Source organism: Magnolia sinica, chromosome 17 (genome assembly GCF_029962835.1).
Source record: "Magnolia sinica isolate HGM2019 chromosome 17, MsV1, whole genome shotgun sequence".
NCBI classification, from domain to species: Eukaryota; Viridiplantae; Streptophyta; class Magnoliopsida; order Magnoliales; family Magnoliaceae; genus Magnolia; species Magnolia sinica.
In genome coordinates, this window is record NC_080589.1 from 65,025,706 (window position 1) to 65,128,085 (window position 102,380).

Consider the following 102,380-nt stretch of genomic DNA (forward strand, 5'->3'; position numbering starts at 1 on the left):
CCACTGTCCATCCGAGGGCCCATCTTGCTGCCCATTTTTGGGTGGGCCTGATCATGATGTATTTGTTTCATCCACACCGTCTAGATTGTGTTGGACGGTGCTGGACCATTTGCACGGTGATGTGGGGCCCTGAGGTATGTATTCTAACCACATCGTCCATCCATTATTGGATGGTGGGACCCAGCTCTATGTGTAGAGTCTCCACCGTCCAGACGTAGTGTGTAAGGCCCGTATCCTAGCCCGTACCATTTCGTAGGTTTTCGCAGTCATCTTGGTCGAATTTCGGTGACCCGCGACCTATAATCAGCATTTACGCGCAACCCTGAGTCGTATTCCGTATTCCAGAGTCAGCTCAACCCGAGACTTATATCCTAATGACCGCATCATCGCCGCGGTTCTGATGTCGCGTCTCGGGCGTCGAGGCGAAACCCAAGCCAGGAGATGTGGGCCCGCGTTCAGTTCAAGGAAAACGCCGTGCATTTACAATTTTGAGAGAATCTCTACCCAATGTCACAACAATCAATCAATCAATCCCATCAAGGGTCAAGTACATGTCAAGTACACATCACCTTTCACTTCATCCCCAAGCAACCCCAGAGTCAAAGCAACCCATCCCTCACATGTCAAAGTATACATCACCCATCACTCCATCACCCATCCCTCTTACTCCTTACAACCTCTCTCTCTTTCATTTCTCTCTCATTTTTCCTCCCAAGCACCAAACGTCCATGGCTTTCAAGAGTAGAAGCTAGTGTGGCCCACCTTCCTATCATCCAATCCCACCCCCCAAAGACCATCTCAACCATTGAAATTGTTCCTTTGGAGCTCTAGTATGCATTGGCGGAAGAAGGAAGAAGAGATCTAAGGTGGGTGTTTCTATAGGCCTAGATTTCTTATTTTGATGATAGGCTAAGTGAGGCCTACCGATTGATGGTATGGATCTCACTTGGGACCCTAGATGTGCCGATGACCCACCTTAATTCCCATGATCATCCCATGATGGGGCCATTCTCCATGGACCCCATCGTGAAGTTTATTTTTCTTGCATATATATGGTTATCTAGACCTTGCATTTCGGTGGGGAAAGGATCTCCACCGTTGATTTTGATCGATGGGCCCACATGAAATGGGACTCACTTGATGTATGTTGTAAAATCATGGAATAGGCCTTTTGTGGGCCCCCATTTTATTTCCCTTTTATCCACGCCATTGTCCATCTAGGGGCCTACTTGTTGCCCAGTTTTGGGTGGGCTTGATCATGATGTATTTGTTTCATCCACACCATCCGATTGTTGGATGGACGCCAACTGATCAATTGGGGGCCTTGAGGTATGTATTTTATCCACACCGTCCAACATTCTTGGACAATGGGACCCACCCCATGTGTAGGGTCTCCACCGTCCGCACGTGGATGGTGGGACCCACACAATGTATTTATTCTATATCCTCGCTGTCGTCTGGACGGTGGGTACCCACCATGATGTGTGCGTGAATCACATTGTCCATTTGTTGGTGGACTCCCACCATGATGCTCATGTTATATCCATGCTGTCCGTACATCGGACCCACCATGATTTTTATGTGAGATCCAACCGTCCATCTACAGCTGCAGTTGTATTAATATCAGCATGTGGGTCGATCATGAGGTATGTGTTATCTTCACACCGTCCATCCATGCATGTGTGGGGCCCACCCCACACGTCTGCACAAGTGGGATGGGACCCACCTGTGATGTGTGTCTACTATCCACACCGTCCGTTTCGGACGATGTAGAGAAGAACTGCATGATTTATGAGTTTTATCCACACAGCCCGTTGTCTATGATGGTGGGACCCACCCTGCACGTTTTGCACGTGTGGGGTGTGGGGCCTACCATGATGGATGTGTTATATCCTCACCATCCAGGATTGGACGGTGGGAAGTAGATTGGCTGGAGTACCTCACACCAGCTATATAGTTGCTGTATGACGTCAATAAGTTCTATGGGTCACCATGCCGTACACGTTTCTCCAAGCCGTCCATATGTTTGGATGTGGGGCCCATCCCACACGTGTGACATGTGTCGGAAGGTGGGACCCACCTTGATGTATATGTTCTATATCCACACCGTCCATCTGGATGGGTGGTGTGGGACACACTAGGATGTATGTGTTTCTCCAGCTGTCCATCTGTTTTGAGGTGTGGGCCCACCCCACACGTGTGACACGTGTGGGCAAGTGGGACCCACATTAATGTATATGTTCTTTATCCACGCCGTCTATCTGGACGTGTGGCGTGAGGCTGCACCCTATGTATGTGTTTTCAGCCATGCCATCCACCCTGTATGCTAGACGAGTGTGGCCCACCATGATGTATGCTTTGTATTCTCACCGTCCTAATGGTGGGAACCGCCTTAATGTACTTTGCAGCCACGCCATCCACCTATTTTGGCTGCTAACGTGAGGCCCACCTTAAGTATGTATTGTATATATATGCCGTTCACTTGTGTAGCCCACCGCGATGTATGATGTATCCACGCTGCCTGTCCGTTTGGGCAGGCCTAGATGAAGGAAAAATGCAATTATCAGTTTAATTCAAACTATGGTGGGCCACTCACGTGGACCCACCTACCATTTATGCGCAGGACCCATTTTAATGAATGTGTTTTAACCATACTGTTCATCTTTTTTTATTAAACTATGGGCTGCCCCATTAGACCCACATTGATGTATATGAGGCCCACCTATTGCATGTTTATGGCCCATTGTGATATGTATTAGTGATGAGACGGGGCATTGCGATGTATAAGGCCCATGTGATATGGCCCGTTGTGATGTTTTTATAGTCCATTTAGTGAGGCCCATTATGATATGCATTAGGCCCATGGGTTGTGGCCTATTGTGATGTATTGAGGCCTATGGGACGTCGCCCATTGTGATATATTTCCGACCCATATGATGAGGCTGACTTGATGTATATTAGGCCGTGTGAGCGCCCATTACGATGTATATTAAGCCCGTAAGATGCGACCCACTTGATGTATATGTGGCCCTTGTGATGTGGCCCCTTGTGATGTGTATTTGGCCCATGTGATGAGACCCAATGTGATGTATACGTAGCCCATGAGTGAGACCCATGGTGATGTATATTAGGCCCTTGTGTGAGGCCATGGGCCCACTATACGTTTTAGCTCTATGTGGGTCACTCTTTGGGAGCAATGTTGGTTAAATGTCAACATTGATGGGCAATGATGGTTAAATATGCACATTGTGACATTCCTTTAGGCCCTTTGTTAAGTCAATTGTCGAGGTGATTCGATTGTAGGTCCGATTCGATTGTCGGGATTCACCAATTGTCGAGGTCAATTCCGATTGTCGAGGCCATTCCGATTGTCAATGCCGATTCCGATTGTCGAGCCGATTATTGAGGCCAATTTCGATTGTCGAGCCGATTTCGAGCCGATTGTTGAGGCCGATTCTATTGTTGGGCCGATTATCGAGGCCAATTTGGATTGTTTATCGAGACCGATTATCGATGTCGATTATGGGCGTTGGTTGTCGATACTTATTATGGCATAGCATCATGATCATGCCCATACGCATATCTGCATGTTTATTATGAGATGTGGTTAACCATTACATATGACATTGGGTAGGTTGTTATAAGACTCCCTAATAGGCGGAGATTGTCTCACATGAGTGCATGGTATGCGCGGGATTGATGCATGATTGGATTTTATGACTCATGTATCTTACAATGTGTGTTGTGATTCTGAGACTCTAGCGACATCAGGGCGAGCCTCCACAGGCAGTGATCGTGCAATGGCCGGATGGGACACCAAAAATCTATTGATTAGCATCGGGGCGCCATAGATGTCCCTGGATGAAAATTTCTAAACCTCTGTGGCCGGGAGACGCCCCAACGTTAGACCGAGTGGATACATGAGAGCCCAAGTGCCGAATACCGGTAGGATCGCGTCTCTCATTGTGTCGGTCGGTTGGGAGGGTGATGGCCTTACCCTGAGGGTAGTGGGCATGATAGGAGTTTGACCACCTCTAATGGGTCCGCTATCGACATGCCAGGTAGATATTAGCCAAAAATTGGGGGGTCGAGCAAGGCTCAACTCCCGAGTTCCAACGCATCACTTATGCAACATAAATGATGATTAAATGTTGTCCATATTAGTACATTAAACATGAGTGGGATTACACCAAATCAGCATATCATACTCCAGAGTTACTTAAATTGAGCAAGCGGAAGACTGAGATGAACATATAAAATATGTAAGGGTTTATCAATCCTCAGAGTATGAGTATATTACTAGGCTAAATAAATACATATATGGTTCCAAAATTTACAAAATATCAAATGTAAAGGTTCAACTAATCCATAGTCCCAAAATTTCGACGACGCAACTCTAGGTTTACATAAACCTGCCTGAGAGTTGCACGTAGGAGAACTCCTCCTCCTCGTCGAAGAAGTCTGGCTCCGTCGCATAAGCCTCGCCATAATCTGCATCTAAAATAGAGTCTGGTTGGTGTTTTAAAACACTGTCCCAGAGTGGGAGTGAGTGATCAACTCAGTGGTACTATAAGGCAAATATTAACATGTTATCAATTAGTCAAGTAGTAATGATAAAGTAGTACAACAATCATATCCTAAGTATTCTTGTTAATGCAGAAATGATATGCTGTAATGATGCATGCCCTCACCTACACTCCCTCAGTGACATCATCTCACGATCGCGCATGACAAACTCCCTAAACGTGCGCTACCTCGCTAAATCACATGCAATGCGGTGCATGGTCGTATAAGCCAAGTAATTTATTAGGCTCATTCATATAGCAGATTCGATAAGCTAAGGTACCTCCCTTTATATCACTTACCCAAATAATGATCCATCTGAGGTCGTCAATCCTAGTTAATTACATACGATAGGCAAGTTGTAGGGCATCACCCCTGATGAAAAGTAGTAGATAGGTAAGTTCACGAGTTCACACTCGAGGTCACTACGGAGAGGCTCGTCACCTCAGCGTAGGCCTAGTTTATACTAAGGAGTTCACCTCAGCGTAGGTCGACAGCTCAAATACAGTGTCCCATACCACTGTATTCGGCTCACGAGTTTGGGTTGCTTACAGGTCACTATGGGGAGGCTAGTCACCCTAGCGTAGGCCAACATCTCGACCACTATGTCCCATACACCACCATGTCTGGCTCATGAGTCTTAGTAGATCTTGGTACTATAGTTGAAACGAGCTTTACATTAGTAAGTGGTACCTTAGATTCAAGCAATAGTATCCATACACAGTAAACACATAAGAGGCTAATCGGGTTATTTGACAAGTGTGATTGGTATGAGCACACATTGAATTGATCGACATAGAGTGCATAAGTACTCCGCGTGGCCTAACCACTGTCGATAATCACCGTACGGCTCGAATTCATTGAACGTGTTTAATATGGCAAAACTAGTTCGACCACTCAGTCAGGAACTATTACTAATTTCCTGGACTACGCAGTAGTCCCAATCATACTCAAATGCAATAGGTAGTTACATATGTTAATCATAACAGCATTTAACAAACAATTTAAACATAATTCTCATTTGAGCATTTTATCAAACACATTGAACATGTTGTTATACATATGTGTTTTATCCATAAATCACATAGCAAAAAGTTACATTATATGAAGGAAACTACAAATATGGATAAGGTAGTTGAGACTCTCATCTCAACACCCTTGTTGGAAGTGATTTATCAAACAATTTCTCATTCAGACATTTTATCAAACACTTAGACTACATAATACTATATACACAAACTAAATTAGTTATAGCATATATTATAGCAAATCCTTTCATAAAGGAGTTGTCATACACACAACAAACATGTATTATAGATTAATAGTCATGGCCAGCATAAATCATAATTTCACTTTCATTCAAACATTTCAACAAACACATAGAATGCATTTTATATTCACATAGTGCACACACATGTATAGTTTATCAAATACATCGTAACTAAGATCATATGGCAGCAATCAAGTCAGACATAAATCATTGCTGACATTGAAAGCCTTGAAAACCATAACCTAAACATTTATAGTCCGCACCTTTTGTCGGTTTGGTCGTTATGAACTCGGTTTGTACGCTACGTTCCCGTCTACAGCATAACGGTTACTTAAATCACGGAATAAGTTAGCTATTTCATCGATTCCTCTATTCGAATTCTTAAAATGAAATTAGGGTTATGATTTCTTACCCAAATTGAAGTTGGAATAGCTCGTGTAGCTAGATGTATAGACTATCTAGTGTGTGTAGTCGTAAGAGAGAAATATCGCCTCGATCTCCCAAACTCTCTCTCTTCTCCTCACTCTTTTGTCTTCTTTTCTCTCTTAGCTCTCCTAGGGTTTAAGCAAATTCGTATGAGAGAGGGGTGAGGTGGTTTAAGGGCCTTATATAGGCTCAGAAGTGATGTCAATGGCCCCAGGGCCATGGTATACTTAGGTTACAGCCAAAGGGTGTCTGTTTCGGGCAAACGGGACTCATCTGGAGGCCCATTACTCACCTATGTCATGTAGTAAGTTCCCTGACCATGGATCTAAGCTATATTATGATCTCGGTCCAATTGAATTTGTGGATCGACCGTGGAGGATCCGTATCAGTTCAACAGTCATCGTCACTCGATCAGGGCCACAAGTATACTGACATGTGCAGGAAAATTTCCCTGATCCACATGTAAAGTTTGGTTAGAAACTGACGGTCTAAATTCTTCAATTTTCCCATAAGGAAATGGTCCAATTCACTTAAGTTCTGGTTCATTTTCTAAAGATATTCGCGTTTCTCACACACTTTACTCAAGGCTCAAGTTGTGCGTTTCTGAATACTATTTGGGCTCAATTCCCATGATGGTTGTCAAGCCCAGTAAGGCGGTCATAACCCTATAGTTTCGCGGTCATCAGACTTTCGACGCGCGGTCCAGGTCTGATACGGAGTTTCAATGTACTCCCAGGAGCAACTGGGCTTTGGGATTTCTTCGAGGGTTTTAGGTAATATTGAGTTAGAGATTCTAATGGTTTTGGGTCTTGCAGTTCATATAAATAGTGGTTCAAGATAATTCATTGATTAATTTAGTTTAGTACTTGATTAATTTTCGTCTAATTTCTACAGAATTCGGTCCTTAGTGATTTCTGCTTGAGGTGGTACTCAGGTCCACTATCGACGTGTCGGGTAGATATTGGCTGACTACTAATCAAACGGATAGTGAGGTCTCTTCCACTTGCATGGTTGCGTGTCCAGTGGGCGGCGATTACATGTGGAGTGTACTAGACCCCGATGATGATCCCAAAGATGTAAGGTGTTGATATGTGGACTTATTGAGCGGGAGTTGTATACTCAGCATCTTACTCATTCATTCATTTCATTCACTGTCCACTCGGGCTGGTGGTGCTCAACTAATTTGATATGTGTACCTTCACAATGGCCAGGATTTCTGTTAGGCGCGTGACTAACCTGAGGTCAGGAGTTTACCATATTGAGTCTATCTATCCAAATTTAGGTATGAGACTGGTTTGGATAGAAGTCCCTTGTGATGGACCTTATAGCCTGCGATACTACGTACTATCATCCTGACTTCACACTCCAGCTTGGTCATTTTATTCGTACCGCATATTGCATTACATCCGCAGCATATGATATTCTGGGTTGCTACGTTTCTGCATTTATATGGCCTAAATGAGGTTGACGGCATTCATGGACTTGTTAGGATTTGCATATTACATTGTATCCTTGATATATGATATTGGCTTATTATGTTTTTGCATCACATAGCCTGGATAAGGCTGATGGTATTTATGGACTTACCAGTATGTTTCCGCATTACTCTAGTATTGTACAATTTATGGATTGACAGTATTTCCACTTTGATATCTATATGCTTGGCACGTGCATCACACACACTTACACCACCCTCTAAGCTTTCTACAAGCTTATGCACGATAGATGTATAGGTGATGTTAGGTCGCAGCAGCGTTGAGCTTGGAGCATGCCGCGGTCTTCTGGAGCTTTGATTTTCAATATATGTATTTTCCTTTCAGTATTGTATTCAACTGTTTATATTAGTGAATATGTGACGATGATGTTGCTTTTGTGATTTGGGTAAACTTGTGGTTATGCTTCTTACAAGATAAATGTATGTTGAAAAATCGTCCTTGTAGGATCCTAGGATCGGAATCTAGCGTATGCGCACTGGGAGCTGAGAATGGGGTACTACAGAGGCCGTTGGCACCGGATTTGGCAATCGAAAATTTTTTGAAGCTGGTTTACGAGTTTAGGGCGTGACAACGTGTGGCCCCAAATTTTAATTGATTGATTTTTTATTTTTTCACATCCACTGTCTAACCATTGAGATTTCCCCATCTAAAGAGGGCCCCACCATTTAGACTGGTGGATTAAACTACTTAAATACCATGTGTACAGATATGCATGCATATTTTTAAATTCACCCTTCCCAATGAAAAAACATGCCCAAACTCCCATCAAATTCAATTCCTATCATTCACTGCCATGGTGGATAATATTGTAACTTTTATTCTCTTTTCAATAAAAAAAAATGTATTACTTATAGAAAAGTCCAACTTGAAACACGTGAATTTGCTATTAATGATTTAGTCACAATTTTGAATTAAAATGGAACCACGCCATTTAAAATAGTTTCCAAATCACACCATCTCTCTCTCTCTCTCTCTCTCTCTCTCTCTCTCTCTCTCTCTAGTTAATTTTTGGTTATTTTCCTTGCCACAGATCGGATCGATTTCCTCTTTCTAGCACTAATTCAAACTTTTGACTGGTGTATTCAAAGCAATCCAAAAACCTGAAGATAAGATCTAAACCATGAGGTAGGTTATTCTATTCTTCAATCTATAGAAAGTTAATACATATTTCAAATTTTAATTAATATTGTTAATATATATTTCAAATTTTAATTAATATTGAAGTTTCATATGATATTTTCTTCTTTTTTTTGTTAATAATTTTTAGGCACATTTTATGTTTTCGTATTTCTATATTTGTGCTTTAAATCATTATCTCAATCATTTTCTTATATATTTCGATATTTGTTCTTTAAATGTTTATGCTTGTGATTCTTTGTTAATTGATGCTGTTAATTAGTATTTAGGCTATCTAGTGGTTTAACAATATATCCCTCCATTTAGGAATTTATATTAAACAAGTACAGTCATTCGACTGAAAATACTTGTTCTTTATGGATTCTTAAATTATCCCATTTTGAACAGTTCGGTACCATACCATGTACTTAGGTTGTCCTCATTTTCAGTTTATATGTAGTTGGAATTTCAGTGGCGTCTCCCTATATTTTCTTAAGATATGTGGTTTTTTACTAATTGCTTTCCTCTATCCATGTGTAATGGATTATATGTGGCAGCTAATTAGTATTGAATTTTACATATATTTGGAGAATATGGAGAGATGCTTCCGAAATTTGGGCTCATATGTAAACTGTATGGGAAAGTACATGGTATGTTACCGAATGAGATAGAGACAATTAGCACCTCTAGATAGAGACAAGTAGGAATAGATGAGATATTTAGAGACAGTTAGTAAATGAAATTTGAAATAATTAGAGACTATATAGTTATGTATATGTTTGTACCCCGGTAGATTTATTTATTAGGGGATTATTTGAGACACTTGTGTCTTATAGTTTATAGAAGGACCCCGATATTGTTTGTACTATATATTTATACACATACGTAAATGTGATTGATTGATTACTTCAACCTTAAAAGCTCTGATCTTACTTTACCCTTGTTATCTTTTGATTTATAGATGGCTAGTGTGGAAAATCCAAGTACCCCCAGTGTCAGTGCGTCAATCACATCCCCTCCTATCGTGGAGGGAGACATATTGCAAAACAGAGTTGAAACGACTTCAAGTTTAGTGAAAGGAAAAAAAAGGATCAGTAATATAAGAATTTTTTGATGAGATCACGCTACCAGATGGTTCGGCAAAAGTTAGATGCAAGTATTGTAAAACTCTTTACGACAAGCATTCTGGTTCTTCTACAACTCATTATCAAAGATATCTTGATAAATGTGTGAAGAGACCAAGAGCGTTGGCAAGTGGAGTCCAACAACTGCTTTCATTTACCACTTCTGAAAATGACGACTCTCAAGCTACATTCTCCACTTATAAGTATGATCTAGAAAAGCTGAAAGAATGGTTTGCAAGATTGGTGATAGTTAACAAGAAACCATTTAGTATGGTAAAGAGCAAAGTTTTTATAGGATATTACAAATTCCTTAATCCCATTTGTGAGAAGGCATCTCGTCGTACTGTGAAAAGAGAGTGAATGAAGATGTATGCAATTGAGAAAGCAAACTTGAAAGTTCTTCTAACATCCGTATCAAGAATAAGTTTGACTTCAGATATGTGGACGACATCGAATCAAAGAAAGAGATATATGTTATTAACCATACACTTCGTTGATGCAGATTGGAAACGATAAAAGAAGATTATAAACTTTCGCTACGTTCCTCCTCTTCATACTGATGTGGTAATGTTCGACTGTATTTATAATTGTCTTGTTGAGTGGGGCATCGAAAAAAAATTTTCTTCAATAACTTTAGATAATGTCTCTTCCAACGACACTTTGATTTCTTTTTTACGTAGTCAATTCAAGGCAGCCGAAAATTTATTCTTTGATGGTAAAATATTCCAAGTCAGATGTTGTGCTCACATATTGAACTTAATTGTGTATAAGAGAGTCACCTTCAAGATTGAGTACGTTGAATAATATAATCCAATGTTTGGATTTGAAATCTAAAAAACAATTGAAGTTGGATGTTTGCATGCGCTATAATTCAACTTATGAGATGTTAGATACAACCTTAGAATTTAAAGTTACATTTCTTGAACTTGCAGTACGCGATAAAATGTATACATACATACCTAGTGATAAAAACTGGACGAAAGCTGAGCATGTTCATCAGTTTCTCAAAGTTTTTTATGACTGCACGAAGATTTTTTCAGGGAATAAGTATTCTACGACAAATCAGTTTCTTCCAGAAATTATTTTCATTATAAACGCTATAAAAAAGTATGTCAATGAGGGTCTAGGTTTTTTTACAAATGATGGCTTTGGGAATGCAAATGAAATTCGATAAGTATTGGGCTGATTGTCATTTGTTAATGGCCATTGCAATTGTTATGGATCCACGGTACAAGATAGCAATGATTAAGTATGTTTTCAGATCACTTTATTCCAGTTCTGAAAGAGTTTCATTGGAGACCGCCATTATTCATGCGGCAGTTAAAGAGCTGTTCACTTCATATGTTGGTGCTTTGGCTGCAACATCGAGTCCAATAGTTACTCAATCTATGGGGTCAGGTAGTACTTCTACTGAAGAAAAGAGACTTTATGACTTTATCTCTTTTTTAGACAAAGAAGAAATGGATACACATAAAACTAAATCAGAAGTAGAGAAGTATCTAAAGGAGCTGGTCATAAGGTTACAAGAAGATGATTTTGATCTTTTGCAGTGGTGGAAGTTGAGAGCTCGTGAATACCCTATACTTTCGGTAATGGCACGAGACATATTATCAATTCCAATTTCAATTATGGCATCAGAATAAACTTTTAGCACGAGAAGTAGGGTTGTTAGCAATATCAAAGCTCACTCGCCTCGAAAACAATTGAAGCATTGATATGTATGCAAGATTGGTTGCATCCAGCTTGGGGTGGTAATAGTTTCGATGTTGAAGAGTATGAGGATGAGAATGGAAGTGAAGACGAGGTCCAGAATGCATCTAAAACTACTTGAAGGAATGTAGGCTTTTAAATTTTTATTTAAGCTTTTATATTTTGTGATGTGTTTTCGCCTTTTAGATTTGATGTCAAGGACCAACATGTGGTATTTAAAGGTATATATAAGACTTTTTTTGTCTTAATAATTTGGCATGTGAGACATTTTAGACTTAATATTGTTGACTTTTAATTTGTATTTTTTAGTAAAAGAATATAATAAATTGACGTGGGAACAGGCTCGACTCGACTCGAGGTAAGCTTGACTTAACTTGATCCACCAGCTCGACTCGAAAGTTTTGCAAACAAGCTAAGCTCCAATGCTGAGCTCAAGAATGAGCTCGAGCTCGAGTAGAGCACGTACAAGTCAAGCCGAGCTTGACCCACGTCGACTCGACTCGGCTCGGCTTGATGTCCAGCCCTAATTTTAGGTTGCCTTTTATTGACCCCTAAGGGTCCAGATAATGATCGTGGGTCACGAGCTGCCCTTATAAAATAGTTACGCCATTTTATCTTTAAATGAACTGCCATTTGTTTTATTCGAGAAATCTATTGTAGTCCACATGTTTGATAAAATGCCTGATGATTTTCATTCTGATTCTTACTGTTGACTGCATATTTGTTGAAATGTCTAAGTAAAGTCATGACAACAAATACTACTCATGTGTTAATTTTGATGATTCCATAAATGTGCAAATCCATTAATGTTCATGTGTTCGATGAAATGCTTGTGTGGACCTGACAATAGTATTATGCTAAATTTACGTGACGGTTACCAAGTCACGGAGACATATGATTTCTTCTCTTCTCGGGAACATCGACTAATTGCTTGAATTAAGGAGCGGCTCGATCCAAGCAGGCCGCATTCACCTTGTCCGACCGACCTGGGTTGAACTTGGAAGACTGACAGTAGCCAGACTACATGAGACCTTTGTACCAATGTCGGTTGAGCTGAAGTGCCCCAGGTCAATCGAACTAGCTTGAAAATTGACGAATTGCTTGGAATCCTTAGATCGAAATAACCTTGAAAAGAACCTAGAGCACCCACGTTACTACTGAAATGAGTCTACTTTGAATTGCAACCAGAGAAGAATCCGCAAGACTTATGAGCCGGGTATGGTGGTATAGGATACCGTGTCCGAGCTGTCAGCCTACGCTGGGGCGACGAGCCTTCCCATAGTGACTATTGAACAATCAAGGAAACTGTGAATAAGATATTCCAAATCACAACAATATCGCGACCGTTTCACGTTTATGTATGAGTGACGACTCTTACGTAAATCAAGAACGCCCTCCACTCGTCAATGGGCCGCCTAACCCTGTGCGTCCGGACTGTGTCATTCGAGTCCATAATGATCGGTCGGGCCTGTTGGTCAGGCCAGTGTTAGCCTCTCATCGATTAGGGAACTGTCGCACGGGTCATGAACCCGATGTCGGATTTCGAGACGCAGGTAAGAGGTGTTTTCTACTACTCCGAGCTCACAAACCAGTTGAGACCAATATAAGATGAGGGTACTTTAGTTTCTCCCAAACCACGGGGTGAAAAAAATAAATTAAACGCTTAACTAACGATTTAAATTCATTGTATTGCACTAGTTAAGAGTATACTCATGTTATGACTTCATATTCCGTGGTTGATAAGAACTATTATAAAATGTTGCTTTCCCTGAATATCCTTACCTGTACCAATTGGATTAATAATATGCGTAACTCATTGTTAATAGTACCATTGAGTTGATCACCCACTCTCACTTTGGGACAGTGTTTTAAAACACCAACCAGACAATCTTATAGATGAAGGTACGATTGAGGCAGACGCACTCAAAGATGCATATATAGACCAGGAGGCAAAATTCTCCTTCATCCAGCTTTCAGACGGGCCGACTTAGACGGCATATCACTTGATTTTGGCATCTATGTTTGGACCTGGATGCCCCATTCTTTTGGACATATTTTTTAAGAGCTTTAAATGTATATTGGGCCTGGTTGTAGGCCCATATCCCGACTCGATGTATAAGACATCTTTAGTCTACTCTCTTTTCCCTTAACTATGATCATTTTGTAACTCCTTTCTCACTTAATGTGTAATCACTTAGATGTTTGATCATTTTATGACAAGTACTTGAATGAACCTCCTACCCAAAGGGGCGAGATTAATGTCTGGAATCTCGAGAGCCGAGTACTACACAACTCTTGAAATTTCAGGATGGTACAGATATAAACACGAATTCTCCTAGGCTTCTATTACTTGAAAAACCCCATCATAATGCCCAAGAACAATTTGTCCTTTTATAAAAAAATTCGAGCTTTAACGGTAAAAAAAAAAAAGGTAGAAAACGGGCCGCCCGATGCACCGAACATTCCAGACAAATATAATGTTTTCTTGTTGGACATGTGAAACCATTTCGATGTCATCGAAGGTGTCCTTGATGCCATCGAGAAAGTCAGAAAAAATTCAATTTCTTGCTAGATAAATATAACGTTTTCTTGTTGGACATACTTGAACCATTTCTGATGTCATCGAAGGTGTCCTTGATGTACCTCGATGCTTTTGAGAAAATCAGAACAATTGTCAATATATTTCTGGATAGTTTTGACTCTTAATCAATGTCATTGGGCAGTCATTCGATGCCATCTCGATGCCATCGAACATCAATTAAAAACTTTTGTTTGTGGGATATCTTTTACACAATAGCTTCACACTTCTTCTAGCCTTATTTATAATGTTTCTCTTGATCTCTAAGATTAAAAGATGATCAATTATGTATTCCTATTATGTCAAAATCATCTAGAGGTATATGAGTTGTTTTGGGTCAACGGTTAGCGTCACCAAGGCACATGTTTTACATATTCTTTATTCAATGATGTCATGTCTCCGGTCTTCACTTTCCAAAGGCTCAACCGGTTACTTGATACAACGACTCATGTAATTGACAAACCAGGTGCAAAAATCAATGTACTAAAAATATTATTTGTTGTGAATGAGTATAGATGTCCTGAAAAAGCACAGGAACATCTCTTCGTTAAAAAAAATAATAATAAAATTTCATGACCTTTCAATTACTATAAATGATGGATACCATATATATATATATATATATATATATATATATATATATATATATATATATATATATATATATATATATATATATATATATATATATATTGCATTCATTTGAACCTCCATCCTTCGTTTGTCACTCTGCATTTCCTGATATGAAAATTGATCCACAAAATTGTTGGACCTCTTGTTCTCCTTTTATAAAATCCTACAACCGTCCATTCTAAAGACAAACTTCCATCACGTCCGTCTAAAATATGTGTAGAATCATTCTTTCGTTGATCTAAATTCCATCCATCAGAAGGACCGCACAAACATAAGAGTTAGGAGCAGCGTGCATCCTCCTAATGGGACACATTCTCACGTGTAAACTCAAAACAAGACAACAGCCGATTGCCGTTTTCAACGTTGAAAGGCATCAAACATTCAACAATACACGCTGACACAATTTTCATCTTCTTCGAATTGCGCAAGAATGGCTGACATGCTTTAAGAAGAACCACCGTCCACCAATCTGGACAGTCCAAACCAGGATACTTAGCCATCATCACATCAATCCAGACTGTCTAGAAAGGTCAGCCCTAGACCTACTTTCCAACGTGTGATCTAATCAATCAAATTCATCCACGGCAAACCAAACCACCTAAAATTTTGATCTTGAATCATCCATGTTGGACCGCCTATCCAGAAATCTAAACCGTCCATCATATGAATCAACTGATTGTGCATCTAACATACGGTAACCTTGCACGTGTCCAGAGATGCATCAGCGAAGACTCCTTACAAAAAAGATTCTCGGATGGGGCACCTACTTCGCACCTGTGTAGCACACGTGTGAGAGGTTAAGTTGGCAGGGAATTTTCTATTTGAGGGGGTTCGTGTGTGCAACAATGTAGCATGGGCCGCAGTGGGGATGTCAAGTAATTCATTCCTGTTTGCTTGATATGTCCGTTTTAAGGTTCCGACGGTCTTGATGACTTCTGCCTCTGATCGGGCCTTCTCTAATCCATCTTGGACATGGAAGTGTCCGTGAGCCGTTCTACATTAGGATGCTAGGTGGGGCCCACCATGAATTAACTAACCAAGCTAACAGCATAAAGAATATCAAACTGAGTGATAGACTAGTAGATGAGTTTTCCAATCAATCGCAAATAAAAGCCAGATTCTATAAAAAGAACTACATTCCATTGAAAATAACCAGTAATTCATCTCAATAAGTGTGTCCATTTGGTGGGATCATTTTAGAGCATAATCCAAAAATGAGGCAGATTTTTTATTAGCAAACCAATTGTGTATGTGTTATATCTACACCATTCATCCAATTGTGTCAAATCATTTTAGAGCATAATCCAAAAATGAGAAAGTTAAAGCTCAAGTAGACCATACGGTAGGAAACAGTAGAAATCTCAAACCTTCCTAGAGCTGACCACGATGTTTATATTCCATCCATCCTGTTTAAAAGCTCACACCTCATTGGAATGAAACCAAAACACAAATATCAACTTCATCTAGATTTATTTGGCCCATAAGAAGTTTTTAATGGTTAGCGTTCAACTACACTATTTTTTGTGGTGTGGTTGGCTTGAGCTTTGGGACTGCCTAAATTTTGGACTGATGCCTTAAAAAGATCTCATAGAATGGATGGACAAGGTGGATGTAACACATACATCATCATGGGGCCCACAAAATTTGGTGTCAGTCATGGCTGCATCTGGTCTTTAATTACCTTTTTTTAAGTAAAAAAGTAAAACAGCCCCCTAGGATATCTACACCTTGTATGCGTGTAGATATAACACATGCAGCACCAGATCTTTTTACTTTTTTTTTTTTTTTTAAGTAAAGAAAAAATCAAAACTTCTCCAAAAAAGAAAATAAAACAGGGAAATTAGATTAAAGGCTACGAATACCCTCAACTACATTGGCTATAAATAACTTTACGGGCTTGGAAGCCTGTGAGGCTGTAGAAAACCCTCCGTGTGATTTTAGTAATATGGCCTGCTAATATTGTCTTCAGAAGAATGGACGGTTCAGATGAATTATTAAACTATCCTACTTTACCAATGCAACTAAGCTGTAAGACAAAAATGAGTCTTGTAATCCGTTTCCCCACGAGGAAGGGAGTGGATTAGTGAGACCCCGGACACACCGAAGATGGTGCGGCCCTTGCAGTGGGGCCCACCACGACGTATGTTATTTGTATCCACTCTGTTCATCCGTTTTTACATATCATTTTCAGGCATTATCCAAAAATGAAGGATATCCAATTATTAGGTGTACCACACCATATAGGAAACAGTGGTGATTGACAATTATTGGGCCACACGAGTTTTGGATAAAGATTATATTTGGTTTTTACTCTTCATCCAGGCTTGATTGACCTTATCAACAGATTGGATGGCAAAGAAACACTACGGAAACATTAATGTGCTCCCTAATATGTTTTTAAGTTAGGGCTTTTTCTATTTTGTGGGCCATAAAAGTTTTGGATCGAGCTGATATTTGTTTTTTCTTTTCATCCAGCTCCTTTTGACCTTATCAACAGGTTGGATGGTCAACAAACAATACGATGGACCCTAGGAAATTTTTAATGGTGGGCATTTAACAACCATTGTTTCCTATAGTGTGGTCCACCTGAAATTTCTGTCTTCTTGATTTGGGAAGAACATATTACAATAATCTGCCAAACAGATGGACGGTGTGGATTTACAATTCATACAATGGTGAGTGGGCCCTACGGTCAGGGTCTCACCCACATGGGAGCTTCCGGTCGCAGCCAAACCACGCTCCTCTTTTGTGCGGAGGTTGCGGTGAGGATTCCATACCGTTTTTACGGTTCATGTTAGAACACGTGCCCAAAAATGAGATGGATTCAAATATCAAGTGGGTTACACGACAGGAAAATGCATACCATTAAAATATTCACGAGCTGACATTTATGTTTGTGTGCCATTTTAAGGTTCGATGGTTTTGATGACTTTTGCTTTTGATTGGGCCCTTCTCTAATCCATCTTGGACATGAAAGTGTCCATTACCCCCTCTAGGATGCTAGGTGGGGCCCACCATGAATTAACTAACCAAGCTAACAGCATAAAGAATATCAAACTGAGTGATAGACTAGTAGATGAGTTTTCCAATCAATCGCAAATAAAAGCCAGATTCTATAAAAAGAACTACATTCCATTGAAAATAACCAGTAATTCATCTCAATAAGTGTGTCTGCACGACGGGATCCTAACATCACCATAGTTTTTAAAAGATCAAGGACATACTTTAATAAGTAGAAATTAAGATAAGCTATTTATGCCTCAAATAGCTCATCTTGATTTCTACTTATTAAAGTAATTAAATAACTTTAAATAAAAAAATTATTTATAATTGATTATAAACTAAACTTATTTCAAATAAGCTACTTATCTACTATTGTAAGTAGAAAAAATAACTTATTTGGTGGTATCCAAATAGGCCCTAAACACTGAATTACCATGTTCTTAAAACAATTATATTCATGAAAATCATGGAAATAAATTAGGGCCATTAATGGGGTTGGCCTGGGGTTAGCTAGGGCCCTGATTTTGAACTCTTCAATAGAGACTATTCAAAAGTTTGATTTTGCCTTGCCTGGGCCCAGCCCATTGACAACCCTAAAAAGAAATTGTACTTCACACATGAATGATAAGGAGAACACCAACCTACCCTTTTCTTTCCAAACAGGGGATTTCCCCGCTTGTCCCTGTTTGGCATGTAATTTACAAATGGCATTTTGTCTGGTCCTTGATATGATGTACCAATCTTAGATGAAACATGACCGCTAAATCTCTTCATTTTGTCTGGACCTTGACAAATGAACCCACATTCCATATTCAATGTATAAAAGATTAAAAGATTTGGTGGTCGTGATTTTCCACATTGGGAGATTTTTTGGGCAAGCTTCATCACATCTGCAGATTAGTACTTAACAGGGAGTATGATGTTCGGCTTCTAATAATCATGGATTTACAAATTCCCCTATAGACCCAAAAAATGGGAAAGTGGATTCCCTAGAGACCAAAACCTATGGGCCCACCGTGGTGTATGCGTTTCATCCACGCTGTTCATCCACTTTGTCAACTCATTTTAAGGCATGAGAGAAAAATACGAAGCAGATTCAAAACTTAAGGGGTCATTTGGCACCATGGATTTGGGGAGATTTGAGGGGCTTTTAAATCCCCTGGTTGTTTGGTAGCATAAAGTATTGGGTTTTTCAAATCCGAGGCAAGAGCTTTGATTATACCTAAAATTATTTCAATAGTTGTATGTGTAGCATATGTGTCACCATACTATTATTCTATTGGGCACATGGCCTACTAATGATATCCAAAAGTAATTAGATTATCGATGACATCACCATCAATTACTTTAATATGATGATCAACACCATCCAAACATTGTCCATGTAAATCAATGGTTGAGATCATTGATTAGTCACTTAGATATGATCTTGTGCTTGTGGCCCATCTGAGACTTGGAATTTCATCATTTTCGGGCAAAGCATATATTTTAGCAAACTTATTACAACCATTGTGTCGAACACTACATATGTCAAATATTAGAGCCATTAAAGTTGAGTTAGTAATTAAATTCAAACTATACCATGCATAGCTACTTTTGGATTAAAGTTGATTCCCAAATTAGGGTGTCAAACACAGCAGGAGGATTTCAAATCCAGGGTGTTTCAAATCCAGGGGTTTGAATCTTCCAAATCCCCAAACAGGTCGTAAGTGTACCACTATGTTGAAAGCAATGGGAATTGAACACCTACCATTAAAAAATTCTACAGAACAAGATGATATTTGATGTTTTCCCTTCATTTAGGTCCATTGGACCTTAATAACAATTTTGATGACAAATAAAAATCATGGGTGGCGCCAAGTAAGGTTTTCATGGTTGGTGTCATTATCCCCATTATTTCCCTTGGTGTGGTCAACCTATGATTTGGATTTATTTTGTTCTTATGCTCATGCCCTAAAATGAGGTAGGAAAACAAATAGACGACATAGATAAAACACACATGTCAAAGAGGGCTCCATGAAGTTTGATCATAAGGGACATGTCTGATGGTACGGAGTTCCTATGTTGGAAAGCTAGGTGGGGCTAACCGTGATGTTTGTGAGAAATCTATTATGTCCATCTGCTTTATGAGCTCATTTGACATGGTGAGAAATGATCCGGATTGAAGACTCAATTGGGCCACATGAGAAGAAAAAGTGGAGATTTGTATTGGGCTAAGTTTTTTGTGTCTTCAATTCATCCCAATGAGAGTGACCTCATAAATAGTTTGGATGGTAGATAAACATCGAGGTGGACCTCAAGAACAATAGGCATTTCTTTTCGTAGTTTTCCCTCTTGCGTGGGCCACTTGACCCTTGGATCTGGCTCACAAAATTTTCGATGTTGGGCGTTCAATCCCATTATTTGGTGTAGTAGGGTCCACACGAGTTTTGGATATGCTTATCTATGGTCTTTCAAAACAAATGGTGAGAGTGGATTTGTAACAGGGATAAACGTGACGAGGTTGATTACTGTGTTCCTCAAGATAACTACTCCCAATCTATTAAGCTTTTCTGAACACCTCATGGAAACTTCCTGAATAGACGAGAAAAAAAGCAAGAAAAATAAAAATAAATTCTAAAATATTGATTGATGGCCTCATGTGTCCTGTTACACTATTAATAAAGAAAAAAATAAATCAAAATTCGTAATTACCAAAAATAATAAAATTCTAAATATAATAAAAATTCTAATTATAATAAATTCTTTTAAAGCCTAATTTTTAAAAATAAAAATTCAAAATAATTTTTGCTAAAAGAATCCTATCATAATTACAGATTATTTCTAAAATGGAAGAAAATTTAAAACTCTAAAAAAAATTTTTTTAAAAAAAATTGAAATTACTAAAAATATTAATTTTTCTAAATATTCATTTTTGAACACGTTTTCTGATGAAACGGACAATAGCAAACCATTATGTGAGTTGGATCACCTCGGATATCCTTCTTCAGTAAAGATTGGTAGTGATCAAAAGTTACGATCAATTTATGATCTACCTTCTGGCCCAACCATGGTAAGAGTGTGGGGTTCCTGTCCTTGCCCTTGTGGTAGGCTCCGAGGTGCTTCATCCCGAGGTCTTGGGTTTGAAACCTATAGTTGGTGAAATCCCACTATGGCGTGTGTGGGTGTGTGGCGGGTAAGTGTGTTAAAATAATAATAATAATAATAATAATAATAATAATGATGATGATGATGATGATGATGATGATGTAAGGAGTCTATTTGTGACACGTTCTAGCTCAATTTACGCATCTCTTTAGGTCCCGCATAGAATGTTAAGATCGGTGTACAGGCAATCCGCTCAATCCCTACAAAATCTATTCTGTTGATCTGTTTTTCAAGACCACAATAGGGCAGGAGCCAAAGTCAGACAGATCCAAAACTCATGTGGGCCATACCACACGTAACAGTTGGATTTAATGTCAGTGGTGACAGACGTTTTGCATCAGCATTATATTTTTCCTTGCAGTTTATCTGAGTGGTAATAACCCTTTGAACGGTTTGGATGGCATATAAACATCTTATCAGCTCTAGGAATGGTTCAACGGTGGAAATTTCCCTTCCAATTGTTTGTTTGGTGTGGCCCACCTGAGTTTTGCATCTGCCTGATTTTGTATTCCCCACCTATTAGGTCTTTCAAAACACATGAACGGAGTGGATTCATCATGGACATCTCTGTGGACCCCACGCAGGCACAGGTATATCTCTATGCGCCCAGGGCCACAGGCAATCCACTCCCGGATTTCACATGGGCTTTAAAAAACTGTACAACACCAACCACATGATACCATACATTTGCTCGTAGACTCTGTTGACGGTGGATCTGTTTCCTGCCATCCATCTTCACATCTATTGGACGGCTGCGATCATATGATTAGATTATAATTTTGCCCTAGGGCCAATCAGTGTGACCGGGACTCACACGTGTGAAATGTTCACGTTTACGTCCCACGTCAATCCAACGCTGCAAGAATACAGCGTCACGGAAGTGAACGCGGATTAGATTATGATAGGTTGAGTAAATACAGCGTCACGGAAGTGAACGCGGATTAGATTACGATAGGTTGAGTAGCCAGACTCGCTACCGAAGCGACGTCACTAAGTTATGTGGGCCCACCATAATGTATGTGTTTTATCTATACTGTTCATCCATTTGGAGAGATCTTTTTAAGACATGAGACAGAATGAGACAGATCCAAATATAGAGTGGACCCCACCACAGAAAACAGTGGGGAGATGAACGTCCACCATTGAAACCTTCCTAAGGTACACTATTATATTTATCTGAGTTCCAACAGGCTAAGACAGACATGAACGAAGGAAAAAATTAAGTTTCAGCCTCATCTTAAACTATCGTGGCCCTTAGAAAACTTTAATGGTGGGCGTCCCTCTCCCCACTGTTTTCTATGGTGGGTCCACTCCAGATTTGAATCTAACTCATTCTTTATCTAGTGCTTTAAAATGATCTTTCAAAATGAATGGATGGTGCAGATACAACGTATACATCATGGTGGGTCTCACAGAACTCAGCGACGCCACTTTAAAAGCGAGTCTGGCTACTCAGCCTGTCAGTATCTAATCCGCGTCTCACGGAAGCAGCATTGCAGCATCATGGGTTGACCGATGTCGCCGAGGGAGATTTACAGGACACGCTTGCCGAGGCTTTGTAAATTACACGCTCTTTTAAGTTTTGACAAGTGGGCCCCATAATTCATTCATCCAAGCCATTCAACCGATGAATCCCATCGTGGATGGACGATTTCCCAAAAAATATTTCGAATTAGAAGATTATATCCACCAACATATAGACTTGTTTTAACTTGAATGTGAACCGTTGTTCAATTTTCCTTCTTAATCTTAGGAAAAAAGTCGAAAAAATAAAATATATTGCTAAATTATTTGGTACTTTTCTGCACATGATGGACCTAGATAGATCAACGGTCTGGATTACGATAAAATGGGCCCAGTTGTTGGAACTGACGAAAAGTGTCGGGCAACCTTCCAGCAAGTGGCAAGAAAACGTCTAAAGCGCACACAATTTGTGAATTTACCAAAACGCCCCAAAAGTTTCTTTTAATCTATGTATATAAGGTGATAGGTTGGCGCATGAATAAATCAGTCTCTGGAGAGCGTACATGCCATCCTGAAGGATCAATCGGGTCCACTCATCTACTGGGCCCCAGAATTTATATGTTACATGTAAAATATCAATCCTATTAGAATAACCCATATAGTGATTTTATTAGATTAATCTCACTCAATACTTACATATTGATATGAATGACTGTGATCGGATAGATTGTATTGTCTAGAATACGTTATTTTTTCAAAATAACCAATCCATGCAAGGGCCCACTAAATGGATGGATCGGATTGATAAGTTACTCTTCTACACGTGCTACGTAGAGATTGTTTTTGGCCTTTGGGTTACTACGGCTCTACGGTAACGTTTTTGTCTGTGTCATTGTACGATGTGGAAAGGATGGAAAGGATGGAAAGGATGACTGATGAGCCCGTTCCTGTGAGCGTGTCCATGACGGGATCTTCTGATGAATGGGCGACATGCCATACACGTGTGGCACAAAACGGTCAAGAACAGAAAAAGAGCCCTCAACAAAGACAGGCACTCGGCAAGCGGTACCAAAAAAAAATTAAAGCGACTTGTGCCACTCGTGCCAACACGCACGCATGTGCGAGTTCTGGTCCAACAGATGGGGCCATTATGCCGGCCAAAGGATCTGGTCGATCCATTAATAGGATGAGCAACACGTGTATGATGAGATGGATGGCCAAAAAATGATTCACGGGATCCGTGTGCTCTCATCGGATGAGCGGCCAGAAATGGACAGGACCTATAGCTAGTAACGTACGACCATGATGTATGGCATTCATCCACATTGTCCATCCGCTGTCATTTCAGGATACAAGACCAAAAATAGGCAGATCCAAAGATCAAAAATTTTCAACGGTAAGTGTTTAATCCTCTTTGTGTGGTCCGCTTGACTCTTAGATCTCCATCATTTTTGGGCTTATGGTCTAAAATGACATAGAAAAATGAATCAACGATGTAGATAAACTCCGTACATGACGGTGGCCCTCAAAGACCCTATCCGTTCCTAGGCAGAGACAAGCCAGGTAGTACCCTATCCGCGTCCCTCGGCCGCAAGTGGTCGAAGGTACGTGGAGCCCAAAAAGATGACCGTGACAAATCCACTCCGTCCATCGGTTTCTAAAGCTCTCGATAGGTCAGGAAATGAAACATTAGAAAGATCAAAAACTTAGGTAGGCCACGCGACAGGAAACAGTGAAAACACAAATGTCTGCCGTTGAAACCTCTCTGGAGAGGACCATGATGCTTATATGGAATCCAAACCGTTCATAAGGTTATTAACACAGGGATAAACTGTTATAGAACATATCATCCTGATATAAAACTTCTGTAGCCCCCACAAAATTTCCAAATATAGGAATTCAATCCCCGCTGATTCCTGTCGTGTGGCGCACCTGAGTCTTGGATCTTCCATATTTTTTTAATCCTATCCTAACGTGAACTTAAGAAACTGATTCACGGAGTGGATTTCTCACAGGCATCTCCGTGGGCCCCATATAGCTTTCAACCACAGGAACTTCTCCATGTCGGCGCAGGCCAAAAATCTACATACGTGCCGGCGTTGAGGCGTTGTGTCGTCCGCTAAAAATCTACATAGACCAGCGCGTAAATGAACTCCAGTGATTTCCGCCTTAATCAGGGGTATTTTCGTAAATATGGTCCAAAATGGCAAACATGCCCTTCTACCGGTCACTATAAATAAAATAACCAATAGATTTATTTAATACGCTGGCAGATCACGAACAATCACACCCATGCACATCATTCGCTTACAGTTTGAACGATCCAAACCGTCTAAACCGAAGTTACTACCATAGACGGATCACAACCGTAAATACGTTCATTTCGATCATTCAAAAACGTTCATTAACCAACGATCCGACAGCCGTAACTACTTTCCTGAGAATTTTCCCGGGAGAGGATTAGCTGTTACTTACTCTAAACGTGTGGGGCCCACATTGGTGTATTTTTTGTATATCCACGCGGTCCATATTTTTTACCATCTCATTTTAGTAAGTGATACCAAAACTTAAGGATATCAAAATATCAGTTGGACCACACCAATAGAAATAGTTCTGGATGACCATTAAAAGCTTTTTGTGGGCCAAAAAGTTTTGGATCAAGCTGATCTTTGTATTTTTCCCTTCATCCATGTCTTTATGACATTATCAACAGGTTGGATGGAAAATAAACATAAATTAAACCCTACGATGGGCCCTTTGGAATTTTTATGGTGAGTAATCAATTACCAATTTTTCCTGTGGTGTGGTCCACCTGGGATTTGAATCCTCTTAATTTCTGGGAATCCGTCCTAAAATGGGCTATCGAAACAGATGGAAGGCGTGGATATACAATACATAATCAATGTGGGCCCCACGGTACACAGTAAAACCTAATCCGCTCCCATTTTTCACGTTACAGAAATGGGGTGGAACATGGCCCGTGTACAATTTCCTTATGCGTGACTATGGATATCCATACACAGCAAAGTACCGAGCGTTTTCAGTGCAGAAAGTCGATTTTCTCGTGCAAACCAGTCTTGAACATTACACCCCTGAGAAAAAACAATCTCATACAAAATCACACATTTTTATCGAACGAATCAGACCGAAATGATTTAAAAAATCCGTCCCTTCTCTCTCTCTCTCTCCTCTCTCTCAGATTCCTCCATCTCCTTTGATTCCGACGAGATGAGAATCATCTCGTGCAATCCCTTCCTGGTTGCTGTTCACCTCTCTCTCCTCACGTGCCTCCCACGTGCTCTCGCAGACCCTCCTCCGTACACCTCTCTCCTCGTCTCCAGCTTCAGCTACCCCGAGTCCAAGCTCAAGCCCTTCGAGTGGCGTTACATCAGAGGTGCGCACGTTTTACTCCTACGCACCCCCTGTGTACTTTAACCTCAGTCGGCAGGTTCGCGGGATTCGCCCGGGGTCCTGCGCGTCAGCTGATGAATGCTTTTGCTGGGGCGCTACAGGCGGGTCCTGTGGTTTGGTGATCCCAACCGTTGATCTGATGGACCTCACTGTTTTAATATTGGGTCTTTTTTTAACTTTTTTAAATTTCTCCCCTGAACTTAGTTCGGATGTTCTGCCCGTATATTATTCGGCCGACGGTTGAAAGGATGGGATTGATAGATTTGACAATTCTTCAGGGCGTCGCCCGTTTGTGGTGGGGTCCACCTGATCAACGGTTCGGATTAACGATCCATGGTGTCATATGCAAACTTCGAGGTTGGCCGCCAGGCAATTACTCTGTTGGATTCTTGGCTGTTTTCATGTCTCTGCGCATGGATTTTTGGGTGTTCGGAAATCGACCCGTTTGAATTTTTGCCGAATTTGTATTTTGTGAGGACTTGTTTGAAATTATTATTTGGTCCACCTGATCAACGGTTCGGATTAGCGATCCGTGGTCCCATATGCAGACTGCAAGGTTGGCCACAGGTCGGCAATTACTCTGTTGGACTCTTGGCTGTTTTCATGTTTCTCTGCCCATGGATTTTTTTGGGTGTTTTGAAAGCGACCCGTTGGAATTTTTGCTGAATTTGTATTTTGTGAGGATTTGTTTGAAATGATTATTGATTCGGACAGTGTGAAGCGAGTTGCAGATTCGGTGTTTTCTGTCTAAAATTAGTTGTTTTAGGCTGGAAGATATTTTTGTTTTTATGGGATGTGATTTTTATGTTTCATTCTCATAATGGAAGATCTTATTGTGTTTTATGCAAATTGCAAGGTTGGCTGTGGGCGAGGCTGAGGCCCTGCAATTACTCTATTGGACTCATGGCTGTTTTCATGTGTCTTTGCCCATGGATTTTTGGGTGTTTGGCAATCAAACCGTTTGAATTTTGCGTGAAGTTGTTTGAAATGATTATTGATTTGGATGCTGAAGTGAGTTGCAGATTCGGTGTTTTCTATCTAAAATTACATTTTTAAAGATGAAAGATATTTTTTGTTTTATGGGATGTGATTTTTGTGTTTTAATTCTCACAATGTTTCTTTCATTCACTGGGGATCATGATCCAGTGCTACTTCTCTGCATCTTATTCCCATGAGAATTCCTTTGTGGGACACAGGTGGGCCACTGGATGGGGGTATTCCTCAGTGCATTGCAGATTGTCATATGATCATCCAATTTGGATGATCAAAACCATCCAATTAAAGGCCTGTCTAATGGAAGGTAAGACCATTTTGCATGCCTTAACGGGGGAATTTGACTATCCGATCATGGTGATTTCGGGGGCCATGAGTAAGCCAAAGTGGATTGCACCCATCCAATGGTCGTTAGTAATCATAGGTGGGCCACACAGGAATAAGGTATGAAGGATTCGTACAGGATGATTACACCATGTGTGCATGCAGTAACATGCATGCATGAATTTATTATCTATATTGTTGTTGAGGTTGGAAGATGATAATTTTATAATGTAATTTGGCATTCGTTGTTGAAGTTTGAAATCTTATTAATAAAGTAACTCGGGAGATATTTTTTAAATAATCTCTCTCTCTCTCTCTCTCTCTCTCTGAAGTTGGAAGGCACTTGTATACGAGTTAATTACAAAGTTCTCTAACACTTGACGGATGTGTAGATCTGAACCGTTCATCTGATGGGCCCTACTTTGGATGGTTTGCAAAGTAGAAATTACACAGGTTGCATGATCTTAGCCACCCTGATTGGATTAATGATCCATGGTAGCATATGCAAACTTCGAGGTTGGCCGCCAGGCAATTACTCTGTTGGACTCTTGGCTGTTTTCATGTCTCTGCCCATGGATTTTTGGGTGTTCGGAAATCGACCCGTTTGAATTTTTGCTGAATTTGTATTTTGTGAAGACTTGTTTGAAATTATTATCGGGCCCACTTAATCATCGGTTCGGATTAGTGATTCGTTGTCCCATATGCAGACTACAAGGTTGGCCACAGGTCGGCAATTACTCTGTTGGACTCTTGGCTGTTTTCATGTGTCTTTGCCCATGGATTTTCGGGTGTTTGGAAATCGACCTGTTTGAATTTTTGCTGAATTTGTATTTTGTGAGGATTTGTTTGAAATGATTATCGATTCGGACGGTGTGAAGCAACTTGCAGATTCGGTGTTTTCTGTCTAAAATTAGTTGTTTTAAGCTGGAAGATATTTTTGTTTTTATGGGATGTGATTTTTGTGTTTTATTCTCATAATGGAAGATGTTTTTGTGTTTTATGCAAATTGCAAGGTTGGCTGTGGGCGAGGCTGAGGCCCTGCAATTACTCTGTTCGACTCATGGCTGTTTTCACGTGTCTTTGCCCATGGATTTTTGGGTGCTTGGAAATCGACCCGTTTGAATTTTTGTTGAATTTGAACTTTGCTAGAACTTGTTTGAAATGATTATCGATTTGGACAGTGAAGTGAGTTGCAGATTCGGTGTTTTCTGTCTAAAATTACTTGTTTTAAGATGAAAGATATTTTTGTTTTATGGGATGTGATTTTTGTGTTTTAATTTTCACAATGTTTCATTCATTCATGGGGGCTCATGATCCAGTGCAACTTCTCTGCATCTTATTCCCATTAGAATTCCTTTGTGGGACACAGGTGGGCCACTGGATGGGGGTATTCCTCGGTGTATTTCAGATTGTCATATGATCACCCAATTTGGATGATCAAAACCATCCAATTAAGGGCCTGTCAAATGGAAATGAGAAATTTAATGGGAGGCATTTGGATAGGAAGGCTTGGAACAGGCGGCCGGGTGCGGGGAAGATAGGAGTAGATCTTCTCTTTCTGAAGTTGCTTTCGTTTGCGGCTTGCGAACTGCTTTAAGGTGGCTCGAATGGGGAGCATGCATGAACTAACCAAACTCACAGCATGGGACAAATTTGGACGAGTAATCTTCAAATATATCAATCTCCCAATCAAGTGTTGGTACATGAAAGGATCATTAACAAGTTCCCCATCATCTGCCCTAAACTTCTTATTGGCTTCTGATAGAGAATCAATAGGTTTGACACTAAGATTGCCAATTGAAGTCAACAAAGCAAGGGCATATTTACATTGAGATAGAATTATGCCCTTTTTGGAATGAGAGACTTCAATTCTAAGGAAGTATTTTAGTTGTCCCAAATCTTTGATATCAAACACTATACTTAGATTAATTTCATCTCATAATGCCATTAGCATTATCACCCGTAATAAGAATATCATCTACATAGACACTTACAATAAAGTCCCCTTCACATGCCTCTTAAAAAACACAAAATGAATATACAAATCAAAGGTCCTACTAAACTTATCAAACCATGCTCGAGGAGCCTGCTTTAAACTATATATCATTTTCTTCAGATGACATACCTTCTTCTCCTCAGCCTTTCAAGTAAATCTAAGAGGAGGAAGCATATAAATCTCCTCAGTTAAGTTACCTTTCAAAAGGTATTTTTAACATCTAATTAATGAAGGGGCCAATGCAGATTAATAGTAAGAGAAATAATCACTCGAACAAAGTTCATCTTAGCAATGGAGCAAATGTCTCAAAATAATCCTTACCAAAAGTAAGTGTGAAGCCTTTGGCTATAGGGTAGACTTTATGTTAAGCTATACTTCCATCAGCATTGTACTTGAGTGCATACACCTAGCGGCAACCCACAGGATTCTTTCCGATTGGTAACTCAGCCATCTGCCATGTATGATGCTTTTCAAAACCTGCAATCCCCTCGTCATATCTTATAGCCATAGAGGAGAAATGAGAGTCTCCTAGAGATTTTTAGGAATGGTGGAGGAAGAGCACGCAAGAGTAGAAACAAAGGATCTGTGCTGAGGAGATAAAGTATGATAAGAAACAAAGCGTTGAATGGGATGAGAGGTGCATTGTTTTTTTTTTTTTTGCTTTCTAACATCAACATGCAAGTCTAAGGAATGGTCGTCTAAATGTGGGTCAATATAAATAGGCAAACTAGTGGGAACACTATCGGTACCTGTAGCTAAAGGAGCATGCTTCGTGGTGTCCTGAGAAAGAATATGATTGCGATCATTCCTTCATTTATATGCCTTCAAGTTAGACTTGATGGAATCCGTAGTATCCTTATCTCTAGCATTATCGGGTTTGTAAGGAACAAACACTATTTTATCAGACTCATGGACATGGACAGGAAGAACCATAGAATGATCCTCTCCCTTTCCATAAAAAAATACGGAGCACTTTTATCAAATTTAACATCCATAGAAATATAACTCTTTTTACTAATTAGATCAAAACATTTATACCCCTTTTGTGAAGACAAATATCCTAAGAAAATGCATTTAAGAGTTCAATTTGACACTTTATTTCTAAGCATATCAATATCATAGACATAACATACACACCCAAATACCCATGATGGAATTTCAAGGATCAAATAGATGGCCGAAAAATATTGGACATGTGACTCTCTAGCAAGAACCTTAGTAGGAAGACGATTAATCAGATAACAGGCTGTGAGAACAACCTCTAATTAAAAAAGATTTAGGAACAAATATACCAACGAGGAGAGCACGAGTAACTTTTAAAAATGTATATTTTTCCTTTAAGCAGTTTCATTCTGTTGTGGGGTATACACACGCATGATATGAGAATTAATACTATACTCTTGAAGATAAGATAATATAGTATGAGAAAGACACTCTTTTGTATTATCCGTATGAAGAGTTCCAATATTCATATTAAATTGATTTTCGACCGAACTATGAAACACTTCGAAAATAGAGCTAACCTCATTTCTAATTTTCATCAAATAAATTCACATTATACGAGATGTATCATCAATAAACGAGACAAAGTATTTAACCCCATTAAAAATAATCGGAATTGGCCATATATTTGAATGAATCAAAGAAAAAAAATAAATACTATTAGACCGTTTCTTCATAGGAGGTTAAACAAACTTATGGTGTTTGGCTAAGACATAAGCCCCACATTTAAGTTTTTGGCATCATTAGACTCAATGAACACAGGTAATGAAGACTGTAATATGACTAGGCCTGAGGGATGACCAAACCTACAATGCTAGATGTAAAGGTCTTCCTTCTTGACACTAGGACACTCACTAATATGACTTGAAGTATTTAAACAGAAAACATACAAACCATCATTCTCATGTACACCACCACGCAGCTTATTCGTCTTCAAATCTTGGAAAACACAATGATAAGGATAACAAGTCATGCTACAATTTAGGTCGTTTATAACCTTACTGATACCAAATTAGACACAATATTAGGAACTAATAAGATAGATGAAAAGGAGAGAGATAGAGTAACAAATACAATACCCTTACTCTCAATAGCTGTTAGTACCATCTACACGACCTAAATTTGGATTAGGAGTAAATGAAGAAAAATAATCAGATGTACTTGTCATAGGATTGGTTGCCTCAAATCAATAATTCAAGGACTAGACATAGAAGTAGTATGAAAGGTAGTGGATGTGTCACCTGTTTTCGCCAATGAAGTGGATGAGGAGGCTTTATTCTGAGTGGCATCCCTTAACAAAGTATCATATTCGGATTTTGAGAGATGAACCACATCATTAACTAATGGAACCACATGTGAAGTTGTGTAAGGTATTGTCTCCCCAATAGTAATCTAAGAGTCCCTACCATCCGAGGCAATAGAATTGGCTGCTCTATCTTGAGGACGACCATGAAGAACTTAGCAATGGTCAACATTGCGTCCATGTTTGCTATAATGAGTACACAATCGATCCATGTCATGACCACGACGAGGACAATGTCCACGACCTCTGCCACCATCACGACTACATCTCCCTGTACCATGCCCAAGTCCATCACCAGTATGATCAAAATTTTTGAATCCTGTCACTAAGGCAGATTTTTCAACCATAGGTGAACCCATTGCTGTCTGACGCTTTTCATCACGTAATAGCCAACCATGCATACTATTAAGTGATGGTAAAGAAGGTGATCCAAGAATTTGGGCACAAACTGGTTCAAAGTTAGCATTAAGACTTGCTAATAACTCAAAGATCAGTTTCTTTTCAATGTTTTTTATACGCCTCCGCATTCGGAGAACACACAAACTAAAGATCATCGAGAAAAGCATAAATCTTGCCACAGACCACACGTCTTGGCATGATAATCAGCACAGATCCCACCCCCTATTCTAGGTGACTACTCTTCTAATAGATATTATAAATTCGAGCCCTATTGTTCTGATTAGTATACAATTCATTGGCCTACAGCCAAATCTCTCTTGCAGTAGATAGCCAAAAAAGACCTTCGCTAGCTTTTGGTTCCATAGAGTTTAAGAGTCAGGGCATAACCAACAAATTATTTGATTTCCATTCAACATATGAGGGATTGGTGGTAGAGGGTGGTTCTTTTATATTGCCATCTATATATACCTCCAATAAAAATCTCAACTGCTTTAGACCTCTAAAGGTAATTACTTGACTTCATTTTATGTGTTGTAATCTACAGGTCAGAGTTTGCAGAATGAACAACTAACATTCCATTTTGAAATTGATGGGGTCTACAGTCTCAGATGTGGATGATAAAGTTATATAGAATCTTAAACAACCAATGTCAAAACAATGCTATCAACGACAATTGCAAGGAGATCGAACGATTGCAATAAGAAAGTTCAACGAATGTCCAAATCTGATCACACACGGATAAGCCTGTACACGAGTCGAGCTAGCTCGAAAAGCTCGCTCGACTCGGCTCGAATAAGCTCAGATTGACTCGGCTTGAAAGGCCAACTCGGTGTGAGTCAAGCTTTTTTTCTAAAGCTCGAGTTGAGTTCGAGCCGAGTTCGACCATGGTGCATTTCAACTCGACTCGACTCGACTCGAAGCTCGAGCTCGACTTATATATATATATATATATATATATATATATATATATATATATATATATAATATTTAACTTTTTTTTAAAAAAAGTTAAAAGTAAAAAACGTAAAAAAAACCCTACCCGACCCATTCTATCTCTCCCTTTCTTTCTTTCCCTTACTCTTACCCTACCCAGTAGCTAGCACGCTGCAGACCGCACGGCCGCACCCAGCAGCCCACCGGTCATTGTCTCTGCCCCTCTCTATCTCTCTCTTTCTCTCATTCTCCTGAAGTCCTAATCTCTTCGAGCCAACCCGCGTGACTACGCCCAATCCCGACTCAGCGACTTCGAGCAGCCCGCACGGCCGCACCCAGCAGCCCACTTAGTCCATTCGGGCACCACAAAGCACAAAGGTAGGTGATTTTGATTAATGTTTTTTTTTTTTTTTAATATTAATATAATGAATATATGATTGTAGATTTTTTATTTTTTATTTTTTGAATATGATTAATTGGGTCAGGTTGGATTAATTGGGTCGGGTTGGGTGATGATGGCCAGTGGGTTAGGTCGAGCAGCAGCAACAATAGGTTGAGTTGGGTTGGGTTTGGTCGTTTGGGTCGGGTTGGGCAGCAACAGCAATAGGTTGAGTCAGGTTGGGGTTTGGTCGTTTGGGTCGGGTTAGGCAATGGGTTTGGGTCGGGTTGGGCGCTGGATTGAGTCGGGTTAGGGTTTGGGTCAGGTGGGGGTACTAGGTTGGTTCAGGTTGGGCGTTGGGTTGAGTCGAGTTGGGGTTTGGGTCGGGTTGGGGGCTGGGTTAACATATGAACAAGCTCGAGCTCGAGGTAAACTTGACTTGACTCGAACCACTAGCTCAACTCAAACTCGACTCGACAGCTTTGGCAAACAAGCCAAGCTTCAATATTGAGCTCGAGGCCGAGCTCGAGCTCGAGCTCAAACTCGGGTACAACATGGACGAGTTGAGCCAGCTTGGCCCACCTCGACTCGACTCGGCTCGATGTACAGCCCTACACACGGAAGGGTGTCTTGCGGCAAAAAAAAAGCTGAAAAATAATATCGATAACCCACTTGTTGGGGGATCGTGGTTGTGGAATCAAATGGTTTAGACGCATGCTAACACCTATTCCTTCATTAGGGATAGTGTTAATATAACATTGCACCTAATGAAACAAATTTTGCTACCCAAATCTGATAAAGAGGGTAAAAAAATCTCTTGGTGTAAAAAAATCTGAAAAAGCGATGAAGGAGATTGACACATCTATGTCTTAGTTGTTAATGAAATGAAATAATCAGATGTTCCACTTTTCATGCCGAAACTCCTTTGCGAATTTAAAGACTCGGTGTGTAAAGAATTCCCAGTCAGACTTCCTCCTGTAAGGAACATTTAACACCATACTGACTCGGCGACACGTATGAACATGTTGAATCTTTCACATTATTGAATGAGTTCAACCAAATAAGCCAAACTCCTACCGATTGAATGGTCTGGCATAAAGAAGTTCAAAAGAAGAAAATAAGCGAAGGATATCAAAGGGAGCAGAGCCAAGTATTGAGAAGCTGTAAATGAACATCACCGTGAGAAGATACACAAAGAAGGTGACTTGGTTATGGTTATCTTAGCAAAGAAAGATTTATGAGGAGAACTTATAACAAGTTCAAGTATAAGAAGATTGGTTCATGCTGAGTCAAGAGTAAGTTGGGTGACCATGGCTATGAGATCGAGTTGGTAGATGACTTAAATATCTTGCGACGTTCAATATAGACGATTTGTTTGGGTACCATGGTGAGGCGTTTGACATGCAAGATGAAGTCATTGTCAATATGGGTGAATAGCTCTGAAGAAAAAGAAGGAAGTAGTTGGACACGATGACTGACACTTGATGGGGCTAATATAAGTAATACATGGTGAAATGTAACAATAAGCCCTATTCTGAATGCACATAGATTATAGGCGATGAATTGAAAAGATTGGATTCAGACCTCTACTATTTATATGGAGCCCCCAACTCACTGGAGTCGAGCTCTTTCCAACTCGAGGGGGAGGATTTCATTAAAGATTCATAGGGATTGTCTTTAGTGTCTATAAAAAGAGTGGTCGTGTAGGAGGTAGCCATTCAACATTTCTTTTGAGTTGTGAGTTTTCTTAAGTATTGTACAAGAAGAATTTTGAATATCAATATAGTTATTTCTCTCTCTACTCAAATATTTCTTGTGCATGTATATGTGTTCATTTCTTTGCAATTCTGGTGTTGAGATCTCATTGACTCGATAACCAAGTTGCACCATGTAGGAATGGCACATACTCCAAGTCCTCGTAGCATTCCATATTGATTATATTTTATTCCTTTTTTGGTCTTTGATCTTTAGCTGACCCCATATAGGTGGGACGAAGCTCTGACGATGATGTTTGTCTTTGTTCTTCCATCCCCTTTCAAAAACTTTCACGGTATCTATATGGAGTTTCTTTTATTAAAAAAAATCATTTGCTTCTCTACCATTGACTTCTTGACACAAGTTTATTTCATATATTTGGACCCCTTTTCAGTCCTTTTACTCAGAATTGATTTTTTTACTGTGTGGAAATGTGGAGAATGGGTGCTTCAATTGTTGAAATACTGATTTGGATCTTATAGGAAGAGTCTGAAGAAGAGGTTTATTTACTTAAGCTCATAACGATCACTTCTTAAAGTTTGATAAGCAAATCTTTTCTGTTTAAAGTTTGAATTGTTTCATACTCATGCAACATTTTACTAGTTTTGATGCGTATGCCTTTTTTCAGTTGAGCTGCCACCTTGGTTCTCTTCCATGGCAATGACTCTAGAGTCAGATGCAGACTTTGTAAGTATAGCCATCAATCTCACTAAAATTTGATTGTAACAGCTATTGTCGGTTGACTGATGCGTTTAGAGATTTTGTTGTGATAATTGTCTCAGACTGCGTATATTTATCATGTAGTAGCTTAGTCCAATGACAGATATATTTAGCTGATTTCCTTATTAATATTTCCATTATTGGTTGCCAGTTGATGGTTGCATAAATATCTTTCAGAGTTTTGTTTGGGCCACATTCACCTTTACACATGGCTACACATGCCACCTGGCATATTTGTTGGACATTTGACCATGCATCAGTTGGGGCACAGCATGTAGATGACCTGGCCTAGAACTAGATGGGTTCACTCATTTAGCAGGCCAGATGTGTATGTTGCATGTGGGTGACTGTTTTGATTGCGTGCATCCGCAGGGAATAGTCTTGCCTTAAAATGAGACGGGGACACCCTGACGTCTAAAAAAAAAGAAGAGAAGAGAATGTGTATGCTGCATGTGGGTGATTGTTTTTAACATATCCGTATTTTTCATATATTTGTAGCCAGTGTTGAGAGCATCGGTATTATTACATGTATCGATGATTGGGGATAAGGAAACATGTGTCGATATTGCCGATATTATTGTCGATACTTGGAAAATTATAGGTGTGAGTCGTGTGACTTAGGGAAACATTGGGAAAAAGGTAGAATTTTTCATTGAAACTTGAAGAGATGTTAAAAGACAGATATTTATACATTTAAGAATCAAAATATCGCAATAGAAAAAAGGAAAAAAATATATAATAAGTTTCCATTTTACAGGGGCCTAAACCTTGTGTTGTCGAAAAAACAGTGCAATTATATGTAGAACGAGTTTATATCATCAAATATCATACAATGCAAGTAATAAAAGATCCGGTCTTAATTAAAAATGGAGGAAATTAAGATTTCCTGATTTCCCCCGTTCACCTACTCAAATGTTGATTTCTTAGCCATAAATCCATGTCAATGCATGAGAATCATGTATAGACATTGCAATCCATGCTAGCATTTGAGAAAAATGTAGTTTCTATGAATTTTTTGTCACCTTTAAGTTCCGGCCCTCATACATGCTTGATTTCATGTTTGGAGTGCAACATTGCAAGTAATTTGGGAGAAATTGGGGATTATTTATTTATTTATTTTTTTTTCAATTTTTCCCAAATCGGACTACCTACACTCAAATTTCGAAAGTAGAGTGTATGTGACTAAATATTTTGAAATTAGTCTCAATTGACAGCTGGTTGAAGGAAATTTTCGAAAAAAAATATGGAGAACATGAAGAACCAAGGGACATCAAAATTAAAGCTCCAACTCCATAATTTTTCATGCAAAACATGAAGAACCAATGGATTTATAAGCATTTGACACTGATTTAACATAATTTCAACAAAAAAATGGATCATAAATTGAAAATGCTCACCGTATCGAACATGTGGTATATATCGGCACTATCTGTGCATTTCGTATCGCACAAGTGGGATACAAGATATATCGTGGGATATATCGGCCAATATCGTCGATATTTAAAACATTGCTCTAGATAACCATACCTCTTCCTATGTGTACAGTGGATATGGTACTTCATAGATCTTGGATGAAGCACATGTAATAATAACATATCTATATAAATGGCAAAACCAAACGAATTTTTGTAATGTGGTTAGCAATGATCCATGATACCTATAGGGAGAAAGGTTTATGTGCTGACGATGGATCTGCCTTTTCCTATTGCTGTCAACTTAGAACAGTCAGAAACTCTTTGATTATTTTGCTTTGTGTGAAAACAGATGACACATCTGTGATTACAAAACGGCACTTCCCGTAAGAAGTCCTGAAGTAATCTGTATTTGGTGATGACAGATGTCTACTACTAGCATTCATTAATTCTAGTTTTGTTTTTTAATCTTTAAACTTATAAATGCTTATGTATATGATATAGTGACCAGGATTAGAGCATAAGACTGTTTCACTGGCATCTTACATTTCTTCGTCTTTGTTAGAATGGGATTGTAGCATCTTTTAATTTTCATCCCCTCCTTGGTTTATGGTTTGCTGTGCAGGATGAACATAGAATGAAAAAGCTTTCTAAGAGTACAGTGCCCATGATGTGCTTAAGAGATGGTAGTCCCCCTCTTCCAGATGTATCCGAAACTTCTATGAGAGATTTGGGTAAAGTCCAACATCAATTGATCTTGGCTGCTTTAAGCAGCTACCATATTTACTAGTTTTACTATGCATATTATCTGCCTACTAGAAAACCTGGTCCATATCCACCACCAGTTTTGTAATGTGTGGTATTTTCTTTTATCTTGTAGATAGAAAATATTGTTCACAAAATCGTAGGCTTTTTATGAGTTTTCTATGTGGGAGAAAATTACTCCTCTGCCAAGATTTCATGCCAAAACTCTAAAACAAACAATTTATATTGGATAGTCAAATAACTTTCAATTGCATACATCTGGGTGTCAACTATGTATAGAATCTTAAAAACCCTAAATATATACTAACTAAGAAACTAATGTGGGAGGAGGGCTAGTTCACGTGGGAGGATGGAAATTTCGTCCTCCTATTTAAACCACACGTGGAATATTTGTATGATGATCCAAACCGTTCGTTCATCATAAGGCTGCAGAACTGGACTATACCGACAGTAGCAACGATTGTCCAATCCTTACTATATAAAAATGTCATGATAATCATCGTCTCAGTTATAGGTTGGTTGGTTTGTTTGTTTGGTTTTTTTTTTTTTTTTTTTTTTTTGTGCTTGTTTGACCACTGCAATTTTTCGGACCATGACCTGTTCATGATTTTTCTCAGTGAGTGAATGGTTTAGATCGTCATACACACATGCCATGTGTACAACACAGATAATGGGAGGATGAAGTGGTGGATTGGGTCTCCTCCCATGAGACGAGTAAGAAATAACTCTACTTTCAACACTAAATCATTTAAAAACAATTAAATACTGGAAAAGCTACCCTCAAAATCTCCATAGTAGAATAAACAAACCGAAACTGGTCAAGGGAAAAATAAAATATCTTATCTACCATTAATCCTCCTGACACCAAAAATAAACTCTAGAAATAATGATGAAACAGAAACAACTGAGTTTGATGAAGGTAACTTCACTGAAATGTAGCTTCGCTTGAGATGAATACACAAGGAATCATGTAAATTGGGAAACCTGAGTTCAAGGTTTTAACAATCTGACCATGGCTGCATCATTCTCCCCCAGCTTGAAAGAAACTTGGCTTCTCTCAGTTCTGTGATCTGGTTCCCTTTTGAAACAAGTCATTTTCATCTATTTCATTAGTTGATAATGGAGGTTAATGCTGCACTCTTTTCTTTCCTGGGCCTTCACAATGCAAGAAACATAATCTCATGGTTCTTCTGAACCAAAGTCCTCATTGGCAGAAGCAACAAACATTTCAAACTTTAATCTACAATAAGAAATCAAGGTCCCCTTAGCATGGGAGTATTATTTATTTTACACCCCCACCCCATATGGGCGCTTGAACCCATGACCTCAGTGTTGAAACACGCTCTGTCTACCACTAAGCCATGCGTTGAGACCCCCTTAGCATAGGAATATGTAATCTGTTTCCTTCATCAAATGGTCACTCAACTTATGCTCCCTAGGGCCTTTTTTTTTTTTGGCAAAAACCTCCTTGCCTTCTCTTTATAGGATTTTGTTGAAGTATCTACATTGAATAGTAGAGGTCCATGTTGTCAAAATCATTACTCATGGCTTAGTTGTCGACTCATAGGAGTTTCAGCAAGGTCATGGGTTCGAGTACCCATTGTGGTGGGTGTGGGTGTGAGGGTGTGTGCATATAAAAAAATGTTGTCAAAATCATTGTTATATCACAAATTGTAATAGGGGAATCTTATTGAAATGCAAATTGTATTGTATGTCAAAGTTTTTTTTTTTTCTGATTTCTTAAAAAATGTGAAAACATCTGAAAAAATATAAATAAAAGAAAAAAAGATTAAACTCATCAATCATCCATTTCCATCAACATGTCCCAAGAAAAGTAATACATATCATGATATTATCAATTGACAACATGTATATGGTATACATATAATGATAGTAAATGATCCTTGTCCTTTGTCCTCTTTTGTTGTATTTCAAGAAATTTACCTTAAAAAACAAAGGGATTTTTCCATGTAACTGCCTGCCCTTTCAACTCTGGACCGAAAACCACATGCTTTTAAAATATTTAAAGTAAACCGCTTAATTTTTGTGCTGTTAGATATCTCAACTCTTGCCGTTGTGTAGCCATACGTAACCATAATTTTAAAATGCCTAAAATACCCATGAGTTAAATCCAGCCCAACCATTTACCATGGCTAAAAGCTAGGGTAAATGCCCTAATCCTTTCTCCTTCCTCATTCTTTATCTCCCCTCTCACGTAATCAGTTGTGGTCCGGCTCTCTCACCTCTTTTATTCTCCGGTGTGGTTTAATCCTATCTATCTAATCATTTGTGGGCCACGGTGAACAACACAAACGGATGGCTTGCACAGTTTTCAGTCCAACATTTATTACGTTGTGGCCCACCTAAGGAGTGACAATGACAGAGTTTTTTACGGCAAAAGATCTAAACTATGTGGTCCACCTAACAGAAAGCTTGAATCTCACACACGTTTTGCGTATTGGCATGTGTGCTTGCATGTGGGTGTATGGGCTCAACAAACTTCTGTAGTTAAAACAGATTCTCCACCATTGACATATTATAGTGATTTCCTGTAATGGCTAGAAGATGAATGATCCAACCCACTAGATCTGCAAAGGATAACAGAAACATGGAATATTTGGATTCATACCATCCATCTATTGAGACGGCCCACCATTGAAAATCACACCAAATGGGCAATCCCAGACACCAGTTCTTCCCTGTTGAATGTTGATCATCAACTTTCTTTACTTTTAACCATCCATTTGAAAGCCAAGGTTCTAATCGCTAGCATAGTCGGTTCGGTGCAACTTTCTACCTAAGCCCATTTTGCAATGGCACCCACTAGATGGAGGATCCTGATCCACCATCTCAGATGTCGTGCGGCAGATATTGGACGGCGAGCACCGTTTCTTATCTGAAGGGCGAGGATCCCCGGTCCGCAACAGGTTGGCCACACTATCAAACTCAATGGTGGTCAATGGTCTAGCTAAACACACTGTGCGCGGATTGGATGTTCACACACTGGTGGGCAAGATGAGGCTCGGCATGCTGACAAATGTAGGTGATTAGTGCTCATTAAGGAGTGTCTGAGTTGTATTGAGCAATCTGTTTGGCCCAACAACTGTACATGTATGGTCTGCTTTTTGTTTATTCCAGCTAGTCATATTGTGGGTCCCTATGTGTATGGTAGACCACCCAAGTCTTCTACATTCTACAACCAAAATTGTGGTTGGTTTGGAGGCGGATCCCATGCTGGCAGGCGTTGTGGGGTGCATTGTGATGTGTGTGTTTTATGATGCAGGACATGGAAAATAAACATGTTATGCAAGATTTCAGGCGTTAGATTATACTAAGTTCAGAAACAATCACAGAAGATTCCACATCCCACAGAAAAGCTCAAATATTCAACAAGGGAAATCGGCACGAGTCCAGGCCTACACAGGCTAGGACTGGATCAGTAAAATTATGAACCAAACGACACTCAATGATAAGTGATAATCAGCCACACATGCATAGAAGTCAGTCCCTAACCCAAGGGATTCACCAATTTCAATCCAAGGAACCTTAGGGTGGAAAAAAAGGTGCAAACAAATTAGGGAAAACACAATCTTAGGCTAGGGTTCATGAGAAACAGATATGAGGGGATAAAAGAGGATGAAACCTGATCCAAAAGACGGCCCCGTGTGTGGACAGCGGGCCTGGGCCGTTCGCACATGCACATGTACCTGGTCGCACATGTGAGGGGGCGTCGATTTCAAAAAAACGTCTCCTTGGCCTTGGTCGGCTAAGGGTATGCTCCAAAACCTTGAAGTTTCGGGTCGATTCGGGCTACGGCCTGTGTGTGGTGCTCCACCGAAGTTTCAGCCCTCCTACAGGGCGATAAGTCGAGGTCGATGTGGCTTCGCACCATGGTAGTTAGCCCTTCGAAAAGGGAGGGCTTCGTACCCACTTGAATTCTTCCACAACTCACGAAGAGAGCAGAGAAATAAAGCAAGAATTTTTATTAAGTTTGAATGAATCAAAACAACTACAAGGGGTGCCTATTTATAGGAAAACCCTATATCCCAAAACTCCCCCCATATGCACAACCTATTACTTGGCGATGAAGTAAACCAAAATAAAAACCAATCAAAGAAATCTAAAGCGTTCATGATGTTCTAAACAACATAAATAAGCAAAACCTGAAATATGATCTAAATCTGACTAGTGGGCCATAATCATGAGATCCCAACTTGAATTCTTCCACAACTCACGAAGAGAGCAGAGAAATAAAGCAAGAATTTTTATTAAGTTTGAATGAATCAAAACAACTACAAGGGGTGCCTATTTATAGGAAAACCCTATATCCCAAAACTCCCCCCATGTGCATAACCTATTACTTGGCGATGAAGTAAACCAAAATAAAAACCAATCAAAGAAATCTAAAGCGTTCATGATGTTCTAAACAACATAAATAAGCAAAACCTGAAATATGATCTAAATCTGACTAGTGGGCCATAATTATGAAATCCCATGATGAGATTTTCTTAACTATTGGGCCCACTTCGACGAATCAAAACTTTGTCTTCTATCTAGTAGGCCTTCCCTGGATGTCTTCATCCATCCAGATCGATGGTGGGGCCCTCCGTCTTCGTGCGTACGTGCGTGGGGGGGCGGCATGCGTGTGTGTGCACGCGGGATGTCCCTATCATTTTATCTACGCCGTCCATTCATTTTGCCACCTCATTTTAGTCCATGAGCCCAAAAATGAAGTAGATCCGAAGTGCAGGCAGACCTCACTACAAGAAACCGTGGTGATTGAACACCCACCATTGAAACCTTCTTAGGGCTCACTGTGATGCTAACTTGCCATCCAACTTTTTGATAAGGTCACATGGATCTGGATGTAGGGAAAATACAAATATCAGCTCGGTCCAAAACATTTGTGGCCCCTAAGAGGTTTTCAACGATAGGTGTTCAATCACCATTGTTTCCTATGGTGTGGTCCACATGTGCTTCAGATCTACTTCATTTTTGGGCTCATGGTCTAAAATGAGCTTGCAAAATAGATGGACGGCATGGATCAAACACATACATCACGGTGGGCCGCATTGAAACTTTTGCAAGCCCAATAACACATCACTCGTTGAAATGTGGTTAAATTGTGAAAAAACAAGAGGTCATGAGGGGGAAATCAAACTTTTTCACCTGTTAACGGTGCTTTTCCGTCATGCATTGTTACTTTAGTCAAAGTCAAAGTAGCGTTTTTTTTTTTCACCGTATTTGCAATAGGTTTGTGGTTTAATTTAAATATTTTAAAGCAGGCGGTTTTCGGTCCGTAGCTCAAAGAGCATGTGGTTATATGGAAAATTCCCCAAAAAATACATGATTCCTTTAATTTTGTTCTTTGTACCTTTCTTGTGTGTAGAATCACGTTGGAAAAAATGGCATTCGATTACATTGACCAAATAAAAAGATATCTTGATTTCTTTGTTTTCAGTTTTGAATATCAAAATCCCCAAATCTCCTCTCTCTCTCTCTCTCAAAAGAAATTGAGGATATTTTTTATAGGGGAGGGCCTTTTTCATGTTTTATAAGCAGAAAGGGTAAAAGGAATGAAGAAAAAAATGAATAAAAAGGTTTAAAATTGATTTTAAATGTAAATTTTGGCCCCATTTACACATTATCCGATTATCATACCATTCGTACGATTGGATATGGTTCACACTATTATTTAAGATTTGCAATTTGGGTGTAAGATTCAAATTGAACACCCATACGATATGATATGAATCGTTGATTCATTTCGTTAATCATACGATTTAATAATGCTGGGAGTTACCTCACATTCACATGAAGGGTCAACTTGACCCTTTCTTTGGCATTGTTGACCTTTATCCATCCACATCTTCATCGAGGATGATTCTTTCCAGTCAAATTTCCACCATGGATACTAGGAATAAGAATTGCCATCCTTATACATTTTAATAAATACCATTTAACTGATTCTCCTTGATATTCATTTTTTTCCTCGGCTCTACATGTAAATTAGAATCATAGAAAAGGATTTCACTGAAAACCCTAGGTTACAATTCTTTCCTCCCTGTATTCCACATTAAGAAGCACAGTTACAGTCATTCTCCAAGTACCTTCAACAGTTCACTCGTTTCATGGGTTGCTCAACCTGTTTCTATAGCTTTTATAACTTCGTTGATTTTGCTCTGTAACTGAGTCACTGGCGCTTCGTAACTTTTATCATGCATATTCATGGTCGAGAACTATAGTCTACCAACCCAAGGAGCGGATTTTTCTCTAACACCAAATGATGTAGGAGAAAACATCTCTAATACCGCATAAAGCAGTTATCCTTTTTTCTAATGGATGTTGGTCTATTGGTCGTCGCAATGACAAGTTCTATTTTTTGGAAAAGATGTTTGCCTTGATGAAGCTGCATTAGCCATATAATTCCTATTAGAGAGAGTAATTTGTATTTTATTCCAGTTCTTCATCGGGACACCATATCTTTGTATATTCAATTATTAATAAAAGATTTAGGAAGGTCTTTTTTCCTTAAGACACCATTTTGAATGATTGAGGTTATGTTGTCTCGTCTGTAATGTGGTGCTTCATAGTTATGGCAGGCTTCTGGGTAAGCTTCACGAGGCAAGGATAGATTCCTTGGCTGTGGATAGAAAGGCTCGGAAATGGTCGTCAAATGGAAGATTTTACGTCACAATTTTTTGTTGTGTGCAAATGGTGAGTTGTCTTGCCCATGTGCCAAACAATGGAGGCCTCCTTTCCTAATCCTAGCTAGCGTCTAAGCATTGGATTGGGTGGCCATGGCCAATAAAATTCTAATGGTGGACAACTTAATGAAGAGGAACCCTCTGGTACCATCTTCGTGCATCATGTGTAAGAACAATGAAAGAGTTGATTGTATCTCGATTTTAGGAGTGCATGCACCGTTTGGCCTCATTTTTTTGGCCTTTTCGATGTTCATTGGTATGCAAATAGATCCATCTCCAAGGTGATAGCTGGTTGGCTTGCTGGTCCATTTCCACTGCAGGGAAATGTCATTTGAAGATGGTAACATGTGCAATAATGTAGGTGTTGGACTTTAGAGAGACGGAGGGAAGGAGGAAGTGCCGGTTGGTTCAATAAAGCGAAGGATTGCTTCTATGGTTTTCTGTTGGGCCCTCCTGAAGCCTGAGTGTCCCTGTATGGATGTTGGTAATGGGATGGACCTTGGTGACCGATTGGTTCCATCAAGTGAATGGTTACTTCTGTGATTTTCTGTAGGGCCCTCCCTAAGCCTGATTGTCCCCCAGTGGTGTTGGTTAAAGGTCTGGGCCTTGTTGGCTCATTGGTTGTTTTTTTTCTTCTAGTTGCTTTGTTTGCTTTAAGCTCATCTGTGAGTGATGAGAGGGTTACTTGCTCTTTGGGGCCCTTTGTTTTTGTTTTTGGCCTTTTGGCTTTAATATAATTTGTCCTGATTCACAAAAAAAAAAAAAAAAAGAAGAAGAAGAAGAAGAAGAAGAAGAAGAAGAAGAAAGAAAAAGAAAAAAGAAAACATCTTGACTGCTAGGATTTCATGCAAAACTGCACAGTAAACGAAGCTATTCAAAAATCAAATAGCTCTCATTTTTGTAGATCTGAAACAACTATGGTAAACTCTTAAAAACCCCACATCTGATTAAATTAGGGAACTAAACACTAATGAACTACTTTTAGAACATTTTACTGATGAGAAAATGATCTTTAAACCTTTATGCAAATAATATAACTCAACTAACTATAGAAATCAAAATACGTAATCTAGCCTTAATCCCATTAGCAAAACAAAACCCAAGAAAATACTGGTAAGGCAGCTTAGTATGGTGGATATAACTTCCCTAAGGGGCTGTTTGGGATGAGGGATTTGGGGCAGGGATTTGTGAAATCCATGGATTTCAAATCTCCCCAAAATGTTTTTAGTTGAGGATTTGTGAAATTCGTGGATTTCCAAATCCTCACCCCCATAAATCCATGGATTTCCAAATCCTCACCCCCATAAATCCATGGATTTGGGGCAAATCCAAATCCGCACCCCATGTAAAAAACACACACTAAAGACTTTGCAATTCCACAAAGTGAGAGTTGTTTAAAAGCAATATAAGTTATTCCATTGCAATAAATGCTCTGATATTGCCATAAATTCTCCCAATCCAAGGGTATGAAGTTTCATTCCCAAGCAATGGACTTTGGGATTTGCCAAATCCAAATACAGTGCAATTGCATGAATTTGACTAGTTCATGAATTTATCAAATACATTTGCATTTCCCTGATCTCAATCAGGCCCTAAATGTAGCTCGGATTAAGTAGGTGAGTATCCCAGATACCAAGGACTGACTCTTGTATAAAAGCAGCCACCTAAACCGAGTTCTACCCCTTTCAAATGTGCCTACATCACTAAGAAATGGCATTTAACAAATTCATAGTCAATTTTTTTCTGTAAAAATTATATTGGCACTGTTACCATTACGTAAATGTTTTGGAATACCTTGGACTTGAGGGCTACATACCAAATGAAATATTACCTTACAAATGCCCTTCTTTGTTCATTCTAGCCTAATCTTGTAATGATTGCATTAATCTTAGAAGAGCATTTGTTCTGTTTTTGTAGTGTTACATCTTCACTTCAATGGGTCGGTTGGAGGTGTGCAAAATTTTCAGGGTGCAGCACAGTGCTTTTCCTTTCAGAAAAATACAACAGTGAAGTTGACGAATGAGCAGGTTGTGTTAGCAATTTTAGTTTATCATGAAATGAAAACTGTTTTTCCATCAGTGGATGAATATATAATCTTCGTAATGACTTGTGAACTCATTACAGATGTTTCATCAATTTTAAAGTGGGTCTCCTAACATACATTGAATATGGTGGTGATATGAACAGGAGGAATTGTATGATTTTGACCTGAGGATATGCATACTATCCTTGGGTTTTCAGTTCATGAGAGTGAGGTCTATGGTTCTGTGGTCTAGACTTTATCTGATGAGGCCCATGTGCATGGACTAAGCCCTATAATCTCTCAAACTGAAATATCCTAGTCCTCCAATCTTGGCCCCTCTGGGTATGAATTTGGGGGTTAGGATTTGATGATATTTTTGGGGCAAGGTGTATTGACTGTGGGTCTTATCAGGTCAGCAGTCGTATTCACCAAAGCATAGGGCATAACAGAATGAACTACAGTCCAAGGAGAAACATATCCTTGGGTTGAGGATCATATAAATTCTCGATGCTATTTCTGCTAATTCTATTGCGAGTGCCAAAGATTTACTTTTATGAGAATTATTCTCTTTTCAATCACCAAATTTAGATGTGCATGGCATCCATCTCTTGTGATGAGGACATCTAAGCAACATACTAGAGTGGGAGGGTTGAGCCAATCTCCTTATGGCTAGACAACTGTTACATGGGGCCCACTTGACCCAATTCATATTCATATTCCTAGCCATGTTGAAGACCTTTGGCCTATACCCGACTATTCTTCCCAGCATCTACTTCTTTTGCCATACACACCTATCATGAGAGAGGATAAAGGATATCTGGGATGAGCGACTGGTTTCCACATGATATGGAGGTTACCAGGAGTACTTCGTCAAGTGGAAGGGCAAGCCAAAGTCAGACAGTAACTGAATCACAAAGGCCGAGCTTCAGCGACAAGTCCCGGATCTCCTCGAGCGTCACCGTAGCTTTATTTCGCCATAGGAAAAATCTCCTCAATCGAGGGGAATTGATGAGGACGTCCGAGCAACATACCAAAGGGGGAGGGTGAGCTAGTCTCCTTATGGTTAGACAACTGATTGCTTGCCTCCAAGTGCAGAGGTTCATAAGTAATATCCTGTGAATATAGGTCGATCCCACAGGGAGATGAATTGCGAGAAGAAAAAAAAATCAAATGCAAAACAAACTAAGTAATAAAAATTAATCTGATGATTTGATTTTGGGATTTTTGAATGGATGTAATTCAACTGAATAAAATAACACCCAAGCTTCAAAGTTCCACACATAGGTTAATGTTCCAAAATCATGATGACTTGGATAACACAACTAGGATCTGAGCACTATGGTCAGCCTAATCGGAAAATAAAATAGTTTAAATATTTAATAAATGATACAAAAGATTAGAAAATAATGGATTTGCACCATTGACATATATTCTCAAGCGCCAGTGATTTTAAGTATTCAATATCTATAGGATAATGAATATCAAAGAAATATAACAGGTTGAGAACATCTCCTATCTAGGAAATCTGATTGATCTAGGGTAAGCCTATCCATCAATGTGGATCTCATATGATGGAAATATATGGATCTTACAAGAGGATTAAAAAACAAAACCTAAATAATAGATAACATGCATACACCATTCTTCTCATCATTAAAACAATCAATCATCATAATCTTAAAGAAATAATAAACCCATGTGCTTCCCTTCTAGCTTGGGCTAGAGGGAACTTAGAAAAACATAATTAAATTGCAGAAATAAAAAGCAACAAGAAAGAAAGAAGAAAAAAATGCAAATAGAAAAGATCTAAAATAAAAAAATAACTTATAAAGCTTTAATAAAACTAAAAACTCTTTAAAAACTCTAAATATTGCTCTTGAATGCTTCTAATAATGTTTAAGAATGCCCTAGGAGGTCCTACTTATAAGTAGGGAATTCCAATTTTCGTACAAAGTTGAAAACCCTAGAAAACGCCTCAAATATACGTATTTTTTCAAAATAGACTTCTTGCTGTATAGTTCGTTTAAAACAGACTTCCTGCTGCGCAGTTTTCCAAAATAAACTTCACAGCTTCATAATACACTTTTTCAGGACGATTTCAGGATTCTTCACTTCAAATCTTTGATTCTCTTCATTCCTCGCTTGGTTTTCTTGGATCTTTGGAATGTGAATTCTTCAATCTTGATCTCCTAAAATCCATCCCTTGCCTTGGTGATTTTTGAGCATCAAATTCTTACTTTTTAGCACCCTTGTTCAATCCAAGCTCTTAAATTCACCTTGCAACACATACATGAGTAAAATAGAATATTAAGATGATTTATGTTCATAAAACCAAGATATAAATGGGAAAATTATGCAATATTTGAGTCTCAACAACAACCATTACATGGGGCCCACTTGGCTCAATTCACATTCTTAGCCATGTTAAAGACCCCACGTGCATGTTTGTGCATCTTTGAGGACCCCACACTGGGAAGATGCATATGGGCTGCATGTAGGAGCTTGATGGACACATTTGGATTATTGGATTTTGACCATAGACCATTCTAATGGTTGGATTATTATCATCGAGCATCTTCATCGTGGACCCATGGGCCATGAAATAGTTTAGTTATTTAATTTGTTTACATGTTCATTATTTTTGGCGTTGCTCATATTTGTTTTGAGATTAGGAAGTTAGGAATAATTTTTAATTCATTAAGCGTCTCTATGTTGAGAGTCTTATCTGAGAGCGCTTTTTTGTAAAAATTCTTTTCTAAGACTATAAAGGTTGGACGTCCCCACCCTAGCGATGATGCATGTTATGAATGAAAGAGATTTCTCTCCTTTTGCTTTGAGATTGAGCAAAATTCCATCCTGTGATTGGATTGGTGATGCGAAGCCATGGGGAGCGATTCCCTAGTTATCTTTTCTACTTTTCTCTCTTTTCAACAAGGTATCATTTTTCTTCTTTTAAACTTTCATTATTCTTTTTTCTACAACCCCTAATCCATCCAAACCTAGTTTTTAAAACCCTAGTTCTTAAAACCCTTTTTTCCAAAACCCTAGTTCTTAAAATCCTAGTTTTCAAAACCCTAACCCTAAATCTCTGAAACACTAATCATAATATCCCCAAAATCCTAATTCTAAGATACCCAAATTCCAAAATCCTCAATTTTTCCAAACTCCAATCCCCAAAATATGAAAATCCCTTCACCAAATCATAAATCCCTAATTCGCATAACCTAAAACCCATATTCTCAATTTTAGAAACCCTAGATCCTAAATCCCTTAAACCCAAAATCTGAAATCCTAACCCGAAACCTCCCAAAGCCTCAACCTTAATGTTCCAAACCCGAATTCCTCTAAGCCTAGATATCCCAAACCCATTTCCCACATTCCCTAGCTTTTTTCCTAATGTTCCAAACCCTAATTCCTCTAAGCCTAGATACCCCAAACCCATTTCCAACATTCCCTAGCTTCTTTTTTTTTTTTTTTTTGAGAGGAAAACATTCCCTAGCTTTTAAATAGCCCTAACATCTCAAAACTCGCACAGGGCACATGATTTCCATTGAATTCATATTTAACCTTGTGCTAAGATGGGGGTTCTATCTCCCATAGGTCCTGGTTAATCAGTAATTTATGAGATTCACATTGCAGAACTGTCATATGCTTGAATTTGGACATGTTATGAATCTGAAATTTCTGAATTTATGATAAATTGGCTTTATTTTGTCGTTCAATTGCTCTAGTTAATCTGTCTTTTAATTTAATGGCATCATATTAGGTTAGATCATTTCATCTTGCATCATCTTGTGAGTGGGAAGTGTGGTAGTTCTTCCAGCTACTTGGAAGTAATGTTGGTTCTTCCAAGGCTAGTTGCAGTCCTTTTGGAGGGTTGCATAAAGGGTTCTGATCTAAAGGGTGTGTACTTTGGAGGATGCTTCCCCATGCTTTGATGTAGGGCATCTGGAAAGAGTGAAACAAAAGATATGCCTACAATAGAAAGACATTGATGCTAGAATTTAAAGAAACCATTACAGAATTTCTAAAGTTGGGGATTATCTTCCAAGGAATTTAAAGTCGTTAGTGCTTTGGAACTTGGTGGTTTCTCATCACAGCAATGCCTGGAAAAAGATCAACAAGTGGGACCTTCCTCAAGCTTGTTAAAACTGGATGTCTACAAAAGTCCCATAGGCAAGCTCAAAATTAATACTGTAGGGGGTGCATCAAAGATGACAATAGCTTTTGTTTCCTTGCCTTTTCAGGCCCCATTGGTCAATGGTAATTCTGATGCACAGGAGGTCAAGATAAGAGGAATGGAAGGATATGATTTTGCAGCCTACGATGTTAGCCATCCCCACCGTCATATCATTCTCAACATGGGTGGGCAAATTATATAATCATTAAAAAATAAAAATAAAACAAAGTCAGTGTTGCCTAGAGTGAGAAGGAAGCTGTAATAGTGGCTTTAGAAGATATGATGGAAATGAATGAGAAGAAGATGGATGCTTTCAAGGAAGGAAAGTGAGTTGAAATTGCTTTTTTACTTATTCCCAATAAAAAATAAGCATGCATGTTACAATTCTTCAATGTTGAATGGGATGGAGTTGAAAGTCTGTAAAAAGGGAGTTGAAAGTCAATAAAAAGGCAAAGCTGAATGTAATTGGTTGTGTATCTACAGTAAGGACCTTGACCAAAGGGATTGGTCCTTGTTGTGTGGGCCCTAGTTGTTGTACATCTGTTTTCTGGTATTGCTTTTGTAGCCTTCAACACCCATGGTTAAGTGTCTAGCATGTTGCTTTTCGAAAGCAAAATTGGATTCATTGTATGCAATTGAGTGCATGTTATTCCATATTGACCTATGCTATAAGTCTATAACGAGGTTCATGGAAATGCCACTCATTGATTGCCATGATCAATTTTTGTTTGAAATGCAAAATACGTGCCAAGTATTCTTTAGCATACTTATTAATTGTCGATGCAATATTTGTCATGAAAATCTATCCTACACAGCACTCAAATTGTATAATCTTGTCTAATATTCCTTCGCCCCCGTAAGATTTGTTTGTCCTATTATGCATTATACTAGACTTTTGCATGAATGGGCTGTACCTTTTTGTAAGGGTTCTCTACTTTGATGCATAGAATTGTTTGAGTGCTTCCTCTGCTTTGTTTTTATTTTATTTTATGAGTCTAATCGAAGTAACAAAGTCCAACTTGGAATGCATTGTGCAGATCTCTCCTGGAGTACTGTATATAGGATTTTTCAATGGCATTGGGCCGGCAAGAACACAATCAAAGATGGTATGTCATTTATAACATCAATGGGACCAATAACGTTTTCACCAGTTCTATTGCAATATTTCCTTCATTATGGTCTAGTGTTGTGTGTAGTTCTCCCCTGCTCTATATATAAAAAAAAAATTTAAATGATACAATTTGTCTAGCTATGGAATATGTATCTTGTTTCTATGACAAAATTGAGAGGCATAGTTCTCTGTCATGACGAATAATTCCCCATCTGGTATGGAATTTGTACATGTGGGGCCCACAGTTTGACCATCCAGACCGTTGATCTGATGGGTCCCTTCATGGATGGTCATGAGCCAAATTTCCCTAAAGGGACAATTCTTCTGTGATTTTTGGCCTGCAAATTAAGGATTAAGGAAAAATAAACATACCAAAAGCCCACATTTAATGGAAAAGGGCCAAAGAGTGGGCACCTAGGACCTTTTAGGGCATGGTCCGTTGATGCAGGACCATCAGACAAAATGGGCCAAAATTGGCCCATATGCTAAGCGATTAAGGGTAAGGGGAAACCGAAGGGTCTGCTTGGACTGTGGGACTCACAGTTCCAATTGGATGGCCAAAATTCCAACCGATGGATTGTGGGACCCACAAGGCACAAGTTGAATTGACTGGTATGCCTAGGGTTTTTTAACGCATATGTTCGTATAAAGAGCTATACAGTTGTATATATAGGGAGCTTTGAGTAGTGTTTACATCCTTTCTAAATTCTACCTAGTTTCTTTATCTAATTTGTTTTCTTCTTGTTATTACAATTGATTTAGGTTAGTATGGGTAAATTTAGGAACTGAAACTTGGACCAGTAAGAGTTGATTGGACATTTAATTCTAGTCAGGATTTCTATATACAAGGCTATATAATACATAGCCATACATTGGAAATATGGCATGATATGTGATTGTACCCAAAAAAAAAGGATTCTTGATTCCTGCAATTGGAAGAAAAAAAAGCCTAAAGTGAGACTCTTCCAGAAAACTAGCGGTAGGCTCCTCTGGCTTTTCTTGTTGTGGCAAGCCTCCATAAAAACCTATCCCCTTTATATGTGCGTTTGCGCGTGATGTTTCCTATTCCCCTGCTTCTATATTTCTCGTGTGTGAATTGGATGAAATTGGTGAGCCCAACAGTGAATCTAAAAGCTGTCTATTCTATTTAAATCTAGAAAGCAGTGAAAAGGTTTGTTTCCTATGCTTTTCTTCGTTTGGAATTGAAGTTAGATTGTTTTGGCTGTAATCACCATCATCCATCCACAGTGGGTCCATCGGATCAAAGGTCTGGATCACGTGTACGAACTTTGTGCCGATCAGGGAAGTTCCCTATCAGTCACAGATGCAGAGCTTTGCCTGTAAATTTTAAAATTGTTAATACATGATAAATAGAACAGAAACTTGACATTGTTGTCTTGTTTACTACATAATGTATACCTACTTATAGCATTACAAGGTTTTTCAGCCAACATGTATTCCCATTCTATTGGTTTAGCTTGTTAAAAGAAATTATAAAGAGGTATTACATGCTGCTTGATCAACAGATAGTGTTTTTTTTTTTTTTTTCGTTCAACCTAGGAATGGTATAGGTCCAACATGGATGAGGCTTTCCATAATATCTCCCCTATCAGATGGTCCTAGGCATCTAATGACTGGGCAACTACAAACAGTTGTACTTGTCAGGAACCTGTCAGATGATTAGAGACTTTTGGAGCATCTTCCGTCCCATGTGTCCCACCATATGAATGATTTGGAGAATAGAAAATTGCCCCACATACAGTTTACCTGTTTGAACAAATGCTTGATCAAGTCCATCATGGATATTTTTGCCAACTTGCCATTTTCTTCCATTAATTTCCTTCAGAAAGTCTATGCTTTGTCTTGTTATCATACAGTTATGAAGTTTAAGGCTACTACTCTGGCACTGGTGCAGATTAGTCGAGGCCCATCATACACGTTCAGAGCCGACATAAGTATAGAAGGATGCATAACCTCAACAATGTGGGGCCCATTTTGCAATCAGTCAATCAGTCAGCTTTCTTGTGTTCAAACTGATGCCAACACAAGTAGAAGAAGTCTTTTAGATCATGAGATGTACAATAGTAGAGGCTCAGCCAGCGGTAATATCTACGTACGCAGCATACAAAATGCCCCATCTGATGAAAAGAAGGAAGCAGCATTGACACCTGGTGTGTTACCGGCCTCAGAAAATGTTGTCACTTGTACAGATTCTCATGAGGCTGTATGTCTTGCAAATGACAAGTTAAAGATCTACTCTTTGGAAATAGTGGACATGACATTCCAGTTAAAGATTATGGCTACAGACATCAGATTCAATCAAACATCTAATGCAAATGTCACTGAGAATGATGGAAAAATGCTGATATTGTGTTATGCTCGACATGATGCTATGCCGCTGAGCACTGTTAATGACTATTCTGGTGATATAAGTAGAGTTCCTTTGATTATCCAATCACCAAAGATTGGCCGATGGTATATTGCCATTCATGTTGTGAACCAGACAAGTGTAAATGGAGAGATGCAAGAGGTATATACAAATGCTAGTCTGTGCTTTTCCTTGGAGTTGCAAGTGGACGGATGCCCTCTTGGAAAGGCTGGACCAAACTGCACGTGGGAAAAGCATATGCTTCAGGTATTGTCATTTTCTCTCTACATTCATTAATTTGATTTTACTCTAATTTTTATTGTGTTCTGTCAATTATTTCATTTCATTTCATTTCATTTTATTTTTTGCATGCGTTTTTTTATCATTCTAGCATTGTTATGTGAACATTTAGTTACACTAAACCTGAGCTATCTCAATTTTCGAAACTTTCCTTCAACTCGGAAATTGTCCAGAGCCATGTGCAAGTCGACTAACCTGAGTTGACGCTGAAATTGATTGCATTTAAGTAGTTGATGGAGAATCATTAGAGAACAAAAACTTCTTCAAGGAAATTATTCATATTAAGGGTGCAACTTGGCAGGTTGGGTCATGTTGAGAGTCAACCCAAGCTCAAGAGGTCTGAACCCGCAACCTGGCCTGACCGGAATTCCAACCCAAGGTGCCTAACCGAAACCCAACCAAATTCCCCTACACTCAACCCTAAACTGACCCAACCCAACCCAACCTAACCCTAATACATGTGATCATTCCCAACCTGACCTAACCTGACCAGAATTTGTTCAAAGCGAACCCATCCTGATTTGAAATTAGGTTGGAGTTTTCTGACCCTAATCTGACCCAAGCACCATGACAAACCAACCCAACCTGACCCAAACTTGGGTTGGATCGTTCAAATTTGGCTCAACCCAAACCTAAGTTGCAGCTCTAATTCGGGTAATCAGACCCACACACTTAATAGAGGAATGTTTACATGTATGACAAATTTGAGAGAGCAAATCGTGATGGAAATGAAGCTCCTAACTTCAGGCTCCATCAGCCATCAATTCCATGGTTCTAACAAGGAGGAGTTATAGGATCCTTGGCCTGAGGCGTTGCATAGTATGCTTGGGTTTTCATTTCTGACAAGTGGAGCCATGGTTCTGTAATCTGGAGAGTTTTTCCATTGCATTCACTTTGTATGGACTGTGCTTTGAAAAATTCCAAGATTACAGGATCTTTGTCATCAATCTGGGGCATTTTCTCATTCAAATGTGGACGATTGCTGTATTTTTCTTCTTACCATCCATTTTTAGGTCAGAAATCAAAGGGTTAGGATTATTCCACTGAGGATACCTTTGGGTATTGTCCATCCAAGTGTCCCCAAACATACCAATGGTCTGGATCTCTGATCCATGGGCCCCACTTGTCAGAACTAAAAACCCTCCTTTACTGTGCAAAGCGTTGGTTTGAGGACCTGAAAAACCTTTCTAATGGAATATCTCCAAGTTGGTGGTTGATTTGGCCAACTCGGTCACTCAGCATTGTGATTTTATACAATTTTTGTTAATTCAGTTATTTTCATGTTCTGTTAAATTATAGTTCTTAGTTCATGCATGCGGCTGTGGTTTTTGCAGATTTATATGCACGAACATTTACACTTACATTTTTGTCATCTTATAACAAAAGAAATGAATTTTTATAAGACAGTTCTTCCTCTCTTCTGTAAGAAGTCTTTTAAAGACATCGAATTCAGTTAACAAGGAAGCCATTGACTGAATGACTCATGTGTCACGAGTTCTGTTTTCATTGTTTCTCTTCCAGCTTTATAAGAGTTAGTTTTTTACCTGTTCTTCAATTTCTTGCAATGTTTCTTTGACACTCATTTCTCTTTATCTTTATCCTTGGCATTAATCACTCTATACTTCGTAGCATATTCATTTACATGAGGTAACTATGATGCTTGATCTTAAGAGACTGTGTCTCTCTGTTCAGTTCAGGTGGACCCACCTTTTGGTAATCTAAACCATTGATTTGGTGGGCTCATCATGGGATGAGCCATCACCCGATACCTGGCCTACCAGATGATCTTAGCCATGACAAATACCATTAATGGTCCACGTTTAATAAAGGCCCAATCGGACAGTTGGGATCATCTGTAGCATGACCTTCCGGGTATCTCCATCCTGCATGGATTGTACCAATGAATGATTTGGATTACCAGAAGGTGTATCCACATGTGTGAGTTGTTGGGTTGACCAAATGCTCCTTCAGACATTATATATTTCCTTCATTTATGTTGCATATGTTATGGGCTAATGAAGTGGGTTGTTCTACTGTCACATCCTTGCTCTAAATCTAGAGCCCGATCGTATCTTACCTTCTTTCTGATATCTATTTTCTTGATTCTTGGAGAAACTTGCTTGTGGAAAGCTCTAATTGACCAACTAAGATGGTTGTCTGCAGAGAGTTCTTAAGAAAAGTCCTCTTCCTTTTGAATCTTATTATTTGCCAATTGGTGAAACGATGTTCATGAAGTCGGCTAATTTCCCTGTGGAGCCCCTTTTAAGCAACTCTTCATTTGGGGACAAATTAGATGTTGCCTGGACTTACTTTCTTCTGGACGTTCCTCGTGGTGCAGCTGGCGCAAACATACATGTTCAACTAGTATCCGATGCAAAAGTGACTTATGGAATATATGCCAGATTTGGTGGGATACCGTCTCTTGGTACTTGGGACTATTATTTTAATGGGACGAGCAGTAGCAATGGCTCCATGTTTTTGGCATTGAATGATTCAAGTGAAGGAAGGGTGAATTTTTATATTTTATATGCTAAAGAAGGAACTTGGACTTTTGGGTTGAGGCATCTCATTGATAGTCGAGTCAAAGATCATATTACCATGTCTTTCGGTCTTGAGGGATGCCCAAGACGATGCTCTTCTCAAGGGACGTGCCATTTTCCCGCAGATGAAAGTGGTTTGACATTTTACAGGTTAAATATCGGATCCTTTCATTCCTTCTTGAAATGTAGCGAATTTTCTGTTCTACATTTTTTTCTTTTCTTTTCTTTTCTTTTGCTTTTTCTTTTTTTGGAGATATTTTGGTATACTCTTATTCAAGCATTGACTTTGGATTTGGAGTTCGTAGCATTACATGTTAATGGTGAAATTCCAAATGCTGCTATTGTTGAGGATCTATACAGTTCTCAGCCAAAATTACCAGTGTTTCATTTGGGTCAGATTTCACATGATGGGCCCACCTTTCAGTGGGCCTAATGTGGATTGATGATGCTGTGCAAAACTCCCCCATTTTACAATTCTAGCCACCATATACTTGGCAAAGAAATGGATGGTTAAAAGAAAGAAAATGAACATTCCATATGCAGTGGTCGAAAGTCCATTGAATGGACGTGTTTGTCCAATGGAGGAGATATTCCATCTTCTATCCATTCAGGGACCATCGAATGAAGTATCCAGCTCCCTGAAAGATAACCCCCCTCCTACAGGATTCTTGACCTGAATGAAGATGCCGTTACTTTGGGCTACGCTATAATACCACTTAGATGTTATCTTGCCTCAGATTATTTACTGTTGCGTTTTGTTCCCAGCTACTGCTCATGTGATCGGGACCATGGCGGCTTTGATTGTAGCATCGAGCTTGTAACACGTCAAGGTAATGTCATTTTAAACTTAGGCATATGAAGTTTTGCAGTGATCTTCAATATGTGATTCTTCTTCTTCTTCTTTCTTCTTCTTTTTTATTTTTTTTATTTATTTTTTTTAATTTATTTTTTTACACACACTCACACCTTAGTGGGATTTCACCACCTATGGGTACTCGAACCCTTGACCAGGTGTTGAAACTCCTCAGAGTCTACCACCCGAGCAAGAGTAAGGACCCAATATGTGATTCTTCTTTGAAAACATTAAATTGTGATGGAGCTCTACACAGCCACATGCACCTCGATGCGCAGACTCATGTGGCAACCTGACACATGTCTAGGACATCTGAGCTGTGCATCAGGTGGAACTTGGAAGAACCTGTGTAGGTGGCATGCCAAAAAAATGGCTGTTCAAGTCATCACATGTGGCCATATGTGCACAAACAATGGACGACCCAAAAGAAATTACCAATAGTCCACATTCAACTTACATGCGTGGTCCACTTGTTGACTGGCCTGATTTTTGGCCACTTCATCTACAGCATATGGCTGCATGTATGTGTCGGTGTAGAAGAGATTGTAGAAGGAAGACTTGGAATATAGAAGGAAGAATTAGATATAGGAAGGGGGAGTAACGTGATAGCGTGACATTGTTGCATGCTTCAGGAAGTTAAAAAATCACCATTGAGCCACAAGCACCTTAGTCATGTACACTCTTTATTGGTGGCAGAATTAGCAAGGTGATGAATATGCCACTTAATAAACAACGATTTTCGTAGACTTGCTTGAAGGCCCGCTTTTAGTTGAAGGTGATTTTTTCTAAGCCATCTTGTGGGTAGAAAACAATGTCCGTGTGCCATGGGCATTTTTTGTTAACAAAATTGAGGCTATGCTTGTCTGTAATGCAGGTCATCTTCAAATGGGTCTAGGGAGGTTCATTAACCAGTGGTTTATATTGAGTAGTTCCTAGGCGCATTCTTTTTATACGGAACCTCTTATCCATCATTGCCCTAATAGATAGCAGGTTTCTTTCGTTTTCTTCTCTGCAATAAAAATTTCTTTCATCATCATCATTGTGTTCTCCCAACGATTTTGAGTAGGATTTGCGGATCCTGTTTTGCCAATCAATCTTACCTAAGGCTGCAAGGGAGCAATCCTTAATATCCCTTTTCAACACCTCAATGCAGGTCCTTTAAGTCTCCTTACCATCCTCTCTTTGGGCTTGTCAAGTCAATGTTCCTTGTTGGTGCTGTCTCTGGTCTTTGTTGCCCATGACCGAACTATCTTCCATCTGCTCTCCGTAATTTTACTATTATTGGGACTAAGCAGATGACCTAGTCTTTCCACACATCCATCTCAACTTCCTCATCTCTACGATACCTGATCTCTCCTCATGCTGTGTTCTAGCTGCCCAATGCTGCCCTATATAGCATAGTCGATCAAATAGCTGTCTCGTAACATTTTCCCTTAAGTTTTATAGCTTGCGATGATCACACAACACCCTCATCTTTTGCTTCTTCCACCTAATTCTAATTCATTTGGGAACACCCTTATTGATCTCCAAGTCCTTTTGAATATAGAGCCACAGCAACGAAATACATCGCATTGAGCAGTCTCTTTCTTCTATCACTCAATTTATTAAAAAAAGAAAAGCACCTAAAGCCAAAAGCAGCAAACACCAAGGATGCTGACAAGCATCAAACAGAAACAAAGAGAAACTCAATGATGGGAGGTCATTGGTTCCCAAACAACACACAGTCCTCTCTGCAACTACCCTTAGCAGTTTTGAGGCCCTTTTAAAAAAATCTAACCTTGAAGCTTAGAGACAACTCTGCCCCTCACCACGAGAAAATTTCCATTTGTCTATGATGTTTTGTTATTAGGTTCCTTCTAGAATGTCCGTATCCAGCCAACAAAGTTAGATTCCACACGTTATTTTTAGGTCCCATCTTCCTGCATTCCAAACTTAAAAGAAGGCTCCAACCTCCCCTTCACCACCCAAGCTACCCCAAAAAGATAAAAGAACCACCTTCACACGTACCTGGGACCTCGCAATGCATGAAAAAATGGCTAACCACCTCCACTCATTCACTTTATACTAGCCTTACGAGCTGCTTTCTTTGCTTCCTTTCTATCATTTTTATTCAATATCTGTATTATAAAAAAAAAAAGAAAAAAAAAAGAACATGTAGTAGCAACATGGACTCAAGTAAGGTATATAAAATGGTATGGACTCAAAATATGTAACTAAAAATGCATGAATATTACTTTTCATAAATAAAATCATAAAATTCAATATTAACTTTGCATTAATAAAATCATAAAATTTAGAAAATCTTTAATTAATTTTATATAGTCAATAAATCGAAATAAGTAACTTAATCAGAACCGTATTTTAATTGTTATTTTTGTAAAGTATTTATGGTTTAGCTGATGCAGGACATGAAATTCAAATTTGATGTGCAAGATTTTCAGGCTTAGATCACGTTAGTTCAGAAACAATTACACAAAATTCCATATCCCACACAAAAGTTCAGGCATTCAATCAAGGGGAATCTATGCAGGCCCAGGCCTAAACAAGCTAGGGTTGGATCAATCAAAATTATATACCAAACAATAATTAAAGGAGGGTAAATTCATCCACACATGCACAGAAATAATTCCCCAATCCAAGGGGTTCACAGATTTCAATTCGGGGGACCCTAGGGTTGAAGAAAGGGCATAAAATTGGGGATTTGAATAACTTAGGGTTAGGTTTAGGGATTTTGGGTGAAAAAGGATTGAAAGATAGGAGAGAGACGAACCAGAGAAGTACCGCACGTGTGGACAACAGCAATGGCCCAGACGCACGTGCGTGTGATCCCGGCCGCATGTGTATGGGGCTCACTATTCAGAAAAAGGCCAGCTTGGCCCTGGTCGGCCAAGGATGGACTCCAAAACCTCCAAATCTCAACTCGATCCAACGCACGGTTTGTGCGTGGTGCTCCGCTGAAGTTTCAACCCTCCTGCACGGCCAGATTTGGAATTTTGCTGTAGAGAGAAAAACTGCTGCAATAGAGGATGGATTTGAAGTATAGATGATTGTAAGAGGAGAAATATGGATGGTAGAAGGTGAGAGCGAATCGGGATAGATGTGGCTTCGCACCACGGTAGTCAGCCCTTCGAGGATGGGAGGGTTTCACACCCAATTGAATCTCCACAACTCAGGAATTTAGAGGAGTAGAAAAACGTAAAATTTTTATTAATCTTCAATCCATTAAAAAGACTACAAGGGGTGCCTATTTATAATAAAACCTTATACCCCAAAACTCGCGTCATGTACGTAACCTACTACTTGGCGATGAAGTAATAAAAAATAACAACTAATCAAAGTAATCTAAATCGTCCATGACACCTGTAATAACAATAATAAGAAAAACCTAAAATACGAGATTAATTAGACTAGTGGCCCACGATCATGAGAACCCATGGTGAGCTTTACATGGCTATCAGGTCCACTCCAATGAACTAAAACGCAGTCCGCTAATTAGGAGGCTCTCCCTGGACGTCCTTATCGATCCAGATCGATGGTGGGGCCCTCCTCCTTGCGTATGTGCGTAGGGGGGCATGCGTGTGCACGTGATGTCCCCATCAACTCTCCCCGGCTGTGAAGATTTCGCTACTGGTGAAACAAAACTCCTAAATCGCTCTAAGATGTTAGGATCAAGTCTCTGAAGCTCCTCCTCAGTGAGCCATGTACTGTTTGAAGCTGGGCGTGACTTCCACTTAAGCAGGTACTTCTGAAACTCGCCGTTCGACGTTGATACTATCCGATGGTCCAGAATATCCTCTATTTCCTCTCTGGGTGTGGGAAGGTTTGGTATGGGAGGTAAAGGTTAGGAAGAAATGTCGGGAAGAGGCCATAAATCAAGGGACAAATCTGGAGAATCAGGATGGGTGGGCGAAGGGCCGGACAAAGTATCAGTGGTCCCCTAAAAAGTAATTAGATCCTCCACATCGAATGTGGAACTAATTCCCATGGAATGTGGAAGATCTACCACATATGCATTGAAACCGTTTCGTTTTATAATTTTGAAGGGTCCAGCGCTACGCGCGTGTAATTTACGAACATCCCCCTAAGTATACCACTCGGGCCTAATGTGGACCATCACAGTGTCCCCTACATTGAATTCCTTGAAACGTTTATGTTGGTCTACAGTAAATTTGTAATGTTCATTACTAGTAGTGACCTTTCTCCTAATTTCTTGATGCAATGAATGAATATGATGTGCAAAGCACTCTGCAGACTCTGATGGCCTATGGGATAGTGTCATAGGAACACGATAAATAGGCTTCCTAGGCTTATAACTAGTAACGACTTCAAAAGGACTTAGACTTGTAGACCTATTGACAGAACTATTGAACGCAGACTCGGCTATAGGTACTATGTCCCATGTCCTGGTGTGCTCCCCTACTAAACACCTGATCAAACTCCCTAGGCTCCTATTGACCACCTCATCTGACTATCGGTTTGAGGGTGGTAGGCAGAAGAAAATTGAAGCCTAGTATTCATCATGTGCCATAGTGTCTTCCAAAGTTAACTCATGAATCGCACGTCATAGTTAGACACTATGGTTTTTGGTTACCCATGCAGTTTGACAACCTCACTAAAGAACAAATTTGCAACATGAGATGCGTCAGAGGTCTTAGAACAAGGAATGAAGTGGGCCATTTTAGAAAAACGGTCCACGACAACAAATATGGAATCTTGTTTCCGAATAGTCTTGGGGAGTCCAAGCACGAAATTCATACTGATGTCCTGCCAAGGGATGAATGGAACTGGCAACGGTGTGCATAATCATGTATTTTGTTTCTTTTGCTTTGCCAGTTGACAAGTACGACATTGCCCTATAATTTTGGCCACGTCTTGCTTGAGGCTTGGTCAATGAAAACTATCATCCACTAAGGCAATGGCCTTGTCTCGACCAAAATGACCCGCAACCCCTCCTGAATGTAACTCCCAGACAAGAAAATCGCGGAGAGAGGTGCGATGTATGCACAAGCGGTCACTCCTAAACAAATATCCGTCTAAAATCAAGTACTTACTACTAGCTCTTGACGGACTATCTAACAACAACGTGTACACAACTCGAAAATCTGGACACTCAGAATAATCTTCTTTGATGCGTTCGAGACCCGTGACTTCGACACTCATGGAATTGAGTAATGCGACTCAACGACCGAACGCGTCGGTAGGCTTATTTTCTACATCGGCCTTGTGCTTAAGCACAAAAGTGTACTCTTGAAGGAATTGAACCCACTTGGCGTATCGAGGGTTTTTATTTCTTCTGAGAGTTCAGATATCTCAAGGCCTCGTGATTTGAGAATAAGACGAATTCTCGCGGCAATAGGTAATGACGCCAATGGCGTAGTGATTGCATTACCGCATAGAACTCTTTGTCATAGGTAGAATATTTTTGTTTCGCCTCATTCAGTTTCTCACTAAAAAAGGCGACAGGGTGCCCTTCCTAACTAAGTACTCCTCCTATGCCGACTCCTGACACGTCACATGCGACTTCAAAAGCTTTTGAAAAATCTGGAAGTCGCGTGACTGAAGCTTCGGTCATCTTGACTTTTATCTCCTTGAAGGCTTTCGAGGCTGCCTTTGTCCATCGGAACTCTCATTTTTTTATGCAATCCGTGATGGGAGCCATAATGGAATTGAAACCTCGAATGAACCGCCTATAAAAGGTAGATAAGCCGTGAAAGCTGTACACCTCATGAATATTGCAGGGTTCAGGCCAATTGACGATGGGCTTGACCTTCTCGGGATCTATTGATACGCCCTTGGCTAACACAATAAAACCTAAGAAGATAACACTACTAGACAAAAATGCACATTTCTTTATGTTGGCGTACAATTTTTCGGCTCTAAGGATCCCACAAACCTGCCTCAAATGGTTGAGGTGTTGTTCATTGGTCATGCTATAAATCAAGATATCATCAAAGTATATGACCAGGAACTTTCCCATGAAGGGCCTCAACACTTGGGTCATCACACGCATGAAAGTACTTGGGGCGTTAGTTAACACAAAAGGCATAACTAACCACTCATATAGCCCATCCTTCGTCTTGAAGGCTGTCTTCCACTCATCACCAGGGCGTACACGGATTTGGTGATAATCACTTTTGAGGTCAATTTTCGAGAAGATAGTAGCATTGGCCATCATATCCAACATGTCATCAAGACGCGGTATGGGAAACCGATACTTGACTGGGATTTTGTTGATAGCTCTATTATCAACACACATCTTCCATGTGTAATCCTTCTTAGGTGTAAGAAGGGCGGGCACAGCACACGGGCTCATGCTCTCTCGAATGAAACCCTTCTCTAGGAGTTCGTCAATCTGCCTCTTCAACTCAGCGTGCTCCTTTGGGTTCATTCTGTAATACGAGAGGTTTGGTAGAGTCGCCCTAGAGATTAAATCAATGGCATGTTGTATATCCCTCATAGGGGGAAGCTCATTTGGTAGATCATCAGGAAAGACATCACGAAACTCATGCACTACTTAAATGGCCTCAGTGGGTAACTCTACACTAGCATCCGGTACACTCTCCCTACCCACAAGGGTGTATACCATCGAGTCCACATCCGTTTCTCGCTCAAAGTCTTAGGCATTTAGAATATGGAGAGGCTTAGACTTGGACTTCGACTCCTTCAATTCTTTTGAGATGCTCACACCACTCTGTGTGGTGGTTTCCTTTCCAGTCGTGTTCTTGGGTAGCAGTGGATTTAGCTTGACCTTCTTGCCCTCCAATCAGAATGTATGCACATTTGAACGACCAAATATGGTAACATCCCTGTCATAGAGCCACGGTCTACCTAGAATGATATGGCCAACATCCATGGGAACAACATCACACCAACGTGTATCTTTATATGATCCAAACTGAATAGGAACAAGACAACGGTGTGAGACTGGAATAGAAGTTTCATTAACCAGGAGACTATAGGGTAGAGGATGGGCTTCCAGCTTTACGTCCAAACGGCTCACAATGCTAGTCGATGCCACGTTGGCACAACTACCACTATCCATGATCATCTTATAGCTCTTTTCCTCACACTTTGCATAAGTATAGAAGATCGTGTTGTAGCGCCAATCGTCAGTATTCCTGGCTTGAGCAAAGGCGCAATGCACAATTGCGAGGGTCGCAGACTCTTGCGCTCCATCTTCCTCATCACTAGGGGTTTCTACTGGCTCATATTCTTCCTCATCACCTTCACTCTCTGGGGGCACTACTTCTACTTGCCCATCAATAAGGAATACTTTAGTGCCCTCTTTCGTGCTACACTGGTGGGCAAAGTGACCAACCTCTGACACATAAAAACACCTAGTTGCCCCACTTCCACGTGAACTAAACCCGATAATCTCTTTACCCTTATCATCCTTGGGCCTGAACTGAGAACTATTGGAAGGTTTGTTTTGGTATCCAGTGTGAGGTTTAGCTCCAGAGGGGTTAGCCTTAGCACTAGAATTGCGAAACTCAAACCGCCTTCCCACAGATGCTTTGAGGTGTTGCTCGATGTCTAACACTACTTGATACAATTGTTCAATGGTGTCTATGTCTTTGGCGAGCAATTCTCTTCTAATGTCAGGACGGAGGCCCGTTTTAAAGCGAGCAAGGGTGAGTATGGGGTCCTCATCAACCTCGCAACGAGTCAAGTACTCTTCGAATTTCTCAATATATTCAGCAACACTCATGGAACCCTGTCGAAGAGACTGTCATTCCTCAACCAACCGTAAGTGATAAGAGAAAGGGAAATACTTCTCTTTAAGTATCTTTCATCTCTCCCCAATGGACTGTTGGGAGCTCCCTCACTCTTTCTTTTTTTCGCTCTACCGTCGCCCAAAACCTCTTTGCTTGGCCCACAAGCTTCATCTTGGCGAATCAGACTCGACGAGCATCCGACATGTCATACCACTCAAAATAGTGGTCCATATCCGCCAACCAATCTAAAAAGTCTTTAGGGTCTAAGTGGCCATCAAACGTAGGGGCATCTACTCTAACTCCCTCGAGGAGTTGTACATCTGGGTCATATTGATCATAATATCCCTAGCGGGGCAGGTGCACCGGTGTGCGCCCATGACCAATTCCTTGGCCACCTCCATTCCTTGGTCTAACCTCCTGACCACCTACTTGAGATTGGGCGTCTTCCCCAATAGTGGGGTTTGCCCCCAAAGGGAGGTCTCTAATTGGGTAACGCGCACATTAAATTGCTCAAGGCGTTAGTCCATACGTGTCCAAGCGCATACCCAAAGACTCAAACTGCTGGGTCAACTTGTTCACTAATTCTTGCAATTGTTACATGTTTAGTGTAAGATGCAAACCAAAACCGCGACCCATACATATGGGCATACAACTACTAACTCACCTAAAGACCTTCTACTGCGACTATATGCACCTAAATGGGACTAAATGCTCCTATAGGACTCTATATGGGTAAAACGACACAATACTACACGATTTTCAACTACCTACCTGTCCAAAGAATCTGTCAGCAGAAAATCCAGCAGCTTGTACCAGGAATTATAGACCTTTAAACAGCTCTATATGATGGGACCTGATGCATAATGGACATGACAAACTAAACCCTACAGATGTAAAGCATTCCCCTATAAGAACCCTAAGCTCTGATACCAAATTTGATGCAAGACATGAAATTCAAATATGATTTGCAAGATTTTTAGGCTTAGATCACGTTAGTTCAAAAACAATTACACAAAATTCTATATCCCACATAAAAGTTCAAGCATTCAATCAAGGAGAATCTATGCAAGCCTAGGCCTACACAAGCCAAGGTTGGATCAATCAAAATTATAGACCAAACAATAATCAAAGGAGGGTAAATTCATCCACACATGCACAGAAATAATTCCCTAATCCAAGGGGTTCACAATTTCAATTCGGGGAACCTTGGGGTTGAAGAAATGGCATAAATTTGGGGATTTGAATAACTTAGGGTTAGGTTTAGGGATTTTGGGTGAAGGAGGATTGAAAGAGAGGAGAGAGACGAACCAGAGAAGTACCGCACGTGTGGACAACAGCAATGGCCCAGACGCACGTGCGTGTGATCCAAGCCGCACGTGTGTGGGGCCCATTATTCAGAAAAAGGCTAGCTTGGCCCTAGTCAGCCAGGGATGGACTCCAAAACCCCCAAATCTCAACTCGATCTGACACACGGTTTGTGTGTGGTGCGCCACCGAAGTTTCAGCCCTCCTGCAAGGCCAGATTCTGGAATTCTGATGTAGAGAAAAAAACTACTACAATAGAGGATGGATTTGAAGCATAGATGATTGTATGATGAGAAATATGGATGGTAGAAGGTGGGGGTAAATCGGGATAGGTGTAGCTTCGCACCACGGTAATCAGCCCTTCGAGGAATGGAGGGTTTCACACCCAATTGAATCTCCACAACTCAGGAATTTAGAAGAGTAGAAAAACGCAGAAATTTTATTAATCTTCAATCCATTAAAAAGACTACAAGGAGTGCCTATTTATAATAAAACCCTATACCCCAAAATTCGCGCCATGTGCGCAACCTATTACTTGGCGATGAAGTAATAAAAAATAACAACTAATAAAAATAATCTAAACCATCCATGACACCTGTAATAACAATAATAAGCAAAACTTAAAATACGAGATTAATTAGACTAGTGGGCCACGATCATGAGAACCCATGGTGGGCTTTACATGGCTATCGAGTCCACTCCAATGAACCAAAACGCAGTCCTCTAACTAGGAGGCCCTCCCTGGACGTCGTCATCGATTCAGATCGATGGTGGGGCCCTCCTCTTCCTTGCGTACGTGCGTAGGGGGGGCGTGCGTGTGCACATGATGTCCCCATCATTAGTTGCTTTGCAATGTTTGATAGATAAAAGCATACTTCTGAATTAAAATAGCCAAATATATCTCTTTTCTTGATAGGTGAAATGCAGATTGCAAGAAGATGATAGAATTTAGGGAGTCTCTCTCAACTTGTGCGAATAATCTGAACCTGCCCTAAACCCTCAATCAATTTACTTATAGTATAAGACTTGGGTATCCTCCAAGGGAAATCTGTCCCCGACTTAGCTCAACCAGCAGCATTGAGGAAGCCTCTCACAATGATCTTCTTTTTTTAATTAAATCACCGACGAGACAAGCTCAATGAGTCCCCATCTTTTGCAATCTGGCAGTGAACTGTCACCATGTCTAACCCTAAAAGCAACAGAAAGGGACCAATTCTCTGATTGATTTTCATATTGTTCTACAACATGATCGTACTAAAAGGTTACCATTTTTCTTTCTTTGGAGAGACTTTTTTTTTTTTTTCCTGATTTTGAAAGATTTTGAAGAGACTTCATAGCACTATATAAAAAGAAAATCAAAATTTTGGAACTAATAATTGATATCTATGATTAGTTAAGCCCATCCTCATATCGATGAACATAATTGCCACAGTTATCTTCTATCAAAACCCCTTTTGATTTCCTAATGTCTTATATTGTAAATCATAATGCGGGAAATGTGAAGAAGACTGCTTTAAGGCGATTTGGGGTTTTCACTATGGCACACGTGCCACTGTTGCACATGCATGCAAGATCCATGCCATTCATCTGGCTGAAATCAGGGCAGTCTGGTCATCAGATGGGCCACATGTGTGAGGAAAAAAAATAGATGGAAGATGGTTATGAAAAATTACCAACGGTCCATATTATTCACGCACATTTCTGCCCGTGGCCCCCTGATGAATAGACTAGCCTGATTTTTTGGGCCACAGCATGTTCATGGTGGCCTCACCTGATCAATGGCCCAGATCTCACGTAGATTTGCTATTTTGTCGTGTGTGCTGCAAAGAAAACCCTTAATCATCTTGGGGCCAATCTCCTTAGCATTTCTTTAATTGAAGGTATTTTGTATAGTACCATGATAGGTTTAGATTTTGGTATCTATTCATTATGAACTCTCTGCAGGTATGGTTTTCCGTCATGATAACTACAACACACCTTCATACATGGGTATTCTGCTCATATCTTATGATTTATGCTCATTAGAGTGTTGCAATCTTTTTTTCTTTTTCTTCTTCTTCTTCTTCTTCTTTTTTCTTTTCTTTTTTTTTTTTTAGTTTTAAGTTACGTTGACACTTGGTATATCTGTTTGATTCAATGTAGGACATATATGGCAGTCAATTGTCCTTATTGCTTCGAATGCAGCGGCCATTCTGCCTGCATTTTGGGCTCTTCGGCAAAAGGTGAGATTTAAGTTATTAAGCTAAGCATGCTGAAGTTAATCCGTTTTATAATGTCATGCCACAAAAAATCAAGTTTGAGTCTGTGTTTGGATTCTGGAAGTTCATTGTTTCCAGGGCCTACATGATTGACTTACACCAAATTACAGGTGAGATATACTTGGGACTTTCCTCTATATTTCTCACTTGCCATTTGGGGCGGAAAAGGCTGGAAAATAGAGACCTGGTCAATTTGGTTTTTGTTTTCTGCTCTGCCTAAAATGCCAAGTCCTCCTTGCTGACACTCAATTCCTGCTAACTGTGATTTAGGGGTGCATACATGGAGTCATCATACATGGAATATTGTGGGTCAGATGTTCCCTTAGGGTCTAGAGCTAGTCGATATGTTTAATTCCTTTTTCACAGGATTTTGTTGTATAGGGTTGTGCAGATGGGTGATGCCCCAAAATATATAACATTGCAAGATCCTAACCTTTAATTCTAGGTTCTGTTCTCATGAATGTGGACCATTGCTTTATTTTATTAGTAACCATATGCTTGTAGCCCAGGGATTAAGGGTTTAGGATCCTCCAATCTCATAGATATTTCGGACATCCCCAATCCATGATGAAGCCCATTAGATCGACAGTTTTGATCACCGAATTATGGCCCTACATTATTATGTCAAGATGCAAGTTGTAAGTTTGCTTCTGAGTGGGAATAAAGGCTTTTCCCCAGTGATCTATCAAGACCTTCGGCACATTTTCTTGTATGGTAACTCATGTTTGGATTATCCAAATTTCCCCATAACATTCATAAGCTAATATCATGCTCCTAATGCTTATTGAAATTAATACTCTCAACATTGTGGTCTTGGGCTCAAGCCCAGCTTACCTATACCAATATATATATAAATATATATATATATATATGTATATAATTCCGTGTTCGGTAGTAGCAAGTTAATTTGTATTTGGTTGGCTTATATTATTGATGCATAACATACACTAACAATTGCATGTGGCAGGCATTCTCTGAATGGGTTCTCTTCACGTCCAGTGGAATTTCAAGTGGACTGTATCATGCGTGTGATGTAGGCACCTGGTGTGTTCTCTCTTTTCGTGTTTTACAGGTAGATGCCTTGTTCCTCCGAGTTTCTTTCTTCTGATGTATACGACTATTAGTGCTCATTCACACATAGAAAATGACATGCTCCTCACCTGAGGCAAGACTACCATACCATAACATTGACAAACATCCAACACATTTTCAAATTTTATTGTGTATCTTTTGGTGTGTGTTTTTCCCATTTGCTAGAAAATCTCATGACTTAGTTATACCCAGTGTTTTCAATATCATTATCAACGCATGTATCGTACCCTTGGAATACAGAAACATATCGGGTTTCACATGGGAAATATTACATGTATCACGTAATGGGATACATTGGGAAATTGGTAAAAAAATTCAATGAAACTTCATTGGATGTTAAAAATGGCATTAATATACACTTGGAACTTAAAAGATCACAAAGAAAGTACATATGATGCAGGACACGTGATCTAGACTAACTATGGTGCAAAGAAATTATAAATGGATTAAAGAATAATTCAAAGTATAAGATATACTAACTTACCACAAATCTAAGAAATCAAATAAACAATAAAATTCAGATTTTAATCTAAATCACGATCCCACAATAAATTAAAACATATAAAACATGAATTTCAAAGGACCAATGGAAGGTAGAATTTCCACTTTATCATAGGCTTGGGTCTATTTCAAATGGGCTGATTTGGTCTTTCTAGGGTTAGGGATATGAGAATCTAGGGTTATGGACTTGAAAGGAAAACTGACAAGTGCCGTGTCTTTGTTACTATATAATAATTCTCTTGCTCTTTTGATTATACCTTTTTCAAAGTCATGGATCCCATTGATTAACTAATAATCTGGGTTATGCAATGTCTAGATATTACTATTTCATAAGCTTAAACTATTAAAAATATGTTTTCTTTCAATATATGGCAATATGCTCATTCCATCTTAAAATGACGTTTTCGATTATCTCAATCTCAAGTTTTTATTTGGAAATTGATTATAAGGGACTGGGTGGTGTGAAGCAGGCCATAAATGATGTAGGTTATCAGGGGCTATTTAATGGCCAGGTAAATGTGGGTCCTGTTTATCTGGCCATTTAAAGGCCACCTGGTAAGCTGTGTCATGTGCATTGTCAGTTCATTTTTTTACCTTTTTTCCCATTACAAGAATATTAGTATTATTATTTGGTTTGACAACCATCAGTAACCATTTTAACGGGACTTCGGTTTCAGTTTATGGACTTCTGGCTTTCTTTCATGGCCGTGGTGAGCACATTTGTGTACATGGCTACCATAGATGAAGTTTCTAAGAGGGCAATTCATACGACAGTTGCAATTCTTACAGCTCTTATGGCTGCAACCAATGCAACCAGGTATACAAAATCAGGGATTTAAGTTGATGGGGCAAATAAGGTTGTAACTGTGCTGGGTGGGCGGAAGCATTTCCGGGTCCAGCCCATTACCTAGGGACCTGAGTCCAGAGCATCCAGTGAACTAAAGATGGGGAGGCCCACCAGCCAAATACTCAACCCACCAATGTTAAATAATTCAGGCCAAGCCTGGCTGGGCCTCTAGGCAGATACAAGCCCAGGTCCAGCCCACCCAGATGCCGGGCCTAAATCTCAGGCCCAATTGCAATTCATGGGCTGCAAGGCCCAGCCCAGACCAGCTCGAACTCAGGACAGGAACTGAGGTGACCCATCCCAGTTGCAACCCTTAGTAAAATTTGTCTTTGGCAGGTTTGCTAGGCTTTTAATCATGTCTATACTTAACTCTACAGGTCAGAAAATATTATTATTATTGTAGCCATTGGGATTCTAGGCCTTCTCGTTGGATGGTTGATAGAGTTTTCTACTGCAAATAGATTCGCACATTGTTCATTGGGATTCCGCTTCAATATACTTGAAAGGTACTCTTCTTTCCGCTGTCACAATCACAGATACTTTAGATTTAACCTCACTTTGCAAATGTAGGTACTTAAACTGAGAATACATTCAAGTTTTATATGTACTAGTGTTTTAGGGAAAGATAGTCATTTCACTTGCAGCAACTTTCAAAATTCACACTCTGCACCTTCCATCAAACTTCTTTCAGGGTCCATCATCTCAGTGACCCTTTTGACCAACTGTATGTCGAAAAGGTAAGAGTTTATTTAGGAATGCAGAAAGGAAAGTGTGTAATTTGGGAATACACCAAAAGGCAGTTGAGCATATGTCAAAAGCCCTAAAAATAGAGAACCACTGAGTATCTGAGTGCTCTTGGGAAGCCCATGAAATCACATTCTTTGAGTCTCCTTCAACCAATAAAGCTTTAGTGAAGATGTGTTGTTAGGTGCTCTTTCCATTAGAAGTTTCCACTTGTCACATGATGTTATTAAAGATGGCGAATGACCACCCTTCAAAAAAGAAAAAGAAAAAAAAAGAAGGCAAATGACCATTCCCTACATTTGAATCACCCTCAAAAGTTTTTTTTTTTAATGAATAAAATTATTATTTAAAATAACATATTTAGTACAGTTTGTCAAAAAAATGGGTATTTTTGCCTATCTTCTGAAATATACGGAGTTTAATTTAAACGTTTATTCAGTTATACGTGTATTTTTCAAGAATATGGAATTTAAAACAGTGTTTTGCTAACTATTGTAGTAGCATGTGTGAAAAGTGAATAGAAGTAAAAAAAAACACAAATTCTTGTAGATAATCCATCCCAGTTCTCTAAGAATCCCGTTGTGTTTCTTTGCTCTTTGTTGCAGATGGCAGAGTACTAGAGGTTGGCTCTACGATCTTATGAAAACACTGCAGAAACGATTCCGCTGGCCCTTCATATTTCTTGGGTCGGTTGCATTATCTGCTGCTGGAATAAGTTGGAAACTGGAAAACAGTCGAAGTTACTGGATTTGGCACAGGTACAAGACCGCTCATTTATGCAGCACTTCAGTCCACCCCTTTCTGAATTTATACATGTAGTCTTTGCCAGTAAATTTCATGAGGCGATAGGGTCTTGATGCCTCTAGTCCGTACATGTTGACCCATGATTTGACGATCAAGAGTACTGATCTGATCATCCCAGCTGCAGTGAGGGAAGCTGGAAAAAAAATAAAGTCCAGATGAAGGTTGTAAGTTGTAACCCTTCAATCACAGGGTTATGAATAGATGGTTGAGATCAAAATTACTGCAACAGCTTGGTAGAAAGGCCAAAAATTACATGTCTAGAATCTTCTAATAGTAAGGCTTTTTTGGGGCATGTCCTACCCACTGTGAGGTCCATCAGTTCAACGGTCTGGATCAACGAACCATGGGTCCCACTTGTATAAAATGCGCACATAAGGGCGCAATTCATGTGTTGATGTGTCAGGGTTCAATAATTCTGCAGACCGTGTCTTCCATAGGAAACATGCATGGTGGTGTCCATGTTATGATGGTCCAGAAGATGATCAGGTGGGCCCCCATGGTGGATGAGGGATGCCCAAATGTCCCAGACTGAATATATATACAAGAGCAGTTTGGGAAAAAAAGATTCGATATGGAAGGTTCCAAGGTGTCCTCCATCTACGAGGTGCCCATTGAATCAAAGGTCAGGATTGTCATAACATGCCCCACTTACATGGAACCCCCTTTGGACATCACACATTCCAATCATCATGGCCCCATAAGTCTTCTATCTCTGTTCACGTCTCTGATCGCCATGAACCACCTTTGTTCATTGCAGTATGTGGCACATCACCATGTACACAGCCTCCTTCCTCTTCCTCTGCTCGACTTCTGTAAATAACAGTAGACGAGGCCAATCAGAATATGAACTGACGCGGCAAAATTCATCTTCAAGAGGCAACTCAGTCGAAAATGCAGCATCAGCCACAACCAATGGATTAGGGTGACTAGAACAGGCAAGCTGTTTTGGTAGCTATCATTGTAACTCATTAGCTTCCAACTGACTGAAGTGGGCCAGAGAAGATAAAAGTGCTGAGCTCTCTCATCAGTACCATTGGCAGTAACACAAAAGATACTGTCTGTGGAAGGAGTCCATCAATGTAAAGAAAATCACATACAGTTTATAGTCTGGGGTGGAAAGGGTAGCCAGCTCGACAACGTCGGTGTTCGATTCTTTCATCGTTGCTGCAGGCATATGTTGCACGGCCATGAAGGCTATGGAGTTCTTGGAATAAAGAAGATGCCGAAGGGTTATTTATCATAAAGTTAATAAAGAGAAATGTTCAGATACAACGTTGTATGGGAACTTCAACATGGTGTTTTCTTTCCGGCTAACATGTGAGTTTTTTTTTTAAACATCCAAACAGTGCAAATGGTTAGAGATATCATAAAGATCATCCAGGATAAAAACTGTGATGGTCCATTCATCGTTTGTACATGGGTTATTCCAATTTTTGGTCTTGGTGATCTTCATGGGATGGCCCACCATTTTCTCAGCTTGGATTTTCCACTGAAGTGACACATTAGCAGAAAATAGAAACGCCGTATGTTAAAGTTCCCATACAAAGTTGTATGTAAACATGTCTCCTCCCACACAAAGTTGTATATGAACTCGTCTCCATATATATTTTTGGTGAGGGGCGAAGATGGTGGGAAGAGAGTTATTATTACTCCGTCAGCACTTGCATGGCAGTGATGTGAGGGGAATAGTAGGAAGCACAACCGATGTAGGTACTGCGCCGCTATGTGAAATTAAGGTAATTTGGTCTGTACCGAGGATTAATTTTTTTGCTTTGAAAAAAAAAATTGTAAATGTCTTAGAAGTTGGGATTGGGTATGATGAAATTATTTACACAAGTAATGCAGGGTGATGTCTGTATACCATTGCAAAGTTTATAATCCTAAGGAGGGAGTTCGTCTTCTTCTTCTTTTTGGATGAAAGGTGATGACTTTATTAGAAAAGGCTGAAGCCAAAAGAATTACAAATCAGACTGAGGAGGTAAAGAAAGAACTACTGCCCACTGCTATAAATAAATAAATAAATAAATAACTTTCCTAAAATAAAATAAAATAACTATTGCCCACTACTTTTGATGCTAAAGTTCATCCTATCACATGAGATTTAAGCCCTACTAAAAATCTCCACAGCCCTCTAGCTTCTGTTCTTAAAACAACTATTGTTTCTCTCCCCCCAAATGAACCAAATTCTAACCAACAACGCAACCCTTCAAACTTCCATCCCAACCTTTCCTACTCTATCACTTTGCCACACTAAAAACAAATTCCCAATTGCGCCCAACATCACCTGTGACATATCAAATAAATTAAAAAAGCGTTCTTAATTATTTTATTTTATTTTTGACAAATGAGCAATGAATAAAAAGATGATCAACCAACTCTGCTTTCTTAAAACACATCACATACACATTCAGGAGCGTCATCATTTTTCGAAGTTTAGCAATGGCCAGCCCCTTGTTTCAACTCATGAGCCAAGCAAGAGCAACAACTTTGTGAGGAGCACCATAATGCCACACAAGCTATGAACTACCCCTTCTCTTAAAAGGAAGGACCAGCAATTACTATATGCATAAAGCAGCAAGTACCCTGTACACAAGAGGAACGAAAAATGGCCCAACTTCTCTTTAACCCACACCATAGCAACCCTTTTCAATGTTGTCAATATCGGTATCAATGGATGTATAGCACCCTTAGAATGCAGAAACACATTGGGTATCATATGGGAAATATCAAGGGTATTGTGTAATGTATTGTTGTTTTTGGAAAACATTTGGAAATTTTTTTTATGAAACTCTAGGAGATGTTAAAAGGACATTGTAACATACTAAGAAATTTAAAAGAAAAATCATAAAAAAAACAAGTGCAAACAATAAGTTTTTTTTTGGGTATTGGGTCTCAAACTATACGTGGTGTAACAAAAGTGATGTTACTATATTCAAAATCAGTTTTTGTCATTTATAAATCGAAGAAGACACATGAAAACACAAGTAATACATTTTTAAAAATTTAAAAATTCTTGTCAATTTGTAGATCAACCTTCACTCTAATGTAATTCTTTTACACTCTAATTGCAAATTAAATAAGTTAAATGGGGAAATTTCTAGTTTTTCCCAATTACTTCAATTTTCTCCGAATTTGCAAATGGAGGTTAAGATCCGTAATTGAGCGTGCAAGACATGCAAAAGCGTGATTTTTCATCCTTCTTGTAATGATTCCAAGTGATTTATAGCAAACTAATTAAAATTGAAAATTCTCACCGTTTGCAAATTTGGCCAACCCACTCTCTGATCTCAATTTTCATACCAAAATCATATTTTCCCTCTAAAAAACCAAAAAGGGTTGGCCGATTTATGGTTAGAAATGAATTAGAAACAAAAGATTTGAAAGAAAATGCAAATTTAGAGGGTTTTGGTTTGTTTGTGTTTTTTTAGCAGGTGGTGTAGGCTGGAATGTATTGACAATATATATACACACACACACACACACACACACACACACACACACACACACACGGAAACGCTCACCTGCGAACCAGTTCGTACGTACTACGTACGAACTTTTTTGAGAACCCATCATACGGGATGTGGATTCAAAATCTGAACCGTTCATGTGAAGCAGCACCTCCTGAAACCTCAGAGGCCCAAGTTTTACTTTGATCTAAAACTTTGATGGGCCATGAAAAATGAAAACAGTTTCCTCCCTTGATTTGCATTTCTCTTTGCTATGGCCCACCAGAATATTAGATCAGGGTGAAAATTTGTCACATGGGGTTTTGTGGGATTCCGCATCACATGGACCGTTCAGATTAGACACCCATGGCACGTGTGCAAAGTTGCGTACGTGCGTAGGTGCGCAAGGGAGCATGACTCTCTCTCTCTCTCTCTCTCTCTCTCTCTCTCTCTCTCTCTCTCTCTCTCTATATATATATATATATATATATATATATATATATATATATATATATATAGATATATATATCGATTGTATCGTAGATACATGGAAGACTATAGCTGTGATATAATGAAAATATTGCAATGCATTGATATTTCAACAATACATTGTGATGCTTCACAAGATATCGACTAATACCTAGTAGTTGTAACACTTCCAACCAGTTTTGTATCACTGACCATCAATATTACCAATACCACAAACAATATCCTTTTCTCCCATCAAAGGAAATACTCTCCTACACTACTCCAAAAGCCTCACAAACTCTTCCTACTCCTCATTTGACAAGCTCCTACAAAAAAGAAGAGCCCAAACCACTCCCCTACCTAATAGGTAGAAGCACCACATGGTTGGGGTGTTCGTCTCTACAGCAATTTTAGTTCAACTCTATGTAAGACCCGTTTCCTAACCCGTACCGTTCCATAGGCTTTCCCGGTCCTCCCGGTCAAATTCCGACGAGTCGCGATGCGTAGATAGCATTTGCACGCAATCATAAGTCGTATCCCGTGTTCCAGAGTCGGCTTGACACAAAAATTGTACCCTAGCGACCGCGTCATCGCCATGGTTCCAACATCGCGTCTCACGCACCAAGGCGATACCCATGCCAGGAGATGTGGACCCGCGTTCGGTTCGAAGAAAAACACCACGCATTTGCAAATCCAAGAGAGATTTCAAATCATGTCCCATCAAATGTCAAGTACACATTACCTCACAACCCCATCCCCAAGCAACCCCTAAAGTTAACTCTCTCTCTCCACCCATCAAATACACCCATTACTCCATCACCCATCCCTCTCTCTCCTTATAACCCTCTCTCTCTCTCTCTCATTTCTTAAACTCATCTCTCAAGCAACCATGAGAATCGTCCAAGCTCCATGAGAGAGCTAGGTGTGGCCCACCTTCCTACCCCCCAATCCCACCATCCAAAGTCCATCTCGACCGTTGAATCGTACCCCTTGGAGCTCTAGATCACATTGGCAGAAGGAGGAGGAGGAGATCGACGGTGGGTGATCTTGTATTTACCTTTTTGTAATTTAAGGGCCCACATTGGTGAGACCCATCTTGATATATGCATTGTATAGGAAAGGCCCATAGTGGCGGGGTCTCTCTCTCTCTCCTTTGTGGCCCACCTTGATGTTGATCCACACCGTCCACCTGTGTGGACCGCCGTGATGTATGTGTTGTCTGCACCGTCAATCTGACGGTGCTATGCAGACCACCTTGACATATGTATCTTATCCCTGCCGTCCTCCATTGCTGAACGTGTGAAGGCCCACCTCACACGTGTGGGTGGGACCCACCCTGATATATTTATTCTATATCCACACCGTCCATATGTCAGGACGGTGGGACCCCTGTGATCTATGTGTTTTATCAACGCCACCCATGTGATGTGGGACCCTCTGTGTGTGGCCCACGTAGTGATGTGGGACTCACATGATATATGTGCTTTATCTAGACCGTCCATCTGTGCATCCCACGTAGCCTAAAGCTGCTGCTTTGATGCCAGCAAGCTCTGTGGCACCATGATGTATGTGGTTCTCCATCCGTCCCTCTAGCAGACGTGTGGGTCCCACCCTACACGTGTTGCACGTGTGGGATGGGACCCCCCTTGATGTATGAATCACATATCCACACCGCCCATTTCTGGACGATGCAGAGAGGACCAACCGTGATGTATTCTCCATCCAATCCGTTCGTCCAGATTGGAAAGGGCCATAGGCCAGGACGTTGTTTATATATATATATATATATATATATATATATATATATATATATATATATATATATATATATATAGAGAGGCATGATCATCTGCGCACCTTTGCACACTTATCCTGGGCGTCTAATCCGAATGGTCCATGTGATGCGGAATCCCATGAAACCTCAGAGACCAATTTTCACAATGATCTAAATCTCTAGTGGGTTATAGAAAAGAGAGATGCAAATCAAGGGGGGAAACTGTTTTCATTTTTCATGGCCCATCAAAGCTTTAGATCAAAGTAAAACTTGGTCCTGAGGGGTTTCACGAGGTGTTGCTTCACATGAACGGTTCAGATTTTGGATCCACATCACGTATGAAGGGTTCTCAAAAAAGTTCGTATGTGGTACGTACGAACTGGTTCGCAGGTGAGCGATTCTGTGTGTGTGTGTGTATATATATATATATATATATATATATATATATATATATATATCTGCTGGGCCTCACATGTGGACCCACCTTAATGTATGGGTCTTACGTGCACCGTCCAACAGGTCTGGAGGATGGGTACCCACTATGAAATATGTGTTTTATCCCAACCGTCCACTGTCTGGACGGTGGGCTAGCAGATCATAGCAGCAGCAGCAGTTGCTACATCGACGTCAACAAGTTCTGTGGGTCCCATCTGGACCGTGGACACTACCATGATGCATTTATTATATCCACACTGTCCAGATTGTGCTGGATAATGTTGAACGGTGCTGATTTGCATGTCCAATGTTGGACAGTGCTGATCATCATTAGTGGCTATGTGCCCCATAGAATGATAGTGTACAGTGATACACATTTACACCTGCAACTAGTGAAATGATTTTTGGTGTGGTCCAAGCCCAGTTGAGGCCCATTGGTGCAGCCCGTCCATGAGGCCCATTATGATGTATTTTTGGCCCATGTGCGGGGCCCACCTGTTTTGTATTTTTGGCCCATGTGATGGGGCCCACTTGTTTTGTATTTGAAGCCTATGTGATGCGGCCCATAGTGATGTGTATTAGGCCCGTGTGAGCGGCCCGTAGTGATGTTTATTAGGCCCATGTAATGCGGCCCATAGTGATGTGTATTAGGCCCGTGTGAGCGGCCCGTAATGATGTGTATTAGGTCCATGTGAGTGGCCCACAGTGATGTGTATTAGGCCCATGTGATGCGGCCCATAGTGATGTGTATTAGGCCCGTGTGAGCGGCCCATAGTGATGTGTATTAGGCCCATGTGAGCGGCCCATAGTGATGTGTATTAGGCCCATGTGATGCGGCCCATAGTAATGTGTATTAGGCCCATGTGATGTGACCCATAGTGACGTGTATTAGGCCTGTGTGAGCAGCCCATAGTGATGTGTATTAGGCCCATGTGAGCGGCCCATAGTGATGCGTATTAGGACCATGTGATGTGGCCCGTAGTGATGTGTATTAGGTCCGTGTGAGTGGCCCATAGTGATGTGTATTAGGCCCATATGAGCGGCCCATAGTGATGCGTATTAGGCCCATGTGAGCGGCCCATAGTGATGTGTATTAGGCCCATGTGAGCGGCCCATAGTGATGTGTATTAGGCCCATGTGAGCGGCCCATAGTGATGTGTATTAGGCCCATGTGAGTAGCCCATAGTGATGTGTATTAGGCCCATGTGATGCGGCCCATAGTGATGTGTATTAGGCCCGTATGAGCTGCACATACTGATGTGTATTAGGCCCATGTGAGCAGCCCATAGTGATGTGTATTAGGCCCATGTGATGCAGCCCATAGTGATGTGTATTAGGCCCGTGTGAGCGGCCCATAATGATGTGTATTAGGCCCATGTGAGCGGCCTATAGTGATGTGTATTAGACCCGTGTGAGCTGCCCATAGTGATGTGTATTAGGCCCGTGTGATGCGGCCCATAGTGATGTGTATTAGGCCCGTGTGATGCGGCCTATAGTGATGTGTATTAGGCCCATGTGAGTGGCCCATAGTGATATGTATTAGGCCCATGTGATGCGGCTCATAGTGATGTATATTAGGCCCGTGTGAGCGGCCCATAGTGATGTGTATTATGCCCATTGTGATTGTATGAGGCTCGATATGATGTATAAGGCTCATGTGATGCGGCCCACTTGATGTATGAGACCCTTATGTAAGGCCCATTGAGATTGTAGGTGGCCCATTATGATTGTATGTGGCTCATTGTGATTGTATGGGGCCCGTTATAATGTAATTGTGGCCATTGATAAGGCCTGATGTGGTGTATATGTGGCTCTTGAGTGAGGCCCATTATGATGTATATTAGGCCCTTGTGTGAGGCTATGGCCCTACTATATGTTTGGCTCTATATAGGCCACTCTTTGGGAGCAATGTTGGTTAAATGTCCACATTGACGAGCAATGATGGTTAAATGCCCTCATTGCGACCTTCCCTTAAGCCCTTTGATAGGCCGATTATCAATGCCGATTATCGATGCTGGTTATCGATACCGATTATGAGTATGTGACAGCATAGCATCATGATACATGCCCATACGTATTATCTGCATGTTTGTTATGAGATATGGTTAGCCATTGCATATGTCATAGGGCAGGTTATTCACAGGACTCCCTGATAGGCAGAGTTGCCCCACATGAGCACACAGTATGGGCAGGATTGATACATGATTGGACTGTGTGACTCATACATCTCACATTGTGTGATTATGATTACCGTACGCCCTAGCGATATTAAAGTCGTAGCCTCCACAGGCATATCGTGGATGGCCAGATGGGATACCGAAAATCTGTTCTACATGGGGTGCTATAAATATCCTTGGGTGAAAGTCTTCAAACCCTCCTGGTTCCAAAGGTTGCTCCAACATCTAGACCAAGTGGATGCATGAGCGCATGAGGGCCGTATACCGTTAGGCCGCGTGTACCACTGTGTCGTAGTCAGTTGGAAGAGGATGCAGCCTTACCTGCCCGAGAGGAGGGGAAAAAGCTAGGTCGTATACCATTAGGCCCGATATTGGCAGGCGGATAGTGAGGTGTCTTCCACTCGCCTTGTTGCACACGATGGGGCAGCAATCTAGTTTGGAGTATACTAGACCCCGATGATGATCCAAGCGATGTAAAGTACTGATATGCGGACTTATTAAGCATGAGTTACATACTCAGTAATTTACTTATTCATTCATTCATTCACTATCCACTAGGGCTGGTGGTGCGTAACTAATTGTTATGTATCTTCGCATGACCAGGATTTCGATTAGGTGCGTGACTAACCTGAGATCAGGAGTTTACCACATTGAGTCTAACTATCCAAATTTAAGTATGGGACTGATTTTGATAGAAGTCCTTTGTGATAAACCTTGTAGCTTACGATCCTACTATCATCCTAACTTCACACTCTAGCTTGGTCATTCCATTCGTATCGCATATTACATTGCATCCTCGACATCTGATATTAGCTTATTATGTTTTTGCATCGCATAGCCTTGATATGACCATTAGCATTCATGCCTTGCATCACATAGCCTTGGTACGGCTGATGGCACTCGTGGACTCACCAGCATATTTCCGCTTACTCTGATATCGTATGATTCATGATCTTGCCTGTATTACCGATGTTATATGATTTATGGTATTGTATTGCATTCTTAGCATTTACCTTGTGCACACACTTTCACCACCCTCTAAGCTTTCTATAAGCTTATGCACAATAGATGTGTGCATGTGGCATTAGGTTGCAGCAACACTGAGCATTGGAAGATGCAGCAGATTTCTGAAGCTTGATTATCGATATATGTATTTCCTTTTCAGCATTGTATTCAAATGTTTATATTAGTAGATATGTGATGATGATGTTGCCTTTGTGATTTAAGTAAACTTGTGGTTATGCTTCTTACGAGATAAATGTACGTTGGAAAACCTCCTTGTAGAATCTCAGGATCGAAATCTGGCGTATGGGTGCTGGGAGCCGAGAATGGGGTACTACAGAGGCTGTTAGCACTGGATTCGACGATCGAAAATTTTGTGAGCCTAGTTTTCGAGTTTGGGGCGTGACACTCTACAACATTAAATAGTCAAGATTTGTTGAATACTCCTTGGGGTGGTATGGGATTGCTTAAGAATGGAAAATGCATAGAGTTGAAGGATTAGGATGATTGGGGTGAATGAATGAGAAAAGTAAACATATTTCATTTATAGTAAGGTACACTAAAATTTGTAGGATGGTAGAGCACCATATTTAATGTACCTCTTAAAACTTTAATCATCACTAATTAAAATCCTATCCAAGAGGGAGGGAGGGAGACCCTTGGACGGCTATACCTTTAAAATAGGGCTACAAGGGAGTGGAGAAGAGAGGATATGTTGGACATCCTACCTCCCCATCTCCCATCCACACATGCGCACACCTTTGCTTAGACATGTGGTACACTCCTCGGATGGTTCATGTCAGTTATCGGCTCCTACTAGAGATCATGACGTGGTTTCTCACCCTCCTACACCTACGATAGCTCGAGGAGAAGCTCCATTAGATGAAAGATCGACCACGATAACATTAAGTAGTTCTTTACATGCTATGTATGATCTTGTTTATGTTTATTTGTGATATATGGCATGATTAGGGCGATGATCTTTAGGATTAACTAAAATTGGTTTTTGAAAAGTTTTATTTCACTACGTACGTTTCATCAAAATCTCATCATGTATGGTATTTTGTTGCGGATACTGAGAGTATTTTGGGAATAATGACAAGATGCTTAGACAGGCTTGTAATAGGTAGTCTAATGGGTTATTGTGTCTTGAGGATAAATGAAATATTCATACAAATGCTCAAATAAAGTTGGAATTTTTTAATAGTAGCTATGGCATTTTCATGAGCGGTTTAGCGCATGCGTTGAACGCACCCGCAAAAAAGGGTTTTTGTTGTTAAAACCTTGATTTGAGCCAAACTCCAGTTCCACGCCCATGTTTCAATGTATGTTTGTGGACTCCGTTTAATGCCTCACCAGGCAAAACTGGCATTAAAAAAAGTCTACTCACCGAAAACCATACGGTTCTAGTTTGATATGTCAACGAAAAGGTTGGCTGATAGAGTTTTAAAAAAAAGAGATTCATGGAAGTTGCATTTGAATGATCAATTTGGAGTGCTTTTGGGAAATTCTTAAATTTCATGTTTAGTTATAAGGGCCATTGGCCCCAATTTCTCAAAAAGAAACTTGGAGGTGGGTTTGCTAAAAAAGGGCCATTCCACCAGATGTGTAAGGGCCTGTTTGGGTGCACAATTAAAACCATTTTAAGGGGGGGAAACCCGTTTGAGGGTTTTGTGACCTGTTTGGATCATCACAACAATTTAGTATGGCAAATAGAGTAGACCTTGGAAAATAATCTGATTGTTTTGTCAGGAAACAATGGTTGTGGACCCTAAGGGGTTGTTTGGATGCCGGTAAAGTTCTTTTGTAAAGGGATCGCAGGTAATCTGATTACAAGGATTATCTGGATGTATGTATTCGCCTGTAAAGCCTTTACAGGCTGTAAACAGATTATATATTTTAGCTGTAGGTCTACTGTGATGGGAGGAAGACATGCAATTCTTTTAGTGTGTGCATGCTTTAATGTTTTATTTGATCACCCACGATACAACTTCAAGCGGCCACATCATTAAGCTTAAGCACCCACAATTGCCATAATCTATCTTTGAGCATTCCATATGTGTCATGTGTTAATCTGGCACACGTGGGATGGCACATGAGGTTGGCTAGCATCTCCATCTTCCCAAGAGGTTGGCACCATCCCTACACCTTTTAAATGGCACACTATTGTTAGCCACAGCCATTCATTTATTCCTACAGCCGGAAGTAAGCCATGGTGTGCAACTGTGCATATTATACATATATATATATATAGGGAAACACTCACCTACGAACCAGTTCGTACGTACTACGTACGAACTTTTTTGGGAACCCACCATATGTGATGTGGATCAAAAATCTGAACCGTTCATGTGAAGCAGCACCTCCTGAAACCTTTTAGGTCCAAGTTTTACTTTGATCTAAAACTTTGATGGGCCATGAAAAATGAAAACAGTTTCCTCCCTTGATTTGCATTTCTCTTTGCTATGGCCCACCAGAATATTAGATCGGGGTGAAAACTTTTCATATAGGGTTTTATGGGATTCCGCATCACATGGACCGTTCAGATTTGACACCCATGGCACGTGTGCAAAGGTGCGCACGTGCGTAGGTGCGCAGGGCAGCATGACTCTATATATATATATATATATATGGGGAAATGGTATTATAAGGTCGACCTAATGAGAACTTTCCATGAGGTTGAGCTGTGTGGGCCCATTGTGATGTGTGTTGAACACACACACACACACATATGGGAAAAGGTTCTGTAAGGTTGAGCTCATGGGAACTCCCCATGAGGTCGAGCTGTGTGGGCCCCACCATGATGTATGTCGAGCATCTACCCCATCAATCAGATGCACCATTCCATAGTGGGCCTCGGGCTTAAAAATCAAGTCAATCTGTGACTTATGTGGGCCACACCACATACAAAGTTGAGAGGGTTACCCTCCAATAAAACAATCATAATCATTTGTCAGCCCCACCGAGATGTGGTTCACAAATCCAGCCCATCCATTATGTGTGTCCCACTTGGATGAGGGGTAAGACCAAGTTTCAGACTCATCCAAATTTCAGGTGGGCCCTAAGAAGTGCTTTTATATGTTTTAGGCATGTCTTCACATGATTTTAGATGGTATGGCCCACCGAAGTTCCGTATACGGCTGATTTTTCGGATATCCCATAATTTAAAGGGGACCCATCAAATTCACGGTGTTGATGTTCGACATACATCATGGTGGGGCCCACACAGCTCGACCTCATATGGAGTTCCCATGAGCTCTACAGAGGGAAAAGGTTCTATGCGGTCGACTTCCCATGACGTCGAGTTGTGTGGGCCCCACCATGATGAGTGTTGAACATCTACCCCATCAGTTAGATGCACCATTCCATGGTGGGCCTCGGGCTTAAAATTCAAGTCAATCCGTGACTTGTGTGGGGCACACCACATACAAAACTTAAGAGGGGTTACCCTTCCATTAAAACATTCATAATCATTTGTCGGCCCCACCGAGATGTGGTTCACAAATCCAACCCATCCATTATGTGTGTCCCACTTGGATTAGGGTTCAGACCAAGTTTCAGACACATCCAAGTTTCAAGTGGGCCCCACCAAATGCTTTTATATGTTTTAGTCATGTCTTCACATGATTTTAGATGCCCACTTGAGTTTCATATACGGTTGATTTTTGGTATAACCCATAATTTAAAGGGGACCCATCAAATGCACGATGTTGATGTTCTATACTCATCATGGTGGGGCCCACACAGCATAGAACCATTTCCATATATATATATATATATATATATATATATATATATATATATATATATATATATATATATATATATATATATGTAATGGTCTTAGTTATATAATGCTCACACATAGAGCTGGGCATCAGACTGAGTCGGATCGGATTGGGTCCAACTTGATTCGGTCCGAAATCTACATAGGTGGACCCGAACTCGATTCGATCCGGGACCGAGTCCAGGACATCTAACTCGAACCGATCCGATGCACAATTGGCCTGACTCGAATCGAGTCCAACTTGGTCAAGGAAACCGAGTTGGATCGGGTTGGGTACGATTTAGATTGAATTTTTTAACGATGAAAATCATTATCCTCACTGCTATTTTCGGTGTGGTCCAGTCGAGCTTTAGATATGATTCAATTTTTTTTCCAAATGCTCTAAAATGATCACAAAAAATGGATAAACGGTATGGATATAATAAATACATCATTGTGGGGCCCATGTAATTTTGATCTCATTTGAGCCGTTCGTACAACTCAGAGCTCGAGGCGTGTAGGCGTATCCTTGATGACGTGCACAGCATGAAAGTGCAGCTGTAACACAGAGCACGAGGTGCATAACGTGCATTGTTGTATTGACGTTGGCAAGTTCTATGGGTATAATCATAGGGTATGTGTTATATCCACACCGTCTATCTATTTGGCGAGCTCGTCTTAAGGCTTGAGATGAAAAATAAGATGGATCTAACTATCAAGTGGACCACACGAATTGTTTAACGATGAAAATCATTATCTTTGCTGTTATTTGTGGTGTGGTCCAGATGATATTTGGATATTATTCATTTTTTAGATAATGCTTTATAATTATCTCTAAAAATATATGAACAGTGTAGATATAATAAATACATCACTGTGGGGCCCATATAACTTTGATCTCCTTTGAAACGTTCATATATCTCAGGGCTCGAGGAGCGTCAGGGATGGGGATTCCCTGCTGGGATAGGGATTCCCTGCGAAAGCCTTTCGCAGGAAGTTCCTGCACTGGGAACATAGGTGGGCCCCGAGGTGATGTTTTTGAGAAATCCACTCCATTCATCTGTTTTGTGAGCTCATTTTAGTTTGCAAGGCCAAAAATGAGTCATATCCAATACTCAGATGGGCAAAAAATGTGAGTATTGAATGTCAATAGTTGAAATATTCATGTAGCCATTGAAGCTTTGAATCGGGATAATATTTGATTTTTCATTTCATCCCAATATGAATGATGTTATAAACGGTATAGATGTCATATAAACATCACTGTCGACGCCCGAAACGTTTCAACGGCAGGAATTTCCTTGCACACATTTTCCTTTAAAGCGGCCCACTTGAGTCTTGGATCCTGCTCAATTTTGGTTTCAAGTCCTAAAATGATCTCACAAAACGGATGGACGGGGTGGATTTCTCACAAGCATCACGGTAGGCCCCACCTAAGTTTCCTGCGCAGGAACTTCCTGCGAAAGGATGTTGTAGAGGAAATCCGCATCCGAAGCTTCAGTACTCAGCATGACACGTACCTACAGGCTACAACAGCTATATAGCTAGTGTGTGGTACTAAGTAAACTCTATTGGGGCCCACTGTTAATGCATGTGGTTTATCCACTTTGGATTGGGTCGGATCGGGTTTCGGATCGGATCGGTTCGGATTGACCACAATCCGAATTCAATTCGAAAAACATTCGGATCTGAATGGCCCAACTCGATCCGCACCGATCTAGGCTGTCTGTTTGGTTCGAATTAAGTCGGATCGGATCGGATCCACCAGATTGGGTCAGACATGCCCAGCTCTACTCACACACCAACTTATATAATGCTCTTAGTTATATTGGAATACTAAGACTACGATTTATTAATTATCCAGACTGTCCACTACGTCCGACAGACATTTAATGGTCTCTCACACCAAGCATCACACCAATTCGATAGACATTAACCATTTGAATAATAGCCTTTAATATGGATGATTAAGATTTTTACATAAAAATACATCCAATCAAGAATGTGAGAGACACGGATGCTCAAATGCTCTTAGAGCACTAGAAGTTATAGTACTCTTATTTGCTTTGAGTCACTTGCACTATCTAAGTCATTGATCCAGACTGTTCATTAGTTCCAAGGCACTTTTTATGAGTTATATGGCATTACTTGACTAATATTGACCATTTGATCTAGCCTTTTATATGAACGATCAAGATCATTTACATAGAAATAGACCTAATCAACAATTTAATCCACCCATTTGTTAGGAACCATCAAGGAAATTGCTTATAATTCTAAAGGATCACTTTTGTTAGGCAATCATAACCATCCCATCCGTGGCTTGAAAAGGATGGTTATAGAAAAACAAAGCTAATCAAGGATGGATTGGATGGATTGGATCGTCCGATCAATGCTAGGTTTGTTTAGTAGGCCATCAAAAGTGTTCTATATCTTTGGGACAGTTCAGCTTGATCAATTGGTCTGGTCAATTGAAACTATGCAACTAGGAGCACTATAACTTATAGTGATCTCAATGCAACTAGGAACACTATAATTTGTAGTGTTCTAAGTAAGGGTGTCAATGGGCTGGGCTTGGGCATGAAAAATCAGAATTTTGAGTAGGTCTGGCCCGTCACTCAGCCCGAAACAGTTTAAAATCCGGGTTGAGGCCTACCTCAGGCCTGGCTGATGACAACCCTATACACAAAGAATTGTGATTTGCTGAATGCAAGCGCTTACAACTGAAAGATTTTTTTCCTTTTGAGTCGGCGAGCAAACGATGCTCTCGGCAATACCAGAATCTGAATCCGCAGGTGAAAGTCTCCTTCTATCCGACGGGTCTCAAGGCTAGGTTATTAAGGAATTTACTCGGATTCATCCAAGACTCCTGGGAGGTCGATCCCTCGATTCGACGATCCCCAGGTGTTCAGGAAAGAGCTCCCGTTCACGCTCTGGGCCTATCGAATGTCTATTCCTACCCATGCAACACTGTTTTCATTAGTTTATGCAATGGAGGCTGTCCTTCCCATTGAAATCAAGATCCCGTCAGAGACCATTGTATTCGTGCCGGTGGTCCAACAAAGTGGCAAACGAATGGTATATTTCTTTCCATTAAGAATGACATGCTTTGCCTGCTCTCTCTCCCTGTATCCATTAGCGCTCCTGTCCAAAGTGAAGAGAAGGCGATAAAGTGTTGCCAAAGCAGCATTAGCAGGCTTCAATTGCTACACAACAATAGAGCAGTCCTGGTTATGTGGGCAGTTAAGCATTTCTTAAATATATGTATGTATGTGTAGACACCCCACCCAGGCTAGCATCTTGAGAAGATAAAGACAACCGAGAAACCCTAATCAAACCCTAACCCTATCCTAACCCCAGCTTGAACCCTGACCCTAGCCTGACCCCAGCCTGAACCCTGACCCTAGCCTAAACCCTAATCTAAACCCTAACCACCACCTAAGCTAGTGCCTACATGCAAATCAATACAATTCCTTAAATGTACTGAATCATTTTGAGCCAAAACTCTAAAAAAAGACTTTGGACTGAGCCAAAACATCGAAGCAAGCCCACTGGACAAAGCCCAGAGAGAATCTTAGTCTGGGTGGTAATCGGATTGCAGCCCCTTATCCGACAGGTGTCCCCTCTGAGCACACAACTGTCCCTCCTCCCAAAGTCAACTTTTATATGGAATTACCCCTGAAGTTCATCCTAGTTACGCTTTTACCAAACCCCAAGAGCTTATAAGAGCATGCCACATGGCATTTCTCTCTCATCAACAAATCACAAGCTGTCATCTCAGCTTTTACCCTTTACAAACCCAACAATTACCAAAATGTCATCACAAAAAGCTATAAATAGCCTTCACCTCTCCTCATTTCAAAGAAGAAGAATACACAACAACTATCTCATTCCTAAATTTTTCATGGGACAGAGTGAGAGAGAGAGAGGAAGAGAGTGAGGGTGAAAAGGAGCTCCAAGCCTCCAAGATCCGATCTTTCAGCTACCCCTTAGCCTCCTCCAAGCCATCTCGATCCCACAGTCTAGCCCGGATTGGTCATGGTGCATTCTATGTTTTAATCATCTCAAGAGTAAGCCAAAGATCATCTTATTAGCTATTTAAGCATTCATTATATCATCTTCCCTCTTCTCAACCCCATTGCTACTCTAGATCGCTGGCGAATATATGCTCTGTGACTTACCGTATATCGGATCCTGTCGCATCAGAAACTCATAGTGATCTAGTCCGCTTTTTCTTTACTATTACATAAGCATCATTACACCCGCCTTTCTAGACACATCTTCGGACGTATGCTTTGTAGCTTGCCGGAATGCCGGATCTCATTACACCAGAAATCCATATGTGCCTAGTCCTACTCCGACTACATCATTTATCCTTTGAGATTACTTACCACATAGAGTAGAGACCATACATTTGTACGGATAGAGAGGGTGCTTAACACCTTCCCTCTTTGTAACCGAGGTCCCTTACTCGGAATCTTAGATCGCAGACCAGGAGTCAACTTAAAGCGAGAGAGTCTTTAGATTCTCTAGCTTTACATATTCTGTAGGTTCTAGCCGACTGCGGGATTTAGAGGTTAAATGGCTAGTGGCGACTCCAAACTTACATCAATCAAGCCACACAAACACAAATCAAAAGAACGTAACACATTCTTTCCAACGCCAAGCATGGGCACTGATTTCCTAGCGTTCATAGTATGTATAAGTGTGTGCGTGTGTGTGCATACCTACATTTGTACACATGCACATGCACATATGAATGTATGGTACAAGGATGTGGGTGTGGATGTCGTGGTGGGGGGTGGGATGGCACATGGGGCAACCCATGATCCATATGAACCGTTCATTCATTCATATGGTGTAAAAATCACACCAATCAAACATAAAAACAATATCATAGAAAATGGACAATCAAGATTGAGCAGAGAAACAAGATAACTCCAATCATCATCTCTAGATTGACCATAGGGATGCTAGCAGGGCAAGTCTCTATATTGTTCCTAGATTTTAATACTGATTCACGACTTTAATTGTAAGAAATGATCCATCTACCCCATTTTTTGGACAACACCTCACTTTTGTAGGACACTACATCCCAAAAAATTCAGGCTAATCAATGGTTGTCATCATCATTGGGGAAAAAAATGCTGATTGGTCATTGGGTGGCTCATACATTAGAAATCCATGGGTAATCAATGATATAACTAAGGGTGGCAATGGCATGGTATTGAGCCTGGTTTAGGTCTGCCCATAGCTTGGATCTAAACTCTTAAGCCATGACCCTAACCCCAACCAATTGAAAAGGCCTTGTTTTAAGTTCGATGATTAAAGGTTTGAAATTAGTTCAATTTATAAATTTTCCTTAAAAATTTCTCAACCACAACAAGTCCCATCATATAAATGATTTAGATCAAAGAAGTGTCTTTAAACCACCAATGTATATTAAATGGAAGGCCAAAAGAGCCTTACAGATAAAAGAATCAAATAATCGAAGGTTTTAAATGGTTCAATCTAAGAATTTTCTTTGAGATATCTTCTATACACAATAAGTTCAAATGGACAGAAGTTTGGATCATTGAATGGGAACCGCTCTGAAGTGAATTTAAACTATTAACAACATATCGAAGGCACACATCCAATAAGCATCTTTAAATTACACATCTCTATCATACATAACACTGAAGGAGAGACTTTTGCCCATCCAATTAATTTTAGGAGAGACGTGGCTTTTGAGATTTCATGGAACATAAGGGAGTGCATGGATAGTAAGTTACTTAAAATAAGCTACTTATGTCTTAAAATAAGCTGCTTATGCCTTAATTAGCTTATCTTGGTTTTTACTTATTTAGCTGAAGTGATTAACTTTAAGTGTAAAAAGTTACTTATAATTGATCTCAAACCAAACTTACGTATCTCAAATAACTTACTTTATCTACTATTGTAAATGGAAAAAGTAACTTATTTGGCGGTATCCAAACGGGCCTTATCTTAAGTTGCTTAAGATAAGCTACTTGATTTCTACCTATTAAGAAGATAAATATATTTGGCAAACAACATACTTACCAACTTGTCATGCCCTAAAATTCGGCACCCAAGTACGGAAACTTCATTTCTGAGTTCCCGGATGTGAACCTAGCGAAAATACACGTGAGTGAGTTCCCATGTGCCATGCAGTCTGCTTAACATTCACATATGATCAAAATCGGGGTAGTTTTAAATCAGTGGCTTCAAAAGTTAAAAAGAGGCAACTATAAGGGTTATGTTTTCATTATATTAGCCTTATGGGAGGGTGTTTCTAACCTTTGGGGTCAATTGTAGAGTATAGGGGTCACCATAGGATAATTGACCCTATTGATGATCTACGTATAGATACGATCGGCCCGCCATTTGGATGCGTTGATCAATGGGTATGATCAAAAGTCAGTTTGACGGTTACTGATCATCAATCGGGATTGCAACTATACGGATGTGTGTAGGATATTACTTTATATTATCGTACTAAGTTAGGCTGTGATCTAATGGCCCAAAATTCACAACTTCAGAAAAATATCCAAAGGTGGACATTTAACTCAAGTTCATGCTGATTTCAGCCCAACCTCACACAACACGTGTTGCTTTTTTAGCTCTAAATTGAGTGATTTTGCGTGCCATCTCGACTCAATGTCTGTCATGGACGTCAAGCTCAAGAAGACAAACGTCTTTGTATAGTTTCGAGTTCAGCAGCCCACTAACACACGGCTTATAGCTAGTTTGGTTAATCAAGGCATTTATGAAATGAATTAGGCAACGATATTTCTTGTGTATGACAGCTAGAGTTCGGATTAACTAAGCTCATAGTGTGGCATATTTGTAATTAACGGAGACGATGATTCAGCTCTAATCACACTAATTAAGAATCCTAATTCAATTATACTAGAAACTATATAAAATAATAAAATATACTAAAAAATCATAATTTAATCATATAAGATAATTCCTAGTATGATCAGAAGCAAATCCTAAGAAGATACTAAAAATTCGCCTATAGTGTAATTGGATTATCACAACTGTGCGTACGGAAGCTTGGCGGAGCTAACGAATGAAGGCTATGTCCAAGAGAGGGATGATTAAGACTAAATAAAAATTTCATCTTTTTAAACAACAATTGTCTACTTGAGCTAATATGCAAATTAAGTTAAGAAAAATAATTACTTTAAGGCTTTCAAGCCAATAAAGAGTCCAATTACATAGACTACAAATGATATGTCAATTAAGCAACTAGTCTATAACATGATAATGTACATGTGTGTGTGGGATGTGCTAACTATCAAGTCCTAGCATTCATCTAGTCATGCATATAAATAATTAAACATTCAATTACATAAGTATGATTAAACAAGTGCGTAAATGACAATCCCAAATACAAACATGTATAGTGATTCGGTTTTCCTGCTTTACTCCTTGCGGACGCACTCAACCCATGAGTGTACCGGATTTCATTATTGAAGGTTTTAAATCAAATTAACCTTTAACATTTATAATCCTACATAAAGAAGGGCTCCCACAAGAGACTTTATGTGGTTTTCTATAGGCTCGCCACAAACATCGGTCCTATACAAGAACCTACTGATGTACACTCTCATCGAAGGCTCCTACAAGAAACTTAAGTTGGTTTTTTGTAGGCTAACTAACAACTATGGTCCTAGTCGAAGGACCTACATTTACTTTCGTAGGAGGCTCTCACGAAAACTAACTTGTACACACTCGTGTCCGATGGCTTACATAAGGACTTGATTTAAGCTCTACACAAGAGCGAGGGTCCGATACATGAATCTAGGATTTAGGCTATACACAAGAGACAAGGCTCTACACGAGAGTCAAGGTCCTACACAAGAACTTATTTGAGTTTGGGTCACAAATTCTTACCCTCAATCCTACACAAGGAAAGAGAGTATACAGACTCATACACTTAACAACTTACTTGTCAAATTGAGCCCCTTTTGTAGCGTCTTCTTGGATAGCATGATCGATGCTCTTTCGTGCTTCATTAGCTCCCCTTTGCTCCCCCAGTCATGATGTTAATGCTTGCCAAGGCTTCAGCTTTAAAATCAAACACCTTGCATATAATGCTCATTTGAGGTGACCAAGGTGATAAAAGGTTAGTTGAATCTCCTACAACTAATGAGAAGTTGTATTTCATAGAGGATTCACTTAGATGGATCTTCTATAGAGTTTAGACAATAATATGCTAATATAGGTTAAGTATAGTCTATATGAAATGGATGAGTTCAAGCACATTTCAAGATCGAGGCTGGAATCCTCATTAGAGTGTTAATCTCAATGAAGATGACTTGTAACTCATTGGTTTAGATGCTTGGGATGAGGTATATGAATATGAATTCACCCAAGCTTCTATTGTATCAAAAATTAATAGCAATGCCTAAGAACCGAATGCCCTTTATAAGAAGTTTAAGTTCCAAATGTCAAAAAATGGACAAATAATAGCTATGTCGATGCCATTGAATAGTACCTTAATGTCATTGAGAAAATAAGATAATATGATATATTTCTTGTTGGACATATTTAAGTTACCTTTCGATCCCAATGAGTGGTATTAGATGTCATCGAAATGAAGCTTCGATGTCATCGATAAAATAAGATAAGGTGATTAATTCTTGCTGGACATATCTGACTTCCTGTTCGATGCCATCGAGTGGTCTTCGATGCCATCGAATGAGACTTTGATGACATCGAGAAACTGATATAAAATGTAAATTTCTTACTGGATATATCTGACTTCCCTTCAATGTCGTCAAGGGGATCTTCGATGTCATCAGAGACTTCTCGAGGTCTACTCGATGTGATCGAACACCACTTGAAGTTTGTTGTTTTGGTCGTATATTTTCACAGCAGCTTCACACATTTTCTAGCCTTACTTATCACATTTCAATTAGGTTCCTGAGGCTAATGGATGATTAAAAAAAAAAGTTTACCTATTAAGCCAGCATTATCTAGGAGTTCAAGGGTTAGAGTCACTAATGCACCTCATTTACATGTTCTTGTCTCCTTAATGCTCTTGTACTCTTGTGTCTCCGGTCTTCATCTTGTAAAGGCTCAATAACTACATGACACAAGGACTCACGCGATTGACAAACAAGATGTATAAATCAGTGCACTAACAAACACTGAATACAAAAACTCTAAGATGAAAAAGACACATGCGATCCATCGACAACGTGCAGTTGCATAATTTTTCAGTTTCAATAGGTCTATTGCTGATAGTGTTTTTTGTACTTTAATTACTAGATTATTTTTGTATTTTGTTATGATAGTTCATCATAAAGTCTAATTTATCTCAACCAAGTTTCATTTTATTTTGAGTTTTTAAAAAAAATTAAAAATTCTAGAAGTACCAACTGCCTAAAACTATTGATTTTCGATACAGTTTCTAAGACGTCATAAAATTAACCTCCTTTGACTTTTATTTTTATTTATTATTTAGTTTTATATAAAAATAGACTCATTAATCAATATGGATTTTACATCACCTCAATCATAGTTGTAAAATAAAAGAAATGAATTTTTGAAGTTAATGCATTAAAATTGTTAGTTGCTGAACATCGCTATAGCGTTGAACAAGGGGGTGACAGTGGCACCGCCGCTTGCTGTCCAATTTTGGCGGTGGCACCGCTGAAGTCTGTACTTTTTTTTTTTGCGGTGGCACTGTCGGGGTCGGTTCACGCTCTTTAAAGTTTGAACTTCTACTCTTTTAGGCAATTTTAGTGGACCCCACATTACTTTTTTGTCCTAAATACATGTGAATGCATCCACGGACATGCACTCAAATCAAGAAATCAAAGATAATGCCCAAGGACATTCAATTCCCAAGTTGGTGAAAATCCAGGGTCTTACATAACTTCTCCTCTCTTTCATTTCTATTGATCCCTCTCTTCAACAACTTATGAAAAGTAGAAAAGCTAAATAATAATAATAATAACCGAAGTGATTATGTACTTTTAAGTAAAAAAAGTTACTTATAACTAATCATAAACCAAGCTTACTTATATGAAATAAGTCACTCATTTATTGTTGTAAGTAGAAAAAGTAATTATTTGGTGGTATCCAGATAGACTTTGAATGACAATTTTAATTTAGACGATGGTATTTATGGAAATTTGAAATTTTGCACACTTATAAATTGACAGCTTGGATTTATTCATACAACAAACAGTTTCAAATATGCTTACTTCTCTCCTATGAAAAAGGAGGTAACATCGAATCTGTTGGATATGTACAGTGTGGTGGATGTAAGCCAATGATGGGAATCAAACCGCTCTTGGCTGGATCTAACAATTTAAGGTTTGTAAAATTCAATTGAATGGATTATATAGCCAAAGACATCTTTCGCAATAGTCAGGATTTTTCCATTTAGATTGTGTAACACCTCGTCCAAAAAGGGAACAGTATCCTGAGGTGCATGTGCGAACTGACTCAGGACCGATCGATTCTATTGTATGTGTGGGCTTAAGATGGGTTAATTAACCCCAATTCACCCTTCCATATAGTTTAAATTAAATTAAGATCGGGTCGAGCATAGGCCATAAAGCCAGTCAGCTAAGTTATACTTGGCGACTGTTCGTACGGGTTGTGTATCGCCTGAGGAAGGTCCCAAAAAAAATTTGAAACTTTGTCAGACGCTTGGGCTCACTAGGCTTGTGGTCCCACGCGAACGTCAGGCTTCGAAGATGCCTAGAAATGGTCGAACAACACTGCTTTGCTAAGCACTTGCAAACCACAAGTCGCTTGGCCAAAAGTAATAAAATTCTGAAATTTAACTAAATAACCCTGCTGCTTAAGTATGCAAATCCGGGCGTTCCAGCCGTTGGATCTATTCCAAATTCACACCAAAGGTTGGAAATAAGTCCAGACCCACGCCTATAAAATCTAGCCATTGATCGTGAAACAGTGACCATTGATCTTGAATCGAGCAGCTGCGAAAAAAACCCGCATCTGTTTGTGATCAAACTTTGCCCAACCCTTCATCGGGCCATGGAGAACCTATCCCACATGTTTGATGGGCCAGGGGTCCATCAGAGCAGCTCTAATAACCTGAAATGGGCCCTATATGGCTATTTGAGGAATTTCTTTAACCGTTAAGGTTAACTGAAATAACCTCAGGCATATATAAGGGTGAGCCCGCACATTTCACTTGCATGTGGCCCCGGTGTCTGGATTTTGTCAATTTCGGCGTCCTCTTCCCTCCTCCGCCAGAAATCCTGGTTAATCTCCGCCATTGGAAGAAGAAATTCCAACCCATCTAAGGTAATTTAGGATTTCTCACTCTATTTCCCTGATTTCTACAACATGCATGTAATTCTTGTCCATCCAATGCAATGCAGGGCCCCGACACCTCGAGCTTGCGGACCCGGCGTTGCTAGGATCTTCTCAGCAACCTCCGGTTAAGTTTAGGTGAGGACCATTACCTTTAGGTGGTTGGTTATTGCGCCTAGCGAACGTGCTTGGTGTATGTTAGTGCACGTGGCTGGATTTTCCCTTTTAGGCATAACTAAGGTGACAAATGAGAGATTTTTGAAATTCATGGGCAAGGACTTGACCTCAAACCCTCAATTAAACTAAATTGCTGATATGCATGCTTTGTTGGTTTCAAATTTGTGGATTTCCCTAATTTGCTAATGATTATTTGTGTTTCCTTTAGTTTGGTCCTAACTATACCCAACATGCTAACATGTATTGCTAAAAATGGTTGTTTGATTTCACGAATCCCTAAACTTGTAGTTGAGCATGCTATGTTGTGGACATGTAATGATGAAGAAGTGCCGAATTGGTCGATTCACTTGTCTGGATTGTAGTGCATAATTGAACCGTAAAATGCATGGGAACCTGTGGGGAATTTATTTTAGGTGCTTTGCTACATGACTATTCATATAATTATATGAGCTGGAACATGTTGTGTGGAACCTGTAAATGAAATAAAACTTGTGTATGGAGCTGCCTATGCATTGATTTTGCTAAAACTATATCTGCCTGATGTGAAATGTTTGTATGGATGTCGTGATTGGTATGTATAATGCATAATTCCCCTATGGATTGGCAGATTACCTAGAATTATCTAGGCGGTCCTTATTAGACCCGTCCCTAAGTGAATCTGGCTCGATAGTTGAGCCGTAGGTCGTTGGCCGTAGTTGGACTATACGAGATCGTGTTCTCAGGCCGATTAGTTATAGTTTAGTCCGTCGGGGCACATTGACTAATAGTCGACCATCCTTGTTCGTTAACCTTGTTTGATCAAACCTGTATGAACCTAAAGTACCCTAAGACCATTGCACCCATTTTAAAATATGATTTACGGCCCACAAAGTCTCATGAGCCAGGGATGGTGGTATGAGACATTATACCAGTGCTGTCGGTCTACACTGGGGTGATGAGCCTCCTCATAGTGTCCATTGAGCATTTGGACTCGTGAGCCTGGAACGGTGGTATGGGACACTGTACCCGTGCTGTTGGCCTATGTTGGGGTGACGACTTCCCTGCAGTGACCATGAGTGGGACATCTAAGTTCCAATTTGATTTCGTCCATGTTATATTTTGTTCGGGATTGACGACCTCAATATAGGGCTAAGAATTGCGAGAGTCACATGACCACGGTCCTTGAGCCGCACGATCGGTTTAGGGCAATAACTCCACTAAGGGTAACTTGGTTTCCCCAACTTGCTAGATGAATGGACTTAATCAATCAACCTGGCTAGCATATTCCACGACAATGCATTTATATTGTTGGCGATTATGCAGTCAAGGTCGTTTTTGAGAGACTGTTGTTTCATTGTGAACGTCGGATGTCGTCGCTTGAGGGAGTGTTGGTTTTTGGTGAGAAGCATGCATCATGTCATAATCATGCACTTGCATTAATAACAGTGTTTAGGAATCTATGTTGTTTGTTATTCATTAAATGTATCTCATGCATGATAATTTGATACGTATTGCTAATGGTACTACTAAGTTGATCACTCACTCCCACTCTGGGACGATGTTTTAAAACACCAACTAGAACTTGATATAGATACAAGTACCCTGGAGCGGCACGCACTGGATGATGTCGGTGCCGACAACGACAAGGAGCGAGCGTACTAGCAGGAGTTTGGTGGAGCATATTAGTAAGATAGATGTCGGCAGGACTGGGCCAGAGCCTAGGTCATTTTGGAGATTGATGAGTATTGAGAGTAAAAATATGGATAACTGTTAAACTAATTTTATCTTGTCAAACGTGGTGGATACGAACCTTTTATGGTACGCTGTTGGTTAATGACACTTAGATTCTAAACTATCTGATTAGAAATCGAATATACTTAGATTAATTTATCATTGCTTTTTAATACCTGTTAATTGTATGCATTAATGACTCGTTATTGCACACGTGACACTCGAAAATTCAGGAGCTGAGTTGCTACTCGGTCCCTGAATTTCGGGGCGTTACAAATTGATTTTAGCATTAGATCACACCAAGTGAAAATGTACTATCCCTCTTAAGTAATGAGATTTAATCTTAACCCTCCATTTGGTTCATTATTTACTGAGAGTTTTACAAATGGAAATCCCCTTTAATTGCCTTTTTTAATGCCATAATCCTTAACACACGTGGTTGGAAGCTACAAGGGTCCCATAGAGATGTCCATGAGAAATCTAACCAGTCCATCAGTTTTTCCAGCTCATGTTAAGACATGATCACAAAAACGAGGCAAATCTAAAACTCAGGTAATCTACAATACAAGAAAAGGTGGGGACAAAATGCTCTCTGTCAAAACTTTTTATGGAGCCATAAAAGTTTTAGATTAGATTGATATTTGAGTTTTCAGTTCATACCCCAATAGAAATACCTTATGAAGGTTTTAAATGGCATATGAAAACCTAGGGTGAGCATCAGGATGGTTTCAATGGTGGGTATTTCCGTCCCTACCACTTCAGTTTTGGATCTGCCTTGTTTTCTAGATATTGTCCTAACATGAGATGGAGAAACTAATGGACAAGGTGGATTTCTCACGAAAATCTTCATAGGCCACACGTAGCTTCCTACTACATGAACTTTTTGTGAGCAAGAGGAACAAACAGCTGTTGTTGATGTCTTAAATTTGTTAGTAACAGGGGTATGTTGATGCTATTGATAGACTTGATGTTATCGACAAATGCTCGATCCCATTGAGAATCCCAAAAATTTATATTGGTTGCTGGAACGTTTTGGGAGTTGCTACTCGATGACATCAAAAGAGCTTGATGCCATCGACAAATCCTTGATGAGGGTGTTGATGCCATCGAAGGTCTCATCGAGTGGGCGTGCAGAGTTGCATAAGTACAGGATAGAGCTTTATAAATCATTCATAAGGGTTCAATGGCATAGTTAGGACTTGTGAAAGAGATTCGAGGCTTGTTCGAATTGGTAAGCTATTATCTCTTGTAATTTCTGATTTCGTAGTTGCATTACTCGACACTTTGTGCCATTGTTTTTTTTTTTCGAAAGAGTTTTTCCACATAAAATTCAAATTGTTCTTGTTTGCACTTAGTTGTGCGATTGTGTGTACTTTGCTTAATTTGTGTTTGTGTGCTTCCGTGGTTCCCCAACAACAACTTGCGCCTTGATAGGAAAGAAATTGGACATGAATTGTTGGCGACAACAGGAAGCTAAGTGGTCACACCATGATATTTATGATAAATTAACTATTTCCATCATTTTTCTCCAGGTCATATTAGTACATAAGTCAAAACATAAGGTAGATTCAAAATTCAAATGGGCTGCACAACAGAAAACATCATGGATTTGAATATCTTTGGTTGAAACATTAGTGAGACCATAAAATTTTTGGACCAGGTTAATATTTTTGTCTTTTCATTTCATCTCAATACTAACGATATTATAAACCGCATGGATGGCACATAAACATTAAGGTGGATCTAAGAAGGTTTCAAAAGTATGCATTTCCCCACCCAATTTTCCTGTGATAGGCCCACTTGATTTTTATATCTGACACATCTCTCGTCACATGTCTTGCAATAATATTACAAAACGGATGGACAGGATATATTTCACACAAACATCACAGTGGGCCCCACCTGGCTTGCTGCAGTAGGCAATCGTCGTCCAGCAAACTGAAGAATTACTGGATACTCCGATGGTTCATCCACATCTAATCCGAAAGAACTCACTCGGCGTGCATTTAAATCAAATCCAACCGTCCAAAATTTGGGACCTGCAGTAGATAGGTTAGGACCCCAAAAATCTGATTAATGATGCTCATAAACTCTGATTATATCGGAAACGTTAAATGATTTTCATTTCAACCGTACGTAAGGTGTCCGTTAATTTACGTGAAGCCGGCATCACTTAATACGGAAGCGGATCGGATACTGACAAGTTGAGTACCGAGACTCCTACCGAAGTGACGTCACCAAATTCTGTGGGACCCACCATGATTTATGTTTTGTATCCCTACCGTCCATCCATTTAGAGAGATCATATTACGTCATGACCCAAAGAATGAGTCAGATCCAAAGCTCGAGTGGACCCCACCACAGAAAACAGCAGAGAGAGTGACACCCACCGTTAAAATCTTCCTAATGTCCACCATAATGTTTGTTTGAGATCAAACCTGTTCATATTTTAACGCACACATGAAAGAAGGGATAACACAGATATCAGCTGATCGAAAACTTTTGTAGCTGTCAGTAGGAATTTAATGGTGGATATCCAATCTCTATTGTTTTCCTGTGGTGTGGTCCACCTGAGATTTATAGCCCTTCCATTTTTTTAAATCAAGCACTATAATGATCCGTAAAAGTGGATGAACGGAATGGATGAAACACATACATCATGGTGAGGCCCACATAGTCCCAAACCATCAGCCACTGGTGGCTGGTGGCTGGGGGAGTAGCCAATCCGTTTGCCTACTGAAGTGATGTCACTAAGCATTGTGGCCCCAACATGATGTATGTACTGTATCCACACCGTCCATCCATTTGAATATGATATTTTATGGAATGATCCAAAGAATGAGTAA

The 102,380-nt window shown here is 39.9% G+C and overlaps 1 protein-coding gene across 7 annotated transcripts; it reads left to right on the forward strand.

Annotated features, from left to right (window-relative positions):
- Window positions 1-25,635: 25,635 nt before the first annotated feature.
- LOC131231917 (uncharacterized) lies at window positions 25,636-75,020 on the forward strand. Of its 7 annotated transcripts, none has more exons than XM_058228293.1 (15): window positions 25,639-25,924; window positions 35,654-35,712; window positions 37,783-37,891; window positions 46,547-46,656; window positions 51,870-51,938; window positions 53,859-54,578; window positions 56,775-57,301; window positions 57,917-57,981; window positions 68,968-69,012; window positions 69,166-69,245; window positions 70,249-70,353; window positions 71,552-71,691; window positions 72,099-72,227; window positions 73,071-73,223; window positions 74,027-75,020. In XM_058228293.1, the coding sequence occupies exons 1-15, from the start codon at window positions 25,759-25,761 to the stop codon at window positions 74,193-74,195; spliced, it is 2,646 nt and encodes an 881-aa protein (XP_058084276.1). In that variant the 5' UTR covers window positions 25,639-25,758; the 3' UTR covers window positions 74,196-75,020. The 7 variants fall into 7 exon arrangements, with proteins under 7 accessions (XP_058084282.1, XP_058084278.1, XP_058084280.1 ...); XM_058228296.1 differs by lacking the exon at window positions 25,639-25,924 and adding an exon at window positions 25,935-26,105; XM_058228298.1 differs by lacking the exon at window positions 25,639-25,924 and adding an exon at window positions 34,045-35,525.
- The last annotated feature ends 27,360 nt before the right edge of the window (window positions 75,021-102,380 follow it).

What these genes read in the sequence shown, in the direction of transcription:
- LOC131231917 (XM_058228293.1), top strand. Translation starts at nt 25,759, where the DNA reads ATGAGAATCATCTCGTGCAATCCCTTCCTGGTTGCTGTTCACCTCTCT. An exon ending in CGAGTGGCGTTACATCAGAG is followed by an intron (nt 25,925 to 35,653) that starts GTGCGCACGTTT and finishes GCCTTTTTTCAG; the next exon opens with TTGAGCTGCCACCTTGGTTC. An exon ending in CAACACACCTTCATACATGG is followed by an intron (nt 69,013 to 69,165) that starts GTATTCTGCTCA and finishes GATTCAATGTAG; the next exon opens with GACATATATGGCAGTCAATT.